The sequence below is a fragment of the Lacerta agilis genome, chromosome 9 (assembly GCF_009819535.1).
Source record: "Lacerta agilis isolate rLacAgi1 chromosome 9, rLacAgi1.pri, whole genome shotgun sequence".
Taxonomy (NCBI): Eukaryota; Metazoa; Chordata; class Lepidosauria; order Squamata; family Lacertidae; genus Lacerta; species Lacerta agilis.
In genome coordinates, this window is record NC_046320.1 from 24,047,528 (window position 1) to 24,161,321 (window position 113,794).

Genomic DNA, 113,794 nt, shown 5'->3' on the forward strand with positions numbered 1-113,794 from the left:
CTCTATCTCTCACACAATCTAACCGCCCAGCACAGTGAGCCGCAGCCTTTTATTGACAAGAACAAACAACGTCATGATCAATACTTTTACCAATCAGAACACTGTTGCTGCCCCTGAAAAGGGCGGGAAGCAGATTAACTGACCACCAAATAGTTTGAACTTGGAGCCAATAAGTCCCGGCGGAGGGATCTCAGCGGCAAGTCGCCTGCTGGATCCTCCTTTCACTTTCACTTTCTTGCGGAGGGATACATTAAATAATGCATAATTAATAACAAACAAACATAAATGACCGCAGGTGCAGGTGCACCCACGAAGTGTATTCCCACACAGCAGAATCGTCAGCAATACATGGAGACTAACATGATGCTCTAATGCAAACACCTGGCAAAATGTGGCACAAAAAAACCCAACCTCATAGCAACAACAACAAACAAGTTTTTTACAAGACAACAAAGGGTAGTTGCCACTGCAGAAAAGGCCCTGCTCCTGGTAGATATCAGTTCAACTTATGATATGCAAAGTGTCTGGATCTAGAATCAGCTGAATATGGAATAAGGTGCTCACTGAAGCAGCCCAGTGAGCAGTGGCCCTCGTGGTATGAAATCTGTCTGGACAATGTTTAGAGATGTTGCAAGTATTCCACCAGAGACATTTGTGTAAATGAGCAGAGTGAAGGAGCGGGACCCATCCTTAGGTACTCAAGGCCAAGCAACTTACCTAAGTGCCATGCTCCAGTGACTTGCCCTGGGTGTCATGCTCCAGGAGAGTTACCTCAGGAGCTAGGGGCAATTTTAAAGGAGGCAAAAGCCTTTTACCAAAACACTTACCCATATCTAATAGCACTTCTCAGAACTGCAAAATTTGTTTGTTCTGCGCGCCCAAGGCATGTGAATGAAAAGGGCTTTGCAGGAAACTGTGGGGTTTAATAAAAAAATCAACAAAGCTCTCCTTCAATTGACTAACATCTTAATATCGCAACTCTGCGAAAAAAGGCTAAAGCAATTCATGTGCAGAAAAAAGTGATCATTCCTTATCTTTTCAAAGCTAGCTTGCACATGCAGGCACATCATTTGATTTCTTACTGCTTGCTTACTCATAACTAATAACGTAAGCTCTTCTCAACTCAAACTTGAAGTGGCTTGCTAATTATGAGCATTTTTCTTCTTATTATTACTATGTATTTGTTAAATTGCAATACCGCCTTTCATATGAAGATCACAGGGTGGTTTTGAGCATTCAGGAGAATAGTTCATGTTTGTGAGATTTCCATCCATGCTCCATCCATGCTCACAATGTCAACGATTACACACAGAAGTCGCCAAATCAAATTTACCTGTTCATGTTGTCCCCAGAAACTGGAATTCCCAGTAGCAACCATGGGGGGTGGAAATTCATGTGCCCTCATCATCACCACCAAAATAAAGCCTGATTTGTAAAACAACTGACCATTAAGAGCTGGACACATTCATATTCCAAATTACCGGGTATGAACTTCTATTTGATCTCTCCTCAGAACACCTGACCACCTAGAGCTGAAAATTTGAATAAAGCGTTTGGAGAAAGTGTTGTGTTTGAAGTTGTACACAAAAGAACTGCTTGCAGAAAATAGCTTATTAACGCACGCAATCCACCACTTGATGCAGATATAAACTGGTCCACTTCTGCCACTAGATGTTTCTACCTTTTTCTGCGGACTGGAGAGCATCCATATCTGGTCACCTTCCCCATATTCACCACATATATTGAAACATCATGTTTTAAATCGCCTTAATTTTCCCGGCAGCTTCTTGGAATGGGAAGTGGGGCATGGCAACTCACAATGTGTCATTCTATGTGGCGAGCGCATCTATACAGGAATCTTTCTGCAACCAAAGGCCATTTTAAGCAGCATCTCCATGGCAAAAGGATGCTCCTGCCTTAAACGTATCTACGGTACTTCTTATTGTGTTTTTTTTGTTGCTGTTGCCATTTCCTAAGTGAAATGTGATTCTCAAATTTTAAGCAAAGGGCAGGAAGCGAAAGGAAAGTCCAATGCTGTAAAGAAAAGTATTGCATAGGAACCTGGAATGTAAGAACCATGAACCTTGGTAAGCTGGATGTGGTAAAAAATGAGATGGCAAGAATAAACATTGACATCCTAGGCATCAGTGAACTAAAATGGACAGGAATGGGCGAATTCAGTTCGGATGACTATCATATCTACTACTGTGGGCAGGAATCCCGTAAAAGAAATGGAGTGGCCCTCATAGTCAACAAAAGAGTGGCGAAAGCTGTACTGGGATGCAATTTCAAAAATGATAGAATGATCTCGATACGAATCCAAGGCAATCCTTTTAACATCACAGTAATCCAAGTTTATGCACCAACTACCAGTGCTGAAGAAACCGAAATTGACAAATTCTATGAAGACTTACAACACCTTATAGAAATGACACCAAAGAAGGATGTTCTTCTCATTATAGGGGATTGGAATGCTAAAGTAGGGAGTCAAGAGATAAAAGGAACAACTGGCAAGTTTGGCCTTGGAGATCAAAATGAAGCAGGGCAAAGGCTAATAGAGTTCTGTCAAGAGAACAAGCTGGTCATCACAAACACTCTTTTCCAACAACACAAGAGACGACTCTACACATGGACATCACCAGATGGGCAACATCGAAATCAGATTGATTATATTCTCTGCAGCCAAAGATGGAGAAGCTCTATACACTCAGCAAAAACAAGACCTGGAGCTGACTGTGGCTCAGATCATCAGCTTCTTATAGCAAAATTCCAGCTTAAACTGAAGAAAGTAGGAAAAACCACTGGGCCAGTAAGATTCAATCTAAATCAAATTCCTTATGAATACACAGTTGAAGTGAAGAACAGGTTCAAGGATTTAGATTTGGTGGATAGAGTACCTGAAGAACTGTGGATGGAGGCTCGTAACATTATACAGGAGACAGCAACGAAAACCATCCCAATGAAAAAGAAATGCAAGAAAGCAAAGTGGCTGTCCAATGAGGCCTTACAAATAGCGGGGGAGAGAAGACAAGCAAAATGCGAAGGAGATCGTGAAAGATACAGGAAATTGAATGCAGATTTCCAAAGAATAGCAAGGAGAGACAAGAGGGCCTTTCTAAACGAGCAATGCAAAGAAATAGAGGAAAATAACAGAATGGGAAAAACCAGAGATTTATTCAAGAAAATTGGAGATATGAAAGGAACATTTCGTACAAAGATTACCACAATAAAGGACAAAAGTGGAAAGGACCTAACAGAAGCAGAAGACATCAAGAAGAGGTGGCAAGAATACACAGAGGAATTATACCAGAAAGATATGGAGGTCTCATACACCCCAGGTAATGTGGTTGCTGACCTTGAGCCAGACATCCTGGAGAGTGAAGTCAAATGGGCCTTAGAAAGCCTTCCTAACAACAAGGCCAGTGGAAGTGATGATATTCCAGCTGAACTATTTAAAATTTTAAAAGAGGATGCTGTTAAGGTGCTGCACTCAATATGCCAGCAAGTTTGGAAAACTCAGCAGTGGCCAGAGGATTGGAGAAGATCAGTCTACATCCCAATCCCAAAGAAGGGCAGTGCCAAAGAATGCTCCAACTACCGCACAATTGCACTCATTTCACACGCTAGCAAGGTTATGCTTAAAATTCTACAAGGCAGGCTTAAGCAGTATGTGGACCGAGAACTCCCAGAAGTGCAAGCTGGATTTCGAAGGGGCAGAGGAACCAGAGACCAAATTGCAAACATGCGCTGGATTATGGAGAAAGCCAGAGAGTTCCAGAAAAACATCTACTTCTGCTTCATTGATTATGCAAAAGCATTTGACTGTGTCGACCACAGCAAACTATGGCAAGTTCTTAAAGAAATGGGAGTGCCGGATCACCTCATTTGCCTCCTGAGAAATCTCTATGTGGGACAAGAAGCTACAGTTAGAACTGGATATGGAACAACTGATTGGTTCAAAATTGGGAAAGGAGTACGACAAGGCTGTATATTGTCTCCCTGCTTATTTAACTTATATGCAGAATTCATCATGCGAAAGGCTGGACTGGATGAATCCCCAACCGGAATTAAGATTGCCGGGAAAAATATCAACAACCTCAGATATGCTGATGATACTACCTTGATGGCAGAAAGTGAGGAAGAATTAAAGAACCTTTTAATGAGGGTGAAAGAGGAGAGCGCAAAATATGGTCTGAAGCTCAACATCAAAAAAACTAAGATCATGGCCACTGGTCCCATCACCTCCTGGCAAATAGAAGGGGAAGAAATGGAGGCAGTGAGAGATTTCACTTTCTTGGGTTCCATGATCACTGCAGATGGTGACAGCAGTCACGAAATTAGAAGACGCCTGCTTCTTGGGAGAAAAGCAATGACAAACCTAGACAGCATCTTAAAAAGCAAAGACATCACCTTGCCGACAAAGGTCCGTATAGTTAAAGCTATAGTTTTCCCAGTAGTAATGTACGGAAGTGAGAGCTGGACCATAAAGAAGGCTGATCGCCGTAGAATTGATGCTTTTGAATTATGGTGCTGGAGGAGACTCTTGAGAGTCCCATGGACTGCAAGAAGATCAAACCTATCCATTCTCAAAGAAATCAGCCCTGAGTACTCACTAGAAGGACAGATCCTGAAGTTGAGGCTCCAGTACTTTGGCCACCTCATGAGAAGAGAAGAATCCCTAGAAAAGACCCTGATGCTGGGAAAGATGGAGGGCACAAGGAGAAGGGGACGACAGAAGATGCGATGGTTGGACAGTGTTCTTGAAGCTACTAACATGAGTTTGGCCAAACTGCGAGAGGCAGTGAAGGATAGGCGTGCCTGGCGTGCTCTGGTCCATGGGGTCACGAAGAGTTGGACACGACTGAACGACTGAACAACAACAACAGGAATCAGCAATGCAGACCTAAGATTCTCTGGTAACAATCCAGCTAGTTCTAGATTGAGGAATGAATGGAAATAATTATGGACTCTATTCTTCCGCTTCCTTTAATGCATGCCCTCCTCCTTCTAGTATTCTAAATTTGGTTTAAAGCTTGTAGAAATTAATAATGAGCTCATTTACATTCCAATAGGCTCATTATCGTTTGGGATACTGCTAATTTGTAATCCACTGCAAATAAAGGACTCCTTAGAAGCAAGGCCCTCTTCTCCCTGTCTGTGTAGTCCATAATATTCATTTTTAAACTCTATTTTCATTATTCGCTCTTTTATTTTTGCTGTCACATTGCATTTGCACTCAAAATATCCCATTTGGCTCCCAAGCTATATAATAAAAAAGAGCCTTGCATTATTATTACTGTATTATTATTTCAGAAATGTTTTGTGTCCAGCTGCTAGCTTAAATGCCAGTTAGCCTTAAATACCCGCTATCAGTTTAAATAATCTAGGATATCCTGTGGATACAGCAGGTGGGGACCATCAGCTGTTCAACGGGAGGAGGAAGGGCTTTGATGTTCTACAACATGTGTGAACTATAGGGACAATGAAATCAATAGATCTTAAGATAGTAATACTTTTCAGTCCCACTCATTTTGATGGGTCTTCTCTAAGCAAGACAAAATCTGGATCTAACTTTTCAGTACAATGCAACTCTACATTGGGAAAGGCAACATGACATTTCCTCCTGATCTCTGCCTGATGTGGCTTAGGGAAAATAAAGGGGGGGGAGAGAGTTGATAGTACCACATTAAAATATCCAAAATTTGAGTCAGATTGTTTTTCCCTAGAGCAGAGGTGGGGAACCTCTGTCCCATAGGCCTGTTTAGGCCCAGCAGTTTCCATTTGGTCCAAGAAGCCAATTCAGCCAAGCCACATCTACCTACCCTGCTTAATAATAAATAATAATAATTTTATTATTTATACCCTGCCCATCTACTTAGGTTTCCCCAGCCACTCTGGGCAGCTTAGAGCATATCCAAAAATAGAATAAAAACATCAAAAACCTCCTGAAACAGGGCTGCCTTCAGATGTCTTCCAGATGTGATATATGATGTCAGGTGTGGGTCACTTAAAACGGGGCTTAGACAAAAGTGGTGTTGCAGGAACCACTGATTCCCCCTTGTGCTGCTCTTCTCAAATGCCAACTATCAGCTGATTGTTGGCATTTGGGTAGCTCTGTATGCATGGCTTCGCCATTGGCAACTATCAGCTGGCTCTCGGTGCTAGGGGAGTGCTGCACACACTTCTTTGCCTGTCACTGTGTGTTATGATGTCACTGTGCCATGATGTCCTTGTGATGTCAGCTGATTGACCACCCACCTGTCGTACTTGGCCCCTGCAGGTTTGCAAAAATAGTGCCAGTGGGCCAGATCCCATTTTCCACCCATGCCCGAAGAGAAAGAAAGAGGAATAAGCAAAAGGTTGCTACCACCTCCTATCAACCAGATACTGTGCCCTGTCCCTGAGTTACAGCATAAGACAAACAGGGCAACTAAATATTTTAAAATTCAAACTACTTCAACACTTATTCTTGTCTTAATGTTTTTACAAGATAATAAGCAAAAATCCAATAAAACAAAGGTTATTAGGCAGCTTGTTTAGACAGTAAGAATTAACCAGTGGTCCTTTTTAACTAAGTAAAATGATGCTTTCAACACTAATGCAGAAACTTCTAGCATCGCCCTCAGTCTAGTTTTGTCCTAATTTCCAGGGCAGTGGGTTTAAAATATTGGCCACTGCAGGAAGGCAGTTTCAAAAAAGACAAAGTGGGCTATTATTATAGGGGGTGGTGAACCCAGCAACAATTGTTTTGGATTTATGCCTCTGTCTGGGTTGTTCTTACACTCACTAGCAAATTGTAGGTAATTTTTAAATGCTAGAATTAGAAGAAGCTGGTACTTCATTAAAATGAACAAAGTCAAGCAATTATTCTATTACCATTTGGAACATCTGCGTTAGATTTTGTCTCTCTCCTTGTGGATTTGCAGCCCAATCTCGAGAGCCCTTCAACTTCATCTTCAAATATTTGAAGGCAGCCACAGATGATGGAGCGCTGGAGCAAATTTGTTTGCTGTCACTCCAAGCGTAGGTTAAAGGAGCTTATACCAAGTCAGACCATTGGTCTATCTACCTCAGGATTGCCTGGGAGTTGGAAGAGATTCTCTTCCAACTCTACCTAGAAATGCCAGAAATTGAACCTGGACGCTTCTGCATGCAAGTCAATAGGTTCAAATTACCAAAACAAAAACTCAGGGCAGGAATAAGTCACCAGTGCCATTTCTATTCACAGACACACTTTGGAGATCAGAGACAGTGATGACAAAGAGAAGGAATGGGCAGGAAGTTGGTGCAGGTACAAGAAGGTAATTGTACTGGGAACAATCCTGTGCAGAACAGGAACCACAAGAGAAGAGTCATAGTTCAGTGACAGAGCACACATTTTACATGTATAATATACATAGGGATGAAACATTAACTGGTCTTATTTCTTGGTTTCACTGTATATTTTTTTCTCCATCTGCCAACCACCTTGGAACCAGTCCCCAAAATACAGGCCTAGAGCATGTTCAGTTCCAACTTTTCTACTTTTGCCTCTGGGGCATAAGGTGGTGGCCTGATAAACGTACCTTAGGGGTCCCAGGTTCAATCCCTGCCATTTCTCTAGGGTTCAGAGGAAGGTGACGAGGAAGACCTCTGCCCTAACAACCCTAGACAGTTGCTGCCAGGGCTGGGCTTAACGGACAAATAACCTGCCCTGTTAAAAGGCAGAAAGCTAACAGGAAATCTGCTTCCATTATCTGGGGCTCCTTTAAATTTCACATTTCCCTCTGGATTTCATCAGACTGTGTACACATCTGGATGATACACACTGATCTCTGTCCAAAAGAATAGAAACCAGCGCTGTAAACACTAGGTCAGCTGCCATCAATATCCTTCAGTAAATTAGGTAGCAGAAGTGATACTTCATTCAAATGATTTTCTTCACTGTCTGTTAACCAGATGATATGTCATTTTATGGTATTTGACTCTCGGAAGCATTCCCTCATCATGGCTGTCTACCTCCACCTAGTGCTAGAAAACATGTATAAGCCTTAGGAAAGTGTCAAAAATTGATGAGTCAATCATCCCTTTAAATTAAACTCTGTCGGGCCCTTTGCACAGATATACTTCTCCACCAAATGCTCCAGCCAAGTAATGCATATGAAAATGCACAAACTAGGGCAACACGTGCATAAAAATGCATAGCTGAACAAAAATAACATGCAAGACGGCATTATAGTATGGAACATTGCTTTGCAAAAATGTGTATCTTAGGCAAAATTACATACGAAACAATTTGTCTATGGGGAGAAATTTGCACTAAACTGCTGAAGAATTTCACGAGGACCTTTTAAAAAGAAAATTAAGGATCATAAACAAATGTGGAAATGTGGAGAACTGAATTTAAGACTGGGAAAATGAAAAACCAAAATGGACAGATTGCCCTTCTCTCATCATCTCCAATGTATTTTTCCCCATGTAGTTCAGGTGCTAGCTGCTACAGCATCTCCAAGTATTGTTATGAGTTAGGGTGGGGCGGGGTGTGTGTGTTAGGCTGTATCCCTGAGCCCTCTTCTAATTCCTGGATCCAGCACAGATTTGATTCCTGGAATAGCCAGGCTAGCTTCCTGAGGGTAAGCGCCCTCAAAGTATGGGCCATTAGGGCAACAAAGGAAGTGATTCTGTGCTCAATGTCTCCCTTCCTTCCCTCTCACTCTCTCAACTCGCTGGTAGTTAGAAGGACAGAGGCCAGGGTTGGGAGCTGAGTTGTGTGAGCTAGAAGCTGGAAGAAAGAAGCAGGCTGTGAAGCCAGGGAGTCAGAGCCATGCCTGATTTCTGATAGCAGCAGCTATGGGAGAAGCAAGACCCTGTTGGGGTGTTACAGTTGTGAACCCCTCCATCATAGGCTTAGGTTGTACATATGGGAAAATAAACCATCTGTCATACAGACACCACGGTTTCTGCTATCTCTCATTTTGAAGGAAACCGAACCCTGGGTAAGCACCTGGAACCCCTGAAATCTCGCACCGCTCAGAGATTGAGGTGGTGTGCCACCGTGTGATGGATTGTGAGGGGCCTTGTCTCACTTGCTGCAGGCTAGATGCTTTGAAAGGCCTCATCGTTTGCTGCTGACTATGTGTGTTGGAAGGCATTACTGGAACGAGCACAAAACTCTTTTCTCCTTTCAGTACATTCCCCCAGTGCCTTTGAAATACAGTCGTACCTCGGGTTAGTAACTTAATTCGTTCTGGAGATCCGTTCTTAACCTGAAGCACCACTTTAGCTAATGGGGTCTCCCGCTGCCGCTGTGCCACCAGAGCACGATTTCTGTTCTTATCCTGAAGCAAAGTTCTTAACCTGAAGCGTTATTTCTGGGTTAGCAGTCTGTAACCTGAAGCGTATGTAACCTGAGGTACCACTGTACAAAGAAGGAAAGGCAGGGAGAGAGTGCTTTGACAGCCACTAATGAAATGGAAGCAGTCCTAATAATTGCACAGGCATTGCCCATCCCAGCAATTGAATGACTGCTGATGTTTCCAGCAGAGATGGCTGCAGTAGCATCCATTTCTTTTCCATTTAGTTCCTCGGTCGCCACCGCATTCATCTGAAAAGAATAATAATGGTCAACTGTTTTGAATTCTGTTTTTAAGGGGCCATCTTCAGGCACATTTTGCCACACATGCTGTAAATTGAGCTTAGCAGAAACCTCACATGCCTTTCAAATCCTGTTCAGTTCTTTCAGTGAGTGATAAGAGAGAAGGAACATAGCCAGCTCCTTAAAGAGAAATGTTTATTGCAAAAAAAAAAAAAAATCTAACAAGAGCAGAGGGAGCTCAGTATTATCTGCACTGACTGGAGATGCTAAAGATGTTTAAAACTGGGGCTCAACCGCTAAGCTATGGGCCATTGCTTAATGTTATGTGGACTGCAGGAGGTCCTTTGGTGTGTGTGTGTGTGTGGGTGGGTGGGTGTGTGTGGGTGTGTGTGTCTGTCTATCTATCTATCTATCTATCTATGTGGGCAGAAATCCAGCAAAACTATCCTTTCCACACCACAACATTTCCTTCAGGGGCCAAAATCTGGGACACCATCTTCCCAGACACCATCTGCCCCCCTTTTTTTTAATCTTGACAGCACGGTGGCTATTTTGGTTGCTGTGATCATGCATGATTTCTTGCTGCTTCCCCCCCCCCCCCAAAAAAAAAGCAGTTTGGGGCATGGAGCCCGAAAGCATAGCTTTGGCAGCACTATGTGACATCACAACCTCCCAAAAGCATTTTTTTTTGGGGGGGGGGGAAATCACACAGCTAAATTGTGTAAGATCATGGCAACCAAAATGATCACCATTCTCTCATGTTAAGAAACAGAATGTCCCTGTGGGATACGCTGTACCTTTCATTGACAGAGCATTTGGGATGGCAAATTAATGAAAATTTTGTGAGAGATTTCAACCTGGTACTGAAATTCCAAGCCATGTTTTTCAAAGTTGTTCCGTATGTGTTTCATTTTTAAGACAAGGCCCTTTAAACTGTTCATTCCAGTGACAATTGCCCATATTACCCTTATCTGACATTTACATAATTCCAATTTTAAAATCTGAATCCCATTTCTGTAGATTTGGTTTTTACCAGCTTGACTAATAGCAGTCTCAAGAGTGACATTAGTTGCTGCCTGCTCAGGTTCTTAATATTTAAGGAGTATTTCCCCAACATTCACTCACACGTCTGCTGTTTGTGAAAGACTTGACAGCTAGTATTATATTGTAATTATATGTCTGATTTGGGAGTCTATGAACATTTTCCTTCCCTTGACTGCTGCCGTTCTGATTCATAGCTTTGTTTGCTTTTGGAGGGATCAACACAGAGAAGAAATTAGACATTTACTAATCAGGGAAGGAGCTTCTGGTGGAGTTAGAATGATGCGTGTCAACTTTTCCAGCCACACATAGAGTTCAAAAATACTACTATCATTCCTTGAATGCTAGTTGTATAGGAATAAAATTGGAGCTGCAGAATAACAGCTCTCCATGGGGAGAATTCTTTTTTTTTTATATAAGATTTTTATTATTTTCAATTATGACAGAAAAAAACATAACATAAACATCAACATTAACACCATAAAAACAAACTACATAAACACAATCAAACAATAACAATAAAGAGAAAAAAGAAAATTATACAAACCTTAAACTAACACTAATCTTCATACTTTCCTTGTTTCTATCTTCTCTATTTGTGGGCTTCCCCCATTCCCTCCACTGTCTTCAAAATCATATATATCTTCTAGGTAGCTTTATATCTTGTTCAATTAACATTTGCCCAAGTTTTTAATATTCTTAACTTTACTTAATCAAATACCTAATTAACTATAAATCTTATCCTAGCATCATATCTTTAACATATTTTTAGCAAATAAGTCATTCGCATAAAAAATTTCCTCTTAACAGTATTGTCTAATATAAACCTACTAAAGCCGATTCTATTTAATTCTGCTCAAATATTCAATTTAACTGATTTAACTAAATAGTCTTTAAATTTTTTCCAATCCTGTGACACCTTCTCCTCCCTCTGGTCCCGGATTCTGGCGGTCAGTTCTGCGAGTTCCATATACTCCATCATCTTCATCTGCCATTCTTCCACCGTTGGTATCTCTTCACCTTTCCATGTTCTTGCCAATAAGGTTCTGGCTGCTGTTGTGGCATACATAAAAAACACTCTATCCTGACTGGGTATCTCTTCATTGGTTATGCTCAGAAGAAATGCCTCTGGTTTCTTACAAAAGGTAACTTTCATTACCTTCTTAAGCTCGTTATAAATCTTATCCCAGAAAGCATTTACCGCTGGGCACAACCACCACATATGAAAAAAGGTACCTTTCGCATGTTTACATTTCCAACATACATCTGACATTTTGGTATTCATCTTAGCTATCTTAACTGGTGTCAAATACCATCTATAAACCATTTTCATTATGTTTTCTCTTAAACTATGACAAGCAGTAAATTTGATACCTTTCTGCCACAATCTCTCCCAGTCATCCATCATAATATTATGTCCTACATCTTTCGCCCAATCTATCATTGGCGATTTAACCAGCTCATCTTTCGTATGCCACTCTAGCAAAAGATTGTACATTTTGGAAAGGTTCTTAAAGTTCGATTCTATCAGTTCTGTTTCCAGTTTTGATTTTTCTACTTGAAAACCAACTTTTTTGTCCATTTTAAATGTTTCATACACCTGGTGATATTGCAGCCAATCGGGGACCTGACTTTTCACTTGGTCATAGCTTTTTAACTTAAATGAGTCCCCTTCCTGCTGCAATATGTCCATATATCTTAGCCAACTTGCAGACATGTTCGGTCTCTTATAGGCCTTGGCCTCCACTGGAGAAATCCATCTAGGAGTCTTTCTCTCCAAAAGATCTTTATATCTAGTCCAGACCTGATACAAGGATTTTCTAACTATATGAGTCTTAAAAGTTCTGTGAATTTTAACCTTGTCATACCAAAGGTATGCATGCCAACCGAACATATTGTCATGTCCTTCCAAGTCCAACACATCCACATTCTCTAATTTGAACCAGTCCTTTAACCAGCAAAAGGCCGCTGCTTCAAAATAAAGTCTTAAATCCGGCAGAGCAAAGCCTCCTCTCTCTTTAGAGTCTGTTAGGATCTTAAACTTGATTCTAGGCTTTTTGCCCTGCCATATAAACTTTGATAGGTCCTTTTGCCATTTTTTAAAGCAATCCAGTTTATCCAAAATTGGTATGGCTTGGAATAAGAACAGCATCCTTGGTAGGACATTCATTTTAACCACTGCTATTCTTCCCATTAACGACAGTTTAAGTCTTGTCCAAATTTCCATATCTTTTTTTATCTCCATCCACAGTTTTTCATAGTTGTCCTTGTACAGGTTCAAATTCTTAGTTGTGAGATTGATACCTAGATATTTTACAGTTTTAACAAAATTGAGGCCTGTGGCTTCTTGTATTCTTTGAATCTGTTCTGCACTCAAATTTTTACCCAAAACTTTGGTTTTCTGCTTATTTAATTTGAAGCCAGCTACAAGTCCAAATTGTTCAATTAATTCTAAGGCTCTGGGGACACTGCTTTCCGGTTCTCCATGGGGAGAATTCTAATGGCATCCAAGCATGTCTTTGCTCATATTGGGCACCGTTGAGAGCCTCTTCACACATCTGTAATGTAGTGCCTCCACTGGTGCTTAATTCTCAAATATGTAAAGGCTTCTCATACTTGATGAGGAAAAGGTGGAGGGTGTTGCCTTGGTACCGGTAGTAGCAGGAATGGAAATTGTAGAAAAAGAAGGGTATAGTACTACAGTGTTAAAGGTATAACAATAGTTTAATGTTGTGAATTGAGTAGAATTTCTAAACTTCGTGTTTTAAAGATCACATTTGCCGTACAAAATGTTTTATATTTTCAAATTATAGAGTTCTCTCCACAATTAATTTGTCCTTTCCAAGCAGTGGAAGTGTGAGAAAGGAAAAAACGCTTATTAGCAACCTCTTAAGCGGATGAATCTATGGTGACAAAATGCTCTGCCTGGCAATGTTCCCCCCCCCTCGCAAACGTACAATGAGAGGCATCACCTCATCTGCCAGCTGTGGGGGAAATGAGATGCAATTAAGAAAATTAATCACAGCTCTGGAAAAGTGACTCTCTTCATAATGCACACTGCTCTTGCAGATGTGCATCTGCTGGTTACAATATTTCCCCACAAGACGCTGCATATTAAGCTTGCGAAGTGTCCCCCACACCTTTAAAAATATACACCCCACTGACATCACCAAGGCATACAAAGGAGGGTGGGTGTTTTCTCTTTTCCCTCTCTATAATAAAAATGCAAGAATTACATTGCACAGCCCGCGTTGGAGGATTTGCATTGCCTCATCATAATCCTGGATTTGCATGAAGTCCGGGGGGGGGGGTGCCACATAGAGGAGCAAGAGAAGGCAGGTTGCACAATAGCAATGACCAGGGGCATAGCAAGGGGAGGTGAGGGGCGGGCCAAATTATCAAGGAACAAATTTTTTTTGAAATTTTTTTTGAAATTTTTTGTAATGCCTGCTCCGAAGGTCTTATCTTACTATACTAGGGATTATATAGCTATATATGAAATTTCTTGCATATCGGTTAATATCTTGACCCTCCTCCACCAAAATAGCTGTTCACTTGGCTGTTTTCCTATGTCATGAAGGCTGAAATTTCAGTTCAGAGAACACTTACTGTTCCCAACCCTAACCCTGTGGAAAGCCATCTAATTAGACTTTAATTTGATTTTGAGATGTTTTTAGGAGGTAATTTAATTATTGTTTGATTTTATACCAATGTCATGTATCTGATGTTAGCCACCCTGAGCCCGACTTCAGTCAGGGAGGGTGGGATATAAATAAAAGTTTTATTATTATTATTACTTGTTATTATTCCTTTGTAAGAAAATATGAAATAACGTAAAACCATTTTTGCAGGGGGGGGAATCAATGGGGGGGGTTGACAAGAAATTTTCTGCACCGGGTACCACCTGACCATCCCATGCCTGGGGGGGTGACAAAAAATTTTTTGCCCCCGGATACCAATTTACCTTGCTATGCCCCTGGCAATGACCATGACATGGGAGCAAGAATGGAGGAACACAGAGAGGGGAAAGTGGTGGTCGGGGAGTGTATTATGAGTGTGGCCAGGTCTATAGCTTTAAAAAGTCGAAATAATTTCTAAAATGCTTATTATTCGTTATTTTCTGAAATCTCCCACATTTCATAATGCCTGTGGCTGCATACACACCTTTCAGTCACCTTCAAAGCATATGGCTTTCCCCAAAGAATGCTGGGAAGTGCAGATTACCCCTCACAGAGCTACAGTTCCCAGGACCCTCAACAAACTGCATCATTGGTGGAAGTCCTTTGTTTTAAAGGTGCTTTAAATGTATGTATAGTGTGTGTGCTGTCTCTGTCTCAAAAACAGAGGAATGCGAGGCTTAAACTTATGAATGATTTAAAATTTTGACGAAAGCTGTTACTACCCATACTGTTTAATTGCACTCTTTCCACGTGGAGAAAAGGGTTCATGCAGCTGTTGCAGCAATTTTTGTGTGAAAAGAAAATTGCTCAAAATACATTTTAATGACTTTTAGGATTTGATCTCTCTTAAAGAAAAGTTCTTTTGATGGCAAGGAAAGTTAAGCTTCTTTATTGGGAAAGAAACAATTTTGCTAGATCGGAAGAGACAAGCTAATTTAAAAGCCAAAATACTTTGAACAAAGGTTTGTTTTAGGCATGGACAGATTTTTTTCGGGGGGGGGGAGGTGGAATGTAAAGCAGTATTTTAGCAGTCTCCATGGTACAGGTGTCAGACAAAATATGCCTTTAAAGTCTAGTCAGTATCCTGTTGTAAACCTGATTTCCTACACCACAATAATATATTCTCACTTGCCAGTATTAGAACATTTACCGGTAGTTTTCTTTTTTGAAGTCTTTCTAGACTTTTGGGTTTGGTCTAAAGAACTGCACAAGTCATAGCTGTCAACTTTTCTCTTTTCTTGTGAGGAATCCTATTCAGAATAAGGGAATTTTCCTTTAAAAAGGGGGGGGGGAGTTGCCACCTATGGCACAAGCATGTCTGCATACCAAAGTGAGCTTTGGACTTTCCTTACTTGAATGGCAGCCTGCCTTACTGGGTGTTCATGTGGCAAGCATGACAAAGCTGCTTCTGGCGAACCAGAGCAGTGCACGGAAATGCCGTTTTCCTTCCCGCTGGAGCGGTCCCTATTTATCTACTTGCACTTTGATGTGCTTTCGAACTGCCAGGTGGGCAGGAGCTGGGACCGAGCAATGGGAGCTCACCCCGTGGCAGGGATTCGAACCGCCAACCTTCTGATCAGCAAGCCCTAGACTCTGTGGTTTAACCCACAGCACCACTCAACACCAGTTCCTTGTGCCTTTCTAAATGATCATTCTGTTATATTGTGAAATGGAATATTCCACAATATGTTTGGAATATTCCACAATATGTTATATTGTGAAATGGAATATTCCACAATATGTAAAGTTTACCAGGGCCCGGCAGGCTTCCTTCAGCTGCCAGCTCTGCTCTCCATTCTTGGCAGCCCCCGGTAATTAGCAGAGTCCAAGCACAGCGTCAGCTCGTGTGTGATTGCCAAGGCAGCACAGCAATAATTCACAGAAACGTTGGTCCTCTTATCTAGCAGTGTTTATTTTCAAAGCAATAAATCTACTCCCGGAGAATTCAACTCCATGTCTGCTCCGGAGGAAAACAAAACCAAACGAACAAACGTGTTCACAGACAAAGACAAAAGCCCGTATGTGAACTGCCCACCCAGTGACCAGTGCGTCATAGCAGAGCTCTTTAACCCTGTAGGCTCTGATACTCTCCACACATTCCCCCCCCCTTCTTTATACTACTTGTTTTTTGAATGGGATCTGAACAACTTTCCTCAAGATCAGGCGGGATGCATCACTTTCCCAATACCACCACATTTCATAACTGGAAAAACACAATTTTTCACCTGCTGATTTTCTCCATTTCTGCAGTGTAGGAGTACTTCAGTAAGGATTGTTTGCACCCCAGTCACCCACTGATAAAACCACCCCTCACAGGCTCAGTTTAGATTTTTTTCCCCCCTCCTTTAAATTTATTTGTAGGATTTCTCACCAGCTGGTCAAAGCTGGTTATTATTATTTATTTTCATTTGATTTCTTACCTGCCTTCACTATAAGGTCTGAGGGCAGGTTACAGCAATGTAAAAATTACAATTTTAAAAGCAATGAAAACAATTTACAATCAAAAGAATAGCATAAGTCCTAAAAACATATATCTCAGGTGTCAAAGGCCTGGGTAAAAAGTTGTGTCTTCAGCATAGGACAAGAACTATGCAATGGAGAGGGAATTTCATAACTTAGGGGCTGCCACAGAAATTGCCCTTTTCTGGGGTACCACCACCACCCCTAAACTTATGATGGTGTGGAACTACCCAAAAGGGAAGTGGTACCAGTATTTTACATACTAATGAAAAGCAACTGCTTCAGGAAAGAAGAAAGAGGAGACCTATTGCTTGGCATACATTTCCCCTCTCCCATGAAAGTTCTGAACAAAACAAAGCTCAGTCTCATGCAAAATCTGATGGTCCACCTTTTGGTTAGTTATTTCTTATATGAATCAATGCTTGGCTGTTGTTTTTCCCTCCCTCTGTAACTGCAGTTAAAGCTTAGCTTGGCAAGGTAATTTAACGCTATCAAGAAAAATGAGTGGTTTCAGTGGATAATTTTTTAGGAATCTAGTGCAGTCCAGAGGAAATGAAATGCACCTATGGAACAGCCTCCACAATGAAGCTCACAGAGCACCTTTTGTGTGTGTCCTTTTTGGCATCAGGCAAATAATTTTTAATTCAACCAGGCTTTTAAATCCAGGCTGTATGTTATTTTACGCTGCCTTGATGTAAGAACTTTTCTTTTCTGTATTTTGTCACTGATTTGATTCTCACCCTATATTGTGTGTTTAGGATTTTGTTGCAAGCCACCCAGGAGCAATGAGGTAGCGATATAGATCCAACTGAGCAGTCAACATCAGCATCATAGTGAAATCCATGAGTCTTAAATATTGCATTTATGGCTGAAATCATATTCTATCTTTTATGCTTAGGTGTGGACAATATCCATGTAGGATAAAAAAAATTCTTAGACACGCCCATTAAAACAGTGGGACATGCATTTATCAAGCAGTGATTGGCTCAGGTACATTCATTCCCCTTTATAATTTGAATACACACCGGTCAGTTTCAATATGAGCACCAGGGTGAAAGGCATTTGCCACTTTGGGGGTTATTATTTTTATTGCATGCAACAGGTCAGATGAGTTCAGTCTTTGTTTCAACCCTGCTAACTAGCCTTTTTCAAAAACCACAGGTTCACAAAACCTCTCAGAGATTTCTCAGAGAATTCCAAAGCTGCTTGTCTGACATGACAACATCTTCTGTCATCTTCCATACATTTAGGTCACAGGACATTTTTTATGAGGCTTTTTCGAGAATCCAGTCTACAAACTCAGCCACATTAGTGTAAACTCCCGGTTGATCTGGACGAGCACATCCCTCACCCCAGCTGGTAACACCAACCAAATACCAGGTTCCCTGATGTCCACATGAGAGAGGACCACCTGAATCTCCCTAGAGAGAGAGAAAGAAGAAACACACATATTGTCAGTATGTTGGCTATGTGAGAATCCTGGTCTTGAATGGGACATCCAAATTAACAACTGCAAAAGCAGCTCTTTTTCTGAGTATAAACAAACTGCAACAGGGGCAGAAACATATTGTTCATTAGAGTAATGTCACCAGAACTCAAAAATAATCTGTTCATAATCTGTTTAAATGCAAAATGGTGGTAATTCTCAAATGCATTACAAGCACTGATTTCAATCCAATGAACTTTAATATCTTTGCAATTCAAACCAACAGTAAATAAGCGTGGTCTGCAGAATTGGCATTAACTAAGCACCCAAACTCACGTCATTTCTTCGCATGTTCATTGTTTGATGCTACCTTTAATTTTTCAAAGGAAATGAAAATGGCCTTCTTGCCAGGCAAAGGTACATGGAATGGTTTTACTTTAACCCTTTAGTCAGTGCCAGAAAGTTTGCTCACTGCACCACACATGTAATGGAACCTTTTTGTCCCAGACCATCTACAGAGAACAATATAAAGCAGGACCCACCATATTTAATGGTTACACTGATTTCCTAAAAAGTGGGACAGAAATGGCCACTTCCACTTCCACTGCTATAAGCCAAAGCAGATGCTAAAGATTAGACCGTTCATGTCATAAATTAGCTTGAAAAGTAAATGGAGAGAGAATATATGGTGCAGATTGGCACATGCTTATTTCTTTAACTATTCCCAGGGAACCTTTGGAACTGTGGTAGGAGAGACAGCGAGGGATTTCTACCAGGATTCTCATCACCTTCATTCACCAAGCTACAATTCCCAGGACACTTTGGCAATTAAACTGGTCAACATTCGTAAATTACGTAAATCCTAAGTAACACAAAGCAGGCTGTTACCTTACAAGCATCCCTGCCACCTTCTCTGTAGCCAGCACACATCATCTTGTCAGTTATCTTGTGTTCTTGGTATCGTGACTGACATTCTAAATTGGATATTAGGGGGATGCTGACTTTTTGCAGAGTATCTTGTATCTTACCTACAGTGGTACAAATGACAGAAACAGGACACAAAGCAGGAAGGGGGGAGAGATGTCAACCATGCTGCCAATTCCTCCTAGCTCAGTAATTCCCAGACTGTGTGCCAGGACTCCCTAAATTGTCACAAGAAACTAGAGGCTCCCAGGAGCCTGAAATATCCACCCACCCACTATGTAGGCTGTCTGCTTTATCTGTAGGCTACACATGCAGAGATTGACCATAGTTCAAGCATGCTGCATGATTACCTTTGAGGTCCCTTCCATAACTTCTACTGGTTACAGAACTGCCCTGCCTGCACATCATTGGTGTGACTCCTTTGGGAAAATCAACTTGAAAACACTAAGTGCATCATTTCTAATATCAAATTAAGACCCCACACATATTATACATTTAAAACATTTATATATTTGTAGGCAGTGCAAAATTGAAAGCTTCTAGATTGTGTATCAGTGCAATTGCTACCCTTATTGGTCACAGGAAACCCTCCCCTCCAGAGCATGTAGATTTTCCCCTGGCATGACTTCATCTTTTCTGGATTCAGCATAATCATTTCCAAAGATAAGTATTTCACATTTCTTAGTTTTATTTTTTTCCCCCCAATACCTCTCTCTTTTGTGTAACCCCATCCAGTCACCCAGCAGTTGGTGAATTCTGTATCCATTGTGTCTTCAGATGGTAAGCATATAGGTTGCTGTAAACCTGAATTGCCATTTAAAGGAAAAGTAGATAGTTAAATGTGGAGGAAAGAGAATTCATATAAAACTACATCACATTCCTGTAAGAATGCCAATCGTAATTTTTACTTGGTTGGAACAGTAGCTGGTTAAAAGCTACTGCAGTCAAGTTACTTTAGCTTTAGTGGTAGCAACACTGAGTTCCTTAAGATAACATTTAGGATTTTGCAGTAAACTTAAAAGTTTCACGTACCACTGAAGTTCATCGGCCTGTCCAGTTTCATTAAAGCAATGTCATATCCCGTCTCTGAATACTCATACTTAGGGTGGACAATAATCTCTTGAACTCTGAAGAAGGGCGTATTTTCATTTATTTCTGACTGCTTCAAAATGCCCGCATAAACACGCCAAACATCCGTTACCGGGAGGCTAAGCATGGAAACAATTTTAAAAGATCAGGCTTATTTAAAGCTTTGAATATGAGGCTGTTTTCCATTGATTTAGAAAGGCTAACCTAAGATCCATGCCACACAGAAATCCAGCTATTTCTTTGTGTTTTAAAGTACTGTACTGTATTGCATTCTTTTCGTTTCTATTCTTGTAGCAGCTATACTCCCCAATACTCTTTGTGCTTTTTTGGGTGCCCCATAACATCTGGAAGCCATTTATAACATGCCCATGCCTTTCTTGAAGCCTCAGTAGTCTTTCCCTTCTTCTCATAACACATAAGAGCATGGCAGCATGTAGCTCTGCTGGATCAGCCCAAGGATCCATCTAATCTAATCTTTATAGTGGGGTAGCAGAGCTGAAAATAATGCCTATATATTTCACATCTGGCAACCAATGCACCTCTGGAAGTGCATACTCGATTCTGACCAAACTAAGCCCCCTAGAGCACAATATACACCAGGTAGGTTAGTTTGGTCAGAATCAAGTATACACTTCCAGAGTTAACAGTCCACGGTCCCTCAGACCTTGTGTGGGGATGGACTATATATATATAGGGGGGGACAAATTCCTATGCCCCACAAATAACCCAGAGATGCATTTTAAATAAAAGCACACATTCTACTCATGTAAAAACACACTGTTTCCTGGACTGTCCTCGGACCGGATTTAAAGGCAATTGGACTGGATCTGGTCCCCGGGCCTTAGTTTGCCTACCCATGCTAAATATATTACTTCTGGTAAATGAGACACCATAGCTGCTAGAGGACCATGAAAATTTGTGTCCTAGGCTTTTTAGACTTGTCTACCCATGTACTATATGAAACCAAAGGGGTGCAGGGCATGGATAGTCCAAGATATTTTGCCACCTGAGGCAAACTATAGAATAGTGCTCCACAGTCATGTTTTACTCCTATAAAAACAGGGTTTTATATCACATGCATTCAAGCTCACGGGGAAAAAAGCCAGACCTACTGTGCATGCGCTTACTTGGCTTATTTATTTGCAGTTTAGGAGAAGGTGCCACCAGCTCCACACACACACCCATAGCCAAAAATGCCCTCTCAGTTTACTGACCTAAATGCAACGTGCCACACAATGGTGAGAGAGGGAGAGAAAGCAAGCAAGCACAAGAGCAAGGCTAACACACACAAAGGGAAGCAGTTCACCTCACTCCATGCATCCTGGATTAAGAGGGGTGCACTCACTCACTCACTCACTCAAACTACATGAGAGCAGGACTAACAGCAGAAAGTGGGGAAAGCCACTCATTCCCACTTTTTCTGGAATGAGCAGCCAGAGAGCAGTGGGAGTGCAGGGCAGCGACTCCATGCCATTCAGCGGGCGAGAAAGGAGGAGGAAGGAGGCTGGAGGCAAAGGTAGAGGCTCAGACAAAAGCACCACCTCAGCTGGCTTGGAGGAAGCCCAGTGGGGGTGGGGTGGGGAAGGTGGGCAGGCAGCATCGCTAGGGGTTCGCAAGGAGTCGCTAGGGGTGCACAATGGCCAGCCACTGCATGGACACTCTATGGCCTCAGCTGTTTGTAGACTTGCTCCTCCTCCTCCTCCTCCTCCTCCTCCTGCTGCCGCCCATTCCTGGGTCTCTTCACATGGTTTTCTCCAGGCATCAAATGCCTGAAGAATTCAACACAGAGCCACTATTTTGGGAAAATGTGCCTCATTGCTAGGCTGCTGCTGCTACTGGGGATCATCAAGGATAGCAATGAGGGGGCATCCATTAGCATAATGGGACTTTTCTATCCTCCTCCTCTCACAAACACGCATGCAGCAAACCTACTCCAGGACGTTGGGGAACCTTCTGGAACAGATGGAGGGGTGGAAGGGAGAAGTCCCATTGGACTAGAGGAGTTCTTCCTGCATTGGACATAACTGGATCTCACCCACTGTACTCAAGGCTCATCCCTTGCTACTTAGAAAACATTTAAACAATTCAGTTTTGCTTACTTCACAGAGGTTTTACTCACTCTTCTGTACAATGGGCTGCAGTCACTATCCATTGGTCACTGATGATTGAACCACCACACAGATGACTCTGAAGAGATAACTTTGCGTGCAAACTGACTTGCCAGGGCCATTCTCCAGAAGATGAATTTGTTCCTCCAACAATCCGTCCCTTTGCCACAGGCGCACATACTAAGAAAATACTTAAATCTCAACAATGTGCAAATAGTTTTTACCTCATAGTTTTTGTTTATTGCAACAGATTACATAGGTTGATTAAAATTATAAAACTTTGAAGTTTATTTTTTAAATAAATTTAATGATTATTATTTTTTAAACTTTCTTTTATGCCTTCTCTTAAGGGCTATATGTGGGCTTTTACCACAACAGGCATGGAAGTTCAATTAAACTGACGCAAATGAATTGACCCAAACCTCCCAATGGTATTCTAGAATTTTGTCACCACTATATTTCATCACTGATACTCTGAATTAGGATTATCCAAACTCCTAACTATTCCAGTTCTCCTTGTATCCACCAGGTGCAATCTTGTGTGTTTCTCAGGCCTTTGTGGGATACATTAAGACAAAAGGACCCTGTGGCCTGTAACTTACAGACAGAAGACCAATTCAATCCACCATGGAGTCCTTTCCCTTGTTTTCAAAGTCAAACTCAATATGACTTTAGGAAATCAAATGCTAACCAGACATGACTTGGAACAGCCAGTCACTGGCATCCTGATGTTTTCATTTTAACCAAACAGCAAGTGTGGGACTGTCCCTTCCCACAAGGATTGGAGCAGTATTGCAGAAGCAGAGGGATGTTTAGTTCTTTCCCTGTTTTGTTTTTCCCCCAATCCAAACTTAAACAAAGCTGCTCTCAGCCCCTGTAAGGAAAGTGATACATTTTCGAAGGTGGCATGGAACTCAGGATATCTAACCATTCTCAGTCTCCCTCACCAAACAGTAAGCTTCCCTATCAGAGCTAAGAGCAGCTACAAATTAGTTGAAGAAACTGGAAAGGGTGAAACTTCTACTCCTCCAATGCAGGTGCTCTCAATCAAGTTCACATATATTAGTGAAAATAAGTTATGAGCATGCATTGTGTTAGGGGGAAATGCTTGCAAAAATCATTTGAATCATAACTTAATGCAAAATTCATATATTAGGAGAAATTTCTCCTAAATGTTGATGAATTTCCATGAGGGGTTATTAATAAATAAATGGCAAAACTGCTTTGGAAATGTGAAGAACTAAATTTCAGAATGGAAAAATAAGAAACTAAGAGAAATGGAAATTGAAAGTTTTGTCCAAGCACAAATTAAGCTCTAAGAGGCCTTTTCTATGTAATCCCTTTTAAGAAGAAGAGTAAACACAAACCAGCAAACAGAACCTTGATGGGCACTTGATAGCTAGATAGAACTACCCCAGAAATGTTTGTACAGAAATGTTTGTGCAGAATGACTACAGAAAGTTCAGGGACACAAGCAGCATTTTGAACAGATAGAATCTGGTTCATAAAACAGAGGAAGTATCCCTTTACAGAGTTAGAAGAGATATAAAGGTATCTAACGAAAGTTGTTAATTCTGGGTTATAGGCAGTTTTTGTTCCTGAACTGGGCTACACAGTCTGTGTATATAGCCGTAGGTTATTCTATATCACTGTATAATATATACATTTACAGCAGACCCTTGCAGATTAGAGACCTCAGAGGAGACAATATTGGACAGATGGACAATAGGCTGCCCTGTGTACAAGGCACCTTATTATATTATAACAGAAGCAGATTTTAGCTGATTTTTCTCAATTTTGCAGCACAAACTTTGAATATTAATTTTTTTTATCTCAAAATTTGTAGTGTTATAGACTTGGTTGCCTCACTGGTTACTTCAGTTGGCATCAAATAGGAATTATCATGTTATGCTTACTGGTCAAATTTGCTCATATGATAAACCATTGCATGTCACCCATCTGTTATAATGAAATACTAAGCACTACTTCATGAAAGCCCTTGTCATATACTATTGCATGTCAGACTGCAAATATTTCAAACATAATAGGAGGCCAAGAAGGTGTAGCAAATTTCAATAAATATTCAGCAATTATTAAAGCATCAAAACTATATACGGGGAAAGTAAATATACGATAACGGAGAAGATAATTTTAAGGCAGTGTTTTGAAAGCAAATCCATTTTGCCTCTGGTGAGCACCCAATAACTTTGCAGTGTGCCTAGACTAAAAATTAATTAATTAACTGGGAACTCCAATGGCTCTTATAAAGGACAAAACATTCAATGAAGCACATGGTAAGAGGCATGGTGGAACATACCAAAGATATCCCCAAAAGGAGTGACTGGCAGGGTGGAACAGTGCTGCACTGCTATCATCCCAACAGCAGTGCTGCCGAAACTTATCGGGATGGTGTGAGGGTAAGGCAGGGTGGCAGAAAGGCCGGGTGTGCGTGGGCACACTGGCAGATGTGCTCAATTGGTTCCACCAGAGCAGCACCCACACAGGTCTGCCTCAGCACCACCCTCAGCACCATTCTGGTAAGCAGCAGCCATGCCACTGCAACACTCTGCCACCAGGCTGCCCACCCCTGCTAACACGTCTAGCATCTAGAGTCCACGGACAGCCAGCAAGATGCTTTAAGAAGCCCAAATGCAGAAAGGTTAACCACATACTTTCAACTTTGACTCACCGGGCCTTTCTTTAACCTGACACAGTCTTAAAGAATAGCCGGAAACCTTTCCCGTCTCAGTCACAATTTTATTCGGTGCCCCATTGGCAGTCATTCTTAAGTAGCATTTACATTTGCTATCAAGAAAAGAAACGAAGGTAGATTCAATTTTCAAATATTGCTCAGCAAGGAAAAAATTACAGGTAAATCTTAATATTATGGGGTGTTCGTTTGTTGATTTATTTCAGAAACGTACCCTTCGCGGTTGCACAATGTTGGGTTCAGGTCGTAAGTAAAAAACTGGCAGCGGACCGTGTCTGTGCAAAGCTGTTGACATTCCTTGCTTCCTTTGACATAGTCTACCTTCACTTGCTCCCCCAGAAAGTTTAAATTGTTGTGAGTAGTAAAATGACAGGCTGCCATTTTGTTCGTAACCATTGTAAACAAAAAGGAAAAAAAATGTTATCATGAAAAGGGCAAGGAATTCATCAATCATGAAATTGTTTTGTGGACAGCATAACATATGCATTACCTGGTGTAGCTCTCCGGCAGCTTAGGAGGCTGAAACCTGACTTAACTCGTCTTTCTACAAAACTCTCCGGTGTGCCATTTCTCGATTTCATCATTTGGCAAGTAAATCTAAAGCAAAAACACAAACACAAACTCATCAGTGATAGTATTGATTGCATACTGAAAGTGCTTCTAGGCCTCTTCAGCCACATTCTGAATACTTCATATCCTCTGATTCTGTAAACCAGGGTTTTTCCCAAACTTGGGTTTCTAGCTGTTTTTGTACTACAACTCCCATCATCCCCAGCTAGCACAGTCAGAGGTCAGGAATAATGGGAACTGTATTGCTCAACAATCAGGTGAGTGGAGAAACAGGAGGCAGGCTGCCACATGCACACATCCCAGATATTCATTGACTCATCCACAGGGGCTAAGGATAAATATTTCAGAGAGATTGTTACAATTTTAAACATGTTATTAGGAAGCATGGTGTCTTCAGACTACTTGATCGTAATACTCACTTTGGGTTTTTTACATCTTCATCACTATCGTAAAAGGTAAAGAATAAGCAGACTGGATTGTAAGTACAAATTGTTCTGCATACAAAGGCATCAGGTGCCAGTACTCTTGCAATGGTAACACCAGAAAACTCCATCGGGAAAATGTCCATCGGACAGTCTGCACAGAAAATGAATGTGTATAGTCACACTCATCCATGAAATCAAGAAATGCACATACATATAATATCACTTTGGTCTGAGAGTTGTGGAGTCAAATTCTCCAGAATTTGTGTATTGTGACACTGTTTGACCCTTTATTCCCTGAATCCATATTCTCAACTCAGCAACAAAGCTCATTCAATGGCTTGTGCAAGTCATTATCTTTTAGCATAACTACTTCACAAGATTGTTGTGAGAATAAATTAGCAAAACAGGATAAGATTTGACTATACTATAACTCAAATATGTTATTGGCACAATGGATAATAAGCTTTACTATAACCATTCTTTTTCATATTCACATCCACATCATCATCTTGTGCATGTCAGGGCCTTGCAGTATTCGGGGTTCAAACTGGTGCCCTCCCAATATTGTTGGACTACAACTCCCATCATCTATGACCATTTGCCATGTTGGTTGAGGCTGATGAAAGCTTGAGTCCAGCAACATCTAGAGGTCACCAGGTTGAAAATGTCTGCTGTATGGGATATATATTTATTTACACCTATGGCATTGTATCAAAACACTCTACAATATACTCTCCCTACTGTTCTCTTTTAATATATAAGTATTTATTTACCTGTATTGGCACGTTGACAGGCCTTTAATGAGAATCCTGACATAACGCCACTTAGATACCTTATACTGGTTGGTGTTCCCTTGACACTATACTTCAAGTAGCATTTATTGCTGAATGAGAAAGGAGATTTAAACTGTTAGTGTGAAATAGGAACCCAGTCAAAGAAAAGGAAATAACTATCTAGCCTCAGATTGATTGTTTTCCAAATTTGTTGCATTCCTCTATGTCGGGAATAGGGATCCCTTTTCAGCCTGAGGGCCGTGTTCCCTCAAGAACAAACTTTAGAGGTCTGCATGCCAATGGTGAATGGGACCAGAGAAAAAGGCATTCGATGCAATGGATGTGACTCTTACCTTTGTACAATCAGCTACATTCCAACCAAACAAAAAATGAGATTTTTCTACACACAGAGAGACAGACACTTCTGTCAATCCTCAATCCAGACAAACAAAAGGCATAGTTCAGGGATACAGTCTAGTCAGGAAAAAACAGGCCAGGAAGCTGTAGAATGAAGCCAGGAGGGTTATGGTCAAGGGAGAGGGGCAAGCCCTGAGGAGAGTGCCAGATAGAGAGGCCTGCATTAGAGAAGCAAAATCCAGATAGTTGTGTGTTTTGTTTGGTTAAGAGCTTTACTAAAGGAAATGAGCCAGAACCTGATCCACCTCCTGAAGTATGGAAAATAGAGAGCAACTTTAAAAAAGACCAAAGCAGGTACTGGTTTTGATTGTGTGCTTCTGGATTTTAATTCTTATTAGAACAGCAATCCACAAGCACCATCCAATTAATCACAGTGACAGTACTCTGAAGGTAGACAGATATCAGAATAATGCTGCTATAAAATATTTCAGCATGTGAAGTGACTAATAATGAAATGATTGCAATAGAATGTGATATATGTGCATCAAATTATACCAGCATACTGCTTGTCATTTTTAAGGAAATAAAAGAAATAGAGATAAATAAATGTATAAAATAAATGTATGGGGGTTCATTGTTAAGTTTTGGACAAGGAGGAGAAAAAGCACAAGGACTTGCCATTCTCTCTGTAAGGTATCTTGCAAACCAATATGAGCAAGATATTTTTTTTTCCATTTCATTAAGATTAGTAAGTAATGCAATTCCACTGCGAACAATCTGTATTTGACTCCCAAAGTGCTGGGTCATTAGCACATTTCAATCCACAGTAGAGAATACTGAAACTGACTGTTCTGAAATAGATTAATCCAGCTTGTGCTATTGCAGACAATTTAATACCATTTTATGACAATAGGAAGTACTACTAGCTACTGCAAGAAGGATGGATTTAGGCAGCAAACACTACTGCTAATGCAATCCTATGCATGTCTACCCAGTAGTAAATCCAAATGAGGTCAAAGGGGCTTGCTCCCAGGTATATGGGTAGAGGATTGCAGCCTTAGGGTCTATACACCATGAGCCAAAGACCATAACTAATTTATATAATCTCAACATGGCCAGCACAATTTTATAAAAACTGACAAAAACACACGATCTGTACAGGAGAGCTTGGAGAATTTTGAGCAGATCTCTAAACTTAGAGTGCAGAAATATTAGAATTGTCTTTAAATATTTCCTTTCATTGAAGCATGGAAATTTTCTGGTTCGTTGTGTTTTATCTGGATTGAATAGTATGCCATTCTCTGATGTGTTGGTTGGCAAACGAACAACAGGTAGGCCATTGATCATAGCTTAAGAAGCAACAAACCCACAAACCCTGGTTCTATTGGAACCTGAGAACTAATTCATGTCATAGCAGTTTCAGAACCAACTTTAACTGGATGGGGGGCAGAGGGCATGAATATCACAGCCTAATCACCACATTTATTACCCCAGAAGTAACATAAGAAACAGTATTTATGCCCTCACGCTAGTACAGGGACCTGAATCCAGGCCAAGGGTTGGCATAGCAGAAGCCTTTGATGCCACTATGTGGGGTGGGGAAATTTATGAAGCCTAAAGGCCACATTGCATGGTGGCCAAATGCCAGGGATGGGTAACTGACAATTTGTTACCTTTAATTCTATGGGCAGATGATTGATCCTGGAGCAAACAGCCTGTGGTCCCTGTTTTCCTCCCTGGCAAAGGCATCAGAGTCATTGTAGTCCACTTGCCACATACAGAAAAAACTTTATCTATCTGATCCATAGTACTGAGAAGTCCATTGGGTCCAATTAAAAAGCATATTGGCATTATTTACCGGAAACGTGCATCATGAAATGAAGCTGTGGTGTATGTGAAAAAATGACAGTGATTCTCATTGGTGCATCTTTTTTGGCAGTGGTGATAGTTTTCTTCAGTGGTTATATTGTAGTTTTCTCCTCTCATATCCAACCCTTCATGGACGTCCTTGCTGCAAGCTGGAGGGGGGAAGAAGGACAACAGCAATCTGAAACTGCAGATGAACACCAATAGAAGGCATCTAGAAGCATCTCTCTCTCCCAGCAACCAGGCTTCAGTGCCTTACCCCAAGGCCCACACTACTCTGTTTCAACAGTAACCCTGAGAGGCAGAGGTCCAGACTTCAAGGGCAACCCCTAGATGCCAGTACTAGTCCCAAGGGCCAATCCCAATGCATCACACCTTATAAAACCCAGGACCCAGATCCAACTTCTTAGTTATGCAATCTTCCACTGAGCTGACAGCCTGTTCCCCCTAGATCTCAGAACTTGATAGCGCCAATTCACATGTATAGCAGTAGTAGTAGTATTTCACAGTGGGATTTGCTTCTGAGTAAAGATGCATAGGAGCAGATCCTTATTTCCTCCACTCCACCAGGGGCCAAGGTTGAGAAGTAGGTGGTCCTAGCTATTTGTCAATCACCTGATGTCTCATTGATGTCAAGATTTTGCTTGCATGGTTTGAAATCATACCATGAGAGCAAAGGCACGGTGCTTTGCAAGCCCAATTGCCTGGTCATTGGCTCTTGCAAGGCCCAGTGCATAGTGCTTTGCAAGCCCAGAGATCAAATGATTGTTGACACTTGCAGACCCCAGTGCACAGGACTTTGCAGGCACCACTGATCAGCCGACTACCACTGCCTGAAAACCCCCTTTCAGCCAAGCCATGTCCCTACCTGTACCATGTCTGACATCAGACATAGGGCACCAGGTGTAGGGCAGATGGGGAGGCCTGGAGGGGGGAATTGGGCCTTCAAGCTGGAGGTTCCCCACCATTGATGTAGACAACACTGAGCTCGATGGCCCAATAGTCTGACTTGGTATAAGGCTGCTTCCTATGTCCCTTTGGCTGCTTTGTAGGGTCTCTGAACCAGCAGACCTTACCAGTGACTCGAAGGCATTGTTTCCGGGAATGTCCAGAGATTACCCCTTTGGTGGGTATCCTTGGCAACGTTTGAGTATCAGTCTCTTTCAGGAAGCATGCAAACCTGACATTAAGGAAAGGGGAAGAGAAACAGATTATAGATCCATAGAATCAAAGAGTTGGAAAGGACCCCTTCATTTACGGCATGCATTTCATTTTCTTCCCCTTTATCTACCTATTTATCTATAGTGTGCATTTCTGAACTATGCAAAAAGAAAGAAAGAAACCCCCTCCCTGGGTAAAAACAAACAAAATGAACCACCAACCTTCCCCTCCCATAACTGTTCCCCTGCCATTGAAATTCAATCACACCCAGCTCGGGATAGGAGGTACCTGTCTTGTTCAAGTATATTACATCATAATGTCTCGTGTGTGTGTGAGAGAGAGAGAGCACATTATTATTTCATTTTATAATGTATATAAATCAGAAAGAGCAATTATAAAAGCAGACAAAGGTTAGTCACTTGTATATAGATGCCACTAAATGATTGAACAAATAAACAAACAAATCAGAGATGTAGTGTGAATGTTACCTTGCAATATCTTTCACCCAGTCTCCTGGAAAGTAGGAAAACAATAGACACCTTGGGTGATATGTGCACACCATTTGGCAGTAGTCTGCATTGGGAGCATAAACCTTAGAGATATCTCCTCCTTCAAAATATGTGTTTTCGTAGATTTCAGACACACATTCTGAGACACAAAAATGCAAAATGTCAGTGTATGTTCATGGTTCATGGTTGTTGCTGTTTTGCTTTAAGTTCATGAGTTCCTCTGAAGAATACAGGAAGTTAAAAACTATAGTCCCGTTGAGCAAATAGAAATCCTTGCTCTAATGGGATGCATTACACTGCTATTTTTAACACAACCATATTTGTTAACCTCTGCAAAACTACAGTTCCTGTTGCTCCTTCCTGAGTTTTTTATATCAGGAAAAGTAGCCATGCCTTTAGAGGCGGCCAGAGAGGCTGTAAGTAGAGCGCCATATTATGGTTGGAGTAGATGTGAGCTTGTTGCTCCACCTCATTATTTATGAATTGTAACAAATCCCCACCCGCAATCAGCTCCAAGGCTAGCCCAACACATTTTGCTGCCTGATACATGTCACCCTCCTCTATTTCATGCACAAAGACCTTCCAAACTGGCAGTTAAATTTTATTTCAATGCTGGCAACAGAACAGCATCTGCCCCCACAGCTGACAAGTTAACTTACTGGTACATACCCTCCAAGTGTCCCAACTTTCCTGGGGCATTCCCAGAATTGCCAAAACCATTCCAGCTTCTGATTTGTTCCTGGAATGTCCCATTTTCCCCTCCAGCACTGTCACTGTTGGAAACTTTCCTAATCACAAAAGCCCTGGGGGGTGTTGTTGTTGTTGTTTTGGTTTGGTTTAGTTTTGGTTTTTTTTTTTTTTTTTAAGTAGAGGGCAATTGAGTGTTTTAATCTACTGTAATTGCTCAAACCTAAATTATCCAGTATGAATTTAACACTGTCCAGCAAGATTGTGAGAGGCATTCTTAGTCACCACTGAAACACCCAGCTTCCTCTGGGGAAAAACATCGGAGGATGCAAAATATTTTGAAATTTGGCTACACTAGAATTAATAATTCAGAGTATTTGGATTTCATCCAGTATTATTTGTTAGATAAACTTTTAACGTTCCACATTTTATTTTCTGAGCTTGGTCCGATGAAGTCATTTAGGTATATCTTTACAAATATCCACATACGAGAAGCAATCTAGAGGTACTTACCACTAGAGACGGAAGAAAATAACAGAATGAAAGAACATGTTTGAGAAATCCATGCCATCCTAAAAAAAGAAATGCAATAAAATATTCAATGCCCATTTTAAAAGTGTACTATAAATAGCACACTTCAGTGGGATTTCTCAAAAGCTCACATTTCCAAGGTCTCAGGAGGAGTTTAACCAAATGGGCATCAAAAGTTGTATTTAACATTGCTCAGTAATTTCAAAAAGTATAGTGTTCTTATTATATAAAGATGAATATTTTTTGTTCTCATCTGTATAAACTATCAGCTAAGACTTATTAAAATGAGTTACTGCAGTTAGTGCTGTACTATTATATCAGCCCATTAGTTTATTAAACGCCACAGCTTTAGTAAGATTTTTTTTTTAAGTATGTGTCTAACATTAACAAAGCCTGATTTCTGACGAACTTTTACAATTTTTAATGTATGTTGTAAGATATCCAGAGTGGCTAGGGAAACCCAGCCAGAAGTGTGGGATATTACTACTACTACTACTACTACTACTACTACTACTACTTTTCATTTGCTTCCAGCTATCTAATATAAGCCCTGCAGTAGATGTATATTATTTGAAAGCAATAAAGGAAATTCATTACCTGGAGATAGTTGCTGCACTTGTAACTTTTCTTTCTGAACAAATGCAATTTGCAGTACCCAAAAATGAGGTGGGGAGGGGGAAATGTACACATTCCGCTTGTGATAAGTAATGCTGCCTCTGCCAATGTTTATCTACCTGTGATATTTACTTTTGAAGAAAGCTCACACAGTAAATACTGCTTCTGCCTTCTTGAAAGCGATCGCAGCTGACGTAAGCTTACCGGTGACACAGGAGGGTTTTTTTCTTCCTTTCTGAAAAATATCATTTTCTTCCGTTTATATGAGCTAAGCCATCTGGTGTTTACTATGGGTACTGCATTGCATAGAAAAGGAATGCATCAAAATCTACATTCAAGATACACCCCTCACATCTCCTCCTAATGTCAGCTGCCTCTGGCCTGCCAGTTTTGGCTCTCATGAAAGGGCAGCACAATTTCAGTTATTTAATTTATTGTTGGGGGTGGTTCTGCCAAGAGAGGCACTTGTGGGATTTTCTGCCTAAAGTGCCGAAAGAAGTGGGTCCACCTTTGGTTCTAGGTACCTTGACTTTTCTGTCAGGAAGCAGCATGGCCTGGTCCAGTCCACAAGCACACACATGTGAGCATGTGCCTGTGGCAGTTCACTTCACCTGCACATAATCCCCAGACATTTGACGGTCCGTTGGTACCTGCACCAACCACTTGTTAATTAATTCATTCTTTTATTGGTGGGTTATTTGAAAATGAGACTGCAGTTTTAATATTGAATTTTTAAATTTGTAGTTTAATCTGTTATTTTAAATTGATTGTGTTTATGTTTTTGCTGTGATTTTAATTAGTGTTAGCCACCCTGAGCCCGGTTTTTGGCTGGGAAGGGCGGGGTATAAATAAAATTTTATTATTATTATTATTATTATTATTATTATTATTATTATTACACGCTGCCACCAACCAGTATGTGCCTGGTAATCGCTTCACTCACTTCAGTCAGGGATAATGTTGGAACAAACTGTGTTTATTCAAGTTCAGTACATAAGCATGTGGTTTCCGAATGAATAGTTCTTTTGTATCTTTAATAACAGTTCCTATACAGGCCTATACCTACAGCTTCTAATCCATTACAGTTCCCAACTATCTCTCCCTTCCTCTGACCTCACTACCTCTATCTTACCCTCAGACTATCTCCACTGCCCCCTATCAGAACTCCCCGCCACCCTTCCACAAACCTCCCAACAACACCAGCAGCCCCCCTCTCAGAACTCCCTCTCAGAACCCCTTCCTCTTCCCCAGGGTGGGTTTATATAGTCCTCCTAACTCCACCCCCTAAGGTTTTAACTGGCTAATTCCCTTTAAGTCCTTCTATGCGGTCCCTAAGTTTGGGTGATCGCCACAGTGCCCACACAGGAACACGTCCTGTTCTCTTCAGTTTGATCAATATTTATCTGTATTCCATTTAAGCTCCATAGGTCTGCATTTTCCTAAAGCAGTCCCCATGTTTTGCATGGGCAGATTTATGATTGATTGAATTTTGGCTCAGTTCTTGGAATAATCACCTCCCTCCGCATCAGCCTGCTTAGGCACCAAGGCTTTTTTTCCAGCTGAAACTTGGCACCTCTCAGGTGGGAGCCTTTTGAGAAACAGAAATAGAGGCTATGAAGAAAGAGGCTAGGAAGAAACTGAGTGACTCTTGCCCATTGGGGTTTTTTTGTAATGCATAAATATGTCGCTAATCTGTTTCAGGGATGACCAACTTCTTTGTTCTCAGGGACCACTTTTATCTCCAGACATAGGAGTCTGAACAACCCTGCCCCTGTCACGGGATAGTCTTGTAAAGCTAGCCATCTTCAAGAACAAAGATGGAGAGACTGTTGCCCTCCAAATGCTGCTCCCATCATCCATCACCACCAGTGATGATATCTAGGACAGATGGGAGATGGGAGTCCAATGGCACCCATGTGGTCAGGGATTCCTCAACCTATTCTAGAAGAAAAGTATTGGAAGGTATGGAGTAGGGATGTAAGAAGGCATCGCTTTCCATTCAACCGTCTTTGTCAAATGCAAGGCTGTTTCCGTTCCACTGCAGTTCGCCTTCTGCCAAAACCTGTTATTTCCCTTGCTATCTGCTGTGGCAAAATTATGTAACAAGCATAATTTATGTGATTACGTAATGTACATAAATTATGCTGTCATCATGTTATTCCATCCCCTTCGTTTCAGTGCAAAGGACACATTGCAAATGGGGGTGGGGTGTAATCAATTCTGTATTGTTTGCAGACTGAAAGCAACAATAACAACAGAACTGATCATATTCACTACATGATTTCCATTCCAGACATGGGATGGGTAATTTAACACTGACAATTTCCCCTGTTTCCATCAGTATTTATTTATTTGTTTGTTTATTTATTTTAGTGTCATATTCAGATTTCAGATTGTTTTTTGAAATGTTCAGGAGGTAGGCAGCAGTTAAATTTACACAGGCAACAAACAGCAATAAAATGAGTAATGGGTAAGAAACGGAAGCAGACACACAATGTAAACTTGTAAATAACTGTTAACAAGAGCTGGGTAATCTCTTTTCTGGAACACTCCATGTTTTTTACATCCTTGGTCAGGTCACATAGACTAAAATAAAAGTGTGTGTGGTGTGTGTGTGTGTGAGAGAGAGAGAGAGAGAGAGAGAGAGAGAGAGGTGGACAACAGACCACCATGTGAAACAATGCATGTGTGTAAAATCCATTAACCTTCACCTGGAAACATATGGCAAATTCCATTGCTCAAGTAAAGTCCCGTGTGCTTTTTGAACAAGTTACTTAGATACCATCCTCAGGCAAAATCACTATAGGATATAACACTTGATCTAGACTATAGGGGACCTTATAATGAAATTGGGCAGGGGAAAACCAGAGGCTAAACAGTAGCAGAGCCTCCATCCTCTCTGTATGGTTACAAAACATAGGTCTATTTTTTCTCATATATTTAAGGTCTTTAAATATTGAAATAAATGAGGGGTTTTTTTGGCGGGGGAATAAGCATATTGCTCATCTTCTTTAGGATTATGGAAAGTCAGTTAGTGGCAACCTAGGCTGAAGCCTACGAATTGCAAAGACAATTGGAATAACCCATCATTTGAACAATCATCCGCTTCTAAAATGCAGCCATTGGCTTGTAATAAGCAACAACATAATCTTGGTTAAAAAATGAACTCCAGGAAGGGTTGGGCAGTCTGAAACAGTTCTAATGCAAGGTGGTAAGGAATTTCCCTGAGGTTTCTTATTTTAAGAGCCAGAAGACGATCTCCTTTTCAACTGAATCCAGATGCCTTTATCTGGACGAAGAATCAATTCTCCTACAGGGTCAAGTTGATCACGTCGCTGTGCACTTTCAACACAGAAGCGCCGTAGGATGGTGGCCAAAATAGTCTTTTCTTCCATCTGTGCAAAGCGCTGACCTGCAGAGGGATTGGAAAGCGATGACAAGATACAATTAACCAGAGCAATTATACATATTTATTATTATTCAACGTGAGTCATGTGACATTGAAGTCAGGTCCTCAGATTCATCCTTAAACACTTTCCTGTAATTATACAAAACCACCAAACAAACACGGAGAGGGGGGAGGCAGTGGAATTGCAGCCGTTGGAAGGAGTAAGTGAAAAACTGGAAGGGATGGACTGATAATATTGGTGTAGAAATAACTTTAGACTGAGGTGCATTCACACTATATATTTAAAGCACTATGATACTGTTAACAAGTCATGGCACACACTCCCGCAAATAAACTTGGGAACTGTAGTTTGTTAAGGATGCTGAGACTTATTTGGAGATGTTGATTCCCCTCACAGAGCTAGAGATCCTGAGTTCTCTAAACAATTCGTAGCACCCTTAAACTACAGCTCCCAAGATGCTTTGGAGGAAGTCAGACTGTTTAAATGGATACGACTGCTTTAAATGCCTAGTGCCAATGTCTAAATAATCTTCCCCTTTAAACACTCCCTGCCACTGACTTCTTGCCCCTTTTTTTCCTTTCCAGATACAGATTTTTGACTCTCGTACATACCTATACAGTTCCTTGGCCCAGCAGAGAAAGGGACGTATGCATATGGGTGCCGTCCAGCTGCTTTCTCAGGGGAGAATCGCTCGGGTCTGAATTCCTCAGGCTCTGGGAAGACATCAGGGTCTCTGTGCAGTGCAAAAGGCAGAATTAGGGCATCTACCCCCTTTGGTATCCTGAATCCTCCTGTGAAAAAAGAACAGATATTCATGAAATAGCCCCCCATTAGCCCTGAGCTTATAGCCATAGCTCATCAAGCCAGAAACCCACTTGGACTACTTACTAATATAACATTCTTCACTCAGTTTGCGAGCAAAAAGTGGAACAGAAGGATAAAGGCGAAGAGCTTCTTTAATAACACAATCCAGATATCGTAGTTGCTTCATGTCGTCCATTGTGACATGACGATCAGAGTCCCCTTATAAAACCAGTGGCAGCGAGAAAAACATGTGTTATTTATGACCAGCAAAACATGCATCCTAACATTGAAGTTCTTACAACTATTTTAAATGGTGATGCACCAGGGGGCAATTTTAGGTCTAAATCAGTTACTTCCATGATTCATTTCTGTGCTTGGTCTCAGGAAGTTAGCCTGGATAGCTTTAAGTCAGCACACTTTATCATAACTGGGTTATGATAAAACAATACACTGACTCATCAAGACTTCCTTTTTGCTGGCAGAAGGTCTGACCACACTGAAGCTGTGAAGACCACAGCATATCTTATATAGGAATCATAGAATCATAGAGTTCGAAGGGACCCTGAGGATCATCTAGTTCAACCCCCTGCATTGCAGGAATATGCAGCTGTCCCATACAGGGATAAAGTAGTTTATAACTACAGAGGAGTCTTTCTTCTTGCTACATGATGCTAGAAGACCTGTGTGCTCTTCTCATGAGGAAAGGGTTGCATATAATTGTCGCTCTGGACTGAAGGAGGATGCCAGCTAGATAGGGCCACCAGGAAGACGCTCCAGAGTCTTGGGGAGTATGCTGTCTCCCCAGAATGCTTTTCCAACACATTACTGGGTGAATAGACAGGATCATATGCATCATGGATTCAGGTATGGAGGCAGCCTCTTGGCTGCCCGTGGCAGCAGGACTGGGGCTAGGGTTTCTTGCGCCCTAGGCAGACCACCTTCTGCCCCCCCGCCACCCGCCAAAGCCTGCTTTAGCGGGAGGTGGGGGTGGTGGAGAGGCAAGCAGCAGTTTCTCTGCTGTAGCGGAGAAGCTGCTGCTCGCCCGTCCCGCATCCCGCCCGTCCCGCCAAAGCCTGCTTTAGCGGGAGACAGGGGGTGGTGTAGGGGGCAAGCAGCACCTCTTCACTATAGCAGAGAAGCTCCCCCCCCCCGCCCAAGCCTGGCCAGCGCCACCTCCATTTTGGCGCCCTAGGCAATTGCCTAGTTCACCTTAATGGACGTGCCGGCCCTGCGTGGCAGCAGCGTGAAGGCACCCCCTGGGGGCAGGGGCCATGTGACGCCATGGTGCATCCGAGCGAGCAGCGCGTCGTGGGGCTCCCCTGTCCATGCTGCTTTACAGATGGGGCAGCCCCATGAGCCACCGCTCGCTCAGGAGCAGCAGCACCGGCCTTGGAGGGGCAGTGCCGGCCCGGATGGACTGGGCATGCCTGGAAATCCAGGCATGCGCAGTTCATTCGGGCCGGCGCTACTGCTCCCGCAGCGACCGGGCAAGAGCAGCACGGACAGGGTGCCGGGTGGTGGGGCTTGGCTTGGGGAGTGGCGGGAGGGGCCGCCGTGTGTCACCCCCCTCCCCTGGAACCCGGGGTGCCCCGTCCCCTGCGCCCCGCCCTTCCTACAACACTGCATGGATTCTACCTGCAGAATGATGAGTAAGCCAAGCCAGTGTAGGTCCCACCAAAGAGGTTTCTTGTTTAAAGCTGTCCTCTGAGAGCTGGGGTGGGGAGACTGGCCCTCTGGAAGAAGTGAGTGGAGTATATATCCCATCTTTCCAAAGCACTGGCCATTCTGGCTGAGGCTAAAGCAAGTTGGGGTTCCAGGAATGTCTGCAGGACCATAGGTTCCCCACCCGATTTAGAGCAGTGGTGGGGAACAAGAACTGACCAGGTGACCAAACCCTTAATCTTCTCAATACAGATCAATTTTGAAAGTCGGTGGGGCTGCCCACCATTCAAAGTTCACAGGATCTTGCTGTAACCCCCAACCAGCCAATTGGCAATTACAGATATCTCCTTTGGTGCCTGTTTGCAGATGCTGCATGGTTTCAAAAACTACATCTGCAAGCAGACATTTTCCCCCTGTAGACAGCATTGCTCTCTAGGAACTTCTTAGGGCAACCAATCCCAGCAGTCATTCTCACTTTAAGCTCCCTCTGTAACCACAGCCTTACCTACTCCAGACTCTAAGTCACATATGACATCAAATGTGCAGCAGGTGGGTGTGGTTTGAGGGAAAGCAGCCTCATGGGCCTAACTGGGGTCTGTGTTGGGCCCTGCGTTCTAAATTTGCCCAGGCTTATACCCACAGAAAAGAAAGACTCACCAAAAATTTCATCTAATTCATGGTGAACCTTCCTTTGGGCTTCTGGATGACTTGCAAGCAAGTAAATACACCAGTTCATGGCAGCAGTGGTAGTATCATGACCCTTGGAAGAAAGAATTTAAGAGGTCTAACATACTCTCACAAAAATTAGAACTCTTAACCATATAATGATGGTCCAGTCTAGGGCCCGAACAAGCTAGTTCAAATCCAAAATTTAAAGACACCAGTCCTATACACAATAGTCTTTCAAAATTTAAAGTACTGTATATTGGGAATACCATGTGCCTGGGAATCTGCCAGCCTGGTCACTCCCCCCGTGCCAAAGGCAAAATTACACTCCTGAGTCACTCCTGTAATCTGAAAAGATCTTGTTTGAACAGCTAATACTCCTATCTAGCATTAAGACAGACATATAAACTGAAGCTTTGCTTCTAAGTTGCTACTTCATTCTATTTATATCCTGCCTTTCCTGCTTTCACACAATTCCAAAAAATGTCATAAAAATTAATAGAAAATTTCATACAAAAACAATTTGTTGTATTACAAACATGCTTCCTTTGTTGCCGATTACTCCATTGTAACTCACCTCAACTTCCCATGTCTTAAGGAACAACAAGTCCCTTTGGAGCTGCCTCTCACAAGACAACAAGCAGAACCCTCTTGTCTTTTGGGTGCCCAGTGAAGATCTTCCTTTCTCAACAAGCATTTTAAGTGGGAATCATTGATCCTGGTCTACATATGGATTTGTAAATGTTTTATATGTGATGTTTTTAAATTGTTTGTATTGTTAAACACTTCCAAGATATTTTAAAGGAAAGACTTCATAAATGGGATTGAATAATTAGTAAATAAGCAAGCATGCTTCAGTGCCTTTATAACCACCAGAGGGCAAATACACAACAATACTGCTAATTTTTTATCAGTGGATAAAGTTACAGTTTAATTATATTCACTGAACTACCATTAACAATCTGTCTGGCAACTGTGTGAGAGTTGCCACCAATCCAGCCATGCTCCCCTAAATCTGCCTTTGCATTGGCAGACCAACTCTGCACAACAAAGACATCTGCAAACATGCCATGAAGGCTGGCAATATCTGCCATGTGGGAATCCCTTGCAGATGACTGCAGTGCCTGGAGACAGACAGACAGGTAGTGCAACCACAGCAGTGACCAGAGGAGGAATGACCGCTGGGAGAAGTGTAGAGAGAAGAAACACCATGGTGCATCTGCAGCAGCACAACCGGATGCCTTCATGTGCCCCAGCTGCAACAAAACATGTCTCTCCCATATCGGTCTCTACAGCTGCAACCTTCCAACAGTTTGACTTTACCCCCAAAGGGACACACTCCAATGTCTCCCGAGACAGATGGATGACAACCAATCTACCAAGTCATCTGATAAAAAGACCCTTGACGTTATATACTGTAGGTCTTGTCTTTGTTCAAAGACCTTCACATACATTAGCTTGTTGTGATCCTTTAAGTCAGGGGTGGACAGCCAGCACTCTTGTACTGGGCATTCTGTACCTCAAACATGAATGTATCCACTTCCTCTCGAATGTCCAGGTAGCTCAACTTCTTCCCATCATCATCTGTGGCATTCAGAAGCATATCAAGGAAAGCTCTCCTGACTTTGCGCTTGCTTTGCTTGCCGTTGCCAACAACCTCACTTTTATGCTGCTCTTGAATTTTTAGTTCATGAGCTTTTTCTGCAATAACCTTAGACAGTAAAAAAAAACACCATTCATTTCTCAGTCGAAATAAATAAATAAAAATGTCTAGTAGCACCTTAGAGACCAACTAAGTTTGTTCTGTATATAAGATTTCGTGTGCATGCTACTGGACAATTTATTTATTTATTTAGACTGTTACAGACCAACACAGCTACCTACCTGAATCTAGATTCATTTCTCAGGTTGCATAATCCAATGTGTGTACTCCCTGCAGTGTCATATAAAGTGATAAGCTATCTCTGTTGCACCCTGGACCTAGCAAAGTGCATTGTGCTGACAAGCAAAAAGAGGAATATATCCAATTGCACCCAGCTTGTCTAAAGTGCCCTATGGACACTGCCATGGGCAAAAACTAACTTCTGGGTAAACATACATAAAACCAGGATAGAAGGCATTTCAAATATCTCTGTAAAAGCTGTCTGGATGTAAATGTACTGCGTGAAAATGGATGCCTGACTGAGTAAATCTATCAAAAGAATTCTAAGAGACAACTCCTCACAGAGACAGTGATTTTAAGCTGAAATCTTACCTGCATTCTGAATTGAAAGAAAGCCACTAAGGAGAAATTGGTTTCTTAGCAGAGCCTACCTTACAGGCATGTGGTGAAGATAAAATGGGAGGCCCCACATACACCCTGTGAACACGCCCTGAACAGGGCTCTTGAGGTGGGAGAGCCACAATTGTGAATATTAGCAGAAAATCACTTTGATATTGGTGTGTATGAAACATCATGCATAAAGGGAAAATGAAGCAGCTTACATTATCAGTAAAGTTATGGAGTATCTTCAGGGTCCTGTAATGTTCTCTTCCTTGTCGGAACATGAGATACAAAAGGTCAGACCAGAACCAAGGAGACCTCTGTCTTTTATGAATCAGATCACTCATCCTAGGGTAACAAGCAACAACGCTTTCTAGAAAAGTGCTGTAAAGTACAGCAAAGAGCCCAGATTTCTTGCAAGGCTGTCATGTAAAGAGGCAGAGGAAAAATAGTTTACATGGCATACAGCTGGGACAGCACTCTGAACCTCTACTGCCCCTATCGCCTGCAGGGTTAATGTGGCTTCTACATCAGCATTCAACCCACAGAGAGGCCCAGTTTCTGCAACCCACCTCCAAAAAAGAGGTGCAGGGAGGAAGCTCATACAAAGCAGGCCTTTGAAGGTTTATCATGCAGACAGTCAAGTTAAAGCTGAAGGTTCTCTGCATCATGGAAGGGAAAGAGACTTTTTCTCTTAGTATTTGTGGACCAAGGCTCCGTTGAAGGGAAGGGGACCTGCAGCCCTCGAAATGTGGCTAGAGTCTAACAACCGTCTCTATACCCTGCTGCTGGAATAGATCATCACATTGACACCTACCTGTAGACAGCTTGGACATACTCGGAATCCTTATTCTGTTGTGCTCCTATGTTCTTGCCCATAGCTGTTTCTAGGAACAGGAGAGAAAGAAATCAATTAAAGAATCATTTGCCTACAAATCAAAGAGTGGGACATAAAAGGAACACAGGGAGCAACCATATATCAAGTCATACTGACTTCCAATGGTTTTCCAAGTTTCAGAGCCAGGGTGTTTCCCAGCCAGGATTTGAACCCAAGATCTGCTGCACTCTACCACTGGTCAGTTCATAGTCAAGTGTGTCTTGTACTAACACAGCACCACTACTACAGTAGTCCATTCTTCCAACAAATGAGCAGGGATGTTTAAACCTCATTTACTGCAACGCTTTGGCAGCGACTGCAGCACTTACCACAAATTACATCAAGGGTACACAATGTGATGTATAAAAAACAATCAAATGGCTCCTTGTCCACATGCTTTTCAAGTTTCTGAACAAGGATATTGGCTTGTTCATTCATCACTTCAAGGAAATCGTCTAAGATGGTGAAATGGAAGGTGGGCGTTAACATTTTCCTTCGGGACCGCCATTTGCCTCCAGTGCTGCAAAACAAAGACTTAAATATTATCCTTCTCTACACAAACAAATTTCAAAACAAAATGCATGTAACGTCTTCAAGCAGGACCTGCAATGCAATATTGCAGTGCTCCTGTTCAGGTTTCCAGTCACCCCATTCTGCCTTGCCTCCAGCTGTTCATTTCTTTCTCTAACATTCAGCCAAAATTCCACAGTCACTGAGCATGCTCAGTCCTCAATAAGCTGTTTTCCCTTGGTTTTTTCTCTGTTCCATCCACCACAAAAATATTTGCTATTGCAAACCCTGGGGTTCCCCTGAACCTGCTGATACTACCCTTGTTTGGGCTACATAAAGGTGTCTTTTTGACCACATAAGGACAGTGCTTGGTGAAATGAGATCACTAGTATGATATATGTTGATGTTCATGCACTAAAACACTTTTTCAAAACCCCAAGTCATGGCTCTAAAATGCCAATTCTGGATTTATCAGTTAAGGCTTTTTCCTCCCACACTCCTATCTCTTTCCTGTTCCAGATACCAGGCAGAACTTCCAGTTCACTACCTCAGTGCCGTGGAAGACTTACATTTCCAGACATAATACAGTCCTGAACTTTACTGTTTTGGAAATTCCTTCCCGTCAAAACATCCATTTCCAACTTGCAACATTGCCTATTTCTCAGCAATTGGTATTACACATAAAATGACCTCAAATCGTCTACCCCTTCAGGAAGCACGTACAGATTCCTTCAACCAGTTTCATGCTCCTTAACAAAGGGGTGAGGTTCCAATTTTGCCCATGAGGCCATTTCTCAAAAACCAGCCTCACTTTCCCCTCACATGATGCCATCTATGTTGGACAGCTAGAAACATGGCTGTAAATGAACCATCAGGAGCCTAAAAGTCAGTATCAATCAGCTGCTTGGTGCTGCCTTCAAGCCCACTATAATAAGCTACACTACTGTGCTCCCAGTGAGGAACTCCACAGGGCAGTTGACCTCTGCCACAAGCAGGTCTTGAAGTCAGTACCAATTGGCTCTTCAATACTTCTTTTCTTGATTAAAAAATTAGTTAGCACAGGTACTGAAAAGGAGGGAAATGGAGCAGGACTGTACCTGAAGCCCCATCTCCAAAGTCCACACAATCAGCAGAGCATCTGAAAGGGGCCTCCCTTCTGCAATAAATACCTCTGTGCACAAGGAGAGATCCTTTTCACACAATCAGTGAGGTGTTGGGGAGTGTGGCCTATGATCTCAGTCTGGCTTCCACCTTCATACATTCATTAAATGTGTGGGGCAGGCCTTCAGAACAGGACTAATAGCTCAACCAGTGCCACACACTCCACCTACACAAGGTGTGACAAAAGGGTACACTGCCTCGCCCATGTTCTAGGTCGTTTTTGATTTACCTTGTTAGAAGTCCTGTGCCCAGCCAAGGATGCAAAAACTTGTAGGGATAGGATTTTGTAATATGCTTAGAGCTACTCAATACAACCTGCCAACAAAAGAGATCAAGGGCATAAATTATTGACTTTGCCCTTCTATGCTATCTGTTCAATTTGACCTTCAAAGTAAGTCAACTATCTGAAATAGATTCTATTTGAGTTCGAAGTGACTTACTGATTTAGTGGGCTTGACTAAAGTCGTTTGCAAGGCAGGTTTGCTTTATCTTTATATTCTGATGTTGATTATGCCCCGAGGTATGACAGATCATGAAATCAGAAACTACATTCTCTAATCTGCATCAGTGATGCAAGTTAAGTTCCTATGAGACTAATGGAGCTTTCTCCCAGATAAGTGTGCATAGATTTGCAAAACATAACACTAGCAATAAATCCCCATGAGACTCAATGGAACCTATTTCTGAGGAAATATTCACAGGACTGCACTGATAGTACCAGGCTGAAAATGAACTTTACTTTGATACACTGAGCAATGTGTACAGCTCCCTCTATCACCATTTTGATGTCTGCTCAGATTATACCAGGTCACCAGATGAATGTCAACATTCTTTCCCTATTTTCTCTCTCTCCATGCAGTAATCCAAGGCGTGCATTTGACAGGTCTAGGATTTTTCTCCCAAAAGTCTTCCACGACATAATAATGCCAAGGGTCAACCTAGAATACCGCTACACAACTTGCAGTCCACTAAGGTAAGGTAGCCAAGGTGATGGGTGATGGATGTGAGGAAATGTGTGGGTGGGTGTTTCTACAGTTATGGCAGACACTTTGGCCCTATTCACCACCCATTCCAGCCCCACCCAGAGGCAGAGGAAGGGGGTGCAGTGGGTGCGGTCTGCCCCACGTGTCACCACTGAGGGGGGGTGACAAAATGCCGGGCGGCACTCACCGTGTGGCCTGCAGTGCACCCGAGCCACGTGTCTCTCCTGGGAGAGACACGGTAGCTTGGCTTGTGCAGGCTCTGTGCTGCCCAAACAGTCAGCCTGCTGCCTCCCCCTCCCCCAGCTGTAGGGCGGCTGAGTAGGATAAGGCAGGCAGACTCCAGAGCCCCGCGGTGCACCCCGCCCCTATGGGTGGCTCGCCCCACCCCTGGGTGCGCTACCCCAGGCACCCGAGCGCAGTGGGGGAGCTACATGCTGCAACCCCCAGAGCGGAGAACAGGTGGGGGTGTGGCTGGTGCGTGTCCCAGGGGCGTGGTGCACTGCCCGCAGGGGCATGGCACATGTCCTGGGGCCATGGCGCGCCACCCATGGGGACGTGGTGTGCAGCGCAGGGTGTGGCACCCCACCTGCACGGGCATGGCATGTGTCCCAGGGTTGCACAGCGTGTGGCATGTATCCCGGGAGGGTGCAGCGCGCATTCTGGGGGGGGGGCGGCTGCGATGGCACCCCTTCCCCTAATGACACCCGATGCGGACCACTCCCTCCACCCCCACCTTCGTCTGCCAGTGCCCGAGTGGCTTCCTCTGCCACTGGCCCCACCCACTGCTGACATGTACCCATTGACAGTTTATTCCCCATGAATGCAGCCCTGGGTGGTGGGGGATGGGAGAGACTTCTAGAGGAGACTCACCTCTACAGTATCTGGATGATATAACACTAGAAAGGGCAATGGTCCTACCCAAAGGAGTAACAGTGGGATATTCCGCAACAATTCAGTGCCATGCATCAGCTGAGAAAAGGAACCTGGAAAAAAACATGCATCCAGTTTGAAAATGAGAAAGTCAATGATCCCACATCTATGCTACTTGTTCTCATGAGAACAACACCTACTCTAAGCTAAGATTAATAGTTACACAGCAGGAGACCCCTCTACCCAAATTAAGATTGCAAGAGATGAGGGGCAAATTCCAGCCTCCCACTTTCTGATGCTCACAGGGAACAATTATGTGAAATCTAAGAGTAAGCCTTATAGTTTACATTTGTTTAGAATTCATTTTGACCATATAAATGATCCCCATTTATGGGTGGTTCCATACAAAGGGATGATTCCATATGATTAATGGGTAGTGGGCTCCATTCTAACATTGCACCGGGTTGCTTGGCTCTGTCCTCCAACCTCCTTACATATTGGGAGAACATTTGAGGGGAGAGCTCATGGAGGCCCCAAGGCTTCCAGTTACCAGTACATTGCAAAGCCAACCTTCCTCTTGATACAAGGTAAGGAGTTGCAATCTTGGGAGCAGGCAGGGCAGCACAAATCTGTTTCCCTTGACTTAACACTGTTGGCAGAAAGCCTCCTGACAATGACACTCTGTGTTGGAAATACCTGAAGGTCCTGTTCAAATGCTCTTCTTAACTAATTCATTCCTGTTTGTTTGGGTTTGAAAAAAAAATCATGTTTTAGAACAGGGGTGGCCAACTTCCAAGAGACTGTGATCTACTCACAGAGTTAAAAACTGGCAGTGAAATTGCAGATTTCTTGCTGCAATTATGTTTACTGTCCTTTTTGTGGGGTTTTAATTATGCCATTGTGTTTTGTCATAGTTTCATGTTGTGACTGCCCTGGGGGGAATGTACAATTTCACGCAAATGCCATAAACTGCTTGTTGAAGAGATATCTGAAAGTTTTGCAGTTCGACTCCTATGGGTCATGCCACACTATCTTGCAGCTTGCCTGTAGCTCTGCCCAAATGTGCAGTTGTGACTACAAATGAACAGGGAGGGCAGAGGTTGTCAATGTGGTGTCTGTAGGTGGTCATGTACCCACAAAGCCCTTTCTGGTGCCACAAGGTCTCCTTCCCCCCCCCCCCCCCCATGAAATTGGAAAGGATTCTGCTGTAGCCGATAAAATAGGGGGTGGTGCGGAAGTGGTGTCCACAATAATCTCTCCAGTCGGCAAATGTGCCCATGGATCCAAAAAGGTTGGCAACCACTGACATAGTGGCATGAAAATGGAGTACTCCCACTCCACTCACGGTTCAATATGTACACAGGGCTTGTGTTCAGTACTGTAATGGAGAAGGGGCAAACTTTTGTGATGTTTCCAACACGCGTTAAAACAGGTTCCAGGTAGCCTCTATTAGATTTGGTTGGGATGTGGAGGATAATTACTTCCAATATCACCAGAGCTGATTAAGCATGCTACAAAAATATGGACTTCATACTATTGAAGATAATTGGCTGCAGTATGATTTGCCTACATATAATGGAGTTCTGAGTGCTTCCTCATTAGCACGTTTGCTTTAGACTTCATGATTCCTTAAGTCTAACATTTTAGCTCTTTGGGGAACCACCAAGGATCCTAAACAGAGCATTCAGAAAAACTTCCAAACTCATTTTATGCCATCCACCAACACCTCCTGATGCTGCCTCATTCTTCAATCACATGAGAGTTTCATCCTTCTCCTTATTTTTTGAGTTTTGTTTTACTTGGGGGTGACCTCCCCCCCCCCCAGCTTTTCTATGTAGTTTCATCTGGAACAACTGAAGATACAGTATTTTATTCAATAATAAATTAATTGATAGTTGTGCTTTTTAAAAATCAAAATCAACCTGCTTGCTTGCCTTTTTTTTTTTTAATTCACGCATACACTCACACAACTGCGGTAAACAGACATTGCACAAAAGGAAATGACTGAAGTATGGGTCGGTCGGAAATCCATAAAGAGCAAAAGAAAAGGCAGAACCTCCTAGCGCAGGCATAGGCAACCTTCGGCTCTCCAGATGTTTTGGCCTACAACTCCCATGATCCCTAGCTAACAGGACCAGTGGTCAGGGATGATGGGAATTGTAGTCCAAAACATCTGGAGAGCCGAAGGTTGCCTATGCCTGTCCTAGCGGGAGATGAAGCGTAGCGGGGCGCGGGTTTGCTGATTCACAGCACTGGCTTTTTGCTTGCGCTTGCGCGCATCAGCTGCCCGGAGGAGAGGGAGGAAGAGGGCGCTTCGCCGCCTGCCTGCCTTTACCTTTCCGATCGCGGTCAAGGAGCAGCGCGTTGCCCAGCAGCGGGTACCAGGGACTGAACCCCGGGATGTGCTTCAGCTCCCTGTATTTCCAGTACTGGTCGAGCAGCAAGCGGGCGAACAAGACGGCCAGCAGCGTGGCGAGCGCGGCGAGCAGAGCGAGCGCCCAGGAGAAGAGTCGCTCGCCCTCCGGAGCCATCGCCCAAAAGCCCATCGTCGCCGAGCGCGGACGGCGTCGCTCTGCTCCGGGAAGCGGAACTTTTTGCTGAGAAAAGAAGCCCCGGGGCGAGAGGAGGAGCCGGAGCCGGTGAGGGGCAGGATTGCGAGAGGAGAGAAGGTCACGGGAGGGAGAAGCGGGGCGGGCAGAGAAGGGAGGGATGTGTTCCAATACACAGGTCCAGTGTGACAGAGCACTTTAAATCACAATTTAATGCCAAAAAAACCTAAATTTCTGGTGTGTGCTTGAATCCCTCTCATAATATATAGCAACTGTCTGAAGGCAGCCTTTATCTTCATGCTAGAAAAAGGAAATGTTTCAGATGGAGCTTTTGCTCATATAAAGGTCAAGAGATGGGGAAGGCACCGTCTGTTAAATTTCCACATGTTACTACGCAGAGAATCAGGCATAAAAGAAAAAAGAAAACGTAGCAATGCTATTATGGTCATAGTTTTCTTACCTCATCCTGTCCAAAATTGTCATGAAACTTAAAAGACTGCTGTGTAACTTAGAAATCTCAACTTATGCAAACATTTGGGACAGATTGTAATCTTCACCCTAGATCCAAAAAGCCAGCAGAGTACATTATGTACCAAGTGCCAGGAACTTTTGAATACACCCATGCTTCTGAACCCATTTAATCCATCTCTCCCCCCCCCTTCTCTCCATGTATTAAAAGTTACACTGGGTAGCCATAAGATGGTATAATCCTCAGTTATGGCTGTCATGTGTCATAGTGCTGTGGCACCAACTAGGACAGCGCAGGAGTGGCATGTGTGGTCAGAAGAGGAAGATGACTCCAAGGTGGGGAGTGGAGGCAGACTGGACAGTGACTCAGAGGAGGAACCCATCCCAGCACTCCCAGGCATCCCAGAGGGGAAGGGAGAACCAGCAGTGCCCATTGCGAGTCGATGACCCACCCCCACGTGGAGTAAATAAAACACACAGACACATGATTTTTGGTTAATGGGAAGAATAAGGCCACAACTTTATTGGTTACGGCGTGTGAGTGGTATTGGCTTAGGCATTGGACAAGAGCGCAACACTTTTGGGTTAACAACCAGTGGGAGGAGCTTGTTGATGCAAATTCAACAGGAAGCTTCCCCTGATGTCACCGGGGGTCGTGCCATGGCCCTAGCCACTAGCAGGGTATCGGTCAGGATCCACAACCACCGGATTCCGTTAAAGGGATACCCTTTGTGATGGCCACAACCTGACCTCCAATCACAACACATATTACATCATCTAATGAGTATTCCAATGCCTAACCACCAATACCATGAAGTTGTGACGAGGTAGACGAAAAAACCAAAAGGCCAGTGCCAATTTGCCAAATGGATAAAAAACTCCTACCAGGCCCCCTGGGCAACCAAGGCGACCAACCGAAGTCCATAGCAAGGTCAGAAGCATAGCGAGACCTAAAGGGAGGGAGGGCGGGAAATCCGATGGCGAGCAGGGGCAGAATGAGGAAGATGGCAGTGCCCAGGCTGGGGACTGCAGCCTGGCACTGCCCTCAGCCAGTCCTATTGGCTGGCTATGGGGCTTGTGCAGCAGGAAGGAGGGGCAAAGGCGGGGTGGAACACGCCCCCCTGCCAGCATGGGAAATGGCCCCCGCTCGCAAATTCTCCCCTCTGGGATGAGGAGAGGTCTTGCCACACCACCTCCAGAGCCTACCATTCCTAAAATGGTAGCTGAGGAGCTGACCAGCCAATGGGTGGAGCCCAGTGCCAGGAACTCTTGGTTACACACACCATGCTCTGGAATCGATTTAATGGATGGTTTGTGAACTTGATAAAAATACTGACCTACCTGCATTACAGTTAAAGGATTAGTATTAATTATACTCTGCACAACGTCTTGTTGATTGGCTACTGCCACACCTTTATCCAAAGCAATGAATCACAGAACAGACAAAAGGTGGCTTCTCACCACCACATAGTGTTGGATGATACTGAGGTCACTTCCAGAGGACTTATTTAAGAAGCATTCATCCTGATTTGTTTGCAAAGAGAATTCTGGTGAGACAATGAGAATTTGTCCTGATTTGTTTTGGGGGACGTAAGACAACATTGGGTCAAGCAAGTGTTATTCCAGGCTTTCGAGTGTGTTTTCACCTTCCTTGTTGTAAAAAAAAACCAAACCTGATCTTTTGAGGAAGCAGGCTTGTTTTACAAGCGTGCCAAATCAGCTTTAATTGTTCAACCAGAATTTGCTGCTATGAGATTGAATTCCAATTCAAAATGGAGAGAGTCTGGCAGTACCTTGATTATTTAGATCCATTCCAAATTTTTCTCTATCAGGACAGAGGGGTTCCCAAATTAATTTTTTTTAAAAATCTCTCTAAAGGAAGACTTCCACTACCTGCTAAAAACAGGATTCCAATTCCGGAAATCCCAGAAACACAAAGCAGCCCTCTCTCTCTCCTGATATCTTGAAGTCTCCCTCTTGAGAAGGGAAAAGCAAACCTGGGTTGCAGCTGTTTGCTTTTAAAAAGAAACACTACCACCTTGGTATCTGAAGAAGTGTGCATGCACACAAAGCTCATACCAAGAACAAATTTGTTGGTCTCTAAGATGCTACTGGAAGGAATTTTTTATTTTTTATTTTGTTTTGACTACCACCTTGGTTAATAATAATAATAATAATTTTATTATTTGTACCCTGCCCATCTGACTGGGTTGCCCCAGCCACCCTGGGCAGTTTAAAAAGTAAGTCATAGTCGCATCAGGCACTCTGAAAAGTCCTGCTATGAAAATTGAATGTTTTTACTGAAATAGTCCTAATGCAGAAGAAGAAGAGACTGGATTTGATATCCCGCTTTATCACTACCCGAAGGAGTCTCAAAGCGGCTAACATTCTCCTTTCTTCCTCCCCCACAACAAACACTCTGTGAGGTGAGTGGGGCTGAGAGACTTCAAAGAAGTGTGACTAGCCCAAGGTCACCCAGCAGCTGCATGTGGAGGAGCGGAGACACGAACCCAGTTCACCAGATTACGAGTCTACTGCTCTTAACCACTACACCACACTGGCAGTGCGGTAAGGAATTTTCCTGAGGTTTCTTATTTTAAGAGCAGGAAGTTGATCTCCTTTTCAACTGAATCCAGATGCCCTTATTTGGACGAAGAATCAGTTCTCCTACAGGGAAGAGTTGATCACGTAGCTGTGTACTTTCAATAAAGAAGTGCCGCAGGATGGTAGCTAGAATCGCCATTTCTTCCATCTTTGCAAAGCGCTGACCTGCAGAGGAGTTAAAAAGCAATTACAAGATGCAATTAACCATAGCAGTAATGCATATTTATTGTTATTCAACACATCACACTGAGGTCAGGTTCCCAAAACTCAATTTTAAATTCTTAAATACAGATGCATAATCAATTCCACCCAAACAAACAGTGTGTGGGGAGGGGCAAGCCAATGGAAAGAATGAAAAAGTGGGGAAAGTGGAAGGCGGGGGCTCATAGTATTGCTGCAGAAATGACCTTTAGACTTAGGCGTTTTTGCACTGTCCATTATAAAACTAATAGCCATGGCTTTCCTAAAGAATTCTGGGGACTATGATTTGTTAAGGATGCCGAGAATTGTTAGGAAAATCTACTCCCCTCACACAGCTACAATTCTTAGAATGGTTTAAGAATGAATCGCTCTGGAAATTATAGCTCTCTGAGGGCAATAAGTGTTTCCTAACAACTCTCAGCACCCTTAACAAAATACAGCTCCCAAGATTGTTTGGGGGAAGCCATGACTGTTTAAAGTGGTATAATACTGCTTTAAATGTATAGCGCTTCTGGGGCCTCACTAGATTCCCCATCCTTTCAGCTTTGCTGCTATATAATCATCTCCATTAGACACTTCCTGCTACTAACTCATTATCCCCTTTTCCTTTCTAGAGCACTGGTGAGAGTTAGGAGGTGGGAAGCATCCTTGGTGGCAGCAGGGCCAAGGCAGGCCAGCAAGGTCAGGTGAGGTGTCCAGGAGGGCACTGATTCATCACCCTCTCACCACCCCCTCAAACCAACTGCCTGAGGCAGGTAGGGCCAGAAAACAAGAATGCAATTTTAGGCCTTGCTCCTAAGTGCTATGACAAAAATCCTCTTTTGAAAGATCAGTGATAGAAGCATACTGTGCTCTGGAGTTCTGAAGATTAGATAGATAGATAGATAGATAGATAGATAGATAGATAGATAGATAGATAGATAGATAGATGATAGATAGATAGATAGATAGATAGATAGATATTATTACGGCCATTGGCCCATCGCGCAACAATTTCCCAAAACAACATATATGTACTTAAACTTTCAACTATAAGACTTCCATAAAACTTTAAGTTAACAGACTAAACAGTAAATTTACAACAAAAACATCACTCTCTGTTCATAAATTTATAAAAATACATCAATTATGGTATCTCATAATTACAACCTAAATCATGATTTAAAAGGGTAATCCAAGCCGCCCAGAAGTCCGTTTTTCTTCTTTAGGGATAGGAGAGTTCTGAAGAGATACAGACTTTTGACTCTCGCACGTACCTATACAGTTTCTTGGCCCAGCAGAGAAAGGCACGTATGCATATGGGTGCCGCCCAGCTGCGTTCTCAGTGAAAAATCGCTCAGGTCTGAATTCCTCAGGTTCTGGGAAGGCAACATGGTCTCTGTGCAGCGCGAAAGACCCAATTATGACATCGGTTCCTTTTGGTATCCTGAATCCTCCTGCCAAAGATCAATGGATAGTCATGAAAACTTATCGTTGTAAAACCAGCCATGCTAGCACTAAGCTTATAGCCACAGTACATCAAGGCATCAAGCTGTGATGGCTCTGTATTTGTGGAATGCTCTCCCCAAGGAGATTCAGCTGGAGCCTTCATTATACATCTTTAGCCGCCAGGCGAAAACATTCCTATTTAACCAGGCCTTTGGCTGATTGACATCAGATGCCCCTTTAAAATGTGTGGAAAGGGGGCGGATTATTGGGTTGTTTTCGTTTTTATTGTGTTTTTTATTTATTTTTTATATTGTGATTTTATGCTGTAAATCTTCCCTGAGATCTATGGGTATAAGGCGGTATACAAATTTAATAAATAAATAAAGTAAATAAATAAACCCGCTTGAAATACTTACTAATATAACATTCCTCACTCAGTGTACGGCCAAAAAATGGAACAGAAGGGAAAAGGCGAAGAGCTTCTTTAATAGCACAATCCAGATACCGTAGTTGCTTCAAATCGTCCATTGTGATGTTACGATCCGAGTCCCCTGATAGGATAACAAGAGGCAATTAGAGGGAAATGTGTTATTTATAACCAGCAAAACGTGCATCCTAACTTTGAAGTTCTGGCACCTATTTTTAAAGGATGGTGGAACAGGGGACATTTGAGGGACTAGCTCAGTCACTGACATAATTCATTTCTGTGCTTTAGGCTTAGGATGCAAGTCAGCATATCTTCCTAAGCCAGAGGTTGAGATAAAGCATAAAAAGCATTAGGCCAGCCTCCTGACTCCAGAACGGTGTTTTGTCAGCAGAAGGAGTTGCCAACTACTGAGGCTACTAAAGGACAGGGCTTCCAAGCACTCATAGCCCCACTCTGCCAGCAAAATAACTACTGTAACTAAATAACTAACTTCCATCTCTTTTGTTTTATGTATGGGACTAGCTGCAATCCTTTTATACCTGTAGGTGGTCCCTCTCAAGAGAGCTAAACCAGTGGAGCGTCATTGTCTGGTGAAGGGAAAGGATTCTACGCATCATTGATTGTATCTGCAGAATGTTATCTGGGAGCCTTTGAGAAATATGCCAAGCCAGAGTAGACCCTGTTAGAGATTTCAAAGTGCCTACATGCAGAAAGTCAGATAATCACCTATAGCAATTAACAGTTGGCTGAAAGCCAAGATCTGCTCTCTCTCCAGACCCTTAGCAACGACCTGTGATTGGTCAAGGAGTTCCTAAAGAATGAGCTCTGTGTGAGAGCTTGTGTGGTGTGTGGTGTTTGTAGTTTGGTTACTGAAGGTTGAGAGAGAGAGAGAGAGAGAGAGAGAGAGAGAGGAAAGGTTTTACTTTTGTTTCTTTTATTTCCAAAGTCTGTACATAGTAACTTATGGATACTAGTTGCTTCAATAAATACTGTATATAGTTATCCAAGTGAGTTGCTGAGTTCCTGCATTGTGCTGTCCAGTCAATGCTCTACAGCCAGAAGCTTCCAGAAAAACTGCGTTCACTCTGCTGTGTCCAGGACTACGTCATTTTCCTGACAAAAAATCTTAAGAGACCCCACCTACAGAGTTTATTATTTAAATGTTTCCTGTTATAGATGGAGAGGAAAGTGGGTATGGTTTGGTGAAAACAGCTTCATGGGCCAAAGGTACTGGACTTATATGAGCGGAATCCCCTGATCTCGCCTCGTACAGAGTATGAACAAATGAGCTCTCCACACCAAGAAAGTGTTCCAAAGCTTTACTTCAAACTGTCTTTAAACCTGTTACAAAATACATTGTAAATACAAATCAACACATTGCTCCTAAGCATGGGTAGGCAAACTAAGGCCTGGGGGTCAGATCCGGCCCAATCGCCTTCTAAATCCGGCCCACAGATGGTCCGGGAATCAGCGTGTTTTTACATGTGTAGAATGCGTCCTTTTATTTAAAATGCATCTCTGGGTTATTTGTTGGGCTTGCCTGATGTTTTTACATGAGTAGAATGTGTGCTTTTAAAAAAAATGCATCTCTGGGTTATTTGTGCGGCATAGGAACTTGTTCGTTTCCCCCCTCCAAAATATAGTCCAGCTTCCCACCAAGGTCTGAGGGACAGTGGACCAGCCCCCTGCTGAAAAAGTTTGCTGACCCCTCCTCTTAAGCAACAGGTGATTTGCTACAATTCTCTGCAAATGGAAATCTCCACAAAATATTTTATGCACGTTAAAACTCAGTATTTTTCAAGAGGTTCTCCATCTCTGCATTAGAAGAATCAAGAAATATTTGTGAGTACCCAGAAATATTCCTGCATACCATATTTACCCAGGTTTATATCCACAAAAAAAGAAAAAGAAAAAACTTACCAAAAACCTCATCTAGTTCATTGTGAACTTTTCTTTGGGCTTCTGGATGACTTGCAAGCAAGTAAATACACCACTTCATGGCAGCAGCGGTAGTATCATGGCCCTTGGAGGAAAAAAATGAAAGAGTCCTAATGTTTTATCACAAAAATAGGATCCTCAGCCATTACAATGATGGCCCAATCCAAGACCGGAACAAAGTCTTTCACACCCTCTGAAACTCACAGCAGTTTTTCTTAGCACAAATCCAAAATCTGAAGGCACCAGCCACATACACAAGAGTAAGTCTTGTAAATGTCTGGGGGGAATTAAGTGTACAGTATTAGGAAGACCAGGTGCTAGGGTTTCTTCCAGGCCTGGTCACTTTCCTTGTGCTAAAGACAAACCGACATTCCTGAGTCACTCTCATATCTGAAAAGAGTTGGTTGGATGGTTAACACACCTATCTAAATACAAGACAGACATATACACTGAAGCTTGGTGTTCAGGTACCTTCATTTTATTTTATATGACATATGATAGTATTTTATTTTTATCCCACCTTTCCAGCTTTCACACACAAACGTGTTATGTATAAAACAATAGCATTTCTCAACAAGCATTTTAAGTGGGGATTTTTTAATCCCCAGCTATATCTGGATTTGGAACTGTTTTATACATGATATTCTTAAATTCTTTGTATTTTTAAAGCACTTCTGTGATATTTAAAAAGGAAGTAATTCATAAATGGAATTAAATAATTAATAAACAAACAACCATGCCTCAGTTACAGGTAAGTAGCCGTGTTGGTCTGCCATAGTCAAAACAAAATAAAATTTAAAAATCCTTCCAGTAGCACCTTAGAGACCAACTGAGTTTGTTCTTGGTATACCAAGAACAAACTCAGTTGGTCTCTAAGGTGCTACTGGAAGGAATTTTTTATTTTATTTTGTTTTAACCATGCCTCAGTACTGCTATAACCACCAGAGGGCAAACAGACACAACAAAGTTACTGGTGGATCAAATCAGATTTTAATTATACTCACTGAAGCAATCTGTCTGGCAACTGTTTGTGTGCAAGTAGTTCTTTGTTTTCTTTATTAAAGCGAATTAATATCAGGCAATGATTTATTTCATGCCCATGTATTGTTAATGAAGTAAGCTGTGTCATTGAGAATTTATTTAGGTATTTTAAGAGAATACCAGATTGATCGGGTATGGCAAATGCAAGCTTACCATCTAGCTAAGGGAAGCTTCAGATACATATTTTCTACAGCAAAGTTTTACATGTGTTAAATTAGCAAACACATATCTGAAACAATTATTTTCAATTATTTACTATTAACAAGCTCAAACCAAGGTAATTTTTTTCAGCACTAAGCTGAAGTATGATATGGCAGCTCCCATGTGTAGGCATTTGCCTATCCTATAGCCAGAGATTTCTTGACTTGTAGATTTCTTAACCCTTACACCTCTCTATTTAGAAGTAAACACCATTGAGTTCAATGGGGTTTACTCCCAGATATATGAGTACAGGATAGCATCCCTAACCACCATGCTATGCCAGCATTCTTGTACTGGGCATTCTATACCTCAAACATGAATGTATCCACTTCCTCTCGGATGTCCAGGTAACCCAACTTCTTCCCATCATCATCTGTGGCATTCAGAAGCATATCGAGAAAAGCTCTCCTGACTTTGTGCCTGCTTTGTTCACTGTTGCTGACAGCATTGCTTCTATGCTGCTCCTGGTTTTTTAGTTCTTGAGCTTTTTCTGCAATGACCTTAGATAATAAAAACAAAAAAGCCATTCATTTCTCAGATTGCAGGATGCAATGTGTGCACTCACTGCAGTACCAAATAACACGACTAGCTATCTCTGAACCTAGCAATGTGCTAGGTCTGTATACCCAGTTATGAAGATGCATTTGATGTCAAACTGTTGCTGGTGAGGCACAGTGGGTAGTGTTGAACTGAAGCTTGAGTTTGAATCTCAACTCAGCCATGAACCCCAATAGGTAGTCTGAAGGTTGAGTCATTCTCTCGTAGCACAACCTGCCTTGCAGGCATGTGGTGAAGATAAAATGGGAATTCCTACATGCACACTGTTACCACAGGAAAAAAATATAACTGGGATGGATGGATGGATGGAATCACATAAAACTCCAGAAAATAGTGCTCTTCGTGGCATGTCATCCTGTACATTCAGGAGCCAAGGGGTATAGAAGAAAATGGATGCATGTCACTTTGGTCCTGCCCCCCGATGTCTCTAAGCAAACCTTCACAAGTTGAATGCAAACATGTGAAGAGAGCTTGGGAGCACAGTTGCCTGAATACGCAACACTCTTCACAATCTGCAACACTGATAATTTGGGGCTCCAGATTTCAGAAGCCTTGTGAGTTCAGGGAAAAAACACCCTCAAGCTGTCATTAGATGTTTTCCCTAAACACACCAAGGCTGGGAGTGGAGAGGGTAAACTTTTGCCCACACATGCCCAGCCTGATATGCTCTGAGCAGGGCTTCAAATTCTGGGAGGGTCACAATTGTTATTATTAGCAGAATACCTTTTGGTATCTGTGCCTATGAAATAGAAAACGCAGCGGCTTACATTATCAGTAAAGCTGTGGAGTATCTTCAGACTCCTGTAATGTTCTCTTCCCTCTTGGAACATGGGGTACAGAAGGTCAGGCCAGAGCCAGGGAGACTTCTGCCTTTGTTGAATCAGAACACTCATCCTAGCGTAACAAGCAACAAAGCCGGGTATATCCCTAAGAAAATTATGAGAAGTACAGGAAAGAGCCCAGATGTATTGCTACTAATCTGAGCAAATTAGTGTCATGTAAAGACACAGAGAAATGTGATATACATGTGAAACAGATACACAGAGCCCCAGCTCAGGACATACAGCTCGGGCCATTTTCAGCCCCTCCACTGCGCTGGTCACCTCCAGTGTGAACGGGGCTTCTACATAATCATTCAACCCGGTTCGCTCAATCCACCTCCAAAAGGAAGGGTAGGGAGGAAGATTGTACAAAGCAGGCCTTTGCAAGTTTTTCATGCAGACAGTCAAATTCAGGTTAAAGGGTGAAGGAGCATCTCCACCCCATCATTCAGCCCGGAATCTGAGGTCCAGCTCCGAGGCCCTTCTGGCAGTTCCCTCACTGTGAGAAGCAAGGTTACAGGGAACCAGGCAGAGGGCCTTCTTGGTAGTGGTGACCACCCTGTGGAACGCCCTCACATCAGATGTCAAGGAAATAAACAACTATCTGACTTTCAGAAGACATCTGAAGGCAGCCCTGTTTAGGGAAGTTTTTGATGTTCGATCTTTTATCACTATTATTATTATTATTATTATTATTATTATTATTATTATTATTATTATTATATCTGCATGGTGGAAGGGAAAGGGCCCTTTTTCCATGTAACCCCCCAATAGGACACTGCAAATCAAGGCTCTGCTTCAAAGATGGAAACCTGTGACACTCCAGATGCTGTTGAGACTCCAACTATCAAAATCCCTGACCATTGACAGGCCACAGGTTCCAAACCCTTGCTGCTGGAATGCATCATCCCACTAACAACTACCTGTAGACAGCTCGGACATATTCTGAATCCTTATTGTGTTGTGCTCCTATGTTCTTGCCCATAGCTGTTTCTAGGAACAGGAGAGAGAGAGAGAAATCAAACAAAGAATCGTTCTCCTAGAAACCAAGAATGGGACATCGGAGCACAGGGCCCATCAAGCTCAATGTTGACAGAATTTAAATAAACAACAAGCTATTCACATTATTTTTAAAATGGCATGTGTCTAATTTAGATAAATTGTTACAAGGAGAACAACTCTTCTGGTCAGATCTCACAAAAAATGTCCATTCGTCCAACAAATGAGCAGGGATGTTTAAACCTCATTTACTGCAACACAGCAGTAAATGCCCTTACCACAAATTACATCAAGGGCACACAGAGTAATGTATAAAGTGCAATCAAACGGCTCCTTGTCCACATGCTTTTCAAGTTTCTGAACAAGGATATTGGCTTGTTCATTCATCACTTCGAGGAAATCTTCTAAGATGGTGAAATGGAAGGTGGGTGTTAACATTTTCCTTCGGGACCGCCATTTGCCTCCAGTGCTGCAAAACAAAGACTGAAACATGAATGCCTTCAAGCAGGACCTGGAACAAAACATTGCAGTGTGCAGTGCTCCTGTTCAGGTTTCCAGACACTCCATTCGTCCTCACCCCCCAACTGACCATTTTTTTCTCTCTAACAGTCAGTCAACAGTACATAGTTACTGATCGTGTTCAGTCTCTAGTTGTATTTTTTACTGGTTTCTTTCCATGTTGTCTCCCCATCCCTGCAATAAATATTTGGCACTGCAAACCTTGGGGTTTCCCTGAACCTGCTGGTGCCCCCTTTGCCTAGGCTACATAGAAGGATGACTGACCACATAAAGACCAGCACCTAGCAGACTGAGGTCATTAGTATGGTGATGTTCAAGCAATAAACCACTTTTCAAATCTCATGGATCTCAATGCCAATTCTGGATTAATCAGCAATGAGTGGTCACCTCCTATGGCTTTTTCTTCATAAACTGTTCTCTCTTTCTTGCTCCAGCTACCAGCCCAAAACTTCCAGCTCACTGCAGATTCCCCCAACTAGTTTTATACATGTTAATACAGGGGTGAGGTTTCGATTTTGCCCATGAGGCCATTTCATTTTTGCCCTCACATCGAATCATAGAATTGTAGAGATGGGACCCTGAGGATCATCTAGTCCAGCCTCCTGCAATGCAGGAATATGAGGCTGTCCCATATAGGGATCAAACATGAGACCTTGGTGTTATCAGCACTATGCTCTAACCAACTGAGCTATGCAAGGATACACGATGCCATCTGTGTGGGACAGGTAGAGATGTGGCTGCAAATAAACCATCAGGAGCCTTAAATCAGTATCAATCAGCTGCTTGGCACTGCCTTCAAAGCCCACTGGAGAACTCCATAGAGAGCAGCTGACCTCTGCTAAAAGCAGGTCTTGAAGTCAGCACCAATCAGTTCTTCAATACTTTTCTTGAGAATCAAACAAGACTACACCCGTCGGCCCACCTCCAAAGTCCACACACTCTATAGGACATGTGCAGATGTCGTGTGGCCAGTGGGCTGTCATGGGTGTGGCCTGTAACCCCAGTCCCACTTCCTCCTTCACACATTCATTATACATGTGTGGCAGGACTGATAACCCAACCGGCTCTGAACACACCAGCTACATTGTATTCCAAAGGGTAGGACAAAAGGGAACTTATGTTCTGGGTCCATTTACCTTGTTAGGAGTCCTGTGCCCAGCCAAGGATGCAAAAATGTGTAGATAAAGGGTTTTGCAAGATGCTTAGAGCTCCTCAACACTACCTGACAACAGAAGCAAGCAAAAATGTAACTTCTTGACTTTGCCTTTCTATGCATCTAACTTGAATTCCACACTCTTTCTCCTGATTGGCTGATGGACTCACTAGCTCCCACTGGTTGCTGGGTTACCAGGAGGCAGACCCAGAGCCTGTCCGTCATAGGGCTCCCCTCTACAACTTGTGTTTTCATTTTTTTTAAGAGTGCACAGCTCATGCACACATCTGTTCAGAAACCTCAATCAATGTGTGGAGGTCAAAAGGACATCCCAGGTCACCTGAACTTGGCTCAGCTCATTTGGTATCTAGTGTATACTGGGAATTACTCATGTATTTTCAAATGTTCTTTGATAATTGCAAAAGCAGTTGAGATTCTCAGGAAGGTGCATGTTGCACTGAAAACCACATTTGGCATCTGTTCTTGGCTCCTGCTGCATCACAGGCAGCTAGTGGCATCGTGTCATTTTCCAAGTGGAAGGCCTGCCTCCATAGGGAGCTGCAGATAGCAACACAATCTGTCTCCAACACAATTGTCAGATGCTTCTTTCCCTGTGTCAACTCTGTTTCTCTATCACCATGTCCACCTTTATTTGTAAGACCAGTTTTAGCAGGTTAATGACTGTGCTATTAAGATCCTAGAAAAAGGGGCCTGATTCCAGCCTGCCTGGGGGCCTTTCCTTCTGCCTGGAGAATTTGGTCTGTAAGTAGGTTGGCTAGATACAAAATATGGCAGAAATCCAGCACCTTTAATAGCTGTGTTGAAGAAGGAACTTCAACAGGTGTCCTGCTGAAATTTTCTCTTCTGCCTCACTCTTGCAAGCGCTGGAGACCTGCCCAATTTTGCATCTGCCCATCCACCCATGAGGGCTGCTGTGAACCCATCTTCAAGGAACAGCACTCTACACATATACCCCCTCTTTATTATTTCTTCGTGTATTCCAGAAAGTGGATTATGGGGCTGAAGTCTAGAATTGCAAGGAACAAAGCATCCATATTTCTTGCTCCCACCCATTCAGCCCATCTGCTTCAATCTACCTCCTTTGCTTGCAGTGCCAAGGAGGGTGTCAGCTGTGCTTCAGAGAAAATGAGGTGGGGGGACAGATGATGGAACTGGGAGAGCAAATGTGGCTGCTCTTCCTTTTGCTGCACTGCATCGTTTAAATCGGGAGCGGGGAGAACATGTAGCCTTCCAGATGTTGTTGAACCCAACTCCCATCAGCCCCATTCAACATGGCCTGTAGTCAGGAATGGAGGGAGGAGGATCCAAAAACATCTGGGGGACCATCTGCTTTAAAGCTCTTTGTCCAGCATAAGTGGCAGCAACCCTAGACCTATTCCATGCAGCTGGCAGTTGCAAGTGATTTAACAGGATCCCTTTTAACAGGATCCCTTTTAACAGGATCCAGTAATTTGCATTAAAACAGCTGCACTTGTCAAAATCCTGCCAAAGAAAGGGGGGGGGACTTCGCCCAGTTTAAAAATAAATAAATAAATAAATCAGAGCAGATATTATGGCACTTGCTTTTTGAAAAACCCCACCTCCACACTGTTGATGAATAGCACTCAGCTAAGATCTTCTGACAGAATATCTGCATTAACATGCTCATCCTACGAAATGAAGTGCAAGGTTTTCTTGAGTGCACACATTGGAAAAACTATTTCTCTCTCTCTCATGTTCTTGGATTACAGTAGTATTTTTCAGAAGGATCCCAGATCTGATCTAGCACCTTTCTTTATATTTCTTAGGAATCAAGCCCTAGCAGCTTCCACGGGACTTATTCCCAGGAGTCTTTAGAATGCAATCCCACCTGAGTCTATACAGAAATAAGTTCCAATAAATCTAATGGAGCTTGCTCCCAAGAAAGTGAGCAAGCCCCATTAGACACAATGGGACTTATTTTTGAGTAAATATTCATAAGAGTGCACCAGTGTGTGAAAGAGAATGGGTGGCTCTACTCCCCTACCCCTGACACTTTGGTCTTATTCACCACCCTCTCCAGGCATGCACTGTTTGACAGATTATACTCAGGGGAAGGTGGCTTTTGGTGGTGCTGTTGGGGAGTTCTCCAGCCATGCAGTAAAATCTAAAAATGACAACCTCACCTCTACAGTTTCTGGACGGTATAAGAGCACTAAGGGATGTGGTCCTATCCAAAGTTGTAGCAGTGGGAAATTCCGGAAATTTTCCATGTCATTTATCATTTGCTGAAAGAAAGCTGGGAAAACATGCATCTGGTTTGAAAATGAGGAATTCAGTGACACCACCTCTATGCTACTTGTTCTCATATCACATACTCTGAGCTAAGATCAAAAGCCACACAGTAAGAGAACCCTATTCCCAAACTCAGATTGCAAGAGACAAGGAGCTATTCAAACTTTTCACATAAAGTTCTAATTTATATAGCATGCTCAGCCATTCCCATCTAAGAACATATTCAGATTTGCTTAGAAATCAATTTGACCATATAAAATGAGGCTCTTTCATGGGTGATTCCATAAAAAGGGGCTCCACGTGATTGATGGGTAGTGTGCCCCACTTTGATATTGCATACAAAATAATCCATATTTGATTATTGTGACCATATAATTGGAAAAAGGGAGCCAGAAGTAACTGTAAAGCAGATGGATCAAGAAGCAATAGGTATGTCCTGAACAGACAGCCTCGGTCCTAAATTATTTAAGTACAGGAGGTGAGGCACAAAGAAGTCTAATTAAAGTCTATCTAACTGGTCAGTCAATGTAGCCATGATAGAAGAAACATCTGCACCTAAGCAAATACATTCCTATCATGAAAGTTTGTGTTTCACGAATTCCTGGATAAATCCTGATCTGGCTTATCTAGGTAAGATTACAGAAAGGAATTGCAGCTAATTAAGAACTCTACATTTTATCCATGGTATTCTCTTTTCTAAAACAAGCATTTTAGGGCCAGTTATTTAAATAAACTCAAGTTGAGTTGTCAACCCTCCCTGCTGTTTCCCAATGCTATAATAAGGGAATTTCCCACAAAAAAGGGAAAAGGTTGACAGCTATGCTGAGCCTGTTTCCCTAATAAAAGCTTTTATTCAAGTGATGCCAACTGCAATTCTGGATAGGTGCTATAACAAGGTGCTATGAAGGCAGATCCTGTATCTGTGGCCACTCCACAGGTGTAAAATACTTGTTAATCTGCCCTTTATATACTGATTCAAGAGAGATTTCTGAAAATAACATATGGAAGTAGGAACACCGAGGTTAAAAAAAACAACCAACCCATTTCTTTGGCGTGATAGTAACAGCTTTGCGACTCTTCTTGCACTGGCAGCAAAGATCAGAAAGAAATACCTTTTGCTGCATGCTAATTGTTTTGGGCGACTCTGAGGTTGTGTTAACCGATGGTACTGCTGATTCGTGATATTATTTCTGTGTGAGGTTACTACGTTTGTATTAAGGCACATTTTAACGAACGAACTCTGGACATTACACCTTTCTGCTTGGCGCCTCGGCTCTTCAGCCTGAAGGGAGAGCCTTCCAGCAGGGGCCGACTTTGGTAATATGGCGCCCTGAGCAAGGACAACATTTTACGCCCCCACCTAAGTTGCGTACCCATATAAATAATATTAATATAAGGTGAGGTGGTGATGCCTCATTGGAGGCAGGCGGAGCAGCTCCAACCTGCTGCCCTTGGTCGGCCTCTCCATGAGGCAAGCCGCTTCGGTGGCGGCGCCTCCGTTTTGAAAATGGCGTTGTTACAACTTCGCCCCGCTTCCAAGGCGCAAGAGGACCGGTTTCCATAATGGAGCACCTGCGTTTGCCGCCTCCGGGTCGTTGCTGCGCCCCTCTTCCCCTAGAAAGGAAAAGGCGGCAAGCTCGCGGCTGTGAACCAAGCAAAGCTCCTCATAGAGAGGGGATGGTTGGCGTCTTCCCTTTCTCGAGGACGAAGGGGCGCAACGAAACAGAGGCGGCAAACGCGGTGGGGGGGGTAGGAGGAACCTAGAGAGATTCCCGGGGAGACGCTTTCTGACGAGCAGCTCAACCCAGGCAGAGCCTAACGTGGAGGCGTCATTTTCTGAGCCGGGCGAGGGATGGTGAAGGCGAGCTGCTGGAGGAAAGCTGACGTGTTGGCTCGAGGGAGGAGGAGAGCGAGAAAGCCGGACCGGGGCGGGGGGGGGGGGAAGGAGAAGTCTGAGGCGGAGCTTGAGAAAGTGCTAGTGCCTGAATGGGCTCACAGTGGAAACCTAAATGGGTCTATTACTCCGAAGTAAGCACCACCGATTTGCCATGTTGAGGGCGTTTGTTTTATTATTCATTAAATTTCTTGTGCAAGCTCACGGTTGCAAGCCTAGCTATGTCTACTTTGGAGCAAATCCCCGGGCATTTTGGCACCTGAGACAAAACCCATAAATTGATTCCCTTCCTTTAATGTTTTGAAATTTTATCTACAAATATTACAGCATCCATTAAAAAAAAAACTGCGAAGTCTTTAATGTATCATGGGACTTTTTTCCATTGTTGTTTTCTGTTATAGCATAACATGAGATAATAAACTGATAATGATGATGGTGGTAATTATAAGGATGGTTGCGCTGGATGGTAGCCATAAACTGCACGCTACAGTAAATCTAGAAATCATACCTGTGATTCTTATATTGCAGGGGTGTTGGACTAGGTGGCCCTTGGGTCGCTTCCAAATCTACAATTCTGTGAAGAGGGGCAAATGAAATGTGCATTTCCCAGTAGGGGAAACTTGCTACTTTCTGTTATGCAGCTCTGGACATCCAGCCTCTGGATGATGATGATGATGCTTCTACAGGTAGATAAGCAGGGTATATAGAGAAATGATCTACGACCCAATTTATGAATTTCCAATTCTTCCCAAATTATGCTGCACACACAAGATCACACCGTTGAATCACTATTCACAGCTGATCCGGAGTCCAAGCTTTCTTGCACCGGCCCAATGAGGAAAAAGCTCTTTCACAAGTGCAATGTGAAATATAAGAGAATATTAAAGGAAAAATTACTCACACATCTGCAGTAAAAAAAGAGGGATCGCTACATCGAAATCACCCCGATATTGCATACATGGAAACGGTTAAGGTGCGTTTCCGAGTAGAGACGGGGCATCTTACTCACCTTACTAAAATTAAGAGATACATGGAAAGGCAGAATCTCAGCCACCTCCAGGGAGGAGATGCGTTTGGACGAGGCGCAGGGAGGCTATTTCGCAATGCCTCCTATTTGTACCTTTCAAGAACGTGGCACAGTGGGCAGGTGAAGATTGCCAAAACCTTGAGAAATGGGGGCTAGTAGCCTATTCGACTTCTTTTGCCCCACCTGCCTGGGAAAACTCCGTGCGCGCTTTCTCTGCCTGTTTGTATGCCTTTTACCTTCCCCATCGCGTTCAAAGAGCAGCGCGTTGCCCAGCAGCGGGTACCAGGGACGGAACCCCGGAATGGGCTTCAGCTCCATGTATTTCCAACACTGGTCCAGCAGGAAGCGGGCGACCCAGATGGCCAGGAGCAGAGCGAGCGCCGCAGCCGCCCAGGAAAAGAGTCGATCGCCCTCCGGAGCCATCCTCGGCGAGAGCAGCCAAGCACGGATGGCCTCCCTCGACTCCAGGGAAGCGGGTTGCTTGGATGAGAGGCTCCAAGGTAAGGCGAGGCGGAGCCCGGGGAGGGGCAGGACTAGGACAGCGAAGGAATCGGCTCCATCTCTCTTAAACAGTGAAGACTTGGGGGAGGCGTGGAGACAAATTGTCAAGGGGATGGAGAAACCCCTCTCTGAAAAAAGGTGTCCGCCTTGGGGGCTTGTTAGCTTAAGAGAAAAGGCGAGCAACAGGAGACATGACCGAAGGGTATGAAATCAGGCCAGGGCCAGACCTGGCGGAAAGTGGAAAACGTTTTACTTCCTCTCTCTCATGCAGCACTAGAGCTGGTGCACATCAAGGGAAGCTGAATGTTGCAGGATTTTGGAGCAGCAAAAGAAAGTACTTCTTCATTCATCCAGCACATAGTTTATAAACTATGGCCATTGCTCCACCGGGAGCCAAGGCTGACCAACAACCTGGGTGGCTCTGCTCAGCAGATGATCAGGTTGCGAACCACCCTGAGATGTATGGCGGTATACAAATTTTAACAACAACAACAACAACAACAATAACCACCAGAGACAGTGCCAGATTTACATACGGGCTGAGCGAGCTGTAAAATCACCGGGGGGGGGGGCTGTTGGGCCTCCTGCCAACTTTTTTGAAAAGAAAAATTATTCGAGGTTATAAATTTATAAACAACTTTGGTATCAATGCTAAAATTTCAGCAATGTTCTACTTTCATTGAGTAGAAAAAGGAGGAATGATGTTTTGTTTCTCATGATCAGATGCTATTAAGTTTGGGCCTCCCGAGATCCCCTATTCCAGGGACTCCAGCTGCTTTAATCCAGGGTGCTGGGCTCCTGTTCACCTGCCCCCGCCCCATGTCTTCTTTAAATGTGTTGTCCTTTACTGCTGCCACCAAAAGCAGAAAAATTGGGCAGGGGCTGCATCAGGTTCCTGAACTTGGGAGGCAAACATTCTAATATAAGATCATAGAATCAGAGTTGGAAGAGACCATAAGGGCCACCCAGTCCAACCCCCTGCCAAGCAGGAAACACCATCAAAGCATTTCTGACAGATGGTTGTCAAGCCTCTGCTTAAAGACCTCCAAAGAAGGAGACTCCACCACACTCCTTGGTAGCAAATTCCACTGCCGAACAGCTCTCACTGTCAGGAAGTTCTTCCTAATGTTTAGGTGGAATTTTCTTTCTTGTAGTTTGAATCCATTGCTTTGTGTCCGCTTCTCTGGAGCAGCAGAAAACAACCTTTCACCCTCCTCTATATGACATCCTTTTATATATTTGAACATGACTATCATATCACCCCTTAACCTTCTCTTCTCCAGGCTAAACATACCCAGCTCCCTAAGCCGTTCCTCATAAGGCATCGTTTCCAGGCCTTTGACCATTTTGGTTGCCCTCCTCTGGACACGTTCCAGCTTGTCAGTATCCTTCTTGAACTGTGTTGCCCAGAACTGGACACAGTATTCCAGGTGAGGTCTGACCAGAGCGGAATACAGTGGTACTATTACTTCCCTTGATCTAGATGCTATACTCCTATTGATGCAGCCCAGAATTGCATTGGCTTTTTTAGCTGCTGCATCACACTGTTGACTCATGTCAAGTTTATGGTCCACCAAGACTCCTAGATCCTTTTCACATGTATTGCTCTCAAGCCAGGTGTCACCCATCCTGTATTTGTGCCTTTCATTTTTTTTGCCCAAGTGTAGTACTTTACATTTCTCCCTGTTAAAATTCATCTTGTTTGCTTTGGCCCAGTTCTCTAATATGTTCAGGTCATTTTGAAGTGTGATCCTGTCCTCTGCGGTATTAGCCACCCCTTCCAATTTGGTGTCATCTGCAAACTTGATCAGGATGCCCTCAAGCCCATCATCCAAGTCATTGATAAAGATGAATAAGACTGGGCCCAAGACAGAACCCTGTGGCACCCCACTAGTCACTTCTCTCCAGGATGAAGAGGAGCCGTTAATGAGTACTCTTTGGGTTCGGTCAGTCAGCCAGTTACAAATCCACTGAATGGTAGCATTGTCTAGCCTGCATTTTACCAGCTTCTTTACAAGAATATCATGGGGCACCTTGTCAAAGGCCTTGCTGAAATCAAGATAGGCTACATCCACAGCGTTCCCTTCATCTACCAGGCTTGTAATTCTGTCAAAAAATGAAATCAGATTGGTCTGACATGACTTATTTTTCAGAAACCCATGCTGACTTTTAGTGATCACAGCGTTCCTTTCTAGGTGCTCACAGACCGTTTGCTTAATGATCTGCTCTAGAATCTTCCTAGTATTGATGTCAGACTGACTGGGCGGTAATTGTTTGGGTCTTCTCTTTCCCCCTTTTTGAAAATAGGGACAACATTTGCCCTCCTCCAGTCTGCTGGGACTTCGTCTGTTCTCCAGGAATTCTCAAAGATTACTGCCAGTGGTTCTGAAATCACCTCTGCCAGTTCTTTTAGTACTCTTGGATGTAGTTCATCTGGCCCTGGAAACTTGAATACATCTAAACTAGCCAAGTATTCTTGTATTACTTCCTTACTTATTCTGGGCTGTGTTTCCCCTGCTGAATCATCTGCTCCATATTCTTCAGGTTGGGCATTGTTTTCTTTTTTGGAGAAAACTGAGGCAAAGAAGGCATTGAGGAGTTCTGCCCTTTCTCTGTCTCCTGTTCACATTTCACCATCTTCTCCTCTAAGTGACCCCACTGTTTCATTGTTCTTCCTTTTGCTATGGACATACCCATAAAAGCCCTTTCAAAAATATTTTTATTAAAGATTTTCAAAGGTAGTACAATGTCTCTCTCAAGTTTTTCCATACAACATTTTTATAAGTCAGTGTTGGTGAGACATTAGAAAAGAAAGGGAGGAAGGGGGGGAAGAAGTGGGTGGGATGGGGAGGTAGGTGGGGTGGGGTGACTGTGTTTCTCAGAGAACCTACATAAACAATGCTGACACCAAACCATAAAAGCCCTTTTTATTGCTTTTAACCTCTCTATGAGGTTATTGTATATGAGATACAATAAGGTAATGCCTTGGCATATGAGTGTCATCTGTTGGTCTTTAGCTTACTACTATATTACATTTCGCAGTGCCTCAACATTTAACAAAATACAGAACTGGACAAGTCTTGACCTGCATGGTTTCCATAGTAGCTTTTAATGCTGCGCTGTGGCCTGGGACAGCCAATGAGCAAAGAAATCCACAGGCAGCCTCACTTAATGTGCACCATTTCCAAAGGTTCTGAAATGTATGAATAAAACAGTGAAAAGTAGGCCTATACATCTTCTCATCCACTTCCCTACAGATTTCTCTTGATGAATGCTTTAGCTGAGATTCCTCCATTGCTGGGAGTTGCACTTGATGACCCTTGGAGACTCTTCCAACTCTATGATTCTATGAATGAACTTGAGTTTCAGAAAGAATTCTTGCTTTATCTTCATGTTTTCATTGGAACATGTCAAAAAAACTACCTTGTACCAAGTCAGGATACTGTTCCATCTAGGTCAGTATTGTCTACACTGACTGGCAGCAACTCACCAGAGTTTCAGGCATTAATATTTCCAAGGCATATCTGGGGACGATGGACATTGAACCTGGGGTGTCATGCATGCAAAGTGGATGCTCTCCCACTAAGGTACAGCTCTTCCTCATTTTTCACATGGCTGATAGCCAGGTGACCTCTTCATCTTGCGGAAGCCCTTGAATCCCTTTATTATCCTACATTGATGCTAAGGCAGAAGATTTACAATATAGTGCGACCACATCCACTTGTATTGCTTCTCCTTGCACACCCACGCCCACATGCACACACATATATTAGTCCACTGCGACAAGAGCTCCTTAATTCACGTAACTGCACAAACCTGAATTTCTGGTACATACTTGAATCCTTCCCATAAAATAGCAACAGTCTGGAGGTAGCCTTTATCTTCATGCTAGAAAAATGGATGATTTGCAATCTCTACCTCACTTTCTCAACATTTAAAATTAAACCAAAAATATTGACTTACTGTATATACTTGAGTATAAGCCTAGTTTTTCAGCACATTTTTTATGCTGAAAAAGCTGCCCTCGGCTTATACTTGAGTGAGGCGGGCGGTGGGGGGCGGCGAGAAAGAAGCCCTTTCTCTCCGCTCGTGCTGCCACCCGCTCTCCCCAGTCAACCATTCCTTAAGAAGCGTACAAGAACGGTGGTTCTTTACTCTCCCCAGGCAGCTTGTTCCATTCCTGAACTGCTCACATAAATGCAAACTTGGCAAAGGAGGAAGAGGAAGGAGGAGCCCAAAGGGCTGCTTTCGGGCTGCTCGTTCCTCCTCCTCCTCCACAGCGGCAAAGGTGAACCGGCTTATACTTGAGTCAATAAGCTTTCCCAGGTTTTTGTAGGAAAATTAGGTGCCTCGGTTTACATTCAGGTCGGCTTATACTCGGGTATATACGGTACCTCCATTAAAGTGAGGGAATTAAATATATATATATAGTCTGCAGAACTTTCTCTTGATTAGATATTGCCACTCCTTTATCCAAAGCAATCAAGCACAGAGCAGACAAAAGGTGGCTTCTGAATTCCCCATAGACGTGGTGTTGATGACACTGAGGTCGCTTCCAGAGGACCTCTTTAGTGAGCATTCATCCTGATTTGTTTGCAGAGAGATTAGATGAGATAGTGAGAATTCACCTTGAATTTGTCCACAAAGAGATTCAGTGACATAATGGGAATGCGCCCTGATTTGTTGTGTGGAGATACAACAATGTTGTATCAAGCAAGTGTTAACCCAGACTTCCTAGTGCATTTTCATGTCATTTCCTGGGGGTTTCTTTTGCAATAGCTCCAAAACAGTGATAATTGTACCATCTGAATTTGCTTGGATTGTATTCTGCCCCTAAATAGGAAGCACTCTATTTAGATCCATTCCAAATTTCTCCCCCAAATTGCAGTGTGGTATTATTCACAATGATTTCTCTGGTTTGTCAAACCAGATCAAGCAAACAGAGTGATCAAGTCCGTCAAATCATTATCAGTGGCCTGTGAAGACACATAGGGATTTGCATATGATGCCTATAAGAGTCAGTTGTAAAATGGCAAATGCAGCCCTTCAAACAGAAAAGTGCAGATGAGAATTCTGTGATGCGGGTGCCTTGTTAAATGTTCCTGTGAAGCAGCTATAGTTCCTACCTTCGTGAACTAGGTGGTGCTAATTGGCCCTGGGTCCAGGACAGGCGGCCCCGAGATTGCTCTTATGCTCATGTCTAATCTCTACTTCCAAGGTCCTTTATTATACTCATTAAAATATATTTTCAATAGCTCTATTATCAATATTTCTTATGTGCATACATTTCAAAATAAATTAGTTTTAGAAATTAAAACACACTGCTTATTTTAAGAAAAGTCATATTGTGGCAACCTAGATTGAAGCCTACATATCCCATAGCCATTTGCAATATCCCATCAATTGAACAAGTATCAGATTCTGGATTGCAGCTGTTGGCTTTTAAAAAGCAAAAACACAGGTTTGGTTAAGAAAGAAGTCCTAGTAGCGTTGGGCAATCTGAAATGTCCTGCTCTGAAAACCAACAGTTTTTACAAAAAAAAAAATATGTCCTAATGTGAAGTGGTAAGGAATTTCCCTGAAGTTTCTTGTTTTAAGAGCCAGATGATGATCTCCTTTTCACCTGAATCCAGATGCCCTTATTTGGACGAAGAATCAGTTCTCCTACAGGGCCGAGTTGATCACGTTGCTGTGTGCTTTCAACACAGAAGCGCCGTAGAATGGTGGCTAAAATAGTCTTTTCTTCCATCTGTGCAAAGCGCTGACCTGCAGAGGGGTTGGAAAGCAATGACAAGATACAATTAACCAGAGCAATAATGCGTATTTATTATTATTCGGTATGAGCCGAAATTCTTAAACACTTTTATAGTTATACAGATGGTGGTGGACTTACAGCCACTAGTAGGATTGAGTGAAAAACTGGAAGGGGTGGATGAATGGTGTAGAAATAACCTTTAAACATAGGTACATCTGCACTATACATTTAAAACAACTATAATATTGCTAACAGTCATGGCTTCCCCCAAGAATCCTGCAAACTGTGGTTCATTTTTTACTCTTTTTATCATTTTTTGGTTATTTACCGGTATTTATTCTTGTACATACCAATACAGTTCCTGGGCCCAGCAGAAAATGGCACATATGCATAAGGGTGCCTCCCAGCTGTGTTCTCAGGGAAAAATCGCTCAGGTCTGAATTCCTCAGGCTCCGGGAAGACATCAGGGTCTCTATGCAGTACATAGGGCACAATGAAGGCATCAACCCCTTTTGGTATCCGAAATCCTCCTGTCAAAGAACAGATATTCATGAAAGTTTTTTCTTGCAGAACCACCTCCTAACACTGAGCTTACAGCCACAGCACATCAAGTCATCAAGCCACTTTGGCTACTTACTAATATAACATTCCTCAAGCAGTGTACGGGCAAAAAATGGAACAGAAGGGAAAAGGCGAAGAGCTTCTTTAATAGCACAATCCAGATACCGTAGTTGCTTCAAATCGTCCATTGTGATGTTACGATCCGAGTCCCCTGATAAGGTAACAAGAGGCAGTTAGAGAAACACAACTTATTTATAACAAGCAAAATAAGCATCTTTAACCTTGACGGTCTGAAAACTATTTCATATGATGATGGAACTGGGAAGAGTTTGGATCCAGTAACTGCCATAATTAATTTCTGTGCTTTAGGCTTAGGGTGTAAGTCTTCCTTTCTGCTGGCACATGATCTGACCACATTGGGGCTGCAAAGATCCAAACTGGAACCTGTATTTGTGGGCCTGAGATTCCCCAACTCGGTGTTAGAAGAGCTATGTGATATTTATGACCACTTACCTAGAAATAGTCCTGCACCCCACACTTGTCCAAGTTTATACCCACGGGAAAGGAACACTCACCAAAAACACCATCCAGTTCATAGTGAACTTTTCTTTGGGCTTCTGGATGACGAGCAAGCAAGTAAATACACCAGTTCATTGCAGCAGCGGTGGTATCATGACCCTTGGAAGAAAGAATTAAAGAGACATAATGTTTTCTCAACAACAACAGCAACAAAGAATTCTGGACCATTATATTGATGACCCATTCAAGGGCCTGAAAAAAAGTAGTTCCAATCCTCTGGCACCTGCGACTGTTTTTCATAGCATAATTCCAAAATTCAAAGGCACCAGCCTCATACACAAGAATGAATACTTTTTAAGTGCATTGGCAAGACTGGGTGCCTGGGTCACTTCCCATGTGCCAAATGCAAACTGACACTCCTTAGTCACTCCCATATCTGAAAAGGTCTTAGTAAAATAGTTAGCACACCTATCTAGCTATGAGACAGATTTTCCCTAGCTTTGCTTCCAGGATACCACTTAAATTTATTTTGTAACCTACCTCTGCTTCCCATTACTTGGCTGATGAAAAGCAAGAGTCTCTTTGGAAGTGCCTCCCTCTAGGCAACAGGCAGGTTGTCTTGCCTTTGGGGCACCCATTGTAGATCTTCCTTTCTCTTACAATGCAATCCTTCTAACATGTCTATTTGGAAATAAGGCTCATTCAGTTCAATGGGATTGCATCCTTAACCACCACACTATGCCAGCACTCTTGTCTACCTCAAACATGAATGTATCCACTTCCTCTCGGATGTCCAGGTAACTCAATTTCTTCCCATCGTCATCCGCGGCATTCAGAAGCATATCGAGAAAAGCTCTCCTGACTTTGCGCCTGTGTTGCTGACCATTGCTGACAGCATTGCTTCTATGCTGCTCCTGGATTTTTAGTTCTTGAGCTTTTTCTGCAATGACCTTAGATAATAAAAACAAAAAAGCCATTCATTTCTCAGGTTGCATAATCCAATGTGTGCAGTCCCTTCAGTGCCAAATAAAACAATCAGCTATCTCTGTTGTAGCCTGGACTTAGCTATGTCCCTGGCTATGAAGACACACTTGATGTACCGACAATAACAAAATGGTGACAGTGAGGCATTGTAGTTAGTGTTGGACTCAGGCTTGAGTTTGAATCCTGACTCAGCCATGAGATCCATTAGGCAGCCTGAATGTGAGATTCCAAATTTCAGGAGTCTTGAAATTGAGTTTAGGAAAATACACCTGCAAGCCTTCATTAGATCATTGCTCTAAATGCATGGAGATTGGGAATGGGGGTGGGTACAGGCAGCAATGTTGGGGGTTGGCCCAACGTGTCCCTTTGCAGACTTTTGCCCACACATGCCCAGGCTAACAAGCCCTGAACAGGGCTCCGGAGTCCAGGGCGGGGGGGGGGGCGGCACCACTGTGAATCTTAGCAGAACACATTTTAGTATCTGTGTCTGTGAAATATAATGCAAAAAGAGAAAACTCAGCAGCTTACATTATCAGTAAAGCTGTGAAGTATCTTCAGGTTCCTGTAATGTTCTCTTCCATCTCTGGACATATGATACAGAAGATCAGGCCAGAGCCAAGGAGACTTCTGTCTTTCTTGAATCAGAACACTCATCCTAGGGTAACAAGCAACAAGGCTGGGTATATCTCCAGGAAAGTGATGAGAAGTACAGCAAAGAGCCCAGATTTCTTGCTACTAGGCTGAGCAAAGCTGAGTGCCGTGTAGAAAGACAGAGAAATATGGATGACATGTGAAACAGATAATCATAGTTCTAGTTCATGACATAGAGCTGGGACAGTGCTCAGCTCCTTCACTGCACAGGGCTTCTACATAAGCCCATATAGAGGTCCGATTGTGCAATCTGCCTCCAAAAAGATGGGTGGGGATGAAGATCATGCAAAGCAGGCCTTTGCAAATTTATTACGCAGACAGTCAAGTTCAAGCTAAAGGCTATCTGCATTGTGGAAGGGAAAGAGTCTTTTTCTCCATCTAGCCCGCAGTAAAAGTATTTGTGGATCAAGGCTCTGCTGCAGAGATGGGGAACCCGTGGCTCTCCTGATGCTGTTTGACTCCGGCCACCAGCATCTCTGACCTTTGGCAGATTACAGGTTCCCCCTCCCTGCTGCTAGAATAATCACATTGGCACCTACCGGTAAACAGCTCTGACATACTCAGAATCCTTATTGTGTTGTGCTCCTATGCTCTTGCCCATAGCTGTTTCTAGGAACAAAGGAAATAATAATCAATTAAAGAATCCTGCTCCTACAACCCATGAAAGGTTGTGAAGGTTGTGGACTCTTCTTCACTGGAGGTTGGGTGGCCATCTGTCAATGATTCTTTAGCTGTGACTCCTGCATTGCAGGGGATTTGACTAGATGACAGTTGGGGTATCTTCCAACTCTCCAGTTCTATGACTTTATGATTCTTTAAAAAAAATAAATGAAATGTGCTCAGTATAGATGACAAACAACTCTTCTGTTCAGGCCTCACAAAAAAGTAAATTCTTCCAGAAATTGAGAGGGATGTTTAAACCTCATTTATTGCAAAACTTTGACAGCAACCACAGCACTTACCACAGATTACATCCAGGGCACACAATGTGATGTAGAAAAAGCAATCAAATGGCTCCCTGTCCACATGCTTTTCAAGTTTCTGAACAAGGATATTGGCTTGTTCATTCATCACTTCAAGGAAATCTTCTAAAATGGTGAAATGGAAGGTGGGTGTTAACATTTTTCTTCGGGACCGCCATTTGCCTCCAGTGCTGTGGAAGGAAAACATAAACATTATCTTTCTCTATACAAACAAATCTCAAAGCAAAATACATGCAATGCCTTCAAGCAGGACCTGGAACAAAACATTGCAGCGTGCAGTGTTCCTGTTCAGCTTTCCAGATACTCCACCGCCCCTTGCCCCCAGCTGACCATTTTATTAGGTTGCACAGGTACTGAACAGGAGAGAAATAGAGCAGGACTGCACTCAAAGTCCACACACACAGCTGAGTATCTGAAAGGGGCCTCCCATCTACAATAGACACCTCTGTATACAAGGAATGGCTCTTTTCAGTAGCACACATGCAGGTAGAGAGTGGGCAGTGGGATGGATTTCAGGTGTGCCTATGACTTCATCTCCACTTCCTCCTTCACTCATTCATTATACGTGTATGGTGAGACTTGTGAACAAGATTCATAGTTCATCCAGTACTGGACACGCCAGCTACGCTGTGTTCCAAAAGGGTAGACTGTCGAACCACGTTCCAGGGGTGCTTTTTCCTTTACCTCGTTAGAAGTCCTGTGCCCAGCCAAGGATGCAGAAACTTGTAAGGATGGGATTTTGTAATATGCTTAGAGCTACTCAAAACAACCTGCCAAAGAGAGAGAAAATGTAAAATATGCAGTATTCTTTTTGAGTTCAAAGTGACGGCTAGTGTTTTAGCAGACTTGACCATAAATCCCCCTAAGCTGTTTGCAAGGAAGGTAGCAGCTCATTTGCTTTCTGTTTAGTTTCCCCGAGTTTGATTATGCCCCAAGGTATGCCAGATCCTGACATCAGAATGCTAAGGACCTCTAGAGGGCCCTGAAGCCCTGCACTCTGAGCATGGGAAATCGTATTGACCAAAGCACTGTGCACCACACACACACACACACACACACACACACAAAATGGCAGGAAGGGGAATGACACCCACTGTGACCCCACCTCTTGATCTCCACACATTGATACAAAACTACGACCCATGTTTTGGGTTGGCTTTGCTCCCCCTACTTTTTTTACTTATGCTTTGCCCCTGTTCACCACCTGCTACAGCACCACCCAGTGCAGGCATGCTAAACCCAAGAGAACGGGGCCTTTGGTGGTGGTGGTGGTGGTGAGTTCTCCAGCCCTGCAAAGAAAACTAAGCATGAGAGACTCACCTCTATAGTTTCTGGATGATATAAGATGACATAGGGCAGTGGTCCTACCCAAAGCTGTAGCAGTGAGATATTCCGAAAGTCTTCAAAGTAATGCATCATCTGCTGAAAGAAGGCTGGAAAGACATGCATCTGGTCTGAACAGGATAAATTCAGTGATCCCACCTCTAGGCTACTTGTTCTTATAAATTTATCGCATAGCCTAAGCTAAGATCAATAGACACACCACAATAGACCCCTCTTCCAAAATTCAGACTAGGAGTTGGTTTCAACCTCCCACTTTCAAGTAAAGTTTTAATTTATGTAGGATGCTCAATCATTCCCATCTAAGAGTATATTTAGATTTGCTTAGAACACAGTCTGACCATATAAATGAGCCCCTTCAATGGGTGATTCCATACAAAGGGGCTCCACATGACTGATGGGTAGTGGGAGATTGATTATTAGATTAACCTTTTATTGGGGGCACATGTCCCGCTACACCTCTGAAAAAGTGGCCAGTTTTGTCTTTACAGAGGTAGTTTTAGTTTGTTGGGGTGATAAGTTAAATTCTACAGGGGAGCAAACTCTTATCTGACAAAATGTCTGTTTTTGATATATATATATATATATATATATATATATATATATATATATATATATATATGTTGTAGTCATCTTATCTTCTGTAAAGCCTCTCGCTAAACAAATAAATGTTTGTATTGTACAGTGGTGAAATGAGGCGATAAAACGAAAAGCAAGGTCCCTCCCAACACAACCACCGCAAGGGAGGAGATCCGTTTGGGAGGTGGAGGGCGGCTGCTTCACAACGCCTCCTATTTGTGCCTGTCCAGGATGGGTCACGTTGGGCAGGTCTGCCAAATCTCAAGAGAAGGGAGCTGGTTGCTCTCTCTGTGTGTGTCCCCCTACCAGCCTTGGAAAACTGCGCGTGCGCGCTCTGCCCGCTTGCCTTTAGCAGTAGGGGGGAGAGGGCGCCTCGCCACCTGGCACCAGCCTTTTACCTTCCCCTTCGCGTTCAAAGAGCAGCGCGTTGCCCAGCAGCGGGTACCAGGGACTGAACCCCGGGATGGGCTTCAGCTCCGTGTATTTCCAGTACTGGTCGAGCAGCAAGCGGGCGACCAAGACGGCCAGCAGCGTGGCGAGCAGAGCGAACAGGGCGAGCGCCCAGGAGAAGAGTGGCGCGCCCTCCGGAGCCATTGCCCAAAGGACCATCGTCGCCGAGAGTTGCCGAGCGCGGAAGGCGTCGCTCTGCTCGGGGAAGAGCTTTGCTCAGAGCAGAAACATCGAGGCGAGGGGAGGCGGAGCCCGGGAGGGGCAGGAGTGCGAGAGGGAAGAAGCAGGTCACGGCAAAGGAGAAACCGGCGGGATGGGCTCTCTGAAAAAAAGGTGGCCGCCTTGGGGGGCTTGTTAGCTTAGCGAAAAGGCGAGGCCTGAGAAGACGGGTATAGAGAAAAGTTTTACTTCCTCTCCCATATAACACTGGAACTCGTGAATTTTGGACAGGCAAAAGAAAGGATTTCACACAGCGCGCAATTTAAACTGTGGAATTGGCTCCAACAGGAGCCATGGCTGACCAACTTGGATGGCTTTTAAGGAGGACTAGACAAATTCAAGGCTATCAATGGATACTATCTATGCTGGAGGCTGTGTTCTGCCTCCATGGCTGGAGGCGGCATGCTTCTGAATATCGTCTGGAACAGCATGTGCTTTTGCGTTTGGGTCCTGCTTGCAGGTTTCCCACAGGCATCTGGTTTCTCACTGTGACCAGCTACTATACAGGTAGTTCAGAGGCAGAAGCATAGGCGTAGGCAGGGGGCAGTTGCCCCCCAAATCAAGTAAATAAATAAAAACTTAACCAGCTGACCAATTGCATCACAGATAACTTGGTTCTGCTTCCCTAACATAAAACCTGCGGCGCTCCACCCCAATAAATCCTGGCTATGCCCATGGGCAGGATGTAAAGCAGATGCAATGCTCTCTTCCCACTGAGGCAGCCTGATGAAATGGCTGTTCCCCAGGTGATAGTTGGGGGGAGAGGAGGCCTGAAGAAACTGGCCTGTCACAGCAGAACCGATGGAGTGAGCCCTTGTTCTTCTCATTTTCATAAGAATATGTAGAAAACTGCCTTATTCAGAGTCAGACCACTGGTTCATCCAGCTCAGTGTCTACACTACTGGCAGCAACTTACCAGAGTTTCAGGCACGAATCTTTATACTATCTGGAGATGACGGCCATTGAACCTGGGATGTTGCACATGCAAAGCAGATTGGAATTGAGCTACAGCCCTTTCTTGTATTTCACATGGCTGACAGCCAGGTGACCTCTTCAGCTTGCAGAAGCCCTGAACCCCATAATAATAATAATAATAATAATAATAATAATAATAATAATAATAATAATTTATTATTTATACCCCCGCCCATCTGGCCGGGTCTCCCCAGCCACTCCCCACCCCATTATTACCCTACCTCAATGCTTAAGCAGATCTGTGGAGCAGTGCTGCCACATCCACTTTTATTGCTTCTCCCTGCACACCCACAAACACCCACATAGAATCATAGAGTTGGAAGAGACCACAAGGGCCATCCAGTCCAACCCCCTGCCAAGCAGGAAACACCATCAAAGCATTCCTGACAGATGAAATATATTAGTCCATTGTGACACAGCTCCTTAATTCACTTATGGTAACTGCACAAACCTGAATTTGTGGTATGCAGTTGAATCCCGCCCATAAAATAGCTACAGTATGGAGGTAGCCTTTATCTTCATGCTAGGGAAAAAAGAAAACATTGCAGATGAAGCTTTTGCTCACATAAAGATCAAGAGATGGGGAAGGCTATTCAATGTTCACATTCGAGGCAGTGGCTGCACACAGAATCAGGTTCAGTGAAAGAAAACATGCTCATAGTTAAGAAATCTCATCTGTCCAAAGGTTTCATAGGGCTTAAAAGACTCTTGTGTGACTTAAAAATATCTACTTATGTAAACAGTTGGGACAGATAGTAACCTTTACTCTAGATCCAAAAAGCCAACAGAGTATGCCCAATGCCAGAAACTACTGGATACACCCATCATGCACCAGAATCCATTTAATCTGCCATCTCTCTACAGGTATTAAAAATTACTTAGGTTAGGTATGAAGATGGTATTATCCCCAGTTTCGGCTTCCATGTGTCATGGGTGCTACTGCTCTAACTAGGGCAGGGCAGGAGTGGCAGTGGATCATTGCCCAGTTCTGGAAGGCACTCATATAGCGGTGAGATGTGGAGCTGTGCATGATGAATCTTTCCATCTTTGTGCGTATAAAAGTCTCACCGTTGTGGTCATGTGTTGAAATAATGTTCCATAGTCCTTTTCTAATTGTATATCCATTATTCTTAGCAGGAAAAGTTCGGGTTTCAATTGAGTGTTAAGTTTTAAAATCTTCTATATCAATGGATGTGTTTGCATCCAATAATTCTTAGGGTGTTTTTTTTTACAATTCCACCAGGCATGATAAAATGTCCCTTCATATTCTTCCCACAAATATTTGCAACACCTTTATACATTCTAAATAAATTCACCAGTTAGAAAGCATCAATACATCATTTCACATGATGTATTGGTCAGAAGGCATCCAACATGCTACTGAGGAAGAGCAGAGGACAAGTACAAGTAAATTCAGAGCTGATGAAGCGGCTGGGCCTAAGCCAAATGGTTGCCCAGTTGCGGAAATGCCTGGAAGTGAAAGGAAAGTCCAATGCTGTAAAGAAAAATATTGCATAGGAACCTGGAATGTAAGAACCTTGGTAAACTGGATGTGGTCAAAAATGAGATGGCAAAAATAAATATTGACATCCTGGGTATCAGTGAACTAAAATGGATGGCAATGGGCCAATTCAGTTCAGATGACCATCATATCTACTACTGTGGCCAAGAATCCTGTGGAAGAAATGGAGTGGCCCTCATAGTCAACAAAAGAGTGGCAAAAGCTGTACTGGGATGCAATCTCAAAAATGATAGAATGATCTCGATACGAATCCAAGGCAGACCTTTTAACATCACAGTAATCCAAGCTTATGCACCAACTACCAGTGCTGAAGAAACTGAAATTGACCAATTCTATGAAGACTCACAGCACCTTCTAGAAATGACACCAAAGAAGGATGTTCTTCTCATTATAGGGGATTGGAATGCTAAAGTAGGGAGTCAAGAGATAAAAGGAACAACTGGAAAGTTTGGCCTTGGAGTTCAAAATGAAGCAGGGCAGAGGCTAATAGAGTTCTGTCAATAGAGCTGGTCATCGCTTTTCCAACAACACAAGAGACGACTCTACACATGGACATGAGCAGCATCGAAATCAGATTGATTATATTCTCTGCAGCCAAAGATGGAGAAGCTCTATACAGTCAGCAAAAGAACACCTGGAGCTGACTGTGACTCAGATCATCAGCTTCTTATAGCAAAATTCCATCTGAAACTGAAGAAAGTAGGAAAAACCACTGGGCCAGTAAGACACAATCTAAATCAAATCCCTTATGAATACACAGTGGAAGTGAGGAACAGGTATAAGGATTTAGATTTGGTGGACAGAGTACCTGAAGAACTATGGATGGAGGCTCATAACATTATACAGGAGGCAGCAATGAAAACCATCCCAATGAAAAGGAAATGCAAGAAAGCAAGGTGGCTGTCCAATGAGGCCTTACAAATAGCGTGGGGGAGAAGGCAAGAAAAATGTGAGGGAGATAGTGAAAGATACAGGAAATTGAATGCAGATTTCCAAAAAATACCAGGGAGAGACAAGAGGGCCTTCTTAAACGAGCAATGCAAAGAAATAGATGAAAACAACAGAATGGGAAAAAACAGAGATTTGTTCAAGAAAATTGGAGATATGAAAGGAACATTTCGTACAAAGATTACCATAATAAAAGACAAAAGTGGAAAGGACCTAACAGAAGCAAAAGACATCAAGAAGAGGTGGCAAGAATACACAGAGGAATTATACCAGAAAGATATGGAGGTCTCGTACACCCCAGGTAGTGTGGTTGCTGACCTTGAGCCAAACATCCTGGAGAGTGAAGTCAAATGGGCTTTAGAAAACACTGCTAATAACAAGGCTGGTGGAAGTGATGATATTCCAGCTGAACTATTTAAAATTTTAAAAGATGATGCTGTTAAGGTGCTACACTCAATATGCCAGCAAGTTTGGAAAACTCAGCAGTGGCCAGAAGATTGGAGATCAGTCTACATCCCAATCCCAAAGAAAGGCAGTGCCAAAGAATGCTCCAACTACCGCACATTGCACTCATTTCACACACTAGCAAGGTTATGCTTAAAATTCTACAAGGCAGGCTTAAGCAGTATGTGGACCAAGAACTCCCAGAAGTGCAAGCTGGATTTCGAAGGGGCAGAGGAACCAGAGACCAAATTGCAAACATGCACTGGATTACGGAGAAAGCTAGAGAGTTCCAGAAAAACATCTACTTCTGCTTCATTGACTATGCAAAAGCATTTGACTGTGTCGACCACAGCAAACTATGGCAAGTTCTTAAAGAAATGGGAGTGTCTGATCACTTCATCTGTCTCCTGAGAAATTTCTATGTGGGACAATAATCTAGTTAGAACTGGATATGGAATAACTGATTGGTTCAAAATTGGGAAAGGAGTACGACAAGGCTGTATATGGTCTTCCTGCTTATTTAACTTATATACAGAATTCATCATGCGATAGGCTGAACTGGATGAATTCCAAGCCGGAATTAAGATTGCCGGAAGAAATATCAACAACCTCAGATATGCTGAAGACACAACCTTGATGGCAGAAAGTGAGGAGAATTTAAAGAAACTTTTAATGAGGGTGAAAGAGGAGAGCACAAAATATGGTCTGAAGCTCAACATAAAAAAAACTAAGATCATGGCCACTGGTCCCATCACCTCCTGGCAAATAGAAGGGGAAGAAATGGAGGCAGTGAGAGATTTTACTTTCTTGGGTTCCATGATCACTGCAGATGGTGACAGTAGTCACAAAATTAAAAGACGTCTGCTTCTTGGGAGAAAAGCAATGACAAACCTAGACAGCATCTTAAAAAGCAGAGACATCACTTTGCCGACAAAGGTCCGTATAGTTAAAGCTATGGTTTCCCCAGTAGTGATGTATGGAAGTGAGAGCTGGACCATAAAGAAGGCTGATCGCTGAAGAATTGATGCTTTTGAATTATGGTGCTGGAGGAGACTCTTGAGAGTCCCATGGACTGCAAGATCAAACCTATCCATTCTGAAGGAAATCAGCCCTGAGTGTTCAATGGAAGGACAGATCCTGAAGTTGAGGCTCTAATACTTTGGCCACCTCACAAGAAGACTCCATGGAAAAGACCCTGATGTTGGGAAAGATGGAGGGCACAAGGAGAAGGGGACGACAGATGACAAGATGGTTGGACAGTGTTCTTGAAGCTACCAACATGAGTCTGATCAAACTGCAGGAGGCAGTGGAAGACATGCTCTGGTCCATGGGGTCACGAAGAGTTGGACACGACTAAGCTACTAAACAACAACAAAAAATATATGAATTAAGACCGTAACACTATGTAAATGTTAGCCCTTTCATCCAACTTTAATCTCTCTGCTAGTTGTGAATGAGATAACCAGTGGAATCTATAACCTTCCACTGTTAACCATTCCCTTGTTTTGATTTTACAGTTTTATTGACTCCACTCTAATAGCTCTCGATAAGTCAACCCTTTCCCTATCTCCTCTTTTCTATAAGAAGCTTATTGTGGTGAAATCCATGAAGGCGTCTTTGTACATAACCTAGGTTCATATCTATTCCAGATTCTTAATATGGCACATTTAATGAAGTGGTTTTTGAGATTCACATTAAGTTTATCATACCACAAATACCCATGCCAGTCAAATGTTAAATCATGTCCTCCTAGTTCCAAGTGTGCCTTGTTTTTCAGTGTCACCCAATCGTTCATCCACACTAAGCAACAAGTGGCTAAGCTCAAATTCAGGTATGCCTAATCCTCCCCTTTCCTTTGCATCTTGTAATACAGTCCTACCTTGGTTGACCAAGGCCTTGCGACTTGAATGTTTTGTCTCCCGAACTTCCTGCAGCCAATCGGAAACTACGCCTTGGTTTCCAAACGTTTTGGAAGTCGAACGGACTTCAGGAACAGATTCCGTTCGACTTCCAAGGTACCAATGTACTTTAATTTTAACCCGGGATTTCTTCCTCTGCCATAAAAATAGATAAAAACTTTTTGCCATTGTTTAAATGATAAATCATTCATCAAATTTTTTGAAATAAAAACCTCATTCTAGGCAAAACATTCATCTTTATCACTGAGATTCTACTCAATGACAATTTTATCAGCTCCCATCTTGACCTGTCTTTTTTATTTCTGTCCATGTCTTAACATAATTATTTTGAAACAACATAAAATTCATATTTGTCATAGTAATACCCAAATATTTTACCCCACGCCCAATTTGAAACCCTTTCTTCTTCATGTGGGTGCCGCCCCTTCCTTCCCGCTGAGGTGGTCGAGCGGGAAGGAGCAGCGGTGGCGTGGAGGCTGCCCCCGCTGCCCAGACCAGCGGCATGGGCTCTGCGCCCCGCCAAGACAGAGGACACCGACACTGCTGAAGACGAGGCGGTGTCAGCGGCTGCAGCGTGAGTAGCATGAGGGGGCTTTCGGGAGGGGGTGGGTCCGGCCCCCCCACAAGGTCTGAGGGACAGTGGACCGGCCCCCTCCTGAAAAAGTTTGCTGACCCCTGCTCTAAACAAAACAAAAATACCCATTTCGAAGGCTTTCTCTGCATCCAAAAATATCAAAACAGCTTGCCTCTCATTATGAAAATTCAGATATTCCAAAATATCAAACACATTTCTGGCATTATCTCCTATCTTTTAGGCAGAAATCCACGTTGATCATGATGACTGAGAACCTGTAAAATCGTTTTTAATATTTTGGACAAAATTAACGTAAATAACTAATAATTATTGTTCAATAAATAAATAAGTTGATAGTTTTTCACTAATGTCAAATCTTGAGCTTCTTTAGTTAAATGTTTCTGTGAAGCCTTTGAGTACTAGGTGGTCCTAATCCCACCTGGGTCCATGATAGCCAATAAGAAAAGATTGCTCTGGTGCTCAGGTGTAATTTCATTCATACTTTCAATTTTTATTATTATAGTCATACATCCTTAAAATATATACTTCAGTATCTATATTTCCCTGTTTATGGGCATAAATAATGAATAAAGGAGTTTTAAAGAATAAAACAAATTGCTCATTTTCTTTAGGATAAGAAAAATCAGTGAGTGCAACCTAGGTTGAAGCCTAAGAATTCCAAAGTCATTTGGAATATCCCATCAATTGAACAAGCATCAGCTTCTGGATCGCAGCTGCTGACTTTTTAAAGGGAACAGCACAAAAAGAAGTCCTAGTAGGGTTGGGCAGTCTGAAATGTCCTGCTCTGAAAATCAAGTGTTTTTTTCCTGAAGTAGTCCAATTGTAGTGTTTCTTATTTTAAGAGCCAGAAGACGATCTGTTTTTCAACTGAATCCAGATGCCTTTATTTGGACGAAGAATCAGTTCTCCTACAGGGTCGAGTTGATCACGTTGCTGTGTGCTTTCAACAGAAAAGCGCCGTAGAATGGTGGCTAAAATAGCCTTTTCTTCCATCTGTGCAAAGCGCTGACCTGCAGAGGGGTAGGAAAACGATTACAAGATACAATTAACCAGAGCAATAATACATATTTATTATTATTCAATATGAGCCATGTCACACTGAGGTCAGAGTCTCAGATTCATAAAAAATAATTGAACACTTTTCAATACTTATACAACAGATGGTGATGGATTTACAGCCACTGGCAGGAGTGAGTGAAAAACTGGGAGGGATTAATAGTGTAGAAATAACCTTTAGATCCAGGTACAACTGCGCTATACATTGGAAAATGAAGACAAGATAGACCAAGATTAACCAGAGCAATAATATGTATTTATTATGAGTTGTAGAGTTGGAAGGGACCCTGACAGCCATCAAGTCCAATCCTCATCAAGTCCAATCCCCTGCAATGCAGGAATCTCAACTAAAGCATCCATGACAGAAGGCCATCCAATCTCTGCTAAAAAAAAAAAAAAACAACTCCAAGGAAGAAGATTCCACTCCCTCTTGATGGGAGTCTGTTCCACTGCCAAACAGCTCTTACTGTTCTTCCTTATGGATAGACATAATCTCCATTCATATAACTTAAAACTCAGGTTCATTCACTTCAGTCACTTACTGTTCTCAAGAGTGGTTTAACAATTGATCGCTCTGCCTGGGGAACTTGGAACTATAGCTCTCTGATGGAAATTGAGGTTTCCTAACAACTCTCAGATCCCTTAACAAAGTACAGCTCCCAAGATTCTTTGGGAGAAGCCATCAACATTTAAGATGGTATAATACTGCTTTAGATGTGCAGTGTTGCTGGGGCTTTAGTAGATTGCATAATCTTTCAGCTTTGCTGTTGGATAATCATCCCCTTTAGACAGCTTCTGCTACTGACTCATTACCCCCTTTTTTTCCTTTCTAGAGTGATGGAGAAGGTGGAAGGCCTCACTGGGCAATAGCAGGAACATGGCTGGCCAGCAGGTCAAGTGGCAGACCCCAAGGGGCACCAGTTTGCCACCTTCTAACACTGCCTGCCTGAAGCAATTACCTCAGGTTGCCTAAAGCTAGGGCCAGTCCTGTCGTCGACAACAACAGCAACAACAACAATACATTTGTAGGCCTTGCTCTAAGTACTATGACAAAAATCTCCCTTTGAAAGATCAGTAATGGAAGCATACTGTGCTCTGGAGTTCTGAAGAAATACAGATATATATATATTTACTCTCATACATACCAATACAGTTCCTGGGCCCAGCAGAGAACGGCACATATGCATATGGATGCCTCCCAGCTGTGTTCTCAGGGAAAAATCGCTCAGGTCTGAATTCCTCAGGCTCCGGGAAGACTTCCGGGTCTCTATGCAGTGCATAGGGCACAATTATGACATCAACCCCTTTTGGTGCCTTAAACCCTCCTGCCAAAGAAGAAGAGATATTTGTTAGTCTCTTCTTCCAGAACCAGCTCCAAACAGTACTAAGCTTATAGCCACAGCACATCAAGGCATTAACCAACCTGAACTACTTACTTATATAACATTCCTCACTCAGTGTACGGGCAAAAAATGGAACGGAAGGAAAGAGGCGAAGAGCTTCTTTAATAACACAATCCAGATACCGTAGTTGCTTCAAATCGTCCATGGTAACATAACGATCGGAGTCCCCTGAGAAGAAACGTGTGTTATTCTGACACCTATTTTAAATTATGGTGGAGCAGGAGGCATTGTGGGGTCTAACCCACTAACCGCCATAAATCATTTCTGCACTTATGCTTAGAACCAGCTCACCAGGGCTTCCTTTTTTGCTGGCATAAGGTCTGACCATAATAGAGCTGCAAAGACCACAGCAGAAAAAAGCATGATGTCTGGCTCCTGACTCCAGAATGGCTTTTGTTGTCAGAAGGCATCGTTAGCCTCTGAGGCCACTAGAGGATAGCACTTCCAAGCACTCATAGCTCTCCTTAGCCAGCTATGTTTTAAGCTGCAATTCTTTCCTAGGTGGTCCCTTTTAAGAGAGTTAAAGCAGTGCAGCATCATTGTCTAGTGAAGTGACAGGACGCAATGCATCAAAGATTGAACCTGCAGAATGTTATTTGGGAGCCTTTGATGAGTAGGCCAAGCCAGTGCAGCCAATACCTAAAAGGTGTAATGTTTGGAGCTGAAGTGGAGATTGGCCTAAGCACTGGACCTTCTGACTGAGGTTAAAGGGAACTGGAGTTGTAGGAATGTCTGCAGGACCATAGTTTCCATACCTGATTTAGAACGGGGATGGGGAACTGGATCCAACCAGGGGGCCAGACCCTTAATCTTCTCAGCACCTCACCACGGGTCAATTTTGAGTGGGGCTGCCCACCTTTCAGAATTCACAGAATTGCTGTAACCCGCAATCAGCTGCAACGGCAGTTACAGGAATCCCCTTTGAGGTCTACTTGCAAATGTGCTTTGGATCCAAACCACCTTTGCAACCAGACTTTTTTCATCAGCAGACATTGCTGTTCAGCTGACGGCCACTGATGGAGAGCCCCCTTGCATGCTTGGGAACGCCTTAGGACAGTTAATCCCAGTGGTCATTCGCCCTTTAAGCTGCCAATTGTCCTCTTGTAGCCACATCCACCTCTGCTCCAGTCTCAAAGTCACAAAGGACATCAGGTGAGGGGCAGGTGGGTGTGGTTTGGTGAAAACAGCCTCATGGGCCAAACTTGGACCTGTACACACTGGCGAAGGAAGAGGAGTGCAGGAGGAACGCACCACCCCCAGCAGCGCGATCCCAGTGGGGTGCCATTGCAGCTGCCCCCCACCCACGCTGAGCGCTATGCCACCAGCCCCGCTCCCGCCTGCTCTCCACCACCACCACCCCGGTGCCGGAGCATGAAGCTCCGCCACTGCCTGTACTTGTAGCCCAGAGGTTCCCCATCTCTGTGTTAGAGGAATTATGCAACATTTATTAGCATTTACTTAGATAAACACCTGTATACCACACTTGCCCAGGTTCACACCCAGAGGAAAGAAAAACTCACCAAAAACTTCATCCAGTTCACGGTGAACTTTTTTTTGGACTTCTGGATCACACCCAAGCAAGTAAATGCACCAATTCATGGCAGCAGCAGTAGTATCATGACCCTTGAAAGAAAGAATTAAAGTTCTAATGTTTTATCACCAAAAAAAGAGAGAAAGAAATCTCAGCTTCTGGCCCTTTCCAGGATCTGAACAAAATATTTCAAATCCTCTAGCACCCACAACCTTTGGTTTTGCACATATCTAAACTTCTAAGGCACCAGCCTCATACACAAGAGTGAATATTTCAAAAATTTAAGTGTATAGGCAACAGTAGATGCCAGGGATTCTTCCAGTCCTGGTCACTACCCATGTGCCAAAGGCAGACTGACACTCCTAAGTCATTCCCATATCTAAAAAGGTTTCCTCAGAATGGTTGATATGCCTATCTAGCTATGTTTTATTGTGTTTTTAATATTTTGTTGGGAGTCGCCTAGAATGGCTGGGGCAACCCAGTCAGATTGGCTAATAAAACAACAACAACACATATACTGCAACTTTGCTTCTAGGGTGTCACCTAATTTTATTTATATCCTGTCCTTCCACTTAAAAAATTAGTCCTCAAAATAGCTAACATTCAAAAAAACAATCAGAACACATAAAATAATTAAAAGTCAGAAAACAAAACAAAGCCCAAAAGCAGCATAGCAGAGCCTCCTCTGTCATGGCCCCAAAACTCTCTCACTGTAGAGTTGCATCAGATGTTTCAACTACATTCCAACTGGTATACATATAAACTGGTTTGTTTATATGTATCTATTGTGTTGCATGGGATGGGGTTGGATTATTTGCTGCAATGTGCTGTATTATCCCTTTTTAGATATAAACTGCCCTGGGACTTTACAGTGAAGGGTGGGTGCAAGAGGAGATGAAGAAGTCAACCAACCATACCAAAATCAACAGAAAGTACAAAATTGTCTTCCCCAGGTTGGTGAAAGATGAATAGTCGAAGAGGCATGAACAAATATTCCTAGTGGATAGAGTTCCACAACTGGGAGTGAGAGCTAGAAAAAAAAAATCACTCCTGAAAGCCCCAACGACCCTGGCATCCACAAAAATACTGCAAGAGGGTGCAAAGCAGGACTGATGAGAGGCATTGTTTGGAGAGTGTCATGAACCCCTGACAGAGGGGTCTGCATGGACAAGATTTGGTCCACAGGCTTGAAGGTCCTCATATCTGTTTGAAAAGACCACCTGCGGTCAGAATTATTATCCCCATACTGTAGTTACTGGCCTAAATGAGGCTGAGTTGCCTACATCCAGCTAGGAAAGAGATTCAAACCGGAGATTTCCTGAGTTCTGGAAGTCACTTACAATGCAATCCTCATACAAGGTTCATTGAGCTCTATGGGGTTTAATCTTGGGTAAATGGGTAGAGTTCTGCAACCTAAACCAGCACTTCTATACTGGGCATTCTATACCTCAAACATGAATGTATCCACTTCCTCTCGGATGTCCAGGTAGCTCAACTTCTTCCCATCGTCATCGGTGGCATTCAGAAGCATATCGAGAAAAGCTCTCCTGACTTTGCGGTTGCTTTGATCACCGTTGCTGACAGCATTGCTTTTATGCCACTCCTGGTTTTTTAATTCACGAGCTTTTTCTGCAATAACCTTAGATAGCCAAACAAAAAAAAGCTGTTTCTTTTTCAGGTTGCATAATCCAATGTGTGCACTCCCTGAAATGCCAAATACTGTGACGGTTGACCCCTGAAATAAGTGGTGTGCTGTTAAGCTGTGATGGATGGATGGATGGATGGATGAAGGGAATTGTCAGGGAATTGTCTCCTGGCCCGCTGAGGGGAACGGAGGGTCTGTTAGCTTAGAGAGCCCCAACACCTTTTGAGCAGCTACACCTCCAGTGGGAAGGAAGGGAAAGGGGCCAGCCAGGAGAGGAGAGGGCTCGGGGATGCTGCTGAGAGCCCCAGCACCTCACCTTGTCCGGTTGGTCAGGAGGGAAGCACGCCATTTCCGGCACCCCAATTGCGCAGAGGAGTGAAACGCAAGGAGGGTAGGAGATCTGGAGTGCCGAAGCTCTTATGCTGGGGAAGGAGCCGGAAGGGGCCACTCCCGGATTCTGCCAGTGACTGAGACAGACATGCCTTCTGTAGCTCTGCACTGTAAATAGTTGGCACCAATAAAACTGCCAAAAGACTGTTTGGGTGCCTGCTTCGTTACTCATGAGTACCATCACGCAAACCCCACAGGAATAAAATAAAAAAAAACTACAGGCAATAGTAAGGAAAAACATAGCAGCTTACATTATCAGTAAAGGTATGAAGTATCTTTAGGCTCCTGTAATGTTCTCTCCCTTCTTGGAACATTAGGTACAGAAGGTTAGGCCAGAGCCAGGGAAACTTCTGTCTGTGGTGAATCAGATCACTCATCCTAGAGTAACAAGCAACAATGTTGGATACCGGTATATTTCTAGGAAAGTACCGTAAAGTGCAGCAAAGAGCCCAAATTTATTGCTAGTAGGCTGAGCAAATCAGAGTGACATGTAGAGAAAAGTGATTCACATGTAAAACAGAGCCCAGTTTGGGACATACAGCCACAGCATTGCCTTGTTCGTCCACTGCAAAGATCCAGTGTGAATGTAGCTTCTAGATGAGCATTCAACCCACACAGAGGCCCTGAATTGTGCAATTCAGCTCCAATGAGGGGCAGGGAGGAAGATTGCAAAAAGCAGGCCTTTGGAAATTTATCATGCAGACAGTCAAGTTCAGACTGAAGGCTATCTGCATGTAGACACCTGTAAAAGTATTTGTGGATCAAGGCTCTGCTGCAGAGATGGGGAACCTGTGGCCCTCCCGATGCTGTTCGACTCCAGCTACCAGCATCTCTGATTTTTGACAGGCCATCGGTTCACTATCCCTGCTTCTAGAAGAGGTGATCACATTGACAGGCGCGGAGGAAGCCTCTTGGCTGCCTGGGGCGGCAGCGGAGGCACCCCCTGGGGGCGTTGTGGCGTGTGCGTCGTGATGTCAAGATGCATGTTGGACGGACTGTGCATGCGCGGGAATGCTGCGCATGCCCAGTCCATCCAGGCCGGTGTTGCTGCTCCCGTGGCAACCGAGGGAGCCGCTGAGCGAGCAGCGGCTTGTGGGGCTGCCTTGTCTGTCCGTAAAGCAGCACAGATGGGGTGCCGGGCGGTGGGGCTCAGCTTGGGGAGTGGCGGGAGGGGCCACTGAGTGTCACGCCCCTCCCCTGGAACCCGGGGTGCCCTGCCCCTATCGGCCCTCCCTTGCTACGCCACTGCACATTGACACCTACCTGTAAACAGCTCGGACATACTCAGAATCCTTATTGTGTTGTGCTCCTATGTTCTTGCCCATAGCCGTTTCTAGGAACAGGAGAGAAAGAACTCAATCAAAGAATCATGCTCCTACAAACCAAGAACAGGACATAAAAGACCTTACTTCGAGTCACACCACTGGCCCATCAAGCTCAATGCTGTCTACACTGACTTCCAATGGCTTTCCAGGTTTCAGAGAGAAGTATTTCCTAGACTCATCTGGGGATGCCAGGAATATGAACCCAGGATGCCCTGCATGCAAAGCACTGAGCCATATGGTCAAATTGTAGTAATATTGTACTAATACCACACCTGCGGTCATTGTCTCCTGGGGTTCCCTTTTGGTCCCATAGTATGTGTGTTTGTGTCCCAGTCCTGACCTGCATTCAGACTGACCACAAATCAACAGTGATTCAATTGGATTACAATTTGACAATGAATTATTTCCCTTCTCTATCAGTGTAGATCAGAGGTTTTCGACCTTTTTGAGTCCACGGCTCCCTTGACCAACTACATTCTTTCTGTGACATCCCTGTGGGGTTCAGGAGCCCAGTTATGTGACCCCTTGATTGCAGAGCTGGCAGCCTCTCACGCTTTTTCCTCCCTTGTGGAGTGTTCCCTCAGCCTTCTCTCTCCTCTCCTTGGAAGTCTTCTGGCCAGCTGCCGCCCCTGGTCTCTGAGCTGCCCCCCACCCCACTCCAAAGAGAGGTGCCTTCTCACACTGCCCCACAGGGGCCTGGGAAGGATCCCTGGGCAGCCCCAGAGGCACCATTTGCCTGGGGAACTTGTAGCCAGGGCTGCTGTAACCAACAGCCACACAAGCCTTTGGGAGGCAGAGACATGATAGGGCATCAGAGGGGAAGAAAAGATGGACAGAGGCCAGTGTTGCCCGCAGCACCCCTGACCATCATTCTAGGCACCCCAGGGTGCCACAGCACACAGGTTCAGAACCACTGGTGTTCTCCACGGTGGATCACTGAATCAGCATTTAAATGAATAACAGGCTATCAACACTGGGAAACAAGACTTCTGCTCAATTCTTCCAACAAATGAGCAGGGATGTTTAAACCTCATTTGTTGCAACACTTTGACAGCAACCACAGCACTTACCACAGATTACATCAAGGGCACACAATGTGATGTCGAAAAAGCAATTAAACGGCTCCTTGTCCACATGTGTTTCAAGTTTCTGAACAAGGATATTGGCTTGTTCATTCATCACTTCAAGGAAATCTTCTAAAATGGTGAAATGGAAGGTGGGCGTTAACATTTTCCTTCGGGACCGCCATTTGCTCCCAGTGCTGCAAAACAGAAACTTAAATATTATTTTTCTCTATACAAACAAGTCTCAAAATGCATTAATGCCTTCAAGCAGGATCTGGAACAAAACATTGCAGCATGCAGTGCTCCAGTTCACTCTATTCCTCCTCGCCCCCAGCTGGCCATTCCCCCGCACAACATTTGGTTAAAATGAGTTAGCACAGGTACCAAAGGGGCCTCCCACCTGCAGTGAATACCTCTGTGCACAAAGAGGGGCCCTTTTCACATATTCAATAGGGCATGAGGAGGTTGAGTCGGAACTGGAATGTTGGGTGTGTGACCTATGACCCCAGTCCCATTTCCTCCTTCACACATTCCCTATATATGTGTTGAGGAGGACTAACAGCTCAACCAGTACTGGACACACCAGCTACACTGTGTTCCAAGGGGTTTGACAAAGGGGTACACTGTGCACCCATGTTCTGGGGGTGTATTTTCCTTTACCTTGTTAGAAGCCCTGTTCCCAGCCAAGGATGCAGAAACCTGTAAGGATCGGATTTTGTAATATGCTTAGAGCTACTCAAAACAACCTGCCAACAGAAGAGATTAAAAAACGTGAAAATTATAAATTTGTGGAATATAAGACCTTGCAAGTAAAGTACGGATTAACCAGTGAAACACAATGGCAATACATCCAATTGAAACATATGTTGGAAAGGCAGTTTGGCCCTGATGCTATAGCAGCATCAGAAACACCCATGCTACTACAAGATTTAATCTCTGCAACGAAAACAAAAAAACAAAAAAGTCTACACTTGCACTATACAAAACCATACTCAACGTAAAATAAGAATGGATAAATATGAAGAAATCTGGAATGAATATTTAAGCGATAAGGCGGATAGTGATGGGAAGTGGGGGGAGGAGAGAGAGGTGGGAAATTATTGTTAAAAAGGTGTAGTCATAGGTATATCAGTGTATTCAAATCTGAATTGTCAAACTGTGTTATTATTGTTATTATGGTTTTTGTGGTATGTGTCTTTTGCGGTTGATGTTTGTATTGAGAAAATAATTTTAAAAAATTTTTTTAATGTAAATTCTTGACATTGCCCTCCAATTCTATCTGTTCAATGGTGCCCTCACTATCTAAAATATTTCTTCCAGTTGCACCTTAGAGACCAACTAAGTTCATAAGCTCATACAAATAACAAATAACAAACTTAGTTGGTCTCTAAGGTGCTACTGGAAGGATTATTTTATTTTATTTTGTTTTGACTATGGCAGACCAACATGGCTACCTACCTGTAACATAAATTGCTTATGTAAAGCTTGAGCTGTACAAAGCCTTGAACTTCATTTTGTACGATCAGCGCGAGGATTGTTTTTAATGCAGATACTCTGTTAATGATCCACTAGTCTGAAAACATCAGCAGAGTGCTGTTATCTTTGTTCAGTTGTTGTTTTAAGTAAATGCTATTATAGTGATATGCATTTTCCATTATATCTGTTTGGACTTCTTCAGAATAAAAGCAATTTATCTCACTCCTGTTCTTGGACTGCAGAAGTACTTCCAATTTAGCAGGATCCGAGATTGGATCCAGCATCACTGATTATATTTATTAAGAATTAAGTCCTAGCAGCTTCCACAGGACTTACTCCCAGGTAAGAATGCAGAGGATTGGTGCCTTTAATAGGCAACTGCATATGAGTCTTTTCAGAAGTAAGTTCCAAAGGGTCTATTGAAGCTTTCTCCCAGGTAAGTGTGCATAGGACAGCGGACGAACCTAAACAGATACCCACTACTGAGCAAGCTCTGCTAGAAACGATGGAACTTATTTCCGAGTAAAAGAGGGAGAGGTATATAAAGCACCTGGTAGAACTGCAACTCTAGGGCTGTTGGGTTATGTTTATCTTCATGGGGACATGCTGAGCAAGCCTGCCTTAGAAAATGAACAGAGTTTTTAGGTTATCTTCTCAGATGAAAGGCAGCTGACTGAGTTCTCATTCAGACTGCTTTATGAAGGGGGTGGTTTCTTTCTTTCAGCTGAATTCCATTTTTTTTACAGGAGGTATTCAAGGGTAATCAGCACTGCCACCTCTTTGTCGTTGCTGTTAAAAAGTGTGGCACTTACTGTAACAACTTCATGGAGAGTACTGGCACCTATTTTTTTTCTAGAATAAAAGAACTGTGCAGCAGGATCACATACTGTGATCCACATCCTATCCCAATGATGGAATTAGGCCTGGGAGGGCTAGCTCCCACGTACACCAAGCATTGTTTTCTAAGCTTGATTGCAGTGTGGAAGACAGTTTTCAGAGAGGTGCAGCAGCTGTGCAGGAAAGAGTTAACGCTCCCCATGCATCATTCCCCCAACCTTGGGGGGGGGGGTGAAATCACACACATACACCCCAGGAAAACAAACCTTCGGGGAAATCGGGGACTAAGGGAAACTTGTTTTGCTAAGTTCAATTGCCCCATGGGGAGAAGAGGGGAAGAGAGAAAATAGGAAGGGGTGTGTGTGTATGTGTGTCTCAGAGAGAGAGAGAGAGAGAGAATATGCAAATTAACAAGAGCGTAGAAGGATGGAGTGAGAAGTGTATGCGAGAACAGAGGATGGATGACCAAGGTACATGCTTGTGCAATGCATGTGAATGGATGGTGCACGAGAGAATGGGGTGGCTCTGATCCCACTTTGGCCCTATTCACCATCCGCTTCACCCCCACCCACCACAGGCATGCATGCACCCCTTGGGAGATTACTGTATTCCCAAGGGAATGTGGCCTTTGGTGGGTAGTAAAGGCTAAGAATGAGAGACTCACCTCTACGGTTTCTGCATGATACAAGATCAGAAAGGGCAGTGGTCCTACCCAGAGCTGTAGTAGTGGGATATTCCATAACACCGCAGTGTAATCAATCAACTGTTTAAAGAAAGCTGGGGTGGGGGTGGGGGAAGGAAATGTGTCAGGTATGAAAATAAGAAATTCAATATCCCACCTCTATGCTACTTGTTCTCATAAGAACAGCACTTACTCTAAACAAAGATCAACAGTCACATTCCTAAATTCAGATTACAAGAGACAAGGGACTCATTCCAACCTCCCACTTTCACATCAAGTTTTAATTCATGTATCACGCTCAATCAGTCCTGGTAAACATCAGAAAGTGTAAGAGCACATTTACATTTGCTTACAACTCATCTTAACCATATAAATAGCCCCTCTTGATGGGTGATTCCATACAAAGAGGCTCCCCATTGTTAGTGGGTAGTGGGCCCCACTCTGACACAGCATATAAAATAATCCATATTTGATCATTGTGACCATGTAATTGGAGAAAGGGACCCAGAAGCAACAGCAAAGCAGGTGGCTCAAGAAGTAATAGATCTGTCCTGAACAGACACCCTTAGTCCTTTAAAATGACGTGAGTGCAATAGATGAGGCAGGAGATGTTGTAGCCCAGCAAAGAGGTCCTGCCATATATTCTTCTAATGAAAGTCTATATAACTGGCCAGCTGATCCAGCCACGATAGGAGAAGATACATCTGTACCTCTGCAAATACAGTCCCCATATAACACACAAATAAGATATTTAAGACAACCAGAAGATGGCACCGCGGGTGAAAGCTCCTTGGATGGATACTAATAGTGAAGTTTTCCTCTCCACTACGGTAAAATCCACTTACAACATCAGTCTTTCGTGGACACCTCGCACCCAGTTTGCTGAAGCTTCTCACAAGGGAAGTATTGAGATGTGACAGCCTCAAGATGTCGAGGGGGTAGGGTGCCAATTGTCCTGGCTCCACTGGCCTCTCACAGCCCTCTATGACAGCAGCCTGGGCACAAACAATGTCTTATCCAGGATTTAAACACCACACAGCGTCTTCCTCTTAAGCCCTCTCTCCTCTCTCCAATTAAGGCAATGGCGTTCTCATCTCTTTTAGCAGCCGAGGCCGGCCCGCTGATAAGAGAGAAACAAGGAGCAGTCTGGAGCAGGGCCAAGTCTCTCAGAGAGTTGCCATAGCACGCAGCTGCAGCAATTATAAAATGCTTCAAAAACTGACTGGGTCAGTTAAGATAAAATATAAAAGATTAAAAGAAGATTAAAAGAAGTCTGAAGAGCACCAGTAAGCGCGTCTTACCTCGGCGCCATGTTGGCCGGAACATATAATGGAGTATTAACCATGCTTGTAAACGATTTTGCTAAAGCTGATTCAGTTGAAACAGAGGCTGAAACCCCTTCATTGTGTGGTGTTTTACATGATCAATGTTTTCTGTTTATGCAAACAGCAGGTCATTTATTTCACAGAATGTTCTTCTTGTGTTGCAAAAACAAAGTTTCAGGCCCAAAAGCAACAGCTGGCACTCTGGTTGGGTTAGTGGAGAGGGGGATTTTGACTGGCACTTCACAGTCAGGCTAGCCCTTATTAAAGAAACTGGAGAAAGTGAAAATGATGGATTGGCGGACCATCAAGACAAAGAGAAGAAGCCTGAGCTCAATGAGTTCTCTTCAGATTCAGTAACCAAACAATTAAATGACATTTTCCAAGGATGGAAAAAGAATTCATACATTGTGGCAAATGTGACAAAAGAATGCCACATTGTGTATACAGAGAAGAACAGCAGCGGCTCACATTTCTAATAAGTTTGGTAGCAGTTTAAAAAAAAAAGTCTACTACTGTAGGCAGAATATTCAGCATTGCTGAATTGCTCAGGAGGCAAATAATGTTTAAAAGAACACCTTTTTTGAGAGTTGGATAATAATACTTCTAAAAAATTCTAACCATACCAATTTACTCAATTCCCAAGATAGATAATTAAAGTATTTGATTTCCTGCTCTTAATGTAGCTACTTTATGTAACATGCTCCTAACACACTTTGTTTGGAAAAACTTTGATTCACCTAGGAGATTTCAGGTAATTATTTTGGAAACTGCAGTGCTTACTTTTAAGTAAAACAGCATTCAGTTGAACTTCCTCCTAAGCCCTTTACAGGCTTCATGTTTGAAGAAGGAATCTCAACGTGAATAGGGGGCTTGAAGCTATACAGTGGTACCTCCGGTTAAGAACATAATTCATTCCGGAGGTCCATTCTTAACCTGAAACCATTCTTAATCTGAGGCGCGCTTTCGTTAAAGCACACGACTTCTGCTCGCATCCCAGGGCAAAGTTTGCTACCAGCAGCATCTACTTCCGGGTTAGCAGAGCTCGTTACCCAAAGCGTTCGTAAGGACAGTACGTAACCCGAGGTTCCACTGTACACATATCAGACCGCTGTCACAATGCCCCATTCTATGCACCAGCCTTGTCCACAACATCCCTGACCTTCTCAAATTAAAAAAGGCTTCAGGCATGCAGGTTCTTAACCATAGGGAACATTTTAAATGCATTCACCTCACTGTACTTAGAAACTCCTTTAAGACATATCCACTCAATTCAGGAAAACCAAGGTGCAAGAATGTTGAGGTACAGTAAATGAGACAAAAACATAAGAGGGGAAGTTGAATGCAGCAGCCCCATTTTCATTGGGGCCAGTACACAGGGAGATCGGGATGAATACTTTCTCTCTCGCCTGGCATCTGTCTTGTGAGACAATGGAAGAGCACACCTTTGAGGGTAAAAGTCAAACCGTTGGAGAATTGCAGCACCTGCTGTGGTTGTACAGACCAATACAGGAGAGACATGTTTTATTGGAGGCAGGATGGATGAAGGCATCTGGTTTTGGTGCTACAAGTGCACCATGGCATTTCTTCTCTCTACGCTCTTCCCAGCAGTCATTCCTCCTCTGGTCACTGCTATGGATGCATGACTTGACTGTCTGTCTCCAGACATTGCAATCATCTGCAAGAGATTCCCACATGGTGGGGTTGGTGTTGCCAGTCTTCCCATCATGTTTGTAGACATATTTGTAACACAAAGTTGGTATGCCAATGAGCCTGGTGCCTGAAGCCAGCTCCCTGAAGAGCAGATTCCTTGGGGGTCCTGCCATCTTCCATTCTGTGGACGGAGACATCGTTGTGACAGGAGTGCAAACATGCTGGGAATGTGGGTTTGGGAGAGAACATCTTTGTTTGAGACTCTGTCCTGCCATGTGACTCCCAAAATATTCCTGATGCAGCGCATGTGGAAGGCATTGAGGCATCACTCCTGGCAGCTGTAAGCTGCCCACGACTCCCTTCCATAAAGCAGTGTGCTCAACATGCAAGCCTGGTAGACCTTCATATTGGTCTTAGACATTAGCATCACATTCATCAATAACCTTTGGGAGAGGTGTGCCGTTGCCATGGCTGCCTTGCTAATATGCTTGTCCAGCTCAGTGTCAATGGAGAGGTTGCTTGTTATGGTGGAGCCCAGCCTACCACTTCAAGCATGTGGCGTGGAGTGCTGGTGATGTTCTGATCCAGGATGGTGAGGCCAAACTCCATGCACTTTCTTCTCCTGCTGCAATTCTCTGTTCAAGAACAATGCCTGAGAGGCCTCTAAGAAAGCTGTGTTCCAATACACAGTTACGAGACAGCCAGTGTACTAAAATGCTCTAGTGGTTAGTTCTCACTGGGGCTGGTGGGGAGCCCAACTGTAGTTGGAGTCAGAGCCAATGACAGGCACAGGAAACTCCCTCTACTTCTCCTCATCCTTTCTGCCTAGTTTTGGAAGAGCAGCCCAGAGACTTATGAGGATACCCCCCAATAAATTATTTGAGGGGGTCATGCCCCCCCCCAAGTTGGTGGGCATTGCCATTCGAATGATGTGTGCACGCCTTATCTTTTGATCGATTATGTAAGTCTGGGCTTACCTGGGCCCTCCCAATATTTTATTCAAGTTGGCACCTCTGTTCACAAGTGCAATGTGGAATACAAGAGAGAAGTTTAAAGAATATTAAAGTAAAAATACAACAGAGAAGATTGATGAATATTAAAGTAAAAACCAGCCTTTTCCGGTAAAGCATAAACTCACACATTTGCAGTAAAAAGATGGATGGCTGCATCTCAGCCACACCGCAAACAAGAACATGACTGTGGGGCATCTCACCTTACTGAAATTAAGAGATACAAGGAAAGATACAGTGCCTGCTTTTCTGTGCCTATCCTAGTGTATGGTTCGCCGCTTTTAGTATACGTCACGATAGACAGACGCTTAAAATATTTCCAAACATTGAGAAACGAGGCTACTTTCGTTTTCCCCCTCCGAAAACTCTTTCCAAGCTTTGCAGCCGCTTCCCGACTCCCCGCCGACCTTTACCTTCCGCTTTGCGTTCAAAGAGCAGCGCGTTGCCCAGCAGCGGGTACCAGGGACTGAACCCCGGGATGGGCTTCAGCTCCTTGTATTTCCAGTACTGGTCGAGCAGCAAGCGGGCGACCAAGACGGCCAGCAGCGTGGCGAGCGCGGTGAGCAGAGCGAGCGCCCAGCAGAAGAGCCGCTCGCCCTCCGGAGCCATCTCCCAAAAGCCCATCGTCTCCGAGCGCGGACGGCGTCGCTCTGCTCCGGGAAGCGGAACGTTTTGCTGAGAAAAAAAGCCTCGGGGCGAGAGGAGGAGGCGGAGCATGCGAGGGGCGGCACTGCGAGAAGGGAGGAGGACGTCACGAGATGGCCTCCGCCTCTAGTCAAAGAGTGCAGACGGGGGCGGGGAGGAACAGAGCCCTTTGGGGCTTGGTAGCCAAGCGAAAACGCGAGCAAGCCAAGGCGACCTGAGGGGAGGTCTGAAGTCACGCCAGGCCTGAGGAAATGGATAGAGAGAGAAGTTTCACTTCCTCTTTTATATAACACCAGAACTCGTGGACACCCACGACCAGCGAAAGAAAACATTTCCTCACACAGCACGCAGTTTTAACTGCAGAATTGGCTCCCGCAGCAACCATGGCTGACCACCAACCTGGATGGCAAATTAGGCAAATTCATTCAGGATGCTGGGCAGGGTGGGTCACCATTGGCCTGAACCAGCAGGCTCTTCTTAAAAGACCTGGTCGCTAGTGGCGTGGGAAATGTGGACGTTTTCACCATCAAGGTCCTCAAGGCAGCCGTAAGGAGCACAACAGAGTAGAGGGAGCGTGAGTTTCCTGGGAGTCCCCTCCGTTGAACTCAGACATGCTTTCTTCTGACTACAGGGCTTCCTCTTTGTAAAACACCCCGAGCATTAACCAAACACTTTTCAGCCAGCTGGAGTGCAAGCTTTGGCTTCGAATTAGCAGTGCAAACAACCGTGCAAAGGAACCATTTAAACTGCTAACCTAAACCACCACCATCACCACCAAAAGGAAAATAGGCAGCCTCTCATTAATTATTTCTGGCATTCCCTGACTTCCTATGTGAAGGGATTCGCTAACCTTGCTTTTGCCAATGGCCACATTCACACTTGGCCCGAGCTTTCAAGGGCTGCATGCCACCCACAGAGAGAGCGGGGACAGAAACAGAAGCAAGCAGTTTTCTGTTCTGTGGACAGCACCTGGGGGGGGGGTATCATTCCTCTGCTCATCACATGATCAGTCTGATGACCAGAGAGGAGGTGATCTGTATTCCCATCAGGGTACTGGACTTTGCATCCCCACCAGAGTGTACCTTATTTAAATGTATTGTCCTTTTGCTGCTGCTACAAAAAGCAGTGGGCTGTGGGAGTCCAGAAAATTTGCTTGGGGGGGGGAATTTGCTGTGGCAGGATTGGAGGGGGAACGAAGAGTGTGCATTTCTTTATACTGGAAATTATTGAGGTCTCAAGAGTGATTAAAATAATTCCTTAAAGAATACAGACAAAAAAGAAAAAAGATACATACAAACTACAAAACAAAACAAAAAGAAACTTATACAAAACATATAAGTGTCTTATGTTTTGTATAAGTTTATTTTTTGTTGTTTTGTATTTTGTAGTTTGTATGTATCTTTTTTCTTTTTTGTCTGTATTCTTTTAAATACCAATAAATTCTTTAATAACAATAATAATAATTCCTTAACATATGAGTGCTGTCTGCTAGTCTGCTGTCTCTTGTGACATTTCACAGTGCCTTGGTATTCAACAAAACAACTGGACAGAACTTGACCTTTATGAAAGAAAACGTGGCAATGTTGTTATGATCATAGTTAAGAAATATCATCTGTCCAAAGGTTTCAGAGGGCTTAAAACAGTGCTGTGTAAGTTAGAAATCTCTACTTATGTAAACAGTTGGGACAGATTGTAACCTTCACCCTAGATCCAAAAGGTTGGCTGAGTGTGCCCAGTACCAGGAATTCTTGGATACATCCATGCTTCTGAACCCATTCAATCCTTCTCTCTCCCTCTTCATGTATTAGAAGTTACATTGGATAGCCATAAGATGGTATTATTCCCATTTTCAGCTGCTCTGTGTCATGGGTGCTGTGGCACCAAGTAGGACAGTGCAGGAGTGGCATGTGTGGTCAGAAGAGGAAGATGACTCCAAGGTGGGGAGTGGAGGCAGACTGGACAGTGACTCAGAGGAGGAACCCATCCCAGCACTCTCAGGCATCCCAGAGGGGAAGGGAGAACCAGCAGTGCCCATTGCCACACCACCTCCAGAGCCTACCATTCCTATGGTAGCTGAGGAGTTAACTAGCCAATTAGTGGAGCTAGCTGGGTCAACAGTAGCAAGAGAGTCTGGGATTAGAGTCCTGCCCAGTGCCAGGAACTCTTGGTTACACACATCATGCTCTGGAATCCATTTAATGGATTGTTTGTGATCTTTATCTCAATTTCTCAACAATTAAAATTGAAATAAAAATACCGACTTACCTGCATTACAGTGAAAGGATTAATATCAATTATACTCTGCACAATGTCTTGTTGACTGGATACTGCGACACCCTTATCCAAAGCAGGGGTGGCCCTTAGGTGGAGAAACAGGAATTCCTGCTCCCTTACCAACTTCCACTGTTGCCACGCCCCCACACTGCCACCATCACTGGAATGCCCTGGCTCTTGCCAAATTGCATGCATTTCTTCTTTTCTTGTTTGCCCATGGGAAGATGAATAGAAACACGGTGTGCAAGAATGCCCCAGATCTCATCTATCTTGGCAAGAGCCAGGGTATTCCTTAAGGTGTCCCCACTCATATTGTCTGTCCACCTTTGGTGAGAGGGTGGAATGATCTGCAAGGCAGCAGAAGGGGGGGGGGAATGGACACTGCCTCTTGTGCTTCTGCTACTTGAGACAGATGCTTCGCCCCACCCCATTGGCAGGCCGGTTCTGCCCTGGACACCCAAACTTTGGCAATCCCTGTGTTAGAAGTAGCTGCATTGGAAACACCCAGGAAAGAAACCAGAGCAAGCAAGCAAGCAAAGTTTGTCAAATCACTATCAGTGACCTGTAAAAGCTAGTGCATGACATAGTAAATATTGAGATTATGCAGCTCAACAGCTGGAAATGTCAGGGTGTAGGTCAGTTTGCGCTTCAGGTTGCCTTATCTGCCTGAGAAAGAGTAGACAGAGAGAGGAACCTTCAGGCTTCCTGGGTGGTCCTTCTTCTGCTGAATGCAGCCTGTTGAGGTTTCATCAACTTTTCATTACAGTGGTACCTCTGGTTACATACTTAATTTGTTCCGGAGGTCCGTTCTTAACCTGAAACTGTTCTTAACCTGAAGCACCACTTTAGCTAATGGGACCTTCCGCTGCCGCTGCGCCGCCAGAGCATGATTTTTGTTCTTATCATGAAGCAAAGTTCATAACCTGAAGCATTATTTCTGGGTTAGCGGAGTACGTAACCTGAAGCGTATGTAACCTGAAGCGTATGTAACCCGAGGTTCCACTGTAGTTAAATGCTTCCTTCCAGCTTAAATGTTTTAGATCCAGCATTCCAATCCTTTCCTGGACCCACTAAGGTGGGTTTTTGTACATTGCATACATGATGGAGGATCTTGAGAAATTCCACTAGGACTTGACCTGCTTGCACCTAGGTCAGTCTAGGCATCTGGTTCACTTTCTGGATACTACTGTGCAACCACACAACGACCTCTTAATCACCATCTTATACTGGAAAACAGTGTGCACAACTCCACAGCTCCAGCAACCACCCATAACACACAAAAGAATGCCTCAGTCCTATGATGCAATTGCATTTGCCCTTGTTCTTTGGACAGGAGCCTCACACCTAAACTATTTGTTGTATGCGTTCTTCAAACCAGCCAATGAAGTAATGAAAGAGATCAACAAAGCCAGACTAATAACTGCAGCTGACTACAGACCGATACCCACACACAACCTAGCACAGCCTTCCCCAACCTGGCTGTTTTGAACCACAACTCCCATTAACCCCACCCAATGTGACCAACATTAGGTCAGAAATGATGGGAGTTGTAGCCCAAAATATTTGGAGATCACAAGGTTATATATAGTTAATCCTACACAAGTATACACCCTGGCATGGGACTCAGGTAATAAATTTGTCCTCACATGCAGTCCATTAATTTAAAACAGCTGCAGATCCAGATTGATGAGATTTCAATAGCGATATAGACCTGGTGATTAATTCCTGCACTAGGAATCAGAAGCCAGCTCCGTTATGCAAGCACACAAATGAAGCCACACTTTCAGGGATTATTTCACATGCTCATCCTCGAAAACAACATCATCTGCCAAGCAAGCATCAGTCTCTAAGCAAAAATAATAAATGCACAGAAAACATGTCAAAAATGGTAGCATTCAGAAACCAGTGGTTGGATGTTCCTGTCTTTCAGTGCACTATGTTTCCTACACGAAAGCCACATTCTACAACAAGATAACTCCCAGGAAAAAACTGTGGTGTGAACTTGCTGAACGAGAATGTACCAGTAAGTTTGAGCTATTTGTTTAGGCCTCAATCAAGGCCAAGGTTCTCTCTCTCTCTCTCTCTCTCTCTCTCTGTGTGTGTGTTAAAATTAACATAGCATAGCTATGAAGATTGTATCACCCCCCGTTTCTGCTGCCATGTGGCATGGAGCTGTGACACCATCTAGGACAGGGCTGGAGTGGTCATTGCAGGAGTTGGAATAGATGATCCTTGGCAGTAGAAAAAGAGAAGCCGGAATTCACAATTAACGCCTCCCTTGTTCTCTTATAAAGGCAATGGCACTAACCTGAGAGGTGCTGGAACTCAGTTCTGGCATGTTCCATACTTTAAAAAAAAGCCCCGATCCTTGGTGTTTCTTCCAACTCTACAGTTCTATGAACAATGGACCCCACTCTGCACCTTTAAAAGTACTGTAGAGCAGGGGAGGCATATCAAGTTTTGGGACAAGTTATGCCTGTCTATGTATTCTAGTCTCTACCAACGTACCTGTTGAACTTTGTAGCCTGTGAAGGACTTCTGGTGTGAGCGCCATTCCAAGCAGTCAGGAGTTGTCTCGGCTCCGAGACAGCTCCGGTGTCTTCGGGGATTGGAGCTACCGCAACCGCGCAACTGCCGGATTTTGAACGCTCCACTTTCCCTCAATTTGGAACTAAAAAAAGGACTCTGTAAGTATGGAGCTTAATTTGAACCTAAAAGGCTGAAATTTGGCTTATGGAGAGAGATTTAAAATGAGGAAGTCCGTCTCTCTCTGACAGCGGCAAGATCAAAGTAACGTCAGTGGAGCTGGAGCCGCTTAAGACTTGCTTTAAAGTTTAACGCTGATTTTGTATACTTTGGAGAGCCCTGTTTGGGGGGTAAGATTGAGAGCTTGATTGATTTCTTCTTGTGGATTACAAAGTAAAAGAGAGACACCGTTAACCCTCTGGCCAAGGAGTCTGGGTCAGATAGGGAATGGCGGGTGTGGACCGGCTGGCGCAGCTGGAAAAATACTGAGACCCTATAACTTCCTGCCTACTCAAATCCCACGGTCTCCTTAGACTCAACAATGACACCAATCCAGGAAAGACTATTGTATGAATTACAATTACTTCAGCAGAATGTTATAGAAAAGTTTACCCAGATTGGAGCTACTTTGAAAAACTGTTCTATACATCCACTCGATAGAAAGGATGGAAAGAATGCTGATCCAGTGGAATTTTTTGAAGAGGAATGTACACAAGCTGGTAAACAAGAAAGGCTTCCCTGGTGTGAGAGGTGGGGAGCCCTCAGTGTGGACAGTAATATGAACCCCCGGGGTGGCAGCCCAGAGGTTCGAGAACAACAACCATGGAAAATGCAACAAGAAGTTGAGAGTGGAGGAAAGATATTTTGTGATAAACTTATTGCAACTACTTATCAAGAAGATTGCTACATTCTGGAGAAGAGGAAGCTGCATCTGGGGGAGAGAACAGAAGGAAAAGAAGTAAAATCGAACATGAAGGAAATAATAGAAGGAGAACCTGGACTGGTGGAATGTTGGGGGGGAGACTGGTGGGGGATGGGAAAGGTAAAGGGAAGGGTGATGATGGACAGGAGAGGGGTGGGGTAAAGTATGAATTATTGGGGAATGAAAGGCTGACCATGGTACTCCGACACCAGAGGGAAAACGGACTATGAGAATGGAAGAAATATTTAGGTATTTGTTAAAATGTGTTGTTTTTTATATATTTGAAATTGGAATCAGAAGAAATATAGGCCACAGCATAACAAAGTTAAGTGAAGAGAGGATAAAAGAGGTTGAGATGAGTAATTTGATGTTTTATTTGATAAAAATAAGATTTTAGATTTGAGATATGTTGATAAGAATAAGATTTAAGGTTTAAGATATATTGATTATAATTGTAAGATTAGATGTAAGAAAGTAGATTTTACAATGTTACAAAGTTACTAAAGAAGATTAGAAATGAACGCAAAAGAGAGGATGTGAGGAAGTCCCAAGTTTAGGATTATAAAGAAGATAAGGAGGAGGAATTAATTGTTTTGTTTGTGTGTACCGTGTTTCTCCTAAAATAAGACACCGTCTTATATATTTTTTTTGCTCAAAAAAACACAGTATGGCTTATTTTCAGGGGATGTCTTATTTTAACCGTGTCGCATCGGTACGCTGCATAGCCACGCCTCCCCAGGCTGTTTTAATGGGAGGTACCACGTCACTATGGCTTATTTTCAGGGTATGGCTTATTTTTGGGGAACGGCTTATATTTCGCAAATGCATAGAAATCCTGCTATGGCTTATTTTATGGCTATGTCTTATTTTAGGAGAAACAGGGTATTTTGTGTAGTGTTTGTATGTTATGTATTTTTATTTTGAAAATCCAATAAATTCTTATTAAAAAAATGAACTTTGTAGCCTGCACCCTGAACTGATGAAAAAACACACATTCTGAATTATAAAATAAACTTGGGGAATTTCCCAAGCCGAGAACTCGAGTCTTTGGTCCAAGAGTGGGAGGCAGGACATCACGAATGGTCAATCTACTTACCTTGTTAAACATTTGAAGATACCAAATCTTTTTGAAATGCCACAAAATGTTTATGCAGTCATGTTTTACATAATATTAAACAAATTACTGGTCATGAAATTCCTAAAATAATCAGTTAAATATTCTTTTAAAGTATTTGGAAGGAAATGTAGATAATAAAATAGTCCTTTCTACATCTGTATTAACTGAAGCTAGAATGTGCATCTCAGCCTATGGGAGGAACCCCTCCACCCTTCTCTGAATATCTTTTGGGGGTGGGATGTAGCTACAATGTATAAGCTTACGAGAAAAGAAGTATTTTTTCAAATCAAATGTATAGAAAAATGGACCTTTTTATTTCCTTAGAAGGGGGAGATAGTGCAGAAGCTACACAAACTACGCAAACCTTTCTTTCTTTGTTGTGTCCCAACAATTTCTAATACCCCAGAAGTAAAACAGGAGGAGATTAAGGACAACTCTCCAAATAACTATTTAGAAATGCTTCAATTATGCAACTCCAAACTAAACAGAAAAACTAATTGAAGAGGCATGCTCAACATCGTAATACATGTCTAGCATACCTGGTTTGGCCTTAATTTGCCATAATCTAAGATAAACACTCAATATTTGTATTAGCTAAGTACCACCCTAGATCCTTCTCTAATTAAAAAGTTAGTTATTATTCCCAGGATCTTCTTTTTCAAAGGCAGTGTAAGCATACTTTAAACATTTTAATATTTCATTTAAAACCCAGTCTCTTATCCATATTGAAAATCATTTGGCTTTACTATTTATTTATTTATTTAGTATGCCATGGTCTATTTTAGCAGCAGCTCGCTCATTCCTACTAGTTGCAATTGGTACCTCATTATCTGTGCTTGAAGATCACCAGCATATCATGTTCCATCTGCTGCTTTCTGCTCCCCTTTAGTGCACTTTTTCTGCTGCTGCTGCTCTTTATTTTCTAAAATTATTTTAGTAAATAATTATTTCCTTATTATTTCTGTAGTTTGCCCTTCCTTCCTTTCTGGCAACCAGAATGAATTGTTCTTGTGGTGGGTTCATCTGAGATGACATTACCAGCTAGAAGTTATTTTCTGCAGTAACCTTTGCAATCACTATTACACAGCAAGTGCCAGAATGACAAATGCGAAATGTGTAAAGTGCAAAGGTTTAGCTACGTCTCCTGTCGTGTAGCAGCCGATGTCCAGGCACTCATTAAGAATTCACCATATAGTTATCTTACAGAACAGTGGTATACATGTCTACTTCAGAAGTCTCTTTGTGTTTAATGGGGCTTATTCTCAGCTAAGTGGGTACAGGCTAGCAGCCTAGGCTTCAGCTGAGAACTGAGATTGGGGGAAACAGAGTTCTTATGCTTTAAACAGCTGCATCTCCAAGATCAGGAACAGCGGGTTATAGCTGACTTGCCATGGTAAACCTGAGGCTTTTGGTTGGGTCAGTCAGAGGAGAACTAGTAATGACTGTACCATCTCACCTTTTGTGTTATGCCATGCAACCCACGGCAGCCATTTTCTGATTGCCCTCCCCCAGCTCTCAGAGCATTTGAAATGTGCCCACTTGTCCAAAAAAGGTTGGTAAGCTCTGGCAGTTTAGTTTGTCCAATTTCCACATAAAGCACACAGAACACTTGTGCAGTCCAAACTCTGGTCTCTCCTATATGAAAGGCATACAGACATAAAATGTATGATGTGCTCAGCGCATGAAGAGTTGTTGCTGCACCAAAAAAAAAAAAAACCCTCATATGCTCCATTGACTGAAGAAAGTGGGATAAATTATTCTGTCCCACTCCTTCCTTCACCAAAAACACTGGTACTTGGGATCAGCTGGTGAAATTAATTAGTAGTGGGTTCAGGACAAACAAAAAAACTCCATAAATGATACAGTTAAACTATAGAATTAAATTTCACAAACTGTCATAATGGACACCAGCACATATGACATTGGATGTTAACAGATTATTAGTCCTGTAACAATGGGGATGAATCTGAAATTTTCTGTAGTTTATTGTTGATCATGGCATGAGTGCAGTTGGCATAACTTGATATAAAAGAACTGTCTTGACCCTGGTACTAGTCCTTATCTGGAAGGTATGAGTAGATCTCCCGATCCTCTCATACTTAATGTAAATACCAGCACACTAATCCCATGTTACCAGCAAAGTTTAACTATGACCTCCTGTAAGAAATAATTGGGTTCAGCACAGACAATGGAATCATCCTCCAAAAGTAAAATCATGGGTCAGGAAACATACAAGGTCACCTATTTAGTCATTTCTCAAATGGTTCATGTCCTTTCAACACCAAACTAGACAAGGTAAACAGAACAGCAAGCAGACAAGAGTAGGTAGTAATCAAACAATAGCACAAAGGCATTAAGGTATTATAAAACTCACTCATCCAGGAAACCTACTCCCCTCTCTGTAAATTAATATTGGGCAAAATAGAACATAAAACCCAAATTTTCAATGGTTGGGTAGATCACAGTCTCAATGAGCCTCTCTCAAAAGCCAGCTTCACATTTCACTGACCAAGGAACAGGTGAGTGAGATGCTGTAGCCTCACTGGTATAGGATATTGACAGGGGTCAGCATAACTCTCATATGGAGCACAGAGTTCTTTGACCCCAGACTTGAGTTCCACTTGCTTCAGGACAGGTGTACCCTCCCCTGTCTTCTTCCAAGAGTTTCTAGTGGACTTACCCATCCTGCTTTTCATCTTCAGTTGTGACAGTCTTTATCAATAGGGGTGGGGAGAGAGAAGAAAGACAGATGATTCATGACAGCCAAGACATCCTATCAACAATAAGATGACTCCTGAATTTTCCAGCTCAACTTCAAGGTGAATGAGGTGCTTTTGTTCCATACTTCTGCTGACTAGGGCTTCTTCTGAAAACCCAGGCAAGATGCAAGCAACCAGGCAGAACTATCAAGGGCAGTGAATGCCTTGCATACAATTGGGAAACTATGAGCCCTTTTAAGTGTTCACACATTGGGAGGGAGAAAAGCAGCTATAGATCTTGTAAGTATAACCAGGATGGGTATCCCACATAGTTGGCCTCTGGATCCACATCATCCCTAGCCAGAATGGCCAATGTTTAGTCCAATAACATCTGGAAGGCTGCCCGTGGTATAACTTTATTCCAGTGATTATCAAGACAGCTTGCCTTGCATTATTAGGAGATAGAAAATTTTAAAAGGAGTAGAGTTGGAGTGGCTCTTGTGCAGGATTGTCTTAAGTATATGAGGCGCCCTGGCGCGGCCGGCCAACTTGCGCTCCTGCTTCGCTGGGCAGCCGGAGGGTGCTGCCGGCGGGCACTGCAGACGGGGCTGGAGGGCGGAGCCGCCCTCCAGGCCATTGCGCCCTGGCGTCTTGCACCAGTAGGCTCAATGGTTAAGACGGCCCTGCTCTTGTGCAGAGTAGCAGCAGACACCCCTCCAATCCACTGCCTCAGTCATCTCACTGTTATGTGCATTTGATATTTCCCTCATTTTTCTAAAGCCTCCCAAAAAAGGCAGAGTATGATTAACATGCAAGTCACAGGCTATTGCTGCTGCAACCAGACTGCTCCCTGAATTCAGAGATAAAGCTGCCTTTTCAGCATTTCCAGTTTCTTTCTCAGTTAAGAACAGTCTGCAGATAGGCAAACTTTGCCTTCTCCAGTTATACAGCCACAAATATATTTTGAATACCCCCGCCCATCCTGCAAATACATTTCTCATCCATTTCCTTGCCTTTCCATCTCTGACATAGTTTAATGGAGCTGTTATTTGTTCTTCAAGTACAGCACTGCAGGTGAAATAGAATGGCAGTTTGTTCATCCCCCTTCAAAATTTCCAGTAAGGAGATCAAGCCCTAGAGTTCCTTCCAGTTTCTGGCTGTTCCCATAGCCAGCCAAGGAGGGTTCATGAAGCACACTTGACAAGAAACTCAATGGAGCACTGCATTACAGACTCTTCAGAGCTAATGAATTATTTGCCCAGTACAGTCCTCTCAGACTAAAAGAAATGGAAGCAATTCACAGAGCTGCTATTATGTCCTGTCAATTTTAAAATTAATCACTTCTTATTGGAGGAGCTGGATAAAAGTATTTGAACAAAAGTGGCTCTTGTTTTCAAGAACATTTTTAAAATAACTGTGCTGGAAAACAAGACTGATATGCTTATTTAAACATTTATTTTAAACCAGCATCTGCTACGGGGACGAGATCTAACTCACACCTTGGGTAGACTAGAAGGAAGGGAGAAAACCCACTGCTCAAGAATCTTTCCTTCAATCATGTGACTCAGCCTGTTATGAAAAGCTTTCTTGGCCACTAATACAGTTTGAATAAAACCTGGATTTTAATCCTGGGCTCAGCAATGAAGCATTCTTATCTAATCACATGCATTTTATATAAGTAAGACTTGCGTGGGTGAGTTGGCCAGTCATTTAAAAAACAACAACAATGTTTCTTCCCATGCATACACTACAAACAAACTTGTGGGCCTAGTCTTTTGGCTAAATGGCAAGAGTTATATCCACTGTAATGAAAATAGCAAGCCCTCAAAAATGGTTCTGTACACATTTCCACAGATTCATTGGCTGATGAAGCAAATTTTTAATAGGGTTGCTGAAATACTAGATAAATTTATTCGTTTTGCATTAGCAGGTGACATCAAAGAAGTTCAGGAAGGAAAAACTCAATAAACAGAATATCAGTTGCAGCCCAGCAAGTGGGCTCAGTCCATGAGGGTCTATGATATAATTTTGCTGCTAATTCTTTCTGAGAACAAATCCATCTGAGTGTCAGGGTCGAGTCAGATGAGGAGGAGTGGTGGCAAGCCCCCCCCCCCCACAGGGCAGCACCCACAGAGGAATCTGAGGAGTTCGTACCTGGGGAGGACTGGTGGCGGCACTCCTCAGAGGAGGAGGAATCTGACAGGGAGGAGGAGGGAAGACCAGAGCTAGAGGAAGAAGTGGGGCCAGAAGCAGGTCCCAGTCAGGAGGGGAATCAGCCGATCCCCTCTCCTCCTCCCTTCTCAGCTGTGGAATGTGGAGCTGAGAAGCGAAGGTGGCAATTGGAGACAGCTGTAGCTCATAGGAAGCGTGGGAGTGAACCGGCTTCTTAGGGAAGCCAGCTAGCCCACTCTACAGCTTCTGCAACTATTGTGCTGGGCGCGTGGTTGCTTTTGCTCGTCTTGTTCCTGTGTTCCTGGTTGTTCCTGACTCCTGGCTTGTTCCTGATTGACTCGGACTGTCCCTGACTCGGACTGTCCCTGACTTCGGCTTCTCCTGACCCCAGTACTGATACCTGACTTCGGCTGGCTTCTGACCTGGACTGTTTGACCTTGGCTTATCTCACCCTGATTGCTGCGCTTCAGCACGCCAACTTGTTGGTGCCCTAACACTGAGCTATTTTACAGTGCTTGATGTATTAATTACTGGTAATAAGTGATGGTCATCCCTCTAATTATCCTTCACAGGGTGATGTGCCAAATTAATGACAAAGAGAAGGTAGGAAGATGCAACAATGGTAATCAACAACAAATAACATATTAAAGTAAATATATAAAGATACATTACAGAGAAATAACTTTGCAATTCTTCCATTTTGATTTCCACAGTTAGTTTTCACCTCAATATATGTACTTTACCAATTTTCATTTTTTATTATTATTTTACATGTGTGAATTAGGGTATAGGGGAACTTATTAAAATGATGCAAGACGAAATCAAGGTACCTTTGTGCAGTGTGATATAGGCTGCATGCACATGAACTCATTTATTTTTCTCAATCTAGGAGCATTCATGTTTGCCCCCAACATGCTGCTTTCCATCTAGATCACTGAAAAAAATGTACCTGTGCTGCTGATACACATAGTAATCTAGTACAATATATGCAACACGTTGGCAGCACACAATAATCTCCAAGTCAATTATACATTCTTAATCATATATTAGTCATCAAAGTTCTGAGAAAAATATATAAATTCTTATACAAAAGCCACATGGACTTATAACCTGACAAATCTGAAAACAGACTATTGATATCTAATTACAATGTGTTTCCCCCCCCAAAAAAGTTTGATACCATCTAAATATCTAATTCTAGTATGTCTTCCAGATGTTAAACTCAGTCTTTAGATTTCCTTTAAATAAGGAATTTATTCTTATTACTACAGGATTGCCTGGGCGA

General features: G+C 43.2%; 5 protein-coding genes across 6 annotated transcripts; all 5 read right to left on the bottom strand.

The window, feature by feature from the left end:
- Window positions 1-17,820: 17,820 nt before the first annotated feature.
- On the bottom strand, window positions 17,821-32,614 carry KLKB1 (kallikrein B1). The gene is made up of 15 exons (XM_033160567.1): window positions 32,489-32,614; window positions 31,874-31,932; window positions 30,653-30,812; window positions 30,080-30,183; window positions 28,996-29,155; window positions 26,781-26,890; window positions 26,002-26,158; window positions 25,503-25,609; window positions 25,227-25,386; window positions 24,992-25,107; window positions 22,314-22,482; window positions 20,138-20,313; window positions 19,814-19,909; window positions 19,070-19,209; window positions 17,821-18,176 (listed from the first exon to the last, which is right to left on the bottom strand). Exons 2-15 carry the CDS (start codon window positions 31,929-31,931, stop codon window positions 18,021-18,023), a joined length of 1,869 nt encoding a protein of 622 aa, XP_033016458.1. The 5' UTR covers window position 31,932; window positions 32,489-32,614; the 3' UTR covers window positions 17,821-18,020.
- A 2,795-nt stretch (window positions 32,615-35,409) lies between these two features.
- LOC117052665 (cytochrome P450 4V2-like) lies at window positions 35,410-48,340 on the bottom strand. 2 transcript variants are annotated; one of them, XM_033159685.1, is made up of 11 exons: window positions 48,048-48,339; window positions 45,713-45,825; window positions 44,089-44,174; window positions 42,518-42,708; window positions 42,129-42,198; window positions 41,533-41,659; window positions 40,568-40,759; window positions 39,040-39,142; window positions 36,805-36,939; window positions 36,528-36,707; window positions 35,410-35,918 (listed from the first exon to the last, which is right to left on the bottom strand). In XM_033159685.1, the coding sequence occupies exons 1-11, from the start codon at window positions 48,256-48,258 to the stop codon at window positions 35,746-35,748; spliced, it is 1,581 nt and encodes a 526-aa protein (XP_033015576.1). In that variant the 5' UTR covers window positions 48,259-48,339; the 3' UTR covers window positions 35,410-35,745. The 2 variants fall into 2 exon arrangements, with proteins under 2 accessions (XP_033015576.1, XP_033015577.1); XM_033159686.1 differs by having other exon boundaries at window positions 35,782-35,918; window positions 36,528-36,649; window positions 48,048-48,340.
- Window positions 48,341-51,295: 2,955 nt separating this feature from the next.
- LOC117052667 (cytochrome P450 4V2-like) lies at window positions 51,296-60,685 on the bottom strand. Its single transcript, XM_033159689.1, has 9 exons — window positions 60,603-60,685; window positions 59,226-59,416; window positions 58,872-58,941; window positions 57,895-58,021; window positions 56,878-57,069; window positions 55,310-55,412; window positions 53,379-53,513; window positions 52,791-52,970; window positions 51,296-51,498 (listed from the first exon to the last, which is right to left on the bottom strand). The coding sequence occupies exons 2-9, from the start codon at window positions 59,383-59,385 to the stop codon at window positions 51,326-51,328; spliced, it is 1,140 nt and encodes a 379-aa protein (XP_033015580.1). The 5' UTR covers window positions 59,386-59,416; window positions 60,603-60,685; the 3' UTR covers window positions 51,296-51,325.
- Window positions 60,686-71,538: 10,853 nt separating this feature from the next.
- LOC117052666 (cytochrome P450 4V2-like) lies at window positions 71,539-78,321 on the bottom strand. The gene is made up of 11 exons (XM_033159687.1): window positions 78,087-78,321; window positions 77,089-77,201; window positions 76,453-76,538; window positions 75,748-75,938; window positions 75,325-75,394; window positions 74,663-74,789; window positions 73,909-74,100; window positions 73,207-73,309; window positions 72,708-72,842; window positions 72,421-72,600; window positions 71,539-72,081 (listed from the first exon to the last, which is right to left on the bottom strand). Exons 1-11 carry the CDS (start codon window positions 78,295-78,297, stop codon window positions 71,909-71,911), a joined length of 1,581 nt encoding a protein of 526 aa, XP_033015578.1. The 5' UTR covers window positions 78,298-78,321; the 3' UTR covers window positions 71,539-71,908.
- Window positions 78,322-85,229: 6,908 nt separating this feature from the next.
- LOC117052664 (cytochrome P450 4V2-like) lies at window positions 85,230-100,793 on the bottom strand. Its single transcript, XM_033159684.1, has 11 exons — window positions 100,568-100,793; window positions 96,152-96,264; window positions 93,835-93,920; window positions 93,181-93,371; window positions 92,049-92,118; window positions 91,037-91,163; window positions 90,198-90,389; window positions 88,740-88,842; window positions 87,253-87,387; window positions 86,962-87,141; window positions 85,230-85,770 (listed from the first exon to the last, which is right to left on the bottom strand). Exons 1-11 carry the CDS (start codon window positions 100,776-100,778, stop codon window positions 85,598-85,600), a joined length of 1,581 nt encoding a protein of 526 aa, XP_033015575.1. The 5' UTR covers window positions 100,779-100,793; the 3' UTR covers window positions 85,230-85,597.
- Between the last annotated feature and the right edge of the window lie 13,001 nt (window positions 100,794-113,794).

Excerpts from the sequence above, each read along its gene's own strand:
- KLKB1 (XM_033160567.1), bottom strand. The coding sequence starts at position 31,931 with ATGGCATGGATTTCTCAAACATGTTCTTTCATTCTGTTATTTTCTTCC. Across the intron at positions 30,184-30,652 it reads TGGGTGAAAGATATTGCAAG|GTTTGCATGCTTCCTGAAAG; the intron begins GTAACATTCACA and ends CCTTAATGTCAG. Across the intron at positions 18,177-19,069 it reads GTGGCAGGGATGCTTGTAAG|GGAGATTCAGGTGGTCCTCT; the intron begins GTAACAGCCTGC and ends CTCTCTCTCTAG.
- LOC117052666 (XM_033159687.1), bottom strand. The coding sequence starts at position 78,297 with ATGGTCCTTTGGGCAATGGCTCCGGAGGGCGCGCCACTCTTCTCCTGG. Across the intron at positions 77,202-78,086 it reads CTTTGAACGCGAAGGGGAAG|CCTTCTTTCAGCAGATGATG; the intron begins GTAAAAGGCTGG and ends ATGTCTTTCCAG. Across the intron at positions 74,790-75,324 it reads TATGTCAGAGCTGTTTACCG|GATGAGTGTTCTGATTCAAG; the intron begins GTAGGTGCCAAT and ends TTGTTACCCTAG.
- LOC117052667 (XM_033159689.1), bottom strand. The coding sequence starts at position 59,385 with ATGTTAACACCCACCTTCCATTTCACCATCTTAGAAGATTTCCTCGAA. Across the intron at positions 58,022-58,871 it reads TATGTCCGAGCTGTCTACAG|GATGAGTGTTCTGATTCAAC; the intron begins GTAGTTGTTAGT and ends TTGTTACGCTAG. Across the intron at positions 57,070-57,894 it reads TCCACAGCTTTACTGATAAT|GTCATTGCAGAAAAAGCTCA; the intron begins GTAAGCCGCTGC and ends TTATTATCTAAG.
- LOC117052664 (XM_033159684.1), bottom strand. The coding sequence starts at position 100,778 with ATGGGCTTTTGGGAGATGGCTCCGGAGGGCGAGCGGCTCTTCTGCTGG. Across the intron at positions 92,119-93,180 it reads TGCCCTTGATGTAATCTGTG|AAACGGCTATGGGCAAGAAC; the intron begins GTAAGTGCTGTG and ends TCCTGTTCCTAG. Across the intron at positions 90,390-91,036 it reads TTCATACCTTTACTGATAAT|GTTATTGCAGAAAAAGCTCG; the intron begins GTAAGCTGCTAT and ends TGGCTATCTAAG.
- LOC117052665 (XM_033159685.1), bottom strand. The coding sequence starts at position 48,258 with ATGGGCTTTTGGGCGATGGCTCCGGAGGGCGAGCGACTCTTCTCCTGG. Across the intron at positions 39,143-40,567 it reads TGGATACATTCATGTTTGAG|GGTCATGATACTACCACTGC; the intron begins GTACAGAATGCC and ends CTTTCTTCCAAG. Across the intron at positions 36,940-39,039 it reads TGAATTAGATGAAATTTTTG|GGGACTCTGATCGTCATGTC; the intron begins GTGAGTCTTTCT and ends TGGTTTTATAAG.